This window comes from Pseudophryne corroboree, chromosome 12, assembly GCF_028390025.1.
Source record: "Pseudophryne corroboree isolate aPseCor3 chromosome 12, aPseCor3.hap2, whole genome shotgun sequence".
NCBI classification, from domain to species: Eukaryota; Metazoa; Chordata; class Amphibia; order Anura; family Myobatrachidae; genus Pseudophryne; species Pseudophryne corroboree.
This window is the reverse complement of record NC_086455.1, coordinates 73,220,949-73,365,127: the sequence shown is the minus strand read 5'-3', so window position 1 is coordinate 73,365,127 and position 144,179 is coordinate 73,220,949. Positions and strand designations below refer to the sequence as shown.

The window sequence follows — 144,179 nt, the reverse complement described above, 5'->3', positions numbered from 1 at the left end:
AAGAACAGTGTTTTCCCCAGGAGAAGGGGTGTCCGGGGTGGCAAGTCGAAGAAACTTATGAAGAAAGGTCCCATAAATGAAGGGATTCACAACCTGAGCAGAATCTCTCTTACAGATGAACAATTATCCTTATTACGGAAAGGTCTCAAATTCTGCCCCCATTCAAGCGCAAATCAATTTGATCTATACATCGATACCCACAGGTTTATACGAAAACTCTGCATTAAGAAATTCTTCGCCCGCAAAGAAAATAACACTGAAGTACAATCCTCAGAAAACCAATTTAAACACACAACATTGAAAACCACATCAAAATTTTTCCCAAATCACGTTAAAGGTGCGCATATAGAAACGTTCCAAAAGCTAGTGGAAAAGGACATCAGAGCCATGACCGGCAAAGAGAAAATGAAATTCAACCTCACAATATCCGAAAAAAATGCCCTGAGGGAGCTGAAAGAGAATAAGGACATCATCATCAAGCCGGCAGACAAGGGGGGTGGCCTCGTTATCCAAAATAAGGAAGATTATGAAGCCGTAATCACAGACCTCCTAAAGGACGATTCCACGTATGCAGTACTAAAAGGGAACCCAACAGAACAATATCAGAAGGAATTAAAGGAAATATTGGACGAAGGTTTGGAAATTGGTATATTAACAAAAAAGGAATATGATTTTATATATATAAATCACCCGCTCGTACCTACTTTTTACCAATTACCCAAAATACATAAAGACCAAAAACATCCTCCGGGGCGTCCAATTGTATCAGGTATCAACTCACTGTCTGCAAATTTATCCAGATATGTAGATTCCTTTTTGCAAGAGGTGGCACAATCACAAAAAAGCTATCTCCGGGACACAATACACATTTTACAGATACTAAAAGAAATCCAATGGGAAAATCATTTCATTCTTTGCACAAGTGATGTCAGATCATTGTACACATGTATTCCCCACACAAAGGGGTGTGAAGCAATAAGATTCTTCCTTTCCACAGAGACATCACTACCTAATGCACAAGTTAATTTTTTAGTAACCTGCATTAACTTCATTTTACATCACAATTTTTTCTGGAACAATGGAATCTATTATAACCAAATACAGGGGACCGCGATGGGTAGTTCTTTCGCACCAGGGTATGCGAATTTATATGTGTCAAAATGGGAGGAAGACCATATCTGGAATAACAACCCCTATTTACAATATATACAAACTTGGAAGAGATACATAGATGACCTGTTTTTCATCTGGAATGGTCCACAACAAGAACTTCACAATTTTCTGCAATATATCAACAATAACACTTACAAATTGGAGTTTTCGTCAGTCACCAGTGACACCATGGTCATATACCTCGACTTGGAGATTTTCATACAAAACAATACTATCCAAACAAGAACTCATACAAAGAACGTTAGTGGCAATAACACCATCTCCACATGTAGCAATCATCACATCAATTGGATAAAGAATATCCCAGGCGGGCAATTTCGACGATTGAAAAGAAACTGTTCACAGGTAGAAACATTTAATGAACAAGCAATACAGATGAAAAAGAGATTTCTTCAAAGTGGTTACAAAGAAGAAGCATTGAATACTCATCTTGACCGGATAGCCAATATAGACAGAAATGAGACTTTGAAGTATAAACAAAGAACACAAAAAGACTTTCAATTATTGTTCATCACCCAGTTCAACAGCCAATATTTAGCATTTGAAAAAATATTAAACAGACATTGGCACATTTTAGCACTGGACAAGGAACTAGCACCCATGATACAAGATAAACCACGCATCATTTATAAAAGAGCAACTTCAATCAAGCAGGAATTAGTAAAAAGCTTTATTCCTGAAGAAACCAGACAAAGAGAAGAAACTAAAGGCTTTTTCTCATGTTTAAAATGTTTACCATGCAGGACAGCGAAAAAATCATCAACTAAATCTGAAACCACATTTACCTGCAATACAACAAATAAAAGCTATAAAGTAAAAGACAGAATAACTTGTGAAACAGAGGGAGTAGTTTATCTCCTGCAATGCCCTTGCGGCCTACAATACGTTGGTCAGACTAAAAGAAAGCTCAAAATCCGATTAGCAGAGCATATTTATAATATTAAAAAAGGACTACAAACCCATAGTGTGTCTAAACATTTTGCGGACAAACACAACAAAGATCCCAAACTTTTATCTTTTTTGGGGATTCAACGAATCATACCCAATTGGAGAGGAGGAGACATAGTGGACAAGCTCAAAAGAGCAGAAGCAAAATGGACTTTTATGTTACAAACTCTGGAACCCACTGGTCTCAATATAGATTTTGAGCTTAATTCCTTTTTATAATGAATTTTTTATAATTAATTTCAGAATTGATTGATTTAAATTATTTCTCATAACCTTTATTTTATACAATCACCCTTTTTCCCTTTAAAATTGCAAACACCTGTGTCAAATGAGTGAGAAAAAGCTTCTGACAAATTTTATTCAGCTGTTTTTAACTTAACGAGCCTTCTCCAATCAAGCCAATTAAACAATAAAGCTATATAAAGAGAACCTTTTGGGAAGTGTCTCTATCAGCCAGGATTAAGGACCAGCAAGTCCGAAACGCGTTGGTAAACAATCTGTGAGTGAAGCCCTGACGTCATCCCACCTGCGCCGAACAGGTGTAAAGACGGGAGCGCGTGCACCAGCATTGGGACCAGCCGGCAGGACGCGATCCGCAAGAAAGAATTACAGTCTGGACGTGACTGAAAGGTAGGCAGCAATAGGGATAGTTAGCTAGACGTCCCAACTGCAGCCGCAGTACGGACAAAAGTGCCGGCATTTATAAAAAGGACTCCCACACAGGACTACTCACATTAGCACGAAAGTGCTGTAAACATTTCTCACTAACCATTTTTTCTTTTCACAGGTGTTTGCAGAAAAATTCTTTTTCATTTAAATTTATTATTTTCTTTTTCCCTTATTTTTTTTTTTTTCATACATCTTAAGCGCTCCTTTCACTCAGTTTTATTCTCAGCCTGATTACACAGCAGCTGCACTCTGGTCTCTGGTTAATCAGCCAGCCAATCCCTGCTTCCCAGCAGGTATAAATATCCTGTTCCTGGGGTGGAAAGATGTCAGTGCTTCAATTGTCTTCAGTGATTCCAGTGTGCAGTTCTCCCATGGACTTTCTCTGCAGTACAGCCTGACTCCCTGGTGATTATACTCTGCAGTGTAACCCAACACTCCAGTGATTAACTCTCTACAGTCTACCCTGATTCACCTGTGTCTGAACTCCGGCTTCCCAGCAGCCATTCTCCAGCTTCTTCTCCAGCGATCCCCAGCATCACTTCATGCTTCACCTGTGCTTCTAAGTACAATAGTGCATTTCTATCTGCGAACCCCAGCTTCACTCAAAGCTTACCAACGATCCCAAAGTAACCATCGGTGTTCCGTCATCGATTCCAAGTCACCATCGATGTTCCATCATCGATCCCAAGTATTTCTCTGAACTGTGTTTCCTATTACCAGTACCAGATCAAAACATAATACAATAGACACTGTGTGCTCTTCTTCCATTGGTTTGGGGGTGGGACATATCCTGTGCACCGGGGATCATTGGTCAGCTCAAGAAGTGGGCGATGGCTAAGACTTGAGATGTGATTTCTGTTTGCATCTGAGCCCCATGACCAGTTAAACCCATCACATTAATCATACATAAATCTGGTATTAGTAATAACTTAATGTGGTAATATATGATAATATTCTTATTCCCACCAGATTAATGTTTACGTGACTCTGAACAATATGATCCCACACATGATATGATTATCTATTTCCATCCTCAAGATATACATATAGCCACATACTATATATATATATATATATATATACACACACACACACACACACACACACACACACACACACACACACACATACTCCTGCTATTACAATTTGTTAGGAATTATATATATATATTTATATAATGGAAGAAACGAGGCGGCACTCAGAGGCTTTCACTTCTATGATATAATTGTGCAAATGGTGCAAATGGTCACATCAACGTTTCGGGGACCTGGTCCCCTTCTTCAGGATAACAGTGGTGCAAAACAAGAGTGTTTAAATAAGGTTAGAAACACTTACCCCCTGACCCCATTCAGTCACATGCTGCAGCGTTACTCTCTGGCCGCCCGCTCAGGACTTCTGCCCGGCTCACTGGCGCCTCAACGGGACCGGAAGTGACGTCGCGGGAGCGAGCCGCGTAACCATGGAAACCGCTCGAGGCATACTCACTGTCTGAGCATCTCGTCCTGGCCGCGTCTCTCTCACTTCCGCCCAGACGTCCACAAGTGCCGCGAGATCTGGGCCACATCACGGAAGCCAGCTGCGTTACCGTGGTAACGCTGTCTGCTGTGGATATACATAATACCAAACAATAACATAAGTGACAGAGTAAGATGACCTTAGGAGGTCAATGTGAAAGGGACATAACATGTTAAAGTGCTAGTGCAAGCTACCACACAGTTAAACACAACAATTAAAAACATCCAAAGGTGCAAAAACCAATGTACATAATAAAGCCTCTAATGTAAAACTGATCTACTGATATATTTCAACTATGGCAACAACATCTTGACCACTTGAACATTTATTGGAGCCCTGTGGCCTAGTGAAAAATGGTGAAAGCACAGGCGCATAGCGCCCAGACTGCATGGCTTCACCTTTCTGGACATGCTCTTGCTGGAACACTATTGGCCAGATGGACATCACAAGAAGTTAATCAGCCCCAAATTTTCATTTAAACCCCCAGGTTTCAGGGTATTCAGCCTGTGAATCCACATGGACTCCAGCTGCAATAACTTACGGCCCCTATCACCCCCCCGTATCGAATCAGGGACATGATCGATGATGCGATGTTTGAACGTGGCCATTGAATGTCTAAAAGTCACAAAATGTTTGGCCACAGGTTGATCGCCACTACCTGATGCCAAAGCATTTCGGATGTCCAGTTTGTGCTGGGCCATTCTGATTTTGAACTGGCATTCCGTTTTGCCAATGTAATACCGACCACATGGGCAGATAATGGCATAAATTACAAACTTCGTGCTACATGTGAGTGGCTATTTGATTTTGTAATTTTTCCCTGAAAAGGGGTGGGCTATAGTAGTCCCTGGTGACATATGGGAACATGTTGTACAGCCAGTACATTTGAAACAGCCATTGCGCCTGGTCAAAAACTGTGTGGGATTTACTCTAAGTTTTGCCATGTCAGTTTTGACTAAAATATCCTTGATACTTTTGCCTTTTTTGTAACTAGGCATGATGCGCTTGTCATGTAGCATCTTCAGATCGGGGTCTGATGCCACTATTGGCCATAGCTGTCCGAGTTGATGTTGCGTCTCCCTACTCGCCACCTCATAATCGCAAACCCAAAGAATAATTTTGGACATGTCTTTGACGTGCTTGGGCCTCACTGAAATGTCTCTCTGTGTGGCTTCTGCTTTCTGACGGGCTGATCGTACCAATGCCCGAGGGTAACCTCTTGCCAGAAATCTATTTTCCATCTCCTTCAACTGACATGCCCTATATCACTGACCTGGTTTGGGAGTGTTGTGGACTTGGGGCTTCTTCCGATGACCGGGAAGAGGAACCGCCACTGGGTCGTAGTAGAGATGGCCGGATGTAGGTCTTCCTCATGCAGGACTAAGACGGCAGGCGGGAGGCCCAGAGGAATTCTTGAAGGTCTCCTGTAAGACAAGACTTGTAGAAATACTGAAGGCTGGGGTACTGAGATATTGGAGACACTGTGGTATTGGAGGCACTGAGGTGCTGGGAGTACAGGGAGTGCTGGGAGGCCCTTGGAGGCACGGAGGTGCTTGGAGGCACGGAGGTGTTTGGAGACACCGAGGTGTTTGGAGGAATGAGGTGCTTGGAAGCACGAGGTGCTTGGAGACACGGAGGTAACTGGAGGCACGGAGGTGCTTGGAGGCACGGAGGTGCTTGGAGGCACGGAGGTGTTTGAAGACACCGAGGTGTTTGGAGGGATGAGGTGCTTGGAGGCACGAGGTGCTTGGAGACACGGAGGTAACTGGAGGCACGGAGGTGCTTGGAGGCACAGAGGTGCTTGGAGGCACAGAGGTGCTTGGAGGCACGAGGTGCTTGGAGGCACAGAGGTGCTTGGAGGCACGAGGTGCTTGGAGGCACGAGGTGCTTGTAGGCACGGAGATAATTGGAGGCACGGAGATAATTGGAGGCACGGAGATAATTGGAGGCACGGAGGTGCTTGGAGGCACAGAGGTGCTTGGAGGCACGAGGTGCTTGGAGGCTCAGGATGCTTGGAGGCACAGGATGCTTGGAGGCACAGGATGCTTGGAGGCACAGGATGCTTGGAAGCACAGGATGCTTGGAAGCACAGGATGCTTGCAGGGACGAGGGAGCTCTGGAATCACAGCTTCCGCAGGAGAAACGAAGATACTCAGGCACCGGATCTCTGCCTGGTATCTGATTTTAAATTTCCCGCCCTAGCCTGATTGGCGGAGCAGGCAGGTGACGTCAGACCTGCTCCGCCTCCTTGCCCTCGCTTGTGATGGCGGCGTCCTTGCTTCCGGGAAGCCGCCGGAGAGCAGCGCCGACCCGCCGCTGAAGCCGGAGACCGTCAGGGGAAGAGAGGCGCCGGGCAGACCAGGCCACCCGCAGGGACAAGCGCGGTCGCCGCTGCCCGAGGTTCGTGACAGTACCCCCTCCTCCAGGAGTGGCCCCTGGACACTTCCCGGGCTTAGTCGGATGTCTGGAGTGGAAGATCCGAATCAGACGAGGAGCCGTTACTTCAGTAGCCCCAATCCAACTTCTCTCCTCAGGACCATAACCCTTCCAGTCCACCAAGTACTGTAATTTTTTATGAAGATAACGAGAGTCAAGAATAGCTTTGATTTCAAACTCCGCTCCAGCTTCTGCCACTACGGACGTTGGCCTAGGGAGTGCTGAGTGGAACCGATTCAGAATGAGGGGACGGAGTAGAGAAACATGAAAGGCGTTAGGTATTCGAAGATGGGCAGGCAAACCCAGTTTACAGACCACAGGATTTAAGACTTGTAACACAGGGTAAGGACCGATGAACCTTGGAGCAAATTTCATGGTGGGCACCTTCAACCGGAGATTCCGTGTGGACAGCCATACCCTGTCCCCAACTTTATATTGAGGTGCGGCTTGCCGTTTCTTATCTGCGAAGAACTTGTACCGAACAGAAACCTGCTTAAGATTAGCATGAACCTTTCTCCAAATTTGTCCAAAGTGTCGTAGAGTGGACGCTACAGCAGGAACCTCTATTATCGGAAGGCTTGGAAATTCCGGAACACGGGGATGGAACCCGTAGTTGACGAAAAATGGTGATTCCCCAGTGGAAGAATGAAACAAATGGTTATGGGCAAACTCCGCCCAAGGCAACAACTCCACCCAGTTGTCCTGTGAAGGAGAGAGATACAAACGAAGAAAAGTCTCTAGATCTTGATTGACTCGTTCCGTTTGCCCATTTGTTTGGGGATGATAAGCAGACGAAAACTTAAGTTTAATGTGTAGAGTTGAACAAAGGGCTTTCCAAAACCTGGCGGTGAACTGTACTCCACGGTCAGAAACAATCTCTTGTGGCAACCCATGCAAACGAAAATGTTCTCGGATAAACAATAGAGCCAGTTTCGGTGCTGTCGGGAGACCAGTCAAGGGCACAAAGTGTGCCATCTTCGAAAAACGGTCAACGATAACCCAAACGGTGTTGCAACCCTTGGAACAAGGCAAGTCAGTGATGAAGTCCATGGAAATGTGAGTCCAGGGTCTCACAGGGATAGGCAGAGGACGAAGTAACCCTGCAGGAGGCAGACGAGGAGATTTATGTTGTGTACATTGGGGACACGAATTAACGCAATCTTGTACATCCTTCCTCATGGTGTTCCACCAGTAAGACCTTTGCAGAAACTTGTACATCTTCTGAGCGCCGGGATGACCGGAAAACTTGGAGTTATGGGCCCACAGTAGTATTCCTGGGCGGAATCTAGCTGGCACGGACATTCTTCCAGGAGGAGGAGCTGGAGTAGTTAAAGCAGCAGAGACAGAAACTGGATTCAGAATTAAACCCCGCTCCGGAGGTTCATCCTCGTCTGTGGGAACTTGTGAACGAGAAAGCGCATCTGCTTTAATATTGAGAGTCCCGGCCCGGTACTTGATAATGAACGAGAATCGGGAAAAGAAAAGTGCCCATCTCGCCTGGCGAGGATTCAAGCATTGTGCGGATTTGATGTACAGCAAATTCTTGTGATCCGTGTAGATGGTAAACACATGTTTAGCCCCTTCTAGAAGATATCTCCATTCTTCCAAGGCAGATTTGATTGCCAAGAGTTCCTGGTCTCCAATAGTGTAATTTCGTTCGGCTGGAGAGAATTTACGAGAATGGAAGCCACACGGATGTAATTTTTTATCAGAGGAATACTGGGAGAGAACAGCCCCAACCCCGACTGAAGATGCATCAACTTCTAAGAAGAAGGGTTCCTCGAAATTTGGTTGTTGGAGAACTGGAGCCGTCATGAAAGCTAACTTTAGGCGAGAAAAAGCTACAATGGCTTCCGGAGGCCACAAACTAGGATTAGAACCCTTCCTCGTCAGGGCAGTAATGGGCGCAACAATGGTGGAGAAACCCTTAATGAATTTCCTGTAGTAGTTCGCAAAGCCCAGGAACCTTTGTATTGCTTTCAGGGAAAGAGGCTGAGTCCAGTCACGAATGGCCGACAACTTTTCCGGATCCATGCGAAGCTCCGTCCCCGAGATGACATAACCGAGGAACGGAATAGATGTTACTTCAAAGGTACATTTGGAAAGCTTGGCGTAGAGATGATTCTCTCGTAAACGGTGTAGCACCTCTTTGACTTGAGTCCTGTGTTCGACAAGATTCTTGGAAAAAATCAGTATGTCGTCCAGATATACCACAACGCTCTGATACAGCATATCACGAAAGATTTCGTTGACGAATCCCTGGAAAACCGCGGGAGCATTACTAAGACCAAACGGCATCACCAAGTATTCGTAATGCCCATCTCGGGTATTAAAGGCAGTCTTCCATTCATCCCCCTCTCGGATGCGTATAAGATTATAAGCTCCTCTCAAGTCGAGTTTTGAAAAAATGCGGGCACCACGAACCCTATCAAATAACTCTGTGATTAGTGGCAAGGGGTATTTATTCTTAATAGTAATGTCGTTTAGGCCGCGGTAGTCGATGCATGGTCTCAACCCCCCGTCCTTTTTCTTCACGAAAAAGAAGCCTGCACCAGCAGGGGAGGAAGAGGGGCGAATGAATCCCTTGAGCATATTGGACTTAATATACTCCGACATGGCTTGAGTCTCGGGAAGAGACAGAGGATATGTGCGACCACGAGGTGGCGTCTTCCCTGGGACAAGGTCAATAGGGCAGTCCCAAGGCCTGTGAGGTGGTAACAGGTCAGCAGCTTGTTCCGAAAATACGTCCTTGTACCCTTGATATGCCTCCGGAATGTGCTCTTCATCCGTTTTGGAGGTAACACGGAGCGGACAAACAGGAGTAAGACAGTTAGTGTGACAAAAGGGACTCCAGGACAGAATTTGTGATGACTTTTAGTCGATGTGGGGATTATGACTTTTCAGCCAAGGCATTCCAAGAACCAGATCATGGGGCATTTCTGGGATTACCAAGAGTTCCAAATCTTCCTGATGTAGAGCCCCGACCTGCAGCTTAACTGGCCCCGTGCGCCACATTATAAGACCTTTGGAAATTCTAGTCCCGTTGATAGCCGTCAGTGAAATTGGCCGCTCGATAGGCCGTAACTTTAAACCCAAACTTTGGGCACAGAAGGAAGAAACGAAGTTCCCTGCAGCTCCGGAATCCAATAGGGCTTCACAAGACCTGGAGACTGAATTGGAGACTAGAGTTACTGGAAGCAAGCAGTCCGAAGTTGGAGAAGCTTTTGTCGTAACTCCCAGCTTGACTCCTCCGGAACAAGCTAGGCCTGCCCGTTTCCCGGACGGGCTTTACAAGATTTAAGAAAATGATCTGCGGCTCCACAGTAAAGGCAGAGTTTACCCTCACGACGACGCTGTCGTTCTTCCGGAGACAGTCGGGAGCGGTTAATTTGCATGGGCTCATCTGAGCTAGGTGAGGCCACCGGCCTAGGAGTAGGATTCCGGAACCTGGAACGATCCGAACGGCTACGTTCTCTTCCACGCTCCTGCATCCGAAGATCCACCTTGACGCAAAGGGAAATCAAATCTTCTAATGGATCCGGCAGATCTCTAGTAACCAGCTCATCTTTTAGCCGGTCGGAAAGACCGTTCCAGAAGGCAGCTCTCAGGGCGTCATTATTCCAGCATAGTTCGGAAGCAATGGTCTGGAAATGAACCACGTACTGGCCCACGGAACGGGCGCCCTGCCGAACACGGAGCAAATCGGAAGAAGCAGTGGTCATTCTGCCGGGCTCGTCGAAAATCCTTCGAAAGGACGAGATGAAGTTGGTGTAGTTGGAAACCATGGGATCAGATCGTTCCCATAATGGAGACACCCAATCCAAAGCAGAACCTTCCAACAGAGAAATAATATATGCTACCTTGGACCGGTCTGTAGGAAAGTTGTGTGCAAGTAGCTCGAAATGTACCTCGCATTGGTTCAAGAAACCACGACAATTTTTGGGATTCCCATTATAGCGGGACGGAGTAGGCAACTGAAGGCGTGGAGTGACACCGGCCGATGGTTGAACATTGCTGGCAACGGCAACTGGTGCGACTACTGGAACAGGTGCCGGAATTACTGAGGCCAGAGACGCCTGAATCTGATCCAGACGCCCGGACAACTGCTGGAGGTACTGCATCACCTGGCCTTGCGCTGCTTCCTGACTTTGCACTCGAGAAGCCAGGTTCTGGATGGCACTCGAGTCCGTGTTCCGATTCCCCGAGTCCATGGGGCCTGAGTATACTATCACTGACCTGGTTTGGGAGTGTTGTGGACTCGGGGCTTCTTCCGATGACCGGGAAGAGGAACCGCCACTGGGTCGTAGTAGAGATGGCCGGATGTAGGTCTTCCTCATGCAGGACTAAGACGGCAGGCGGGAGGCCCAGAGGAATTCTTGAAGGTCTCCTGTAAGACAAGACTTGTAGAAATACTGAAGGCTGGGGTACTGAGATATTGGAGACACTGTGGTATTGGAGGCACTGAGGTGCTGGGAGTACAGGGAGTGCTGGGAGGCCCTTGGAGGCACGGAGGTGCTTGGAGGCACGGAGGTGTTTGGAGGAATGAGGTGCTTGGAAGCACGAGGTGCTTGGAGACACGGAGGTAACTGGAGGCACGGAGGTGCTTGGAGGCACGGAGGTGCTTGGAGGCACGGAGGTGCTTGGAGGCACGGAGGTGTTTGAAGACACCGAGGTGTTTGGAGGGATGAGGTGCTTGGAGGCACGAGGTGCTTGGAGACACGGAGGTAACTGGAGGCACGGAGGTGCTTGGAGGCACGGAGGTGCTTGGAGGCACGGAGGTGCTTAGAGGCACAGAGGTGCTTGGAGGCACAGAGGTGCTTGGAGGCACGAGTTGCTTGGAGGCACAGAGGTGCTTGGAGGCACAGAGGTGCTTGGAGGCACAGAGGTGCTTGGAGGCACGAGGTGCTTGGAGGCACGGAGATAATTGGAGGCACGGAGATAATTGGAGGCACGGAGATAATTGGAGGCACGGAGGTGCTTGGAGGCACAGAGGTGCTTGGAGGCACGAGGTGCTTGGAGGCTCAGGATGCTTGGAGGCACAGGATGCTTGGAGGCACAGGATGCTTGGAGGCACAGGATGCTTGGAAGCACAGGATGCTTGGAAGCACAGGATGCTTGCAGGGACGAGGGAGCTCTGGAATCACAGCTTCCGCAGGAGAAACGAAGATACTCAGGCACCGGATCTCTGCCTGGTATCTGATTTTAAATTCCCCGCCCTAGCCTGATTGGCAGAGCAGGCAGGTGACGTCAGACCTGCTCCGCCTCCTTGCCCTCGCTTGTGATGGCGGCGTCCTTGCTTCCGGGAAGCCGCCGGAGAGCAGCGCCGACCCGCCGCTGAAGCCGGAGACCGTCAGGGGAAGAGAGGCGCCGGGCAGACCAGGCCACCCGCAGGGACAAGCGCGGTCGCCGCTGCCCGAGGTTCGTGACACCCTAATGGAGTCACTGTTGTTGGCCCTGCATACTCTCAAATACTGAGAGTATGGCAGACCCCTAATGGTGGATATAGGGTGAAAATTATCGTATCGGAGAATCGTGTTGCGATCTTTCTGTAAAGGCATGTGGTGATTTTGCCCTCCTGTAGTTTAATTAAAACATCAAGGAAACAGATCTCTACTGGGCTGCTGGTCATAGTGAGTTTAGCTGGGCTATCTGACTGATTATGTGATACAATCAATGAACTCAACTCCTGTATCTCACCACGCCAGAAAATTAACACGTCGTCTATATAACGATAATAGACAAACAATCTGTCAGCAATGGCCTTATTGGCCAGAAATAATTCACGTTCTGTCTCCCACATGAAGGCATTGGTGAATGAGGATGCCACGGAAGACCCCATGGCACACCCCGTTCGCTGCCTGTAAAACCTTCGATCAAAGATGAAAAAATTGTGCGTCAGAGTAAACTGTAGCAGCTCAATGAATAAATCAATATCTGGCCCGGTATAAAGCACATTCCCCACAATTAGACGTCTCACATCCTGCAACCCCTGCTGGTGAGGAATGCAGGTGTACAGGCTGGTGACGTCCACCGTAGCCAAAGATACATCTGTTGGAATCTCATCAATGGTACAAAATGTCTGTAATAATGTGCTGGAGTCCTTCAAGTATGTGCAGATACCCTGAATGCATGGTTGTAGATAAGTGTCCAGAAAAATGCCACTGGCTCACACAGAGACCCACGGGCAGAAATGATGGGTCTGCCCGGGGTCTCTGTGCGTCCTTGTGGACCTTGGGGATGGTGTAAAATAGAGGAACCACCGGTTTGTCAGGTAACAGTTTCACAAAGATGTCTTCCGAGATCAAGCCTTCCAACTTTGCCTGTTCCAACAGCTGTATTAATTCTGATTTGTACTCTGCAGATGGATCCTTGTCCAAAGTGCAGTATGTCTCGCTGTCTCCAAGCAATCTAAGGCACTCTGTTGTGTAATCTGTAGTGTTCTGAACCACTATAGATCCACCTTTATTGGCTCCACGAATTATAATGTCCTTTCTGTTGCTCAACGCTTTCAAGGCCAATCTCTCATCATGCTGTAAATTGTGGAATTGATGTTTGCTGGATTTAGGATCTGGATTCTCCAGCATTCTATGAAAGGTTTTTAAGGGAGCGTTAGTGGAGACTGGGTCAAAACGTGACTTTGGGCCCAATTTCTGGACTCTTGGAGGCAGTGGTTCCTTGATGACCTGTGGAGGCTGTTTTCCAAAGTGCTCTTTAATTTTTAAAGTGCGGTGCAGTTTAAATGTGCTGATTTTCTTCTTAAAATCATCCCCATAATTTGTAGGAACGAATGTCAAGCCTTTATTAAGCACCCGCAATTCAGATGGTGATAAAGGAGTGCTGGATAAATTAAAGATTAGTGCTTCTTCGCTCTCGGTGGTTTTACTTTGCTTTTGCCTTTTGTTTTGTCTCCCTCGTCTGGTGAACTGGTGTTTCTTCCTCGACCCGCGATGATAGCGCGGGTCCTGACCCCTAAAGGGGTGTCACGCTTGAAATTTGGCGAGGCCGACCCGTGGGTGTCATCAGAGTCGCTGGCAGACGTTGTGCTGGTCCCAATCCAGCTCCTTTCTCTGCGACCTTTGAAGGATCTGGGCTTAGCCTGAGGGTTGGAGGAATTACCCAACCACGGGTACACCCTATGTTGAGTATAGTCCATTTGAACTTTGTTGAGCTTCTCTTTTTTGAACTTTAACAGATTCACTCTGTAAAGCTCCACTTGTTCTTTCAATTTAGACAACCATCCACTAGTTTCTTCCGATGATAACAACTCAGCATGATCCACTTTAAATTGTGCAATATGGGCTTTAGTCTTTTCAAACTCCTTTGTGGATTCCTCTACTACTAATAAAATTAAGTCCATTGAGCACGTATTTAAAACCGAGACACATTTTTTTCAGAATTCCATTGTCACGATCCGGGTATCTGGACGCCATTACTTACCCTTCAGATGCCTCCTAAGGCTGGCTCAGCGTTCCAGGACCGGATCCCGCTGTTCCTGAGTTTCCACATGCAGAATGTCAGAGTGGTGATTTCATCAGCCGCGGCCTCCGCTGTGCCCGCGTGGTTAAATGTGCGCTTGTCAGTCTGGCGTCTCCTGTCTCCTGTGGCCGGCGTCGCCATTACTGTTTCAATTCTCACATGGATTACAAACCAAACTTCCCTCCAAGTGTCTGCATGGGCGCAGCCATCTTGGATTTTGTCATCTGATTATTTCCACCAATCTGCTGTCTGTATTGTTGATTTGCATAATTGCCTAGCCAACCCCTTCCTTGCTGCAGGTATAAGTATGCTGTGCCTGAGCAAGGAAGGCGTCAGTGCTTTGGTTGTCTAACCTAGTTCCAGTTTGTCTCTCTCCTGTGGTTGTCTTCCAGGTTCCAGCTCCTGTCTCCAGACTTCTGCTATAGAGACCCGCACCAGCATTCCATCTGCGGTGTAGCCTGACTCTCCGATCCATTCTGGACTCACCTGTTTCCAGTTACAACAATCACCTGCTTCCAGCCCAGCTTCCAGCAGTGTACAGCTTCTCTTAAAGGGCCGGTGTCCTTTCTCCAGTTTACCACTCTCCACCGGTATTATTATTTCACCGCTCTCAAACTCCAAACTTCATTATCAATCACCTGCTTCCAGCCCAGCTTCCAGCAGTGTACAGCTTCTCTTAAAGGGCCGGTGTCCTTTCTGCAGTTTACCACTCTCCACCGGTATTATTATTTCACCGCTCTCAAACTCCAAACTTCATTATCAACCACCTGCTTCCAGCCCAGCTTCCAGCAGTGTACAGCTTCTCTTAAAGGGCCGGTGTCCTTTCTGCAGTTTACCACTCTCCACCGGTATTATTATTTCACCGTTCTCAAACTCCAAACTTCATTATTATTTCATCGCTCTCAAGTTCATTTATTATTTAACTGGTTCCAGCCAGTATCCACTCCGTACCAACAACAGTCTGGTTCCAGCCAGTATCCACAGCAGCCGTTTTATCTTCAGCAGCCCAGCCTTTCCTGGAACACCAGCTGGTACGATCCTGGGTTCTCTCCATTGCTACAGTCAGGCCTGGTAAGGACTTTCCAACTAGAAGATTATAAGAACTGTCTCACACTACCAGTGCCTGTGGCCCTTGTGTTAGGGTCTCCTGCCCTGTGCTGCCACGTCGTCATGGCAACCGGGAGACAAGTGCTAGTGGAGTAACCTGAGCGCAGCTGATACTCCGGTTCGGGTCTTTTGCTGTGCAGTGGTTATAGGCTCTGTGCACGGCAGGGGATCCGGTGCTGGTTTTTGTGCTCACAGTCTGTGAGGTCTGAGTGGGGCGTGGACAGCACCTGCTTTATAAGGCCTCTTTTCAGGGTAAGCAGATGCTGCTGAATCTTTGTTGGTTAGTCAGTTCATGAAAGTTAGCCAGTACTGTGTAGCTTTGTATTTGTTTGTTGCTTACTGCAAATAGGCCTGGGGATTTGGTATTACACTCTGCCAATCCAGACCTAGCAGTAAGACTGGAGTCAGTCGTTTAGCTTGCTGGGGTTCTGTTACTACTCTGTGAACTTAGCAAGTTTGCGGCTGTATTCTAAGACTTGCCTGTCTAATCCTGTCTCACTGTGCTAGGTGTCAGGGGTCAGTTTAGTGGCAGTAAGCTAAAACCTGTGCACTGCAAGTGAGAATCAGGATTGTGGAGTCTCTCCTTGTGTCTATCATTCCATCTCTGACCAAGGAGTTTACTGCCACACCCGTTGGTAACCCTTTAGGGTTTTGCTGTTGCCCTTAGCAACAGCATTTCGGGTTCTCTACGTATTAAAACACAACATCTTGCTATTTCCATCTGAGCAGTTCTAATACAAGGGAGATACCCAGTTCCTTAGCCTCTGGGCTTCTCTGTTCACTTTGTGTGTATTTTGTTACCCTATCACCTTCTGTGTACGTTATGTCATATTCCCCAGTTTGTCTGTGAGTCCATTTGTTTTGCATAACAGTTCAAACACCAGTACATTCCTGCAGACACTGGAGTGCATAACAGTTCTGACACCAGTACTTTCCTGCAGGCACTGGTGTGCATAACATATTCAGCAGCCTAATACTCCTGTTGAAATTTTGTGGGAATATGGAGCATACCCCTCAAAATACGTTGCAACAGGTGGTCGATCAGGTGCAGGTCCTGACTCGACAATTTAATGATTTGTCCATTAAAATGCACACCTCCCAGGCTGCTGGCGGAGCTCCCGCAGCAGCAGCAGCACCTGCAGGGGTTAAGGAGCCGAAAGTAAATCTCCCGGATCGTTTTTCTGGAGATCGCTCGCAGTTCTTTTGTTTCAAGGAGAGCTGCAAGCTATACTTCCGGCTTAGGCCTCAGTCTTCTGGGTCGGAGATTCAGCGGGTGGGCATAGTGATTTCCTTGCTACAAGGAGACCCACAGGTCTGGGCATATGGGTTGCAGCCTGACTGTCCGTCGCTTAAAAGTGTTGATGCTTTTTTTACGGCACTGGGCATGTTGTATGATGACCCTGACAAGACGGCCTCAGCCGAGGCTCAGATTTCGATCCTTAAGCAAGGGCGAAGGCCAGTTGAGGTTTACTGTACGGAGTTTCGGAGGTTGGCCCATGATACCCAGTGGAATGACCCAGCCCTGAGACACCAGTACCGAAGAGGTCTTTCTAACCAGATAAAGGACCAACTGGTACAATATCCCTTGCCTGATAGCTTGGATCAGCTCATGCAGTTATCCATCCGGGTGGATAGACGGCTGAGAGAGCGTAGGCTTGAAAGGGAGACTGAGATTTCCTTCCTTCCCAAGGGAACCTCAGACTCTGAGGAATTTTCTGAGGAGCCTATGCAGATTGGGGCTACCCGCCTCTCCTCGCGTGAGAAGACGCGGAGGAGACAGCAGGGCTTGTGTTTGTACTGTGGGAATTAAGGTCATGTGGTAGTATCATGCCCAGAAAAGCCGGAAAACTTCAGGGCCTGAGGGTGATGGGAAATATCCTGTCAGGCCAGAAGTCAGAATTTCCCAAGAAGACTTTTATCATTCCGGTGACCTTGAAGATCCTCGGTCAAACTGTCAAGACTGAGGCCTTTGTGGACAGTGGGGCCGACGGGGTTTTTATGGACCGCCAATTCGCCCTGAAACACTCTGTTCCCTTAGTACCCTTGGCATCGGAAATTGAGATTTGTGGGTTAAACGGGGAACCATTATCCCAAGGTAAAATTACCTCTTGCACTAGCCAGATTTCTTTGTTTATTGGAGCCACACACTCTGAAAAATTGTCCTTTTATGTGACTGTCTGTACTTTTGCCCCATTGGTGTTGGGGTTACCCTGGTTAAGGGCCCACAATCCTCAATTTGACTGGGTCTCTGGGGAGATTCTTAGTTGGGGTACTGATTGTTTCAGGAGTTGCTTGAGCCTTCCAGTCAGGCTCTCGCAGCTAAGTTTGCCAGGATTGCCAGGGTGTTATGCAGATTTTGCGGACGTGTTCTCCAAAAAAGTTGCAGAGGTACTACCTCCCCATCGCCCCTATGACTGTGCCATTGATTTGTTGCCAAATGCTAAGCTTCCCAAGAGCAGGTTGTACTCCCTGTCACGTCCTGAGACTCAGGCTATGGCAGAGTACATTCAGGAGAACTTGGCTAAGGGATTTATCAGACCTTCACAGTCTCCAGTTGGGTCGGGGTTCTTCTTCGTGGGTAAAAAGGACGGTTCGTTGCGACCCTGCATCGACTTCAGGGAATTGAACCGTATCACGATTAAAAACTCATACCCACTGCCTCTCATTTCGGTCTTGTTTGACCAGCTTCGTACTGCCACCATTTTTTCTAAGATTGACCTACGCGGTGCGTACAATCTAATCCGAATAAGAGAGGGGGATGAATGGAAGACTGCCTTTAATACCCACTCAGGGCATTATGAATATTTGGTGATGCCTTTTGGGCTCTGTAATGCCCCGGCAGTCTTCCAGGATTTCATGAATGATGTGCTCAGGGAATATTTGGATAGATTCTTAGTTGTATACTTAGATGACATCCTAATCTTCTCCCATTCCCTGGAGGAACATCGGAAGCATGTACGCTTAGTCCTCCAGAAACTCAGAGACCACCGGCTTGGGGCGAAGCTGGAGAAGTGCGAATTTGAAGTTCAGCAAATCGCATTTCTAGGATATATTATCTCCCCAGAAGGTTTCCAAATGGAGGGTTCCAAGGTACAGGCAGTCCTGGATTGGGTGCAGCCCACTAGTTTGAAGGCGCTTCAGCGTTTCCTGGGCTTTGCGAATTTTTATAGACGATTTATCGCTGGATTTTCGTCTATAGTGGCGCCCTTGGTGGCACTCACTAAGAAAGGGGCGGATGTTGCTCACTGGTCTTGTGAGGCTAAAGCGGCTTTTGCCCGTCTCAAAAGGGCATTTGTTTCGGCCAAGGTGCTGCGACACCCAGATCCAGAGCGTCCTTTTGTGGTGGAGGTGGATGCCTCTGAGATGGGTATTGGGGCAGTGCTTTCTCAGATGGGAGTGTCTGATAATCGCCTTCATCCCTGTGCTTACTTTTCCCGTAAATTTTCGCCTGCCGAGATGAATTATGACGTGGGTAACCGGGAATTGTTGGCTATTAAGGATGCACTCGAGGAGTGGAGACACTGGCTTGAGGGGGCTAAGTTTGTGGTCTCAATTCTCACTGACCATAAGAATCTGGCATATTTAGAGTCAGCGAAGCGTCTCAATGCCAGGCAGGCACGATGGGCTTTGTTTTTTGCTCGCTTTAATTTTTTGATAACATATCGCCCTGGGTCAAAAAACATCAAGGCTGATGCGCTCTCGCGGAGTTTTGCTCCAATCCAGGAGACCACCGAGGAGCCGTTGCCCATTGTTTCCCCATCATGTATTAAAGTGGGCATTACCCAGGACCTCTTATCATTAGTCCTTAGAGCACAGGAGCAGGCTCCTCCAGACCTTCCGGTAGGTCTTTTGTTTGTGCCTCCTAGGTTAAGACAGCGAGTGTTCCTGGAATTCCATGCCAAGAAGTCGGCAGGTCACCCGGGTATTGCCAGAACTCGGGAGTTGCTATCTAGGGCGGTGTGGTGGCCCTCGGTGGCTAAGGATGTGGATCAGTGGGTTCGGGCATGTGACATCTGTGCCCGAAATAAGACTCCTAGAGGGGTTCCTGTTGGCCCATTACATCCACTCTCTATCCCATCTAAGCCATGGACCCACATTTCAATGGATTTTGTGGTGGACTTGCCCAAATCCTCGGGGATGACAGCCATCTGGGTTGTCGTTGACAGGTTTTCGAAGATGGCGCACTTCGTTCCACTGGTTGGGCTGCCATCAGCCAGACGCCTGTCTGAATTATTTATGCTGCATGTTGTGCGTCTCCACGGGTTGCCACTTGATGTGGTCTCTGACCGCGGATCCCAGTTTGTGGCCAAATTCTGGAGGGCATTTTGTTCCGATCTCCAGATTTCTGTCAGCTTGTCGTCAGGCTACCATCCGCAGTCTAATGGGCAGACTGAAAGGGTGAACCAGTCCTTGGAGCAGTTCCTCAGGTGTTATGTCTCCAAGTGTCAGACTGACTGGGTTGCTCATCTGTCCATGGCGGAGTTTGCCTATAACAACGCGGCTCACTCTGCTACAGGGATCTCTCCCTTCCTTTGTGTGTATGGGCATCATCCTAAGGCCAATTCTTTTGACCCCCTGGACTCCACGCCTGGTGGTTCCTCTGTGGTTTCGGTCCTTAGAGGTATTTGGCGGAAAGTGAAGAAAGCCCTTGTGTCTGTGTCATTAGTGACCAAAAGGGTTTTTGATAAGCGGAAAAGACCCTGCAGCTTCAAATTAGGAGACTTCGTCTGGTTGTCAACCAAGAATTTGAAGTTGAGACAGCCATCTCATAAGTTAGGCCCCCGGTTCATCGGCCCTTATAAGATCACCAGGGTTATCAATCCGGTGGCATTTCAGTTAGATCTGCCCCGTTCTTTGGGTATCAATAAAACATTTCATTGTTCCCTTTTAAAACGGGCGATTAGTAATCCTTCTTCCAGTGGAAGACCTTCCCCTCTTCTGATACGTGGCCAGAGGGAGTTTGTTGTTGAAAGGATTCTTGACTCCAAGGTGGTTCGGGGTCGGCTGTCATTTTTGGTGCACTGGAAGGGGTATGGCCCGGAGGAGCGGTCGTGGGTGCGCAGTTGTGATCTTCATGCCCCCAGACTGATACGCTCTTTCTTCTCGCAGTTCCCCGATAAACCCGGTGGTAGGGGTTCTTTGACCCCTCGTCAGAGGGGGGGTACTGTTAGGGTCTCCTGCCCTGTGCTGCCACGTCGTCATGGCAACCGGGAGACAAGTGCTAGTGGAGTAACCTGAGCGCAGCTGATACTCCGGTTCGGGTCTTTTGCTGTGCAGTGGTTATAGGCTCTGTGCACGGCAGGGGATCCGGTGCTGGTTTTTGTGCTCACAGTCTGTGAGGTCTGAGTGGGGCGTGGACAGCACCTGCTTTATAAGGCCTCTTTTCAGGGTAAGCAGATGCTGCTGAATCTTTGTTGGTTAGTCAGTTCATGAAAGTTAGCCAGTACTGTGTAGCTTTGTATTTGTTTGTTGCTTACTGCAAATAGGCCTGGGGATTTGGTATTACACTCTGCCAATCCAGACCTAGCAGTAAGACTGGAGTCAGTCGTTTAGCTTGCTGGGGTTCTGTTACTACTCTGTGAACTTAGCAAGTTTGCGGCTGTATTCTAAGACTTGCCTGTCTAATCCTGTCTCACTGTGCTAGGTGTCAGGGGTCAGTTTAGTGGCAGTAAGCTAAAACCTGTGCACTGCAAGTGAGAATCAGGATTGTGGAGTCTCTCCTTGTGTCTATCATTCCATCTCTGACCAAGGAGTTTACTGCCACACCCGTTGGTAACCCTTTAGGGTTTTGCTGTTGCCCTTAGCAACAGCATTTCGGGTTCTCTACGTATTAAAACACAACATCTTGCTATTTCCATCTGAGCAGTTCTAATACAAGGGAGATACCCAGTTCCTTAGCCTCTGGGCTTCTCTGTTCACTTTGTGTGTATTTTGTTACCCTATCACCTTCTGTGTACGTTATGTCATATTCCCCAGTTTGTCTGTGAGTCCATTTGTTTTGCATAACAGTTCAAACACCAGTACATTCCTGCAGACACTGGAGTGCATAACAGTTCTGACACCAGTACTTTCCTGCAGGCACTGGTGTGCATAACACCTTGCCACCCTGTAGTACCCAGGAATTGTATTTATCCTCTGTTGACTTTTATGTTTCCTTTACTGCTGCTGTGTTACGGAGTTTGTCATAATAAACATCATTGACTTTTATCCTGGTTGTCGTGGTCACGCCTTCGGGCAGTTATTCTACATGTTACTTACATGTCTAGGGGTCTGATACAACCTCCCAGGTTCCGTTACATCTCAGCCCCTACAACTGAGGCTGCCTCCCGTCAGCTCAGGCCCTCAGTTGTGACAGTAAGCACTGACCTAATGAATCCAGCCGGAGACCAGGATCAAGCGACCAGGCCGATGCAAGAACTGGCGGCCCGACTTGAACATCAGGAGGCTGCACAGGGCCACATCATCCGCTGTCTCCAGGATCTCTCTACACGGCTGGATGGGATTCAAACGACCCTCCGTGGACCTGGCACGTCCGGTGCATCCACTACAGTGACACCAGCTGTAACCCCACCCACCTTACCCATTTCCAGTCCACATCTTCATCTTCCAACGCCAGCAAAATTTGATGGGTCTCCAAGGTTCTGCAGGGGATTTCTCAATCTATGTGAAATCCACTTTGAGCTTCTCCCTGGCAATTTCTTCAGTGACCGTACCAAAATTGCCTATATCATCTCCCTTCTCATTGGCTCAGCCCTTGACTGGGCATCACCTTTATGGGAGAAGTCTGATCCCCTGCTATCCTCCTATACTGACTTTGTAGCTACATTCAGGCGCATCTTCGACGAGCCAGGCCGGATAACATCTGCTTCATCTGAGATTCTCCGTTTACGCCAGGGAACACGTACTGTGGGACAGTATCTTATACAGTTTAAAATCCTGGCATCCGAACTGGCATGGAACGACGAGGCCCTGTATGCTGCATTCTGGCATGGCTAATCAGAACGCATCAAGGATGAGTTAGCTACCAGAGACTTGCCCTCTAAGTTGGATGAGCTAATTTCTCTTTGCACGAAGGTTGATCTACGTTTCAGAGAGAGAGCAACCGAGCGAGGAAGATCATCTACTCCTAAATCTTCTGCTCCTCCTCCTCGTCAACCATCTCCATCCAAGGATGAGCCTATGCAAATTAGTCGTTCCCGTCTATCTCCCGCTGAGCGCCGAAGACGTCTCTCTGAGTCTCTCTGTCTCTACTGTGCAGCTGTGTCGCACACTATCAATGCCTGTCCCAAACGTCCGGGAAACTCCAGATCCTAGCTCGCCAAGGAGAGGGCCGGCTAGGAGTAATGATCTCCTCTCCATCTCCTCATGACTGTAACCTCCCAGTGTCGCTCCAAATTGCTCAACGTTACAGGAACGTCATTGCCCTCCTTGATTCCGGAGCAGCTGGGAATTTCATAACCGAAGCTTATGTTAAACGGTGGTCCCTACCCACCGAGAGACTGTCCTCGTCCATCTCTTTGACTGCCGTGGATGGCAGCAAGATTTTTGACGCAGTCATTTCCTTAAGGACTCTTCCAGTTCGTCTGAGAGTGGGAGTTCTTCATTCTGAGTATATTTCTTTTTTAGTGATTCCAAGAGCCACACATCCAGTGGTTTTAGGCCTTCCATGGCTCCGTCTCCACAACCCATCAATTGACTGGACGACTACGCAAATACTGGCATGGGGTCCCTCCTGTGCTGAGACTTGTTTAGCCAAAGTTCTTCCTGTTTGTTCTTCCTTCCCCAGGTCATCTGATGTTCCGCCTCCTCCATATCAAGACTTCACGGACGTGTTCAGTAAAGCCTCTGCTGATATCCTTCCTCCTCATAGAGAATGGGACTGCCCAATCGACCTCATTCCAGGGAAGGTTCCACCGCGAGGCCGAACTTATCCGTTGTCTCTGCCTGAGACACACTCCATGGAAGAGTACATCAAAGAGAACCTGGCGAATGGTTTCATCCGACCATCTTCTTCTCCAGCCGGCGCAGGCTTCTTCTTCGTTAAGAAGAAAGACGGTGGTCTGCGTCCGTGCATCGACTACAGAGGTCTGAACGACATTACCGTCAAGAACCGATACCCTTTACCCCTGATTACCGAGCTCTTTGATAGAGTTAGTGGTGCAACTATTTTCACAAAGCTGGACTTGAGGGGTGCCTACAATCTCATCCGAATCCGTGAGGGTGACGAGTGGAAGACCGCCTTTAACACCCGTGACGGACATTATTAGTACCTCGTCATGCCCTTCGGATTGAGCAACGCTCCAGCAGTCTTCCAGCACTTCGTGAATGAGATTTTCAGGGACATCTTGTACCGCCATGTCGTGGTTTATCTAGACGACATCCTCATCTTTGCTAATAATCTCGAAGATCATCGTTTCTGGGTAAAAGAGGTTCTTTCCCGTCTCCGTGTCTATCACCTCTATTGTAAATTGGAGAAGTGTGTGTTTGAAGTTAAAACCATTCCGTTTCTAGGTTACATTGTGTCCGGTTCCGGACTAGAGATGGATCCTGAGAAACTCCAAGCAATCCAGAATTGGCCTATACCCTTAAGCCTCAAAGGGGTCCAGAGGTTCTTAGGGTTCGCCAATTATTATAGAAAATTTATACGAGACTTTTCCACCATTGTGGCGCCTATCACTGCATTAACCAAGAAAGGTGCTAATCCGTCCAAGTGGTCCGAGGAAGCTACACAGGCCTTTCACCTTCTGAAGCAACGGTTCATCTCTGCACCAGTTCTGAAACAGCCCGACACCGACTCTCCTTTTATCTTAGAGGTAGATGCCTCCTCCGTTGGAGTAGGAGCAGTGTTATCCCAGAGGGCCAAAGATGGACATCTACATCCTTGCAGTTTCTTCTCCCGGAAGTTCTCCCCAGCTGAGCGCAACTATGCCATTGGCGATCAGGAGTTGCTAGCCATCAAGCTCGCTCTGGAGGAGTGTAGATACCTGTTGGAGGGAGCTTCCCACTCAATCACCATACTTACCGACCACAAAAATCTTTTATATCTCAAAGGCGCACAATGTCTGAATCCTCGTCAGGCCAGATGGGCACTTTTCTTCTCTAGGTTTGACTTTAAACTCCAGTTCTGTCCGGGTTCTCAGAATCGTAAGGCCGATGCCCTTTCCCGCTCATGGGAGCAAGAAAATGAGTCCGAGTCTGCAGACCAGCATCCTATTATTAATCCGTTGGCATTCTCCACGGTAGGGATGGACTCTACGCCTCCACCAGGGAAAAGTTTTGTTAAGCCAGTTCTAAGGAAGAAGCTCATGCATTGGGCCCATGCTTCCCGTTTTGCTGGACCTACAGGCATTCAGAAAACCCTTGAATTTATTTCTAGGTCCTACTGGTGGCCAACTCTGAAGAAGGACGTTATGGAATTTATTGCCTCCTGCCCAAAGTGTGCCCAACACAAAGTCTCCCGCCAGTCGCCTGCGGGGCAACTGGTTCCATTATCTGTTCCCCGTCGACCTTGGACCCATTTGTCGATGGACTTTGTTTCCGATCTACCTATCTGCAACAAGTTTAATACCATCTGGGTGGTAGTTGACCGGTTCACCAAGATGGCACATTTCATCCCTCTCACCGGTCTTCCGTCAGCTTCCAAGTTGGCTCAAGTGTTTATACAAGAGATCTTCCGACTTCACGGTCTTCCTGAAGAGATCATCTCGGATCGTGGAGTACAATTTGTAGCCAAATTTTGGCGAAGTTTGTGTCAAGCCCTCCAAGTCAAGTTAAAGTTTTCCACGGCTTACCATCCTCAGACCAATGGTCAAACCGAGAGGGTGAATCAGGACTTGGAGGCCTTCCTCCGTATATATGTGTCTTCCTCTCAAGATGACTGGGTTCAACTCCTTCCTTGGGCCGAGTTCAGCCACAACAATCAATACCATTCCTCATCTTCTTCTACACCATTCTTCATTAATTATGGATTCCACCCTAAAGTCCCAGAATTCCAACCGCTTCCCGCAACTTCTGTTCCAGCAGTGGATGTCACCTTGCGTCAGTTTTCAAATAACTGGAGGAACGTCCGCGCAGCCCTGCTTAAAGCCTCATTCAGGTATAAGAAGTTTGCCGATAGGAAGCGTAGAGCGATTCCTGCTCTCAAGGTGGGTGATCGTGTGTGGCTGTCCACGAAGAATTTGAGGTTGAGAGTTCCCAGCATGAAATTTGCACCTCGCTACATCGGACCCTTCAAGATTGAACAAGTCATCAATCCTGTTGCCTACAGGTTACAGTTACCATCCTTCTTGAAAATACCCAGGACATTTCATGTTTCTTTGTTGAAACCGCTGATCCTGAATCGGTTTCATTCCGCACTTCCTCCAGCTCCCAAAGTTCAGACTCAACGGGGAGTCGAGTACGAGGTGGCCAAGATTTTGGACTCACGTTTCCGTTACGGTCAGTTACAATACCTCATTGACTGGAAGGGCTATGGTCCTGAAGAACGCTCTTGGACCAATGCCTCAGACGTCCATGCTCCTGCCTTGGTCCGAAATTTCCACGCAAAGTTTCCTTTAAAGCCTAAGAAGTGTCCTGGGGCCACTCCTAAAGGGGGGGGGGGTGCTGTCACAATCCGGGTATCTGGACGCCATTACTTACCCTTCAGATGCCTCCTAAGGCTGGCTCAGCGTTCCAGGACCGGATCCCGCTGTTCCTGAGTTTCCACATGCAGAATGTCAGAGTGGTGATTTCATCAGCCGCGGCCTCCGCTGTGCCCGCGTGGTTAAATGTGCGCTTGTCAGTCTGGCGTCTCCTGTCTCCTGTGGCCGGCGTCGCCATTACTGTTTCAATTCTCACATGGATTACAAACCAAACTTCCCTCCAAGTGTCTGCATGGGCGCAGCCATCTTGGATTTTGTCATCTGATTATTTCCACCAATCTGCTGTCTGTATTGTTGATTTGCATAATTGCCTAGCCAACCCCTTCCTTGCTGCAGGTATAAGTATGCTGTGCCTGAGCAAGGAAGGCGTCAGTGCTTTGGTTGTCTAACCTAGTTCCAGTTTGTCTCTCTCCTGTGGTTGTCTTCCAGGTTCCAGCTCCTGTCTCCAGACTTCTGCTATAGAGACCCGCACCAGCATTCCATCTGCGGTGTAGCCTGACTCTCCGATCCATTCTGGACTCACCTGTTTCCAGTTACAACAATCACCTGCTTCCAGCCCAGCTTCCAGCAGTGTACAGCTTCTCTTAAAGGGCCGGTGTCCTTTCTGCAGTTTACCACTCTCCACCGGTATTATTATTTCACCGCTCTCAAACTCCAAACTTCATTATCAATCACCTGCTTCCAGCCCAGCTTCCAGCAGTGTACAGCTTCTCTTAAAGGGCCGGTGTCCTTTCTGCAGTTTACCACTCTCCACCGGTATTATTATTTCACCGCTCTCAAACTCCAAACTTCATTATCAACCACCTGCTTCCAGCCCAGCTTCCAGCAGTGTACAGCTTCTCTTAAAGGGCCGGTGTCCTTTCTGCAGTTTACCACTCTCCACCGGTATTATTATTTCACCGCTCTCAAACTCCAAACTTCATTATTATTTCATCGCTCTCAAGTTTGTTTATTATTTAACTGGTTCCAGCCAGTATCCACTCCGTACCAACAACAGTCTGGTTCCAGCCAGTATCCACAGCAGCCGTTTTATCTTCAGCAGCCCAGCCTTTCCTGGAACACCAGCTGGTACGATCCTGGGTTCTCTCCATTGCTACAGTCAGGCCTGGTAAGGACTTTCCAACTAGAAGATTATAAGAACTGTCTCACACTACCAGTGCCTGTGGCCCTTGCCACCCTGTAGTACCCAGGAATTGTATTTATCCTCCGTTGACTTTTATGTTTCCTTTACTGCTGCTGTGTTACGGAGTTTGTCATAATAAACATCATTGACTTTTATCCTGGTTGTCGTGGTCACGCCTTCGGGCAGTTATTCTACATGTTACTTACATGTCTAGGGGTCTGATACAACCTCCCAGGTTCCGTTACATCTCAGCCCCTACAACTGAGGCTGCCTCCCGTCAGCTCAGGCCCTCAGTTGTGACATCCATGCTGTAACGCCCGATGGTAGGGACATTATGCACCCTGAAGCCACGAGGCAGCTGTTTCGCTCTATAATAATCAGACAGTGTTCTGCTGTGATTTAGATAATCAACCTCGCGTTTCATTAGGCGCAACAAGTCCCGCTGGGCCTCCTCTAGGTAAGTAACTGCATTCTCGGTAAAAGCTGGATCTTTGTGGAGGATGCTTTCAGCTTCTAAATCTGAGAAGCTCAAAGTCTCATGTGTGTCACAATGTAATAAAAAAGAGGTGAAGTCTGTCTGTTCCAAGGCCGAAGCTGCCATACTGAAATGCCGCGGCCGCCCAACTGTTATCAGCCGCCAGCGATGTCATTGTGAATGTAACCCATGGGCAGAGGCTCTAATACTCTATGCACATAGAGTAAGCAGCGTCCTGCTGGCTATAGTTACAGTGCTTCTAACAACTGTCTTCTCCTCTCCGCGGTAACGCTCCACATATTGCAAGGGAAAAGGAAAAGAAGGGAAGCATCCATCGGCAGCGTGACCGCCCTCTAGTGGCCGCCGCCCATAGGCAGCTGCCTAAAGCTGCCTAGTGGTGGCGCCGGCCCTGAGCATAGAGCCGCTGCCGATGGGTTACATTCACACTGACAGCGCTGCACAGATGCCGCGGCCGCCCAACTGTTATTAGCCGCCAGAGCTGTCATTGTGAATGTAACCCATGGGCAGAGGCTCTAATACTCTATGCACATAGAGTAAGCAGCGTCCTGCCGGCTATAGTTACAGTGCTTCTAACAACTGTCTTCTCCTCTCCGCGGTAACGCTCCACATATTGCAAGGGAAAAGGAAAAGAAGGGAAGCATCCATCGGCATCGTGACCGCCCTCTAGTGGCCGCCGCCCATAGGCAGCTGCCTAAAGCTGCCTAGTGGTGGCGCCGGCCCTGCATACTGAACTCCAACCAAACTAAAATGTAAGTTTTAGGTAGATTCATTATTTAATTCTCTATTTATGAATAAGAATTAAACTGTTTTACTTGGAACGTAGTCAAACCATTCAGTGGATACAGTTATTCTCATCGCTCAAAACAAACACACCCTGCCACCTTCAGATTCCTGTTCCTATTTGCAAATAAGATAATGTGCTTTATTTACTAAACAGAGGCTTTTCCTGATTATCAGCGATCTTGCAGGGTGTGTTTTGTACTTTATAGCAAAGTTTTAAATTCAGTGCGCAAAAATGCAAATAATCTTTAGCTGTGAAAAGCAGTGGCGTGTGGTGAGGTCAGTGGCTGGTGAGGCACTACAGCCGTAAAGTCCGCCGAATCCTGCCGATGACCCCTACAGCCGCCGAGCCAATGCCCGCTACTGCCTCTGAGCCGATGCCCGCTGCCACCGCCAATGGCTTACAAACTCACCCACCATCAACTGACCCAGCCCTCCGCCACTAATTTGCATCTCAGTCCGATGCCGCCAATGCCCGCTGCCTGCCTGCTCATCATACTTGTGGTATATTGTACATTTGTATAGAAAAAAAATAAAAAGTAGTGTTTGGGACTGGGAAGGGAGTGGGAGGAGGACATGAATGCAATTTTGTTGTCCATGGCTTCCATTAACTTAATGGAAAAGGGTCTGAATGGGTTAAAAATATTTTAAAAAATGCGTGCGGTCCCCCCTCTTAAGTATAACCAGCCTCGTGTCACACTCGGCGTGAGTTGGAGTTCCGACAACCGAGTTTTGGCTGAAGGGACAGCTACCTGTGAGGAGAGTAAACGAGGTGGCTGAATGTAATTCCTCCTCATGGGGTGGAAGCCAAACTAAGTGTTAACGTTGGCTGGAAGACGTAAAGAAAAGGAGGACTTCGTAGGAAGATAACTGTAGTTTTAATGAATAATCAGGCTGTACACAAATATTGGAGCAATTGAAGAAACTGGAAGAATTAGAGTCTATGGTTAAATGACTTGAAGAGTGAAGCTGAAGAACTCCGGTAAAGAAGAACTGAAGACTGTGTTTTATGATTAAAAGACGAGGCTGAAGAACTTGGACTTTGAAGAAATGAAGACTGTGGTTTGCGATTGAAAGACGAGGCTGAAGAACCTGGACTTTGAAGAAATGAGGACTGTGGTTTGTGATTGAAAGACGGGGCTGAAGAACTTGGACTTTGAAGAAATGAGGACTGTGGTTTGTGATTGAAGGATGAGGCTGAAGAACTTGGACTTTGAAGAAATGAGGACTGTGGTTTGTGATTGAAAGATGAGGCTGAAGAACTTGGACTTTGAAGAAATAAAGACGTCTGCGGGAACCGCCGTTAGCACCTGGAGTTCCTCTACGACCTGGTACCCCATGAACGCTTTCACGAGTGGCAACAGACTTAGACAGCAGGACTGCGGCAGCATTTAGGTAACCGATGGATGAGAGCAACCAGGGAACCAGAAGTAACCTGGGAGCACAGAGCTGGAGAACCTTTCACAAGGAGGTAACATGAAGCACTGGCACTCTCCCTCTGAGCCAGTCCCCTTTTGTAAGGGGAGAACACGCAGGATTGGCTGGACACAGATTCTGAACTTCATTGGTAATACTTTGGTCTCCAACATGTCTGCCCCCAGCACAGGAGACATACTTAGCTGTTAGCACATAGCTTTAGCCAGCTTCTGTCTCTGACACACTATACTGTGTCACCACTAGAGGACCTTACCGCAGCGATCCCCGCCGCAGCGGCCGGCTCTCCAGACCCTTGGCCCCTGGCCCTTGGCAGCCGCACATCCGTCCAGAAGGACCCGCCGCCAGCAGCTCCCTGCCGCCGCAGCCGCGCCAACCAGTGGGATGGTAACCCATGGGAGCACCCGCCGGAGGTAAGGCTCCGGAGCCTGACACCTCGGGCTCTTTGAGCCGGTCCTGGTTGTTTAAATACAGGGAAAAAAATTGGACAGGGGTTTCCCGTATTTAGACAACCAGCACCGGGCTCTTAGTCCAGTCCTGGTTCCAAAAATATGGGGGGCAAAAGATGTAGGGGTCCCCCATATTTTTAAAACCAGCACCGGGCTCCACTAGCCAGGGACATAATGCCACAGCCGGGGGACACATTTATGTAGGTCCCTGCGGCTGTGGCATTACCCCCCCCAACTAGTCACCCCTGGCCAGGGTTCCCTGGAGGAGTGGGGACCCCTTAAATCAAGGGGTCCCCCTCTCCAGGCACCCAAGGGCAAGGGATGAAGCCCAAGGTTGTCCCCAGCACCCCTGGGCGGTGGGTGCCGGGCTGATAGCCATGTGTGTAAAAAAAAGAATAATTTTTTTTGTTGTGGAAGTACAAGGCCCAGCAAGCCTCCCCCCACTTGCTGGTACTTGGAGAACCTCAAGTACCAGCATGCAAGGAAGTAACGGGCCCGCTGGTACCTGTAGTTCTACAACAAAAATAATACCAAAATAAAAACACAACACACACACACACACACACACACCGTGAAAGTAAAAATTTATTAAAACACACTCACACACTCACACATACTTACCTACATCCCACGCCGGTCACGTCCACTTGTCCAGTAGAATCCAAAAGGGGTACCTGTAAAAATGAGAGATTACTTACCTACATCCCACGCTGATCACGTCCACTTGTCCATGTAGAATACAATAGGGGTACCTGTAAAAATTAAAATTATACTTACAAACTTCAATCCACAAGATGGGGGAAGAGAGAGAGAGAGAGAGAGAGAGAGAGAGAGAGATTTTCCCTGTCTGCGGGGAGGAACAGGGGTGCTGTACTCACCACAGGCGTCTCAAGCTGTCCCTGCACTTGACAGAGGCCTCCGGACGCGGCTCCGCAGCAGACAGACACCTGGTGCTGAGGCTGGAGGAGGCTGAAATTAGCTGGGAGGTTGGAGGAGGAGGGCGCCGACCGCCGCCGCTGTACTTTCAGCACTTGGCTTCCAGACGCTGACTCCAGGCCCACTGCCACCGCTGCACTTGTCTCCCCTCCCCGGTGCTGCCTGCTTCATGACATGTACACAGGGTCCCACTCCCAGGGATGATCGCCGGCCAGGCGCCAGCAGCAGGTGACGGAGTAAGGGGGGGAATGAAGGGAGGGGAGCTTACTGTCCCGCTGCCTCGTATAGATGATTGGACCAGCGGATCCAGCGCTGGATCCGCTGTCCAATCATTTCTGCCTTGCTGACAGTGATGTGGGCTAAAAGCCCATCCCTGTCCTGTCAGCGAGGCACTTCTATAGGTGCCGCTTTCCCAATCTTTTTCAATGGGCTTTTACAGTCCAGTTCTTGGAACCGCCCCCCCCCCCCCCCCCCCCGCTCGATCCCCGTTTCCATTATCTGCGGGAGGCACTGCTATCAGTGCCTCCCAAACCTGTTTAAAGCCCTAAAATTATTAGAATAAAATAAAGAACATACTTATGACACAGAACATGTGTCATAAGTATCTTCTTTGTGTTATTTTAATAATTAATCACAGAGGAGGCACTGCCTCCCCTGACTGCACGTCCCTGATGAAAAGCCTCCAAAACTTCAGTTTGCACTACGCATACAGGATGACCATGCAAGCTAAAGAAAAGGTTCCATAAGAGAGATCCACTCATTGTCTACTGTACAGTTTTTTCTTGTATGATGTTTTAATATGCACAGCTGAAATCATGAATTGTGTTATTATCTCACTACGTTTGTTTCCTACAGAATTTATATCTGGCAATAATTTGTGATTAATGGTTTGCTGATCAACTCTGATATCTTTGTTGCATATTCTGTTTTAGATGTGCTTTGTTAGCTTGGTATATGATTTAATTAACACAACAGATGAAGAGTGTAGTTTTGTGGTGGGCCTGGCAAGCCTTCACCTGTGGCCCTAGCCAGCTGCTCCCAATGTGATTCATACTATGCTTCTCTGCAGTTTGTACCATCTGTAAAAGTATTAGGGGTATGCAATTAGCCAAGGTGAAAAAACTGAGCTTCTTGCTATTTTTAGGGCGAATGGGGATTCGCCCTATGCAATAGCAGGGCCGGATTTTTGCCTAGGCGAAAAATGCGGTAGAGGCAGAAAACGCGTGGATTGGCAAATCCACGTGTTTTCCATACAAAACGTGAGCCATTTTTGCCGATTTTGAGGCATTTTTCGCCAAATGCCTTTTCACTTCAAAAACAAGATGAAAAGGCATTGGCGAAAATGCTTTCAAAATGGTAGAAAACGGCCCTAATTGAATACTCAGTGGGGCGAATTCATTAGTTCCAAGATGATCGGAGCTAATTACATACCCCCTTAGTCAGTAGAGCTTCGTGACAATCAGTGCTTTTAATCCAATAGAGATTCTTTTGCTGTTTGATGCAGGGATAGCAATGGTGACCACCACTGATGCTTCTTTTCGATATGTGGTGATACAATATACAGGTAGAATCACTAACCCTGTCTACAGTGCTCCTTTGCGTATGCACAAACCAGCCCTGTGTTCTGCGTAAGCGAGCACTGGACATGCCCCCCAACATGACAAAAACGGGGGTGGCTAACAAATGTGGCATTTCCCATACATGCCCTCTGCAGTCACTTTCCCTATTCAGGCACACATACCAGCAGCGCGTGCAACAGTCCTGTTTGTTTTAAAGAAATTTGGGAGGTATGATTTTGTTCACAAGGGAAATTGAGTTATAAAATGGAATTCTACAGACTGGGAGATTTGATGTAGATTCTGACATACATTTATTAAACCAATTTCCTCACCAATCGTGCACTTTGAAATTTTTAACTAGTCCTGCTGTTGTTGGGCTTACTTGTCACATCTTGAATCTATTTATTTACCATACTCTCCCTTTAAACTTGGAAGCTCATGAATTACACAGGTTCTGTGGCTGATTAACCAGGTGAAATGCAGGCTTAAAGTCAGCCAGCCACAGAACCTGTGTAATTCATGTGTCCCGGTTTAAAGGGATAGAACTAAGCCTATTTATTTACAGACAATCATATTTTGTATTTATTTTATTTTTTTCAGTTAGGACTCTAGCGAGATAGGAAACTCGTTCAGAAATAATGCTATGTGGAAGCCCTGGACATTGTGCTCATTACTACACCCAAAACACCATTACCGGCTGCTTTAATTGTTCCGTTAAACTAGAATCAACGATTGCTGTAACCCAAGCATTGGCAACTTGTCTACAAGGTCCTGATATGAACCCAGTCAATCTCATTGAGATCTCTACTGCTATCTGGACACTGAATGATGGACTATCCAAAGCTTGCCTTTGTCAAGATCCCTTGCTGTACCACCTCCTGCCAAGAGGGTTGCTCTCCTGGTGGTGCTTTCAGCACACCTTAGAGCACAGGTTCTCAAACTCGGTCCTCAGGACCCCACACAGTACATGTTTTCCAGGTCTCCTCACAGAATCACAAGTGAAATAATTAGCTCCAACTGAGGACCTTTTAAAATGTGTCTGTGAGTAATTAATACACCTGTGCACCTGCTGGGTTACCTGCAAAACATGCACCGTGTGGGGTCCTGAGGACAGAGTTTGAGAACCCCTGCCTTAGAGCACAGGTTCTCAAACTCGGTCCTCAGGACCCCACACAGTGCATGTTTTGCAGGTCTCCTCACAGAATCACAAGTGAAATAAATAGCTCCACCTGTGGACCTTTTAAAAGGTGTCAGTAAGTAATTAATACACCTGTGCACCGGCTGGGTTACCTGCAAAACATGCACTGTGTGGGGTCCTGAGGACCGAGTTTGAGAACCACTGCCTTAGAGATTCTTGTGTTTGCTTACCTGAACTAATTGCTAATTAAGTATCTATGCGCTGCACACGGGACTTCCTAATTTATACCTGCTACACTTTGGGGGAAATTCAGTTGTTTGAAAAGTCAGTTGTGTGTCTGGTTTTTCCTGTCTACTAGACAGGAAAAAAAACAGACATCCAACTGACTTTTCAAACAATTGAATATCCCCCTATGTGTTCAGGACCAGTTCATGGGGCAGCACAGATGGTGTAATGATTGGCATTACTGCCTCACAGCACTGAGGTCATGGATTCAATTCCCACCGTGGCCCTAACTGTGTGGAGTTTGTATTCTCTCCCTCTGATTGCGTGGATTTCCTCCGGGTACTCCGGGTTCCTCCCACAATCCAAAAATATACTGGTAGGTTAATTGGCTCCCTACAAATTAACCTCAGCATGAATATGTGTTCATGTACGTGTGGTAGGAAATATAGATTGTAAGTGCCACTGGGGAAGGGACTGATGTGAATGGGCAAATACTCTCTGTAAAGCGCTGCGGAATATGTGTGCGCTATATAAATAACTGGTAATAAATCAAAATAAATAAGTCAGACCCTGTGTATCTGTTCCCAGTGTCTATACTTCTTGTTTGAAGATTATCCTGTTTTTTGGCTCCAGGCTTCTCAGCAAGGACCCTGCTACAGTAATTTCATTCCATAGCAAGTATTCCGCATTCTTCTCTGTGACTGTTTGCTATATGTTTTCAATATTCCAAGTTCTATAATTGTCGCAATATCATCATCAAATTCAAGTACTCGGGTTGCCTGCAAGACCGCTTCAGCATTTCCAAGTACTCTGCATCAGTATCTGTTCCAGCAGTAGCTCTGTTTAAACAAAATGCATGGCAATCTACTGTGATTCTATTGGTGTATTGGGATGTGGTCAGGGTCCTGGCAGTCGGTATCCCATCAGTCAGAATACTGACAGCGTAATTCCGACAGATCCTAGCAGTAAGCACTGGTGTTAGGGTTAGGCACTAGGTGGAGGGTTAGGGTTAGGCTGCAGGATATGGGAGGTAAGGGTAAGGCTGCGTGATGGGAGTGGTTAGGGTAAGGCTGCAGGCGGGACGGTTAGGGTTACGCTGAGGAAGGGGTGGGGTAAGGGGAAGGTTAAACTACTAAACTGGATCCGTCGGGATGCTACTGTTGGCATTGGGATTGTGTCTGCCGGAATTTCGTACCTAACCCTTTTCTACAGTATCTGCAAGTATATGTGATTCCAGGTATCTGTTACAACAAATGCTTTGTTTATACTGGAAAAGAACCCTTAGGAATGTGACAATCTTCCTGATACAGCTCCCAAGTGACTACTATGACAAAACAAAATTCAAGTCTTATTATGAAACAAAAGATCTAAATTATTGAGTATCCCTGGTAAATTGACTCACTTGCATATTACAAAATTTTATTTGTAGCTCTGTTGCCCTCTTGTGGCTGTTTGTAATAATCACTGCTCCTACTACCAGGGCCGTCTTAACAGCATTGTAGTACGTGGTAGTAGGCCCCATACAATGAATGGCTGTCAGCCCTCTGATTGGAGAATAGATCCAACCATCCACCAGTCAGCATGCCGACAGCCATTCACTGTCTGGCTGCAGGTTGGAAAGCAGATAGATAATGCTGCCTCACCGTTCTGATTGTCTGACCAACTCCCAACCCTGCTCAAAGGCCACTAGTTATAATTATGGGGCTCTGGGCAGCTGCCCAGTGTTGCTACACATTCCCCCCGTCAGCCTCTGGGTCCCAGTGTGCGGGTGGCGCTGCTGCCGGTGGTTCTCCGGTCTGTAAGCGCCGCCATTATGCCCAACGTCCACGTGGGGGCGGTGGGGCGGTGACGCAATCACTGCTCCCCACCAATGAGAGGAGAGCGAGAAGTTTTAAAGGAGACACCGGGCAAAGCCCCAGCGCCTGAGTATTGTCGCTACACTAGCTTCACCCAGGCTCATGCTGCAGCTCTCTGTGCTCCAGTGCTTCCAGTTGCACAGCGTGTCTCTCAGCTTACTGTGCTCCAGTGCTTCCAGTCTCACAGTGTGTCTCCCAGCTCTCTGTGCTTCAGTGCTTCCTGCATCACAGTGTGTTACCCTGCGTTCACCAGTCATCACTCATTTCTCTGGCTGGGTCCACAGGATTATCCACAGGATAACATTGGGATATTGTCGAGCGACAGCGAAAATGGCACCAACACGGTCACGAGCTTTCTGGCCTCCCAGGATGCATTGGGGCCTCCACTATATAGTCCCGCCCACTGATTCAGTCAGATCAGTTTTTTGCTTGGTGCGGCAGGAAGCCGCATGGTCACAGGGCTGCTGTGAAAGCAGCCTCAAGTTTTCATTACTTTATTTTTATAGACTTACTGTTTTTGTTTGAGCGACTTCTCTTAACAGCGTCTTAAACGTGTATTAGAAAGAGTCGCTCCAACAACTCCCCACCGGGTCGCAACAACGCTTACCTTCGCGGTACAGTGCTGTCTCGACGGGCGTCTGTGTCGGATGTTCTAGCAGGTCCAGCAGACGTTACCAGGCTGTGCCCGGAGCATGGGGAGACAGTGAGTATATGGACTTCCTCTTACTAGAGGGGTCAGGACACAGCTACGCTGATTTGGTGGAGACTACAAACAGCGTGTTGATGCGCCGAACATCTCGAGTGTGACAGCGCTACGCTCCGGGGATCATAGGCGCCAGGACTAGGTGAGGCCGCGATCCTGGGAGTTTAAGTCAACAGGGGGTTTCAGACGCTCTCCTGGCCGTCCCTCCTCCGAGTTCATGGCCAGTTCCCGCGGGTCTCTCGTTTCATGAACTGAATAACCTCACTTCCGGCTCAGACGCTACCACGAGGGTACTCGGTCGCAGCTTAGACGCTGCGGTTGTGTACACTGGATATAAACCCGCCCAGACCGAGTCGCAGGCCTTTAGTGTCTGCATGCACGTGGAGTCGCTCAGCGTCCGTGTCCGTTGGTGAGCGTCCGTGTCCGTTATCAGTTACCAAGAGCGGCAGTGTACACCAGTAGCGTCTGAATCCACTCAGCGTCTTTCGAGCGTCTTTGCTTGGATATGGAAGTGTGGTGAGTCTCCCTGTATCCCGCTCCCTGGAGGCAGGGTATACAGTACTAAAAATTCCTTCTACTTCTTAGTGTGCACTGTTAATTTTTAGTACCTATTGCATATGAGACCTGTATATTACTGTGTTTTCTGCATGTTATGTTGAAAAAGAACCAGTTAAACAGAAGTACAAATTTCCTACTTATGTATAAGTTATCATGGAGGTTGTATTCTCATATGACAATGTCTATTGCTTTAACATGTGACTGACTGCTAGTATGTGTGCTGACTTTTCTGTGTAATGTCAGTCCTGTTCTGACCCTCAAAATCAGGTGCACTGTGGTCAGATTGATTTCACCTCTATATACTGATTATAGGGTGTGGTTCAGTCACAAAATTGTTTAGTCAATATCAGAAAAAGTGTCTGTGAGCGGCAAAAGTGATGAGGAGAATTTGTCAAGCACTCCTACAGCCCTAACATGCTTATCTTGTAAGTCAGGGGTAATTGATATGATTCAATTGGTCACTTATGAGGGTTTGTGTGCAAACTGTTTCGCTTTTCAGCGAAGTAAAAAACAGGAGTTAGTTCAACCTCCAGTAGAGCCACCATGGAATATGTTCGCAAAGACTCTGTCTTCAATAGCGGACAGGTTAGCTCCAGTAGCACCACCTCAGGGGTTAGGTTACACTATGAACCCATACATGCAGCTCCCTTCCTATGGTTTGGTTCCAGTAGCCTCTACAAGCAACCAAGGGGTAGGTAAGACTAAGACAGATACGTCTGTATGGCAGACTACACAAGAGGATACATCGGATGATGATGCGGAAACAATAGATTCAACTCCGTATGATGATCAGTCGCAGAGCTTTAGTTCAGATGATGTAGCTGAACTCATTGATGCAGTAAAGGCTGTGCTTTCTCTGGAAGAACCAGCCAAGACAGCGTTAAAAGCAAAAGCACCTGTATTCAAACGAACAAAGTCAGTGAAAGCTGAATTTCCAGCGTCAGAGGAGTTGACGGAAATGATGGATGAGTCTTGGGCAGCGCCCGGTAAAAAGTATAAGATTCCTAAGAGATGGGATTCTTATTATCCATTTCCTGCTGGAGATTGTTCGAAGAGAGAAGTTCCTCCAAAAGTAGATGCACATGTTCTGCGACTCGTGCACAAATCTGCTTTGCCACTGTCATCTACCTCTTTGAATGATGTCACAGACAGGAGGGTAGAGAGCCTATTGAAAAATATTTTTTCTCTTGTGGGTGCAGTGGTAAGACCTGCTATGGCTTCGGCCTGGGTAGCAAAGGCAATGGGCGAATGGATAGAGGAACTAGAGAATGACATCCCCTCTCCTACTAGGGAGCAAGAGGATCGTCTTTGCCGTTTAAGACAATCTGCCCAGTATTTAGAAGAAGCAGCCATTGATGTAGGCACTGTTGCTTCTAAAGCTTCAGCCCTGGCAGTAGTCGCTCGCAGAGCAGTCTGGCTACGGACCTGGAAGGCAGATGCGGAGTCCAAGAAAGAATTGGAAGCATTGCCTTTCATGGGTAATATATTATTTGGAAAACCTTTATCGGATATCCTAGAGTCAGAGGCTGAATCGAAGAAGGTCAGATTTCCGGCTACCTACAACCCTAAGTCCAAGGGTTTAAAATTTCGCTCATTTCGCTGGCAAAGCAAAGCGAAAGGTAAAGAGGAGCCTAAACAACCCCAGTTTAAATCCAGGGGTAAGAAGCAGTGGGCTAGCAAAAAGCCAGCTTCCAAACCTGAACAAAAGCCCTCAGCCTGAAGAGACGGGCCTCCGCCTGGAGGATTCCAGGGTTGGGGGCCGACTCCTGCAATTTGCACACACATGGCAACAGTCAACAACAGATGCCTGGGTGCAGAAGGTAGTATCTCAGGGGTATGGGTTCCCATTCAGGAGGCAGCCTCCTCAAAGATTTTTTTGCACCAGCCCGTCTCGTATAGAGTCGAAGGCCAATGCCCTGCAAGAAGCAGTCCAAAAATTACTGCAGTCAGGTGTGATTGTCCCAGTACCTCCATCACAAAAGGGACAGGGGTATTACTCCAATCTGTTTCTAATCCAGAAACCAAATGGGTCATATCGACCAATTCTAAATCTGAAGATGTTGAACAATTACATATGGATCCCGAAGTTCCACATGGAGACGTTACGCTCCATAATGTTGGCTATGGAACCGGGAGACTATATGGTATCTCTGGATGTGCGGGATGCTTACCTACATGTGCCTATAGCACTATCACATCAGTATTACCTCAGGTTTGCCATCCTCAAGGAACACTTCCAGTTCCAAGCTCTGCCCTTCGGGCTAGCTACAGCACCCAGGGTGTTTACCAAGATCATGGTGGTTATGGCAGCTTGTCTGCGCAAACAAGGGATAAGGATATTCCCATACCTAGACGACCTATTAATCTTAGCACAGTCGCAAGATTTACTGTTGAGCCATCTCCAACAGACGATAGTTTGTTTACAGAGACACGGGTGGCTCATAAATTGGGAGAAGTCGTCCCTGAATCCATCACAGCGGATGGTTCATTTGGGAGCCATATTGGATTCAGACCTACAGAGAGTTCTCTTACCAGAGAAGAAAATAGTCAAGGTGCAGGTCATGGCTCAGGAAGCGTTGCAAGCCCAGACAATGTCAGTCCATGCAGCAATGCGGCTGTTGGGTCTGATGGTATCAACATTCGACATGGTGGAATATGCGCAATTCCACTCCAGACCATTGCAGCATCTCATTTTGACAAAATGGAACGGAAATCATCAAACAATAAAGAAGCAGATGATAAAGATTCCAGTAAATGTAAAAAGGTCTCTAGCATGGTGGCTACAGACAGACCATTTAAACAAGGGGAGACCCTTTTGGATAAAAGAGTGGCAAGTCCTGACGACAGATGCCAGCCTGCAAGGTTGGGGGGCGGTACTCGGAAAAGTCGCCTGCCGATAAATCTGTTAGAAATAAGAGCCATTTACTTGGCCCTAGTTCAGGCAAAGGACAATCTACAAGGAAGACCAGTCCAGATCCGCTCAGACAATGCGACGGCAGTAGCATACCTAAATCATCAAGGAGGGACTCACAGCAAGAGTCTGATGGAGGAAGTAACTCCCATTCTAAAGTGGGCAGAACTCCATCTCCCAGCATTGTCAGCAGTATTTGTCCCGGGTGTACTAAATTGGGAAGCGGATTTTCTCAGTCGGCACACCATTCAGGAAACCGAATGGGCACTACACCCAGAAGTGTTTCAAACACTGGTGAACAGATGGGGTCTACCGGAGATAGACCTTATGGCGTCTCGTCTAAACAAAAAAGTTCCGAGGTACGGATCAAGAACAAGGGACCCAGGAGCAGTCCTGGTAGACGCACTGTCAGTAGAATGGAGGTTTCAGCTGGCATATCTGTTCCCTCCAATATCTCTGTTACCCAGAGTAGTGAGAAAGATAAAACAGGCAAAAGGAGCAATCATTCTAATAGCTCCAGCTTGGCCAAGAAGGCATTGGTACACAGATCTGTGGAGAATGTCCGTGGAAGCACCGATACTGCTCCCTCAACGTTCAGATCTGTTAATGCAGGGTCCTTGTTGTCACAGTCATCTGGATCGCCTGTCTTTGACGGCGTGGCTGTTGAAACCTCTATCTTAGAGGCTAAAGGATTTTCAAAGCAAGTAATCCAAACCATGCTTAGAGCAAGAAAGCCTTCTTCGGCCCGTGTATATCATAGAATATGGCAAGCCTATATTCATTGGTGTTCTGGAAAAAATTACAATCCAAGAGCCTTTAAAGTAGCTAGAATTTTGGATTTTCTGCAGGCAGGATTGGATAAGGGGTTGAAGGTTGCTTCCTTGAGGGTGCAAGTCTCAGCGTTGACTGTATGGTTTCAGCAGAAGATTGATGACCTACAGGATGTACGTACTTTTTTCCAAGGAGTAGTACATATTCAACCTCCATTTGTTCCTCCTGCAGCTCCCTGGGATTTGAATTTAGTTCTTAAATTTCTCCAGGGTCCTTTGTTTGAACCACTTGAGAGAGCAGATCTTAAGTGGTTAACGGTTAAAGTTCTTTTTTTACTGGCAATGGCGTCAGCCAGAAGAGTGTCAGATTTAGGAGCATTATCATGTAAGTCTCCTTTCCTAAGTTTTTTTCCAGACAGAGCAGTTCTCAGAACGAGATCTAGTTATCTTCCAAAGGTGGTGTCAAAGTTTCACCTGAATGAAGAGATTGTAGTCCCAGCTTTTCAGGTATCGGGACTATCTGCGGGAGAAGCGTCACTGGACGTGGTCCGGTCTTTAAAAATCTACATAGATCGTACTAGTGCCATCAGGAAAACAGATTCCCTCTTCATCCTCTACGGATTCCATAGGAGAGGTTGGCCTGCTAGTAAACAGACGCTGGCGAGATGGCTCCGAATGGTAATATCTGAAGCTTATTCTCATGCAGATCTCCCTATTCCGGCTAATGTCTCTGCACACTCTACACGTAAGGTAGGTCCTTCTTGGGCAGCACAACAGGGTGCATCAGCAGAACAGATATGTAAGGCAGCCACATGGTCTTCCATAAACACATTCATCAGACATTATGCCTTGGATACTTTTGCCTCTCATGACGCAGACTTCGGGCGAAAGGTCCTCCTGTGCAATCAGGAGCGTCCCCACCTCTAAAATGGCTTTGGGAATCCCAATGTTATCCTGTGGATAATCCTGTGGACCCAGCCAGAGAAATGAACGTTATGGTAAGAACTTACCGTTGATAACGTGATTTCTCTTATGTCCACAGGTATCCACAGGGATCCCACCCGGACGCATCTGATTTGAGGATCTAGACAAACACTAAAAACCTCTTCCTTCTTGTATGGAAGGGTGTGTATGTGTGTTCTTATCGCCTGTACAGGTCTCTACCTAATGTTCCTGCCTATAATCGCTGTGGAAAGAACTGATCTGACTGAATCAGTGGGCGGGACTATATAGCGGAGGCCCCAATGCATCCTGGGAGGCCAGAAAGCTCGTGACCGTGTTGGTGCCATTTTCGCTGTCGCTCGACAATATCCCAATGTTATCCTGTGGATACCTGTGGACATAAGAGAAATCACGTTATCAACGGTAAGTTCTTACCATTACGTTCATTTCTTCATTAAGAGTTCTACAGCATCGGTAATCAGTCATCACTCATTTCTTCATTCAGAGTTCTTCAGCATTGTTCACCAGTCATCACTCATTTCTTCATTCAGAGTTCCACTGCATCGCTCACAAGTCATCACTCATTTCTTCATTCAGAGTTCTTCAGCATTGTTCACCCGTCATAACTCATTTCTTCATGCAGAGTTCTTCAGCATCGTTCACCAGTCATCATCTATTTCTTCATTCAGAGTTCTTCAGCATCATTCACCAGTCACCGCTCATTTCTTAATTTAGAGTTCTTCAGCATCGTTCACCAGTCACCACTCATTTCTTCATTCAGAGTTCTCTAGCGTTGTTCACCAGTCATCACTCATTTCTTCATTCAGAGTTCTTCAGCATCATTCACCAGTCATCACTCATTTCTTCATTCAGAGTTCTTCAGCACCGTTCACTAGTCACCACTCATTTCTTCATTCAGAGTTCCACAGCATCACTCATGAGTCATCACTCATTTCTTTAAGTATTCTTCAGCATTGTTCACCAGTCATCACTCATTTCTTAATTTAGAGTTCTTCAGCATCGTTCACCAGTCATCACTCATTTCTTTATTCAGAGTTCTTCAGCATCGTTATTCAGTCATCACTCATTTCTTTATTCAGAGTTCATTAGCATTGTTCACTAGTCACCACTCATTTCTTCATTCAGAGTTCTTCAGCATCGTTCACCAGTCATCGCTCATGTCTTCATTCAGAGTTCTTCAGCATTGTTCACCAGTCATCGCTTATTTCTTTATTCAGAGTTCTTCAGCATCATTCACCAGTCATCACAAATTTCTTTAAGTATTCTTCAGCATTGTTCACCAGTCATCACTCATTTCTTCATTAAGAGTTCTACAGCATGGTTCATCAGTCATCACTCATTAATTCATTCAGAGTTCTTCAGCACCGTTCACTAGTCACCACTCATTTCTTCATTCAGAGTTCTTCAGCAACATTCACTAGTCATCACTCATTTCTTCATTCAGAGTTCCACAGCATCACTCACAAGTCATCACTCATTTCTTTAAGCATTCTTCAGCATTGTTCACCAGTCATCACTCATTTCTTCACTCAGTGTTCCTCAGCATGGTTCATCAGTCATCACTCATTAATTAATTCAGAGTTCTTCAGCATTGTTCACCAGTCACCACTCATTTCTTAATTTAGAGTTCTTTAGCATCGTTCACCAGTCATCACTCATTTCTTCATTCAAAGTTCTTTAGCATTGTTCACTAGTCACCACTCATTTCTTAATTCCGAGTTCTTCAGCATCGTTCACCAGACATCACTCATTTCTTCATTCAGAGTTCTTCAGCATCGCTCATCAGTCATCATCCATTTCTTCATTCAGAGTTCTTCAGCATTGTTCACCAGTCACCACTCATTTCTTAATTTAGAGTTTTTCAGCATCGCTCATAAGTCATCACTCATTTCTATAAGTATTCTTCAGCATTGTCCACCAGTCAGCATTAATTTCTTCACTCAGTGTTCCTCAGCATCGTTCATCAGTCATCACTCATTTATTAATTCAGAGTTCTTCAGCATCGCTCACAAGTCATCACTCAACTCTTTAAGGGGTCTATTCATGAAGCAGTGAAAAGTGAGCAGAAGTGAGACAGTGAAGAAGTTGCCCATGGCAACCAATCAGCTGCTCCGTACAATTTTATAGTATGCAAATTATAAATGTTAATTCAATGCTGATTGGTTGTGATGGGCCACTTCTCCACTGGCTCACTTCTCCACACTTTTCACTGCTTCATGAATAGTCCCCTAAGTGTTCTTCAGCATCGTTCTCCAGACATCCATTTCTTCAGTGTTTCTCAGCATCATTCTCAAGTATTAGTTACATGTAAAGCTGCATGAGGAAGACCTACATCCGTCCGTCTCTTTTTCAACCCAGCTACGGTTCCTCTTCCCTACCATCGGAAAGAATCCCCGACAACCCAACTTCCTCATCCTAGGTCTGTGACACAGGCATAATCTCACATACACTATTTATTTATCCTGGACAAACTAGACTCTCTGATGTTCTGTGATTAAAACCATGTCAACTCAAGCCCTAAATCTATGATTTTCTTTTGTCTCACCCTACCTCCATTTTGTACTTGCTGATCGACGACAGGTTTCTATTTTCATGTCTCAGCCGACACTTAACACTCCAGTGAGTCGGAACGCTCTGGTTCTCAATTGTTTTAACAACCTAAATGTAAATCGTTAAGATCCTGCAGGACAGCAAAAATTAAACCAACTAATATTGCTGGGATTATTGTTTGATGAAAAGTTTGCTCTATAACTTGAATATACAATCCCACTTCATAATAAATATTTGACCTAAAACAGAAAGGTCTCTTTATATGTTGGTTAGGTTACTCTTTTTAAAAACGAACAATCAGTAATTTTTCTAATATTCTAAGTCCAATAAATCTATGATTATTAAGGACAAATATGTGTTAGGGCTATCTCACATTAAAGTTAGAACTTTTTATTCTATCTATATTGGTAGCTAAATAAAGTGGAAATTGTTCCCTAAAGCCATCAAGGAGTAGTGTGCATGTGGATTATTTTATCTGAAAATTGGGATCACCATATTTTGTAATTATTATTGTATGTACACTGCTAGCCAATCAAATAAGGAATATTCCTTTAACGGCATAACAGTGAACTTTAACTGTCTTGAGTCTTGACATTTGGAAGTTTACATTATGGGTGAATCCACTCTGAAACTATATAGATAAGGAGATACACAGTAATGACAACAATGACTGAAGGCACTCATAACCTCCAGCTGTGAAACAACAGCTGTATAAGAAATAAGCTGTGAAACAACAAATATACAAGAAATAAGTCATACTTACAGGTGGTTTGCTTCCCATTAGAATTGGGGCTGTAATACCCCTAATACAAGCAAGACCTCTTAAACTTCCATATCAGAGTCAGACAATACATACAGTGTTATTTGACCTGGAAATACAGTTACAGGTGATTGATTTACGGTCACTATAACTGCAAACAATTAAAGTAACCCTTATCTGGAGACCAAGTGCTATATGTGCATTTAGCCACATTTATAATCTCTACAATAGGGACAATCTCCTATGTAGTAATCCCTATGAAGTGAATGATGTATACACAATCAGATTGGTCACTGAGATTGATAATTCAGGATAGTGGGTTCCGGTATTATAGATTGTTATAGCCTTCGGATAATACTGTACAGGTGACTAAAGGGCCCTACTCACTGGCCGACCCGCCGCCGAGCTGCCCGACGGCGGATACGGCCGACGAGCGACCCGGCGGCGGGGGGGGGGGGGGGCAGTGAAGTTTCTTCACTCCCCCCGTCACGCGGCTGCATTGAAGTGCAGGCAAATATGGACGAGATCGTCCATATTGGCCTGCATGCACAGCCGACGGGAGACCAGCGATGAACGAGCGCGGGGACGCGCATCGTTCATCGCTGGAGTCTCCACACTGAAAGATATGAACGAGATCGTTCATATCTTTCCGAAAATCGGCCAGTGTGTAGGGCCCTTAAATGTTGATAATATATATATCGGTACAGTAACCCTAAAAATAAGAGCACACAAAGAAGCACACGTGGACACGCTTTTTAAATTCTTTATTCACATTTCTTCAATTCTTTGCTGTATTCACCTGTTCATTAGTTTTTGTGATTTTAACCTTTATGTTTCACTGTAGTCTGGGATAATAAATTAATCCAAATTTCATTTTAATATATATCTAATAAAGGTTATATTTTAAAACAAACTAATATCTCTCTAGTACGTCAACAATACAGACTTCCTCTTGCTTTTCCCCTCACATTCTAATCTCGATTTACTGTAGTTGACAGCATCCCCTAAAAACATTGAACATTTTTTCAAACATTATATAGGGGTATACACAATGTGAGCACATGGTGATGAACCACATGCACTCACTAATACAACACAATAATATATGTTGAGTGTGCAGATACCCAGCTTTTGTGTCAGTTGAATCATCAACTGGAACGTTTGACTGAAGTAACGTGATTTCACACTGCAAAATAAAAATTAAAAACAAACTATTGAAACTAATCTAAAGCTGGGTACACACTAGACTATAAAGTGAACGATGTGGCTGATAGACACATTATTCATGATATTCCAGTGTGTTTGCACTATGGGGGTCACTCCGAGTTGATCGCACGCTGCAACTTTTTGCAGCCCGTGCGATCAACTAGACGCCGCCTATGGGGGAGTTATTTTTGCATAGCAAGGCTGCGATCGCTTGTGCAGCCGAGCTATGCAAAAACATATTGCGTAGTTCCTAAGTAGGTCTGAACTTACTTAACCACTGCGATGACTTCAGTGTCTCAGGTCCCGGAATTGACGTCAGACATCCGCCCACCAAACGCCTCGACACGCCTGCGTTCGGATCTCCACTCCCCGAAAACGGTCAGTTGACGCCTCAGAATGCCTTCCTCCTGTCAATCACGGTGTGATCGCGGTAGCGATTGTTTTCTTCTTTAAATCAGTTGCTGCAGCGTGCAAACGGATCGGAATGACCCCCTATGTCCCTGATGATGCGCGCTCCTGTGCGTTGTCAGCGACATTGCCTGTCAGCATTGCATGCATGTCCAACTGGTGCTATTGCCAGCAAGGGCCACGCTGCCGAATCTATAGATAGATAGATAGATAGATAGATAGATAGATAGATAGATAGATAGATAGATAGATAGATAGATAGATAGATAGATAGTACACTCAGGTCCGGAGCATACACAGTGTGAAAACACACAAGATACACTCCACCTCCAGTGTCTCAACTCCCAGACTGGAGATCCAAGAGGCAACTGCAGAAGGCATGGTAATACAATTCAATTCATCATGGCCCCACTCCTTTGACGAATGCCACTGTTATAGTATATCTCAGGTTCCTGATATTCGTGGTTTATTAAGGCTGTTCAATATTTTTTAATGTATATATTTTTTGCATTTTGGATTGCTCAAGACCGCAAACTACTTGGATGGAATCAGGAAGATATTATTTTTCTTTTTTATTTGACTTTTTACTGAGACGATGAAAACCATTGCAGGTGAGTTGACATGCTTCTATACTCTGTATCTGGTATAATATGAGTGTAATGTTCTGCGCAAGAGTACAATTCAAAGAATCCGGAAGCTAAAAATTCATCTCAATTTTACCTATGATGAAGCATTCTCATACACAAATGGAACTTACAATAACAATCTGGGCATTTGAAGTGAAATTATAGCTAGTAACAAACGGTGACCAGTTTATTTTTTGCGCATTTACATTATTTAATTATATTTTACAGATGTTTTAGTGTTCTCTAGTCCTGTGCAGCCATTAAAGCAGTTCCCTATAAGATCAGCATTGCACAGACTACAGATGAGACAAATGATCTCCCAGCAGGGGCGGAACTCTGGGAGGCAGTGGAGTCGGCTGCCGCCGGGCTCCTGACCTCAAGGGGGCACATCTCCTCCATTGTCTCCAGCTGCCTGACCCTGAAGTTCGTTCTCTGCGAGGAGCTTTCGTGTCAGTGACACGGAAGCTGCCTCCTAGTATATACTAGTGATGTGCACCAGAAATTTTTCGGGTTTTGTGTTTTGGTTTTGGATTCGGCTCCGCGGCCGTGTTTTGGATTCGGACGCGTTTTGGCAAAACCTCCCTGAAATTTTTTTGTCGGATTCGGGTGTGTTTTGGATTCAGGTGTTTTTTTACAAAAACCCCTAAAAAACAGCTTAAATCATAGAATTTGGGGGTCATTTTGATCCCATAGTATTATTAACCTCAATAACCATAATTTCCACTCATTTTCAGTCTATTCTGAACACCTCACACCTCACAATATTATTTTTAGTCCTAAAATTTGCACTGAGGTCGCTGGATGACTAAGCTAAGCGACCCAAGTGGCCGACACAAACACCTGGCCCATCTAGGAGTGGCACTGCAGTGTCAGACAGGATGGCACTTAAAAAAAATAGTCCCCAAACAACACATGATGCAAAGAAAAAAAGAGGTGCACCAAGGTCGCTGGATGGCTAAGCTAAGCGACACAAGTGGCCGACACAAACACCTGGCCCATCTAGGAGTGGCACTGCAGTGTCAGGCAGGATGGCACTTCAAAAAAATAGTCCGCAAACAGCACATGATGCAAAGAAAAAAAGAGGCGCAATGAGGTAGCTGTGTGACTAAGCTAAGCGACCCAAGTGGCCGACACAAACACCTGGCCCATCTAGGAGTGGCACTGCAGTGTCAGACAGGATGACACTTCAAAAAAATAGTCACCAAACAGCACATGATGCAAAGAAAAAAAGAGGTGTACCAAGGTCGCTGGATGGCTAAGCTAAGTGACACAAGTGGCCGACACAAACACATGGCCCATCTAGGAGTGGCACTGCAGTGTCAGGCAGGATGGCACTTCAAAAAAATAGTCCCCAAACAGCACATGATGCAAAGAAAAAAAGAGGCACAATGAGGTAGCTGTGTGACTAAGCTAAGTGACCCAAGTGGCCGACACAAACACCTGGCCCATCTAGGAGTGGCACTGCAGTGTCAGGCAGGATGGCACTTCAAAAAAATAGTCCCCAAACAGCACATGATGCAAAGAAAAAAAGAGGCACAATGAGGTAGCTGTGTGACTAAGCTAAGTGACCCAAGTGGCCGACACAAACACCTGGCCCATCTAGGAGTGGCACTGCAGTGTCAGGCAGGATGGCACTTAAAAAAAATAGTCCCCAAACAGCACATGATGCAAAGAAAAAAAGAGGTGCACCAAGGTCGCTGGATGGCTAAGCTAAGCGACACAAGTGGCCGACACAAACACCTGGCCCATCTAGGAGTGGCACTGCAGTGTCGGGCAGGATGGCACTTCAAAAAAATAGTCCCCAAACAGCACATGATGCAAAGAAAAAAAGAGGCGCAATGAGGTAGCTGTGTGACTAAGCTAAGCGACCCAAGTGGCCGACACAAACACCTGGCCCATCTAGGAGTGGCACTGCAGTTTTCTAGCGAGAGGATGAGTGCTTCCATCCTCATGTGAAGCTGAACCACTAGCCATGAACATAGGCCAGGGCCTCAGCCTTTCCTTGCCACTCCGTGTCGTAAATGGCATATTGGCAAGTTTACACTTCTCCTCAGATGCTTTTAATTTTGATTTTTGGGTCATTTTACTGAACTTTTGTGTTTTGGATTTTACATGCTCTCTACTATGACATTGGGCATCGGCCTTGGCAGATGACGTTGATGGCATTTCATCGTCTCGGCCATGACTAGTGGCAGCAGCTTCAGCACGAGGTGGAAGTGGATCTTGATCTTTCCCTATTTTACCTTTCACATTTTTGTTCTCCATTTTTTAATGTGTGGAATTATATGCCAGTATCAATAGCAATGGCCTTCTACTATATATACTGCGCACAACTGAAATGCACCACAGGTATGGATGGATAGTATACTTGACGACACAGGGGTAGGTAGAGCAGTGGCCTACTGTACCGTACTGCTATATATTATATACTGGTGGTCAGCAAACTGTGCAAAACTGAAATGCACCACAGGTATGGATGGATAGTATACTTGACGACACAGAGGTAGGTACAGCAGTGGCCTACTGTACCGTACTGCTATATATTATATACTGGTGGTCAGCAATATTATGCACAGATATGGAGCGTTTTTCAGGCAGAGAACGTATAATACTGGTGGTCACTGGTCAGCAAAACTCTGCACTGTACTCCTCCTATATAATATACTGGTGGTCCCCAGTACCCACAATAAAGCAGTGTGAGCACAGATATATGCAGCACACTGAGCACAGATATGAAGCGTTTTTCAGGCAGACAACGTATAATACTGGTGGTCACTGGTCAGCAAAACTCTGCACTGTACTCCTCCTATATAATATACTGGTGGTCCCCAGTACCCACAATAAAGCAGTGTGAGCGCAGATATATGCAGCACACTGAGCACAGATATGGAGCGTTTTTCAGGCAGACAACGTATAATACTGGTGGTCACTGGTCAGCAAAACTCTGCACTGTACTCCTCCTATATAATATACTGGTGGTCCCCAGAACCCACAATAAAGCAGTGTGAGCACAGATATATGCAGCACACTGAGCACAGATATGGAGCGTTTTTCAGGCAGACAACGTATAATACTGGTGGTCACTGGTCAGCAAAACTCTGCACTGTACTCCTCCTATATAATATACTGGTGGTCCCCAGTCCCCACAATAAAGCAGTGTGAGCACAGATATATGCAGCACACTGAGCACAGATATGGAGCGTTTTTCAGGCAGACAACGTATACTGGTGGTCACTGGTCAGCAAAACTCTGCACTGTACTCCTCCTATATAATATACTGCTGGTCCCCAGTCCCCACAATAAAGCAGTGTGAGCACAGATATATGCAGCACACTGAGCACAGATATGGAGCGTTTTTCAGGCAGACAACGTATAATACTGGTGGTCACTGGTCAGCAAAACTCTGCACTGTACTCCTCCTATAATACTGCTGGTCCCCAAAATAAAGATATGCAGCCCCCTGAAACAAAGTGAGAGGACGCCAGCCACGTCCTTTCACTATCATTTCCAATGCACGAGTGAAAAATGGCGGCGACGCGCGGCTCCTTATATAGAATCCGAATCTCGCGAGAATCCGACAGCGGGATGATGACGTTCGGGCGCGCTTGGGTTAACCGAGCCATACGGGAGAATCCGAGTATGCCTCGGACCCGTGTAAAATGGGTGAAGTTCGGGGGGGTTCGGTTTCCGAGGAACCGAACCCGCTCATCTCTAGTATATACAGAGAGCTGGCTGTGGCTACAGCTAGGGGGAGCTCCAGAACGCAGCTCCTGCCAGGCCCTTCCAGATGAGCTGGCCGAGTGAAGCTCTCTGTTCCTCCGTTGGGCTGATAGCAGCAGGTAGGCACTGGCAGCACTTGCCTCAAGCTGCACTGTGGGGGTGTGTGTAGTTGGAAAGGGGAGGGTTGCTGGGGGGTCTTTAATAAATGTTGGCAGCACTGTGTTTTATGTGTGCATGTTTAAGTGAGATGTGTGTGTGTGTGTGTGTGTGTGTGTGTGTGTGTGTGTGTGTGTGTGTGTGTAAGTGAAGGAAGCATGTGTTTGTTTTTGTTTGTGCGTGTGTGTGTGTTTTTAAGTGAAAGAGGCATGTGTGAGTGTGTGTATGTGTGAGAGAGGCATATGTGTGTTTAAGTGAAAGAGGCATATGTGTGTGTGTGTGTGTGTGTGTGTGTGTGTAAGTGAAAGAGGCATTTGTGTGTGTGTGTGTGTGTGTGTGTGTGTGTGTGTGTAAGTAAAGAGGCATGTTTGTGAGTTTAAGTTAAGGAAGTGTGTGTATGTGAGTTTAAATGAAGGAGGTGTGTGTGTGAGTTTAAGTGAAGGAAGCATGTGTAAGTGGGAGGCGTGTGTGTAAGTGAGAGACGTGTGTGAGAGGCGTGTGTGTAAGTGAGGAGTGTGTGTGTTTAATCGAAGGAGGTGTGTGTGTTTAAGCGAAGGAGGCATATGTGTGTTTAAACTAAGGAGGTATGTGTAAGTAAGAGGCGTGAGTGTAAGTGAGAGGCGTGTGTGTGTTTAAGTGAAAGAGGCGTTTGTGTGGGTGTTTAAGTGAAAGAGGCATTTGTGTTTTTTTTATATATATACTGTATATCGGCACACCACTGCGCCAAAGCATCTACATTGTGACACGCTGGTGGGTGAGGGAGCACTGTAGGTGTGCTATAAAGGTATGCTGGTGTCTATTTTATTGTGATGACTGACTTGGAGTGCCATCCACTTTGTATGTGTATCTATATTACTATTGGGAAAGGAACCTGAGCACGCTACTACTGTTGAACATGAGTGCCGGATATCTACATATGAAGGGTGTGTGTGTGTGTATACAGTATGTAGGGGGGGCACCAACATTTATCATGCCTCCGGGCGACTGGGGCGAACTTACGCCACTGTCTCCCAGCTATGAAAAAATGAATCACAGTTTCATAACAAGCACGTTTTGTGTAATACACACGTTATTTATATCATTACTGCAGTAGGGCAGCAAAATGTGCCATGATATATGGCAGAGATACAACATTATGGCCAGAGCATTAACAGAAAGGTAACGTGACTGACAGTTTGGCATTTCCGTTCCCATAGGAACCGTTATTCCAGCTGCTCTACCCATCCGGAAGCGGAAGTGACGGCTGTGAAAGTGGTCTACGTCCAGCAGGATTCATCGTGGTTGTGGGCAGCGGAGCCAGTCCGACCCAGTCGCCGTCTGAGGTACCCGGATGATCTTTGCTTTGCTTCTGGGCAGCAGTACTGCAGATAGTCACACAGGGCCCCGGGCAGGTCAGTGTGCCTTGTTTCGGCCACAGACATGAACAAGCAGGACATGGCTGATGAAGCTCTGTTCATGCTCCTGCACAATGAGATCGTCTCCTGTGTGTACAAGTCACCGGAGCAAGGGGATGTGGTGAGTGTCAGCTCTGCTGTCTCAGCACCAGGAGAGGATTCCACCCTCACTCTGTGTTTCTAGTCTGTGCGTGGGTTTTATGCAGCTACTGTATGCTGAAGATTATTACCTATAATATATATATAATATATATAGTTCCATTACAACACACATTTTATTTATATATATATATATATATATATATATATATATATATATAAAATGTGTGTTGTAATGGAACTATATTCGCACAATTTTGTTTTTAAAAGCGTTTTTATATTACAGTTGTGTAGATGCAGCGGTTTTATTTTATGAACCTTTTAACATGTTTTCTAAAAATATACCAATATCCAACTTTTTTATAACTTTGTTGTTTGTGTTTTTTTGTGATGCATTCACATCCTTTAGTGCAATGGTAACCCTACAATAGTTATCTTACCACACACCTTCCTCTTTCCCCCTGTTACACCATGGGTTCTAATGCACCACAGTCTATTTCTGTAGGGCAGGGAAACCCTACAGGATAATGTTACCCATTTATTTGTCTTGTAATGGATGTTACTCATATAGTTGTCTTCTAATGGATGCTCTTTAAACCACTGACTGGCTGCTTACTACTATATGAATAGAAACGTTGTAGCATATTTAGGGGTCTATTTACTAAGTTTTGGATGGAGATAAAGTACCAGCCAATCACCTCCTGTCATGTCACAGGCTGGGTTTGAAAAATGACAGGAGTTGATTAGCTGGTACTTAAGGGGACATTTACTAAGCAGTGATAAGAGCGGAGAAGTGAGCCAGTGGAGAAGTTGCCCCATCAACCAATCAGCAGCTCTGTATAGTTTTATAGTATGCAAATTATAGATATTACTTTCGTGCTGATTGGTTGCCATGGGCACTGGCTCACTTCTCCGCTCTTATCACTGCTTAGTAAATGTTCCCCATAGTCTTGGATGGAGAAAAAGTGCATGGAGATAAAGGGGGACATTTACTAAGCAGTGATAAGAACGGAGAAGTGCCCATGGCAACCAATCAGCACTGAAGTAACATCTATAATTTGCATACTATAAAATGATACAGAATTGCTGATTGGTTGATGGGGGCAACTTCTCCACTGGCTCACTTCTCTGCTCTTATCACTGCTTAGTAAATGTCCCCCTTAGTAAATATACCCCTATAGTGTATAACGGGAAAGTGGTCATGCAGTAATGCTTTTTATAGCAAACACTCACCAGTTTTGTGGAGATCCCTGGAGCTGCAGGGAGAGGAGAAATTAGGCAGCAACAGCTCTGCCTCGGTTCTATAGTCAGACACTGCTTTGCAGAGCTGGTGACAGGTCCACACCACGGGCAGTAACGCTACAGTGTGGGGGCAGGCCTTGTATACTGATGGACACTTGGATGTGTCATGTGACCAGGAAGTGCACTGTAGTTGGAGCTCTGTCAGCAGCAGCAAGAGAAGGCACAGGGATGCAGGTAGGAGACTCAATGGACACTGAAGCTTAGTGTAGTGGGCCTGAGACAGGCTCCCAGCATTCAGAAGCGTCCCCTTGTGTGCCTCCCCAGCTGTTCACATCGCACGTCACTGGTGTATAGTGTGAATTTGCTTTTTATTTATTCTCTACTTCCTTTGCAAGTCTCGCAGGTTTTGGCTACTTGATCTTGTGTTTTCGGTGGAGAAAATGTTTTGACACATTTTTGTTCTAGGAAAATGGAAGGTGTATTACTAAGTTGGAGAACATGGGTTTTCGAGTAGGACAAGGATTAATAGAACGGTAAGTAGTGGTTTTGAAAGATAGGCTTTGAGCTCAATTAATGACTCATAGGGGGGGTGATTCAATTTAATGCGATGTGCCATCCCCCACAGAGGTGCACATGGGAACTTGCAGCACCATGGTTACCGTAATTGGCTTACATGTGTGCCGCCGAGCATCGCAGCATTCTTCTGCAGCACATCGCTTTGGATTGAATTCTCTCCATGGAAAATTAAATTGCTGCCTCCATTGTCTTTGAGCGTAGTTTGTATAAACAACTTCTGCTAATTATAACTAAGCTTATTGGGAAAGAGAGCTCCGATCTCAATATTTTTTTGCAATCTGTTGCAAATTAAATATACTCTACTCATACAGAAAAATGGAGGTGCACCTGTACCCTGATCCGGTGTGCCGCAGGGGAGGCACTCGATTTACCGGCTGTCGGGATCCCGGCGCTCAGCATACCGGCGCCGGGATACCGACAATTATTCTCCCTCTTGGGGTGTCCACAACACCCCTAGAGGAAGATTATAATAGCGGCAACCGTGCCCGCAGTGTGGCAAGCGCAACGAGCCTGCAAGGGTTCTTTTGCACTTGCCCCGCTGCCGGCATTCCGGCGGTCCGGATCTTGGCGCCGGGATCCCGACAGCCGGCCAGTCATAGCACACCCGTGCTGCAGCTATCGGTGCTGAAGGTCTAATGTGGGTTTATAGCTGAACAGCAAGACTGTATTAAGAACTATAGATGGCTTTAGAGATGACATGCAGAGGACACAAGCACAGGGTCATTTGATTCTTCAGGAATGGGAGAGATTCCCATTGGGTGCTCCCCTACAATACGTGCACCATATGAGCATCGATCATGTTTAGTGAACAGCAGCTCCACGAAAATGATTGATGTACTTTTAACTTATTGGGTGGGATTCAAATCTTTTATTGCCCCTGATCTCCCATCTAAAGTGACGGGAGATCGCGGGGCGATATTCTAAGGCCCCCTGTTATCGCGCTGATCGCGCCCATAAGAGACTGGTTTAGCCGCGTAAAGCAGCTAAACCCGACTAAAGTCATGGGCGCGATCGCGAAAAGTCCCATTTGGGCGTCCAAACGGGTCACTTTTCGTGCATTTTAGCTCACCACCCCAGGGGGTGGCGAGCTGAAATGCTGATATCGTGCACATCGGCAGTAACATTTGAATACTGCCGGCGGGCGCGATGGGGGTGGGAGGGCAGCTGCAAGATTTGAATACCGCCCATTGACTGCTGGAGTGAGAGGTTCTATCAGCCACTGGCAAAATACATTGCATATATTACTGGACCTGAGTATCATTGAGTAATCTTATATTTATTTAACTACCTTAATATTATTATAGCATCATTGTTGTTGTTATTTGGTAGTTTGTCAGTTTTATGTGTCTATAGTAACCTTGGCCACCCCTTGGTTATATTTTTATGGGGGGGAGGGGGGAACCCCCCAAAAAACTTAAATTGCTCTTTTACCATTGTCAGAACATTCATTGTTGTGTGATGAGTTTGCTTTAATCAACCCACTGTGCAGCTCTGAGTGTCATTTGAATCCTTCCCCTCATCCCCTCAGATTTACCAAGGACACAGCCAGGTTCAAAGATGAATTGGATATTATGAAGTTTGTCTGCAAAGATTTTTGGACCACAGTGTTCAAGAAACAGATTGATAACCTTCGGACCAATCACCAGGTGAAGAATAAGAAGCATGCTCCAGCATTCTGTGTGTTTTTCCATAGACATCCAGGGTTGTTTGCTCAGTTTGTGAGTGTACACGTTGCATGCTAGGTGTGAATAGGCAGCAATATCAAACACTAATGGAGAACAAGAGCTTTAGAACAGGGTTTATAAGTAGCAATTCTGAAGCATAGTTAAAGTTGCAGTTCAGCACTTGTCTAGTGTAGGCATGACCAGTACAGAAGCATGAGGATCTGATACTCAGGTGAGGCTATACTGGAGTGCAGTGACATGTCTCAGTAGTATGGTTCTGTCTGAATCAGTATGTGTTAATGCTTACACTCCATGATGTGGTGTCCAGTGATGGAGGGACCCCGGGCACTTAAGACAGGGGGGCACGGGGGAAGTGTGTGTGTGTGTGTGTGGTACAGTATATTATATTGTGCATATCTCCCAAAATGACCCATTCAAGGAGTGACAAAATGCTCTCTACCTGGACTTTCCTCTTAATATATGATTGGCGTCAACTGTGTTGAACTATTTAATTGATAGGAAAAGGTATTTCTCCGGCAGGGTCCACAGGTTATCCACAGGATAACAGTGGGATATGATGGAGCGACAGCGGATTGGCACCAGCCGATCAAAGCTTTCTGGCCTCCCAGGATGCAACGGGCCTGTCCATATATCCCTGCCCACTGGCTCAGGTAAATCAGTTTTTTGTTTGGTGCGGCAGGAGCCCTAAGCTTTCTTATGTTATTTTTATAGTCTTACTAGTTTTATGAGTGATCTTTCTAAACAGCGTCGTATACGCTTAGAGAGAGTCGCTCCAACAACTCTCTGCCGGGTCGCGACAACGCTTACCCACGAGTACGGTGCTGTTTCGGCAGGCGTCTGTGTCGGATGTACTAGTAGGTCCAGCAGACGTTACCAGGCGCTGGCCGGAGCACGGAGAGAAGGTAAGGCATCTGTTCCGCTTAGATGGAATACAGACACAGCCGCACTGTATTTGGAGGAGATTACCAAACAGTAGCTAACGCGGCTGCCACTGCGGGTGTACCAGTGCTAGGCCTTAGGGATCTTAGGCACCAGGAATAGTATGAGGCCGCGATCCCTAGGGCTGATGTCAGCAGGGGGAGTCAGACGCTCTCCTGGTTGCCCCTCTCCCCAGTTCATGACCAGTGTCCGCCGAGTCTCCATGGGAACTGTTTCCTCGCTTCCGTCCCAGACGCTACTACGAAGGGACTCGGTCGCACCATATGCAGTTTTGTGACCGCTGCGTCTGTGTTCACTAAGCGCTACCACAAGGGGACCCAGTCGCAGCATAGGCGGCAGTGTGACTGGTGCGTCCGTGTTCACTGAGTGTCTGTGTTCACTATGGGTTCATAGAGTGGCAGTGTACACTAGTAGCGTCTGGATACACTCAGCGTTCGCTAACGTATTGATTGATCCTGGAAGCGAGGTGAGTCTCCCTGTATCCCACTCTACTGAGTACGGGCTATACAGCACTATATCTCTATCTACTTTTTTCAGTATGAATAGTTAGATAAGTGCCTATTGCATATGAGTCTGTATACATTTACTGTGGTTTCTTTCGCATTGCGTCTGAATACGTTAGATCTGTTTAAACATGATTCAGTAATATGTTCTCCTACATACTTAAAAATATGTTTGTAGTTGATAATATGCTCATATGACTAATATATAACATGTGACTGACTGCTAGTGTGATTGCTGACTTTAATATATGTTTGTCAGTTGCTTTTTCTGATCCTCAATGCTGGTGCATGGGTAGGGTCATATTGAGATCACTTTAGAAGGTTTAAAGTGATTACAGTCACAAATTGCGTAGTACACTGTGAAAGTGCTGATTATTTATCATTTCTAAAAGCGGCAGAGGGGACGAAGGTACACTTACAGTAATACCAACACTCATATCATGTTTGTCTTGCAAAACTGTATTATCCTCTCAGGATCTGGTTCAGGATGGTTTATGTGCAAATTGTTTTGCTTTTCAGCAAAATACAAGGCAAATTCCTGTACAGCGTCAGGTACAGATGGATCCACCTTGGGCTATGTTTGCACAGACCTTGTCCAGTATAGCTGAACGGACAATTCCTACAGCTTCAGTACCAGGAATGGGGTACACTATTAACCCATACATGCAGCTCCCTACCTACAGTATATCATTTCACCCAGCAGCTTCTCAAATGAAACAAGCTGATAAACCGATGGTACGTAAATCTTCACCTTCACAGGCTACACATGACGATTCATCGGATGATGAAAGCTCTATTTACTCTACTTCGGTATACGAAGAGGAGGAAGAAGGTCTCAGCTCAGTGGATATAGCTGAATTAATTAGAGCAATGCAGGTCATTCTATCCTTAGAAGATTTAGCAGAGCCTGTGTTAAAAACCAAGGCACCTGTGTTTAAACGTCCCAAAACAGTTAAGACTGAGTTTCCAGGGTCAGATCAGCTGACAGAAATCATGGAAGAGGCTTAGGCTACACCCAATAAAAAAAATATAGAATCCCCAAAAAATGGGATTCCAATTATTTTTTTCCAACTGGGGATTGTTTAAAAAGGGAGGTGGCTCCTAAAGTAGATACGCATGTGATTCGATTAGTGCGAAAATCTATATTGCCTTTGCCGTCAACATCATTAAATGATGTCACAGATAGGAGAGTGGATGGTTTTCTAGAAACCATATTTTCTCTGTCTGGAGCAGTCATAAGGCCAGTGATGGCTTCAGCTTGGATGGCAAAGGCAGTGGCAGCCTGGGCTGAGGCTTTGGAAGGGGATTTTTCATTAGCTTCTAGAGAGCAAAAATCCCATATAGCTCAGATTAAACAGGCTGCAGTATTCTTGGAAGAAGCAGCATTAGATATGGGTACTATTGCTTCTAGGGCATCAGCCTCAACAATAGCTGCTCACAAAGCAGTTTGGTGACGGACGTGGAAAGCTGAATCAGAATCTAAGAAAGTTTTGGAATTTTTGCCTTTTTCTGGAAATATTTCAAGTTTCCTTCCACCTATAACTCCAAACCTAAGGGTCCAGTTTTCCGGTCTGAAGGAAAAGCAAAGGGAAAAAGTGATCGCAAGCAGCCCCAATACAATAAGTCTGGTAAGTCAAAAAAAGCATTGGGCTACCAGAGGGCCAGCTTCTAAACCAGAAGACAAGCCATCAGCCTGATGGTGCGGGCCTCCACCTGGGGGACCCCAGGGTAGGGGGCCAACTTCTTCAGTTTGCACAGATCTGGCAGCAGTCTACAACAGATGCCTCGGTGCAAGAAGCGGTGTACCTAGGTTATGTTTTTTCCCTTCAAGAAGTATCCTACTCAAAGGTTCTTCTGCACCAGCCCGTCTCGGGTAAAGACGAAGGCCAGGGCTTTGCAAGAAGCAGTTCAGAAATTGCTTCAGTCAGGAGTAGTCTTTCCAGTTCTCCCTGAACAATGGGGACAGGGTTTTTACTCCAACCTATCTTTGGTTCAGAAGCCAAATGGGTAATTTCGTCCCATTCTCAATCTCAAAATGCTAAACAAATACATTTGGGTACCGCGGTTTCACATGGAGACGTTACGCTCCATAGTTTTGGCCATGGAACCAGGGGATTATATGGTATCCCTGGATATTCAGGATACTTACCTACATGTTCCTATAGCGCTGTCCCATCAGTATTATCTCAGGTTCGCTATCCTCCGGCAGCATTTTCAGTTCCAGGCCTTACCCTTTGGGTTAGCCACAGCCCCCAGAGTATTTACCAAGATTATGGTGGTTATGGCAGCTTATGTCCGCAAACAGGGGATAAGAATTTTTCCCTACCTCAACGACCTTTTAATCCTGGCACAGTTACAGGAATTTCTCCTGTGTCATCTCCAACAGACAGTAACATGTCTGCAGAGGCACGGATGGCTCATAAACTGGGAAAATTTGTCTCTGGTTCCGTCACAACGGATGACTCACTTGGGGGCTGTACTGGATTCAGGTCTGCAGAGAGTATTTTTACCTCAAAACAAGATATCCAAGGTACAGTCAAAGATTCAGGACTTGTTACACAGTCAAACGGTATCCATTCACGCAGCAATGCGAGTGATGGGTTTGATGGTGTCAACATTCGACATGGTGAGTATGCACAATTCCACTCAAGACTTCTGCAGCATCTGATTCTTTCCAAATGGAATGGAGTACATCAGACAATAAAGAAACAGACTATGGTACTTTCAGTAAAAGTAAGAAAGTAATTAGCCTGGTGGCTACAAACCTCCCATCTAGACAAGGGGAGACCTGTTTGGATATCAGAGTGGGAGATCCTGACAACAGATGGAGGTCTACATGGCTGGGGAGCAGTGTCCGTAAAATTATGGTTCCAGGGACAATGGATCAAAAGAAAGTTGCCTGCCAATAAACATGTTAGAACTTCGGGCCATATACATGGCACTGATTCAGGCAAAGGACATTCTTTGGGGAAAACCAGTCCAGATCCGCTCAGACAATGCGACGGCAGTAGCGTACCTCAACCATCAGGGAGGAACCCGCAGCCAAAAAGCAATGAAGGAGATAAGTCACATATTAAAATGGGCAGAACGCCATCATCCAGCCTTGTCTGCAGTGTTCGTTCCGGGAGTCCTAAACTGGGAAGCGGACTTTTTCATTCGACACACCATTCAAGCAAGCAAATGGGCTCTACACCCGGAGGTCTTTCAGACCCTAGTAGACAAATGGGGGTTGCCAGAGATAGATCTCATGGCGTCCCGTCTGTACTTTAAAGTACCCGCATACGGGTCAAAAACAAAGGATCCCAGAGCGATCTTTGTGGACGCCTTGTCGGTGAGATGGGACTTTCATCTGGCTTATCTGTTTCCTCCGATCACCCTATTACCCAGGGTGGTGAGGAAAATAAAGCAAGCTAAGGGTGCCGTGATTCTAATTGCCCCCGCTTGGCCAGGAGGACATTGGTACACAGACCTGCAGAGAATGTCGATGGAGGCTCCACTTCTGCTCCCTCAACGTCCATATCTACTGATGCAGGCTCCTTGTTATCACAGACATCTGGATCGACTGTCTTTGGCGTGGCTCTTGAAACCTCTATCCTGAAGTCAAGTGGATTCTCACAACAGGTAATTCGAACAATGCTCAGAGCAAGGAAACCCTCCTCAGCTCGTATTTATCACCGAATATGGCAGGCCTCTATTCATTGGTGCATTGAAAGAAGTGTGGACCCGAAATCTTTCAGAGTTTCCAGGGTCTTGGCATCCCTTTTAGGCATTGACTGTATGGTTCCAAAAGGCAGGAATGGATAAGGGTTTCAAGGTGGCTTCCTTGAGAGTGCAAGTATCGGCATTGACTGTATGGTTCCAAAAGAAAATTGCCAATTTACAGGATGTGCATACTTTTTCCAGGGAATGCTGCGCATTCAACCTCCTTTTGTTCCACCTACAGTACCGTGGGACTTATGTTTAGTCCTGAAAGCCCTTCAAGTTGCCCCATTTGAACCACTTGTTAAAGTGGATCTTAAATGGTTGACAGCTAAAGTGCTCTTTCTACTGACTATGGCATCAGCTAGAAGAGTGTCAGATTTAGGAGCGCTGTCATTTCGTTCCCCATTTCTGTTTTTTTTTTATCCAGATAAAACAGTTCTCAGAACTAGGTCTGGGTATCTTCCTAAGGTGGTGTCTAAATTCCACCTTAATGAAGAAATTGTAGTCCCGGCTTTTCAGGTATCGGGACTTTCTGCGGGAGATGCGTCACTGTACGTGGTCCTTGCGTTAAGGATCTACGTGAATCGTACCACTGCCATCAGAAAGACAGATTCGCTCTTTTTTCTCTACGGATTTCACAAGAGAGGATGGCCTGCTACTAAACAGACGCTGGCAAGATGGCTTCGAATGACGATTTCAGAAGCATAGTCTCAAGCTGATCTCCCTGTTCCGGCTAATGTCTCTGCTCACTCTACTCGTAAGGTAGGTCCTTCATGGGCAGCACAACATGGTGTTTCAACAGAACAGATATGTAAGGCAGCCACATGGTCTTCCATTAACACATTTATTAGACATTATGCCTTGGATACTTTTGCCTCTCATGACGCTGAATTTGGGCGTAAGGTTCTCCTGTCCAATCAGGAGCGTCCCCACCACTAAATTGCTTTGGGAAGTCCCATTGTTATCCTGTGGATAACATGTGACCCTGCCGGAGAAATATACGTTATGGTAAGAACTTACCATTGATAACAGTATTTCTCCTAAGTCCACAGGTTCCACAGGGATCCCTTCCTGACGCACCTGATTTGAGGATCTTTCTACTCACTAACCTTTTCTTTCTTGTATGAAAGGGTGTGCATGTGTGTTCTTCTCGCCTGATTAGTGCTCTACATGATGCTACTGCCTAGTGCTTTGGAATACAACTGATTTTCCTGAGCCAGTGGGTGGGGATATATGGACGGGCCCATTGCATCCTGGGAGGCCAGAAAGCTTTTGATCGGTTGGTGACAATCCGCTTTCGCTCCATCATATCCCATTGTTAACCTGTGGACTTAATAGAAATACTGTTATCAACGGTAAGTTCTTACAATAACGTTTATTTCTCTTACATCCTAGAGGATGCTGGGGTCCATGGGGGTATAGATGGGTCCACTAGAAGCCACTGGCACTTTAAGAGTTTGAGAGTGTGGGCTGGCTCCTCCCTCTATGCCCCTCTTACCAGACTCAGTTTAGAAAATTTGCCCGGAGGAGCCAGTCACAGCTAGGGGAGCTCCTAGAGCTTCTTTAGTTTTATTTTTTTCTAAGAGTTAGGCACAGGGAGCCTCCCTGCTTCGTGGGACTTAGGAGGGGAGTAGTGTCCGCCCTGAGGGGTTCGAGCCACTATCTCTGCTGACAGGACACTGAGCTCCTAAGGGTGATGATCGTTAGCCGCCCCAGGCGACCGCTCACCAGCCCCCCTAGCAAGCGGGGAGCTGGTATGAAGATGGCAGCAACAGGGTACTAACTGCGCTCCGGAGGCTCAGCGGTACACAGTGCGGCGCTTTGAGGGGCGCCCTTAGTCAGCGCCTATACCCTACACTGGTCACCAAGGCTGTCAGGGATCTCGGTAACGCTGCCAGCACCATTCCTCAGACCAGTATAAAGAAGTGAAGAGCGGGAAGCAGCGCCATGTTCAGGGGGCGGGGCTTCTCAGAGCGGACCCAGAAGCGTTCAGCGCCATTTTCCTGCCTGCAGATCCAGTACAGAGACGCTGACAGGGAAAGCTGTCCCTCTGTGCTGTACCAGGGGGTTGTAGAAGGGGGGGAGGCTGTGTAAATACTGTGTAGTCTATTAAGGTACACAGTCAGCACCAGGTAGTTGTATTATATCTACCTAGGGAAGCGCTGTGTGTGGGTTGGCTACAATCTCTGTGTTTCTCTGTGGCAGGCTTTGGGGGCAAACTGTGTCTAACATTTTCCTGTGTGTGTGCGGGTGTTTGTTTCTCACATAGCCATGTCTAGGGACTCGTGTCTTATGCTGCAGAGGACATTTTCTCTCAGGAGAGATCCATTCCATGTACACAGGAATGTAATGTTTTGTCTCAGATCCCTATTACTGAGCCTGAGTGGTTGACCTCTATTAAGGGAATGTTCTCTCAGATCTCTACTAGGGTAGCTCATACTGAGACTGAAACTCTGGAATTAAAGAAGTCTATGGCAGTTTGGTCGGATTCATTCCCTATTCCTTCAAAATCCCCTAGCATATACCCACAAAAACGTGCACTTGCCCAGATTATGCAATATGACACGGATACCGACTCTGACACGGCTGACGTGATGGGGATGTGCTGAGGGGGGCGGCATCCCTGGATAAGGGGGTGCAGCTCATGATTGAGGCTGTTAGAGATGTGTTAAACATTTCTGACACAACACCTGAGCATGTTGAGGAGGCTTACTTCACTGAGAATAAGAAAGCCTCGCTAACCTTCCCTGCGTCTAAAGAATTAAATGCTTTATTTGAAAAATCCTGGGATAACCCGGAGAAAAAATTCCAGATCCCCAAAAGGGTTTTTGTCGCCTTTCCTTTCCCTGAGGATGATAGGAAAAAATGGGAACCCCCCCCCATAGTTGACGCCTCTGTCTCCAGACTGTCAAAGAAGGTGGTTTTACCTGTCCCTGGATCTACCACGTTAAAAGAACCGGCTGATCGTAAGATTGACACTATGCTCAAATCCATATACACCGCTTCAGGGGTGACGTTGAGGCCCACTATTGCCTGTGCATGGAATTCTAAAGCTATAGTAAAGTGGTCAGGCACGTTACTAGAGGATTTGGATTCAATGGATAGAAGTGACACTGAATTATTTTTACGTAACATACAGGATTCTGCGGGGTTCATGGTGGAATCCATGAAGGACCTGGGTACGCTGACTGTAAGGGTATCTTCCTTGTCTGTCTCTGCTTGCAGGCGCATCTGGCTACGCCAATGGTCGGCAGACGCGGAATCCATGAGAAGTGTGGAGAACCTACCCTACACAGGTCAGGCTCTATTTGGGGAAGCATTGGGTGCGTGGATTTCCACGGCAACCGCGGGTAAGTCACCTTTTCTTCCCTCAGCTACGCCTTCTACGAAGAAAACCTTTTCTTCATCTGCATCACAGTCCATTCGAACCGCTAAGACAAAAAAGTCCAAGCCTCCTACCACCTTCTTTAGAGGTGGTCGTGCAAAATCCAAAAAGCCTGCACCCACAGGCTCCCAGGACCAGATACCAGCTTCAGGTTCCTCAAAATCCTCAGAATGACGGTGGTCCGCGAAGCCTGTAAAATGGGCTGGTGGGTGTGAGGCTCAGACGTTTCAGCCACGTCTGGGTTCGTCCGGCCTGGATACCTGGGTACAGAATATTGTGTCCCAGGGGTACAGACTGGAGTTTCAAAAACTTCCGCCGCACCAGTTCTTCAAATCAGGCTTGCCAGTTTTGTTGGCAGACAGGGCTATCCTACAGGAAGCCATCCAAAAATTGGAAAAGTCACAGGTCATTGTCCCTGTTCCACCTCATATGCAAACCAAGGGTTATTATTCAAACCTTTTCGTGGTACCGGAGCCGGATGGTTCGGTCAGACCAATTTTGAAATTGTTAAACCCTTATCTGAGGGAGTTCAAATTCAAAATGGTGATCTCTGGTCTGGAGGAGGGAGAGTTTCTGGTATCCCTGGATATCAAGGATGCGTACCTCCACATTCCGATTTGGCAGCCACACCAGGCTTATCTCAGATTTGCACTGTTGGACTGTCACTATCAGTTCCAGGCGCTGCCATTCGGCCTCTCCACGGCCCCGAGGGTGTTCACCAAGGTGATGGCAGAGATGAAGGTTCTCCTCCGCAGACAGGGGGTGAACATAATTCCATATCTGGATGACCTGCTGATAAAGGCATCGTCCAGGGAGAAATTGTTACAGTCCATTGCTCTCACGACTCATCTATTCAGGGAGCACGGTTGAATCCTGAACCTTCCGAAGTCACATTTGGAGCCGACAAGGAGATTGTCATTCCTGGGAGGTGTAGAGGGTGCTTCTACCGGAGGAGAAAGCGTTGGTGATTCAAACAATGGTCGGGATGTCCTGACACCAGCCCGGGTATTGGTTCATCAGTGCATTCGCCTTCTGGGGAAGATGGTTGCCTCTTACGAGGCTCTACAATATGGAATATTTCATGCTCTGTCATTCCAACTGGATCGCCTAGATAAGTGGTCAGGATCTCACCTACACATGCACCAGAGGATACGTCTGTCGCCGAAAGCAAGGTTTTCACTCCTCTGGTGGCTGCAACTGCCTCGCCTTCTGGAGGGCCGCAGGTTCGGGTTTCAGAACTGGATCCTTCTAACCACGTATGCAAGTCTCAGAGGTTGGGCCGCAGTCACCCAAGGGAAACCTTCCAAGGAAGGTGGTCAAGTTGGGAATCCCTTCTTCCAATAAACATCCTGGAGCTAAGAGCCGTGTACAACGTTCTTCTACAAGCAGCACAACTTCTGCAAGATCAGGCCATTCAACTGCAGTTGCAAAATGTAACGACGGTAGCCTACATAAAGCGACAGGGCGGAACGAAGAGCAGAGGTGCAAAAATCCTCCTCTGGGCAGAAAGGCACGCAGTGGCGCTGTCAGCAATCTTCATTCCGGGAGTGGACAACTGGGAAGCAGATTTCCTCAGCAGGCACAATCTCCATCCAGGAGTATGGGGCCTCCATCTGGAGGTGTTCGGAGGTGACCAGTTGTTGGGGTGTACCTCAAATAGACATGATGGCCTCGCGCCTCAACAAAAAACTTTGGAGGTACTGTTCCAGGTCGAGAGACCCACAAGCAGTGGCGGTGGATGCCCCGGTAACACCGTGGGTGTTCAAGTCGGTGTATGTGTTCCCTCCACTTCCACTCATTCCAAGAATTCTAAAGCTTGTAAAAAGAACAAGAGTTCAGGCGATCCTCATTACTCTGGACTGGCCAAGGAGGGCTTGGTACGCGGATCTGCTGTATCTACTGCTGGAAGATCCAAGGCCTCTCCCTCTTTGGGAGAATCTTCTACAACAGGGGCCGTTCGCTTATCAAGACTTACCAAGGCTACGTTTGACAGCATGAAGGTTGAACGCCAGATATTAACTCGGAAGGGCATTCCGAACAAGGTTATTCCTACCCTGATACAGGCTAGGAAAGGAGTTACATCTAAACATTACCATCGCATTTGGAAAAAGTACGTGTCTTGGTGTGAATCCAAGAAGTTTCCTGTGGTGGAGTTTCAACTTGGTAGGTTTCTCCTCTTCCTGCAAGCAGGTGTGGATATGGGCCTGCGTTTGGGATCCATAAAGATCCAGATTGCTGCTTTATCCATTTTCTTTCAGAAACAATTGGCTGCCCTCCCTGAGGTTCAGACCTTTTTTGAAAGGGGTTCTGCATATCCAGCCTCCCTTTGTGGCACCGACGGCACCCTGGGATCTTAACGTGGTGTTGCAGTTCCTGGAATCGGATTGGTTTGGGCCCTTACGGGAGGCTGAGGTCAAGTTTCTCACGTGGAAGGCTGTTACTTTGTTGGCCTTAGCTACTGCTCGGCATGTGTCGGAATTGGGGGCTTTGTCCTGTAAAAGTCCCTACTTAATCTTCCATGAAGATAGAGCTGAGCTCAGGACGCATCAGCAGTTTCTTCCAAAGGTTGTGTTGGGTTTTCATATTAACCAACCTAATGTGGTGCCAGTGGCTACTGACTCCTCAATTGCATTAAAAGTCCTTGGATGTTGTGAGGGCTTTAAAGATCTATGTGAAGAGGACTGCTCATCACAGAAAATCGGACTCTCTGTTTGTCCTTTATGATCCCAAGAAAATTGGGTGTCCTGCTTCTAAGCAGACGATTTCTTACTGGATCAGGTTCACTATCCAGCATGAGTATTCTACGGCAGGATTGCCGTGTCCAACATCTGTTAAAGCCCACTCTACTCGTAAAGTGGGGTCTTCCTGGGCAGCTGGCCGGGGTGTCTCGGCTTTACAGCTTTGCTGAGCGGCTACTTGGTCTGGGTCGAACACGTTTGGTAAGTTCTACAAGCTCGATACTTTGGCCTCTGAGGACCTGAAGTTTGGTCAATCAATTCTGCAGGAGCTTCCGCGCTCTCCCTCCGGTTCTGGGAGCTTTGGTACATCCCCATGGTACTAATGTGGACCCCAGCATCCTCTAGGACGTAAGAGAAAATAGGATTTTAATTACCTACCGGTATATCCTTTTCTCGTAGTCCGTACTGCTTTGTTCTTAGTTAAGTACTGCGTTTCTTTACTGGGTTCAGTAATGTTTCAGCTGTTGCTGAGTTTTTAGGCTAGTTAGCCTAGTTTGCCTTGTTTGTGTGAGCTGGTATGATACTCGCCGCTATCTGTGTATTTCCTTCTCTCGAAGTATGTCCGTCTCCTCGGGCACTGTTTCTAGACTGAGTGGAGGAGGGGCATAGAGGGAGGAGCCAGCCCACTATTAAAGGCTTAAAGTGCCAGTGGCTCCTAGTGGACCCGTCTATACCCCCATGGTACTAATGTGGCCCCCAGCATCCTCTACGGACTACGAGAAAAGGATTTACCAGTAGGTAATTAAAATCCTATTTTCAACACAGGCGATTGCAGTCATAAATTAAGAGGGAAGTCCAGGTAAAGAGTATTTTGTCCCTGCTGGAATGCGTCATGGTGGTAGGTATGGATTGTAAACCAATGGTGTATGTTAGATTTAAACTAAAAGTTTAATGATACCTGGGTACTGTTTATAGCTCCACTTAATTGAGTGACAGCTTTTTTATAAAGTTTCCTTGTAGTGGTACAAAGACAACTTAAGTAACCTTAAAATACACACTAGAAGATAAAATCTATAATTTATCTTGCAAAAATAAAATGGCAGCAGCCTCTGTGCTACTTACACACTGGGTCAGGACTCTCTCTAGACCTAAATGCTCCCATTAGATAACCGGTTACCCAGCACCCTGACACCCAGGTGGAGAGGAGGAGAAGCTGGGATCTCTGGCTCACTTACAGTTCTCTCCCCCAACTATTTCTCCTCTAGTCAAGAAGCTCCTTTGAAATCTCATGAAACCTGATAATCTTGTATAGGGATACGGTCGTTAGGTCGACACAGCTTAGGTCGACAGTGATTAGGTCAACCACTGAAGGTCGACATGGTCATTAGGTCGACAGGTCAAAAGGTCGACATGAGTTTTTCACATTTTTTAAACATTTTTGGAATTTTTCATACTTGACGATCCACGTGGACTACAATTGGGAACGGTAACCTGTGCCGAGCGCAGCAGTAGCGGAGTGAGGCACCTTGCCCGAAGCATGGTGAGCGAAGCGGTGCACTAATTGGGGTTCCCCGTCACTTTACAAAGAAAACAACACCAAAAAAGATCAAAAAACCCATGTCAACCTTTTGACCTGTCGACCTAGTACATGTCGACCTAATGACCATATCGACCTATTGCCCCTGTCGACCTAATGCTTGTCAATCTTCCATGGTCGACCTAATGACTGTCAACCTAAGTTGAGTCGACCCAACGACCCATATTCATGCATTACGTACTGTCCTGCTTACATTCTGGCAGCCTGATTCTGCTACTGCACAAGAGGGAGAGCTAGTGATGTTAGTATGCTCCAGCCAGTGGGCCCCCTGACATGGTCCTGTCCCCCACTTGAGAATGATCTGTGATAAGCTACAGGAGCAGCAGTTTCATAAGATATATATTGATTTGGCCTATGTATAAATTAGTTAAGCTGTATGTTCGTGGAACAATGGGGATCTTATATATTGTTATTGGCTGCGAATAAGATAAAAAACGCTAGTAGTAATAGACATACTTTTTACTGCTTTTTGTCACCGAATGGAATTCCTTCCCTGTTCTCATTTCATTATTTCAGCTCTGCTGCACATATTTGCTTTCTTCATGGCCAGAATTTTTGCCTACGTCAGTTCCCAGAACTTCTGCTTATTTTTAGATGCCTGGGCTGCTCTCACACACAATGTTTTATGCATTTTCCTCTTTGCATAGGGAATATACGTTCTCCAGGACAACAAGTTCCGCCTCATCACTCCAATGTCTGCAGGAAAACAATATTTGGAGCATGCTCCCAAGGTAAGGATAAACATGGTAATAATAAATACAATATAGTATGCACAGATCTGATTACATGATGCAAGGTAAACTAGATAAAACCAATAATTTAAGGTTTCATTACGATGTTCAATAAAATATAAGGCAGTATTTACAGAGGGATAATTGCTTGCCTTCTTACAATACAATGGAAACCGATGAAATCTACGTAGAACATACTTCCTAACTGCCGGGTTTGGTGAGGCTGTCTCGCCATCAAGCAATCAGGATTCTGGTTTCATTTTGATGGGGGGGTTGGGTGGTATTTAGTGCTGCATCCAGCAGACGCAGATGCTTTTACTGTGCTAAGCAAAAAAAATTGCAATTTCCGTTTAAAAAAAAGACTTCTTGAGGTGTTGCCGTGTTCGCCAATGATGCTAGCACATTTCTTACGTGGCGTGGCCACTCCCCCTTTCCCAACGCCAGAAGCTAATTTAGACTTGAGCAATGTCTGATATGGTAGGATACTGCTTTCTTTTCTGTTTGTTTTTTGTTTGCACTTTTGACAATTATATGTAAAACAAACTGTTAAAGGAATACATCATCTCTACTGAATCCCTATATTTTCCATTTTGCTGTCTGGTTGCAGAATAGACTCCTATACAGATGGCTTGTGTTTTATTATAAATAACCATTTCTGCTGCGGGGTACACTGGGCTCCACAAGAATTAACATCAGGGTGTAGAGTAGGATCTTGATCCGAGGCACCAACAGGCTCAAAGCTTTTGACTGTTCCCAAGATGCACAGCGCCGCCTCCTCTATAACCCCGCCTCCATGCACAGGGAGCTCAGTTTGTAAGTTGGTGCCATGCAGTATGCAGGCACTTAACTGGAGGCTACCTTAGGCAGCCTATTCAGAGCTTCTTTTTACAGAAAAACTAGAAGATTCTTGCACACAAACGTGGCTGGCCTGCTTCCAAGCAGACTCTGGCCAGATGGATTAGAATGGTGATTGCACATGCTTATGTACAGGCTGGTCGTCCGGTTCCTGCTACCATCAAAGCCCATTCTACTCGGTCGGTTGGACCTTCTTGGGCGGCCCACCGTGGTGCGACCCTTGAACAATTGTGCAAGGTGGCTACGTGATCCTCGGGGAACACATTTATAAGTTTCTATGCCTTCGATACCGCTGCTTCCCAGGATGCTTCCTTTGGACGCCGGTTTCTTGTGCCCGCTACAGTGCGTACCCTCCCATAAGGAACTGCTTTAGGACATCCCCGATGTTAATCCTTGTGGAGCCCAGTGTACCCCGCAGCAGAAAACAAGATTTATGGTAAGAACTTACCCTTGTTAAATCTCTTTCTGCAAGGTACACTGGGCTCCACAAGGCGCCCACCCTGACTCACTTAGCTTCTTTGGGTTGGTATTGGCATAGCCGCTGACACCCTCTCCTGCGGTGAGTGTGTGGTGTAATTGGCTACGAGCGATTGTCGTCTTTGGTACCTGCTACTGCATTGGACTGGTTAATGAAACTGAGCTCCTGTGCACGGAGGAGGGGTTATAGAAGAGGCGGCGCTGTGCATCTTGGGAACAGTCAAAAGCTTTGAGCCTGTTGGTGCCTCGGATCAAGATCCTACTCTACACCACAATGTTAATCCTTGTGGAGCCTAGTGTACCTCGCAAAAATATTTAACAACGGTAAGTTCTTGCCATAAATCTCATTTTCTCTTACGTCCTAGAGGATGCTGGGGTCCACATTAGTACCATGGGATATAGATGGGTCCACCAGGAGCCATTGGCACTTTAAGAGTTTGAGAGTGTGGGCTGGCTCCTCCCTCTATGCCCCTCCTACCAGACTCAGTTTAGAAAATGTGCCCGGAGGAGCCGGTCACAGCTAGGGGAGCTCTACAGAGTTCTCTTAGAAAAAGTTTTTTCTTTCTTTTTTCAGAGTTTGTTATTTTACAGGGAGGCTGCTGGCGACAGCCTCCCTGCAGCGAGGGACTGAGGAGGGGGAGGAGCAGTGTCCGCCCTGCGGGGTCTTGAGCCACTGCCCCTGCTGACTGTACATTGAGCTCCAGAGGGGTCCGATCGCGCCCCGCCACAGGGAAACGCTTACCCCGGCAGCCAGCCGCCACCCCTTGGGGAGCTGAAGTGTGGCGAGTGAGTCCCTGTCCCCCCTTGCAAGCAGGGGGACAGTGTGAAGAGGGCGGCTAGAGGGTAGCAGCGTGGTCTTAACCGCGCTCCTGGAATGCTCAGCGGTACTGCGGTGCGGCACTGGGAGGGGCGCCCTGGGCCAGCTCCGGACCCTACACTGACCACAACAAGCCTGTCGGGGTCTGTGGATCCAGGCCAGCACAAAATCCTCCGGCCAGTATAATCTTTCAAAGAGCGGGAAGACAGCGCCATTGAGGGGGCAGAGCTTCTCCTCAGAGCGGACCCAGCAGCGTTCAGCGCCATTTTCCTGCCTGCAGCTCACTGCCAGTGGATACACAGGTCCCTCCAGAGCAACTCCAGCTATCTGTACGGTACCAGGGGGTTGTAGAAGGGAGGGGAGGACTGTGTCACCTATTAAGGGACACAGTCAGCGCGGGTTTAGGGTCTCTCTATACTCTAATAGCGCTGTGTGTGGGTTGGCTCCAATCTCTGTGTCTCTCTGCCATTCTTGGGGGGGAGGGGGGGAACTGTCTGCCCAGTTCCCTGTGTGTTTGTGGGGTGTTTGGTGGGTGTGTGACAACATGTCTAGGGACACTGTTTCATATGCTGCAGAGGATTTGTCTTCCCAGGAAGACTCCATTCCATGTAATCAGGATTGCACTGTTTTAGCACAGATCCCAGCTAGAGAGCCAGAATGGTTGGTCTTTCTGAGGGGCACTATTTCTCAGATTTCTGATAGAGTTGCTAGGACTGAGCATGCCACTCAGATCCTCCAGTCCTCTATGGTTCTTTGGTCTGATACTGCCTCCTCGGGGTCCTCTGCGGTACATTCTCACAAACGTGCACTTGCAATTATGCAGGATGACACGGACACCGACTCTGACGCTGCAGACGGTGACGGGGATGTGTTGAGGGGGGTCAGCATCACTTGCCAAGGGGGTGCAGTTGATGATTGAGGCTGTTAGGGATGTTTTACACATTTTGGACACCGCTCCGGAACAGGTGGAGGAGGCCTTCTTTACAGATAATAAGAAGCCCCCCCCTCACCTTCCCGGCATCCAAAGAATTAAATTCTATCTTTGAAAAGGCATCGGAAACTCCGGAAAAGAAATTCCAAATTCCCAAGAGAGTCTTGGTTGCTTTTCCCTTCCCAGAGGAATATAGGAAGAAATGGGAGTCCCCACCGATAGTCGACTCCTCTGTCTCCAGGCTGTCCAAACAGATGGTGTTACCGGTCCCGGGATCTACCGCGTTAAAGGATCCGGCAGATCGCAAGGTGGATGCTACGCTGAAATCCATTTACACGGCTTCAGGGGCTATATTGCGGCCTACTATAGCCTGTGCTTGGATTGCTAAAGCTATTGCCAGGTGGGCAATCACTCTGCAGGAGGAATCAACTACGCTGGATAAAGGTGACTTTGATTTATTTTTACGTAATATTCAGAATTCTGCAGTGTTCCTGGGGGATTCCATGAAGGACCTGGGTTCCATGGCTGCGGGGATCTCCTCCATGTCCGTCTCGGCTCGCAGGGGTCTCTAGCTGCGCAACTGGTCTGCGTACGCGGAATCCAGGAAGAGTGTGGAGGGCCTACCATACAATGGTCAGGCTCTCTTTGGGGAGGTGCTGGATGCGTGGATTGCCACAGCTACCGCGGGTAAGTCTCCTTTTCTCCCCTCAGCTGCACCGGCTACGAAGAAGACATTTTCATCAACCACGTCACAGTCCTTTCGGCCCGCGAGGCCTAGAAAGAACAAGCCTTCGAACACCTTCTTCAGAGGTGGTCGTGCCAAAGGAAAGAAACCTGCTCCCGCTCCCTGGATGTCGTCGGGTCTGGACCCCTTGGTCCTGGATATAGTGTCCAGAGGGTACAGACTGGAGTTTCAAGATCCCACGCCTCACCGTTTCTTCAAGTCAGGCTTGACAGCCCTGCTGGCAGACAGGACAGTTCTTCTGGAGGCCATCAGAAAATTGCTGGTGTCAGAGGTCATTCTTCCGGTCCCACTTCAGCAGTGGAACAAGGGTTATTATTCGAACCTTTTTGTGGTACCAAAACCGGATGGTTCGGTACGGCCTATTCTAAACTTAAAGTCTTTGAACCCTTATCTCAGGGAGTTCAAATTCAAGATGGAATCTCTGAGAGCTGTCATCTCAGGACTGAGGGAGGGGGAGTTCCTGGTGTCTCTGGACATCAAGGATGCTTACCTCCACATTCCCATTTGGGCGCCGCATCAAGCATATCTCAGGTTTGCGCTATTGGACGATCACTATCAGTTCCAGGCGCTGCTGTTTGGCCTCTCCACAGCACCGAATATCTTCACCAAGGTGATGGCGGAGATGATGGTTCTCCTCCGCAAACAGGGGGTGAACATAATTCGATATCTGGACGATCTCCTGATCAAGGCGTCGTCCAGGGAGAGGTTATTGCGAACCATCGCGCTCATGACACAGCTGCTAAGGAAGCACGGTTGGATCCTGAACCTTCCAAAGTCTCATCTGGAGCCGACAAGGCGGCTGTCTTTCCTGGGAATGATCCTCGACACGGAAGTGCAGAGGGTATTTCTCCCGGTGGAGAAAGCGTTGGTGATTCAAACAATGGTCCGGGATGTCCTAAAGCCTACCCGGGTATCAGTTCATCAATGCATACGCCTTCTGGGGAAGATGGTTGCAGCCTACGAGGCTCTGCAGTACGGCAGGTTTCATGCTCAACCTTTTCAGCTGGACCTCTTGGACCAGTGGTCGGGCTCTCCCCTACACATGTGCAAGAGGATACGCCTGTCTCCGAAAGCCAGGATTTCACTCCTCTGGTGGCTGCAACTTCCGCACCTTCTGGAAGGGCGAAGGTTCGGAATTCAAGACTGGATCCTTTTAACCACAGATGCAAGTCTAAGAGGTTGTGGAGCAGTCGCTCTGGGGGAAACCTTTCAGGGTCGATGGTCGGATCAAGAATCACTTCTCCCAATAAACATCCTGGAACTCAGGGCCGTGTACAACGCCCTTCTGCAAGCAGCACACCTTCTACAGGATCGGGCTGTTCAGGTGCAGTCGGACAATGTGACCACAGTGGCCTACATAAACCGACAAGGCGGAACGAAGAGCAGGGCTGCCATGTCCGAGGTGTCAAAAATCCTCATCTGAGCAGAAAGGCACGCGGTGGCGATGTCTGCAATCTTCATTCCGGGCGTAGACAACTGGGAAGCAGACTTCCTCAGCAGACACGATCTCCATCCATGGGAGAGGGGCTTCCATCCGGAGGTGTTCGAGGAGGTAACCGGTTGGTGGGGGGTTCCTCACATAGACATGATGGCCTCCTGCCTCAATAAGAAGCTACGGAGGTACTGTTCCAGGTCAAGAGACCCATAGGCAGTGGCGGTGGAAGCACTGGTAACACCGTGGGCGTTCAAGTCAGTGTATGTGTTCCCTCCACTTCCTCTGATACCAAAGGTTCTTCAGCTCGTGAGAAGAACAAAGGTTCTGGCAATCCTCATTGCTCCGGACTGGCCAAGGAGGGCTTGGTACGCGGATCTACTGGATCTTCTGCTGGAAGATCCACGGCCTTTACCTCTTCGGGAGGATCTGCTCCTGCAGGGGCCGTTCGCTTATCAAGACTTACCGCGGCTACGTTTGACGGCATGGCGGTTGAACGCCAGATCTTAGCTCGGAAAGGTGTCCCGAGTGAGGTCATTCCTACCCTGATACAGGCCAGGAAGGGGGTAACGTCTAAACATTACCATCGCATTTGGAAGAAATATGTTTCTTGGTGTGAGGCCAAGAAGTTTCCTGCGGTGGAGTTTCAACTTGGACGTCTTCTCCGTTTCCTGCAAGCAGAGGTGGATATGGGACTGAGATTGGGCTCCATCAAGGTCCAGATCTCTGCTTTATCCATCTTCTTCCAAAAACAATTGGCTGTTCTTCCTGAGGTTCAGACCTTTTTGAAAGGGGTTCTGCACACCCAGCTTCCCTTTGTGGTGCCTACGGCACCATGGGATCTTGATGTGGTGTTGCAGTTCCTGCAATCTGCTTGGTTTGAGCCTCTACAGGAGGCTGATCTCAAGTTTCTCACGTGGAAGGCGGTCACCATGTTGGCCTTGACTTCTGCACGACGCGTGTCGGAATTGGGGGCTTTATCTTGTAAAAGCCCCTATCTGATCTTCCATGAGGACAGGGCGGAACTTAAGACTCGTCCACAGTTCCTGCCTAAGTGTCGGCTTTCCATATCAACCAACCTATTTTGGTGCCAGTGGCTACTGACTCCTCAATTACTTCAAAGGCCTTGGATGTAGTGAGGACTATGAAGATTTACGTGAAGATGACGGCTCGTCATAGGAAAAGTGACTCTGTTTGTCCTCTATGATCCCAAGAAAATTGGATGTCCTGCTTCTAAGCAGTCGATTTCATGGCGGCTCAGGTTCACTATCCAGCATGCCTATTCCACGGCTGGATTGCCGTGTCCGAAATCTGTAAAGGCCCACTCTACTCGTAAAGTGGGCTCTTCCTGGGCGGCTACCCGGGGTGTCTCGGCGGTACAACTCTGCCGAGCAGCTTCTTGGTCGGGGTCGAACACGTTTGCCAAGTTTTACAAGTTCGATACTCGGGCCTCTGATGACCTCAAGTTTGGTCAAGCAGTGTTACAGGAGCCTCCGCGCTCTCCCTCCTGTACTGGGAGCTTTGGTACATCCCCATACTAATATGGACCCCAGCATCCTCTAGGACGTAAGAGAAAATAGGATTTTGGTTACCTACCGGTAAATCCTTTTCTCGTAGTGATGGGGATGTGTTGCAGGGGTCCGCATCTCTTGCAAAGGGGGTGCAATTGTCGATAGAGGCTATCAGGGATGTGTTGAATGTTAATGATACCACACCTGAGCAGGTTGAGGAGGCTTTTTTTCACTGGAAATAAAAAAGCCTCGCTAACCTTCCCTGCGTCAACTGAATTGAATGCTATATTTGAAAAAGCATGGGTAAACCCTGAGAAAAAATTCCAGGTCCCTAAAGGGTCCAGGTGGCGTTTCCTTTCCCTGAGGAGGATAGAAAAAAATGGGAAAACCCGACGATTGTTGACGCATCTATGTCCAGACTCTCAAAGAAGGTGATTTTGCCTGTTCCAGGATCTACTGCCTTAAAGGAGCCGGCTGATAGAAAAACTCTTAAATCGATGGGGGTAATTCCAAGTTGATCGCAGCAGGACATTTTTTAGCAGTTGGGCAAAACCATGGCCCTCATTCCGAGTTGATCGGTCGCAAGGCGAATTTAGCAGAGTTACACACGCTAAGCCGCCGCCTACTGGGAGTGAATCTTAGCTTCTTAAAATTGCGACCGATGTATTCGCAATATTGCGATTACTAACTACTTAGCAGTTTCAGAGTAGCTCCAGACTTACTCTGCCTGTGCGATCATTTCAGTGCTTGTCGTTCCTGGTTGACGTCACAAACACACCCAGCGTTCGCCCAGGCACTCCCACCGTTTCTCCGGCCACTCCTGCGTTTTTTCCGGAAACGGTAGCGTTTTCAGCCACACGCCCCTGAAACGCCGTGTTTCCGCCCAGTAACACCCATTTCCTGTCAATCACATTACGATCGCCGGAGCGAAGAGAAAGCCGTGAGTAAAAATACTTTCTTCATAGTAAAGTTACTTGGCGCAGTCGCAGTGCGAACTTTGCGCATGCGTACTAAGCGGATTTTCACTGCGATGCGATGAAAAAGAACGAGCGAACAACTCGGAATGAGGGCCCATGTGCACTGCAGGGGGGGGGGGGGCAGATATAACATTTTCAGAGAGAGTTAGATTTGGGTGGGTTATTTTGTTTCTGTGCAGGGTAAATACTGGCTGCTTTATTTGTACACTGCAATTTAGATTGCAGATTGAACTCACCCCACCCAAATCTCTCTCTCTCTGAACATGTTCTATCTGTCCCCCTGCAGTGCACATGGTTTTGCCCAACTGCTAACAAAGTTCCTGCTGCGATCAACTCAGAATTACCCCCAATGTACACTGCTTCAGGGGCCATATTACGTCCCACTTTCGCTACTGCATGGATTGCAAGGGCAATAGTAAAGTGGTCGGCAACCTTACTTGATGTTTTGGATACGATGGATAGGGATGACTTTGCTTTATATTTACGCAACATACATGATTCAGCAGGTTTTATGCCATAAAAGACCTGGGTTCCATGGCTGCGGGAATATCTTCCATGTCTGTTTCAGCTCGTTGGGGACTGTGGCTGCGCCAGTGGAGGCCCTACCCTATACAGGCCAGGCTCTCTTTGGGGAAGCTCTAGATGCGTGGATATCCACGGCTACAGCGGTTAAGTCTCAGTTTCTTCCCTCAGCAGCAACTGCTCCGAAGAAATCCTTCTCTTCATCTGCAACACAGTCCTTTCGGCCTAACAGGCTTAGAAAGGCCAGAACATCCAATACCTTCTTTAGGGGAGGTCGAGTTAAGTCCAAAAAAACCTGAAGCTGAAGGTTCCCAGGAGCAAAAGCCTGCTTCAGGTACGCCAAAGTCCTCCGCATGACGGTGGACCGCGCGGCCTGGAGATGGGGCAGTGGGAGCCAGACTCAGACACTTCAGTCACGTCTGGGTATCGTCCGGCCTGGATCCCTGGGTGATAGATATTGTATCCCAGGGATACAGGCTGGAATTTCAAAGTCTCACTCCTCATTGCTTTTTCAAATCAGGCTTACCAACTCTGTTGGCATAAACAAAAGGGAGAAAGAAGAAGGCTCTTGTGTGGGCGCACTCATTAATGATAGTTAAATAACTAGAATGAATAATACTAGGTTGATTAGTCAGCAACCTAGTGTTATTCATTCTAGTTATTTAACTATCATTAATGAGTGCGCCCACACAAGAGCCTTCTTCTTTCTCCCTTTTGTTTATGCATATGTCACTGGCTCTGGGCGCACCCCCAAACTGGACATTATATTAAAGATTTTACTTGAAAATTGTCCAAATTTGGTTTTTCTGTAATCAAAAACTATTTTTAGACCGGTGCCGGGTCGCCCCCTTTGTGTAACAACTCTGTTGGCAGACAGCACTGTACTACAGGACGCTGGTCAAAAACTGGTGCAGGCACAGGTCATTGTGCCAGTACCACCTCACATGCAGAACAAAGGTTACTATTCAAACCTTTTCGTGGTACCGAAACCGGATGGTTCGCTCAGGCCCATTGGAACCTGAAATCATTGAACCCCTTTCTAAAGGAGTTCATGTTCAAGATGGAGTCTCTCAGGGCGGTGATATCAGGTCTGGAAGAGGGGGAATTCCTGGTATCACTGGATATCAAGGATGCGTACCTCCACATTCCGATCTGGCTGCCGCATCAGGCTTATCTCCGTTTCGCATTGCTGGACTGTCATTTCTAGTTCCAGGCCCTGCCGTTCGGCCTCTCCACAGCACCAAGGGTGTTTACCAAGGTGATTTGTAGAAATGATGGTTCTCCTCCGCAAACAAGGTGTGAACATAATTCCATATCTGGACGATCTGCTGATAAAAGCATCGTCCAAGGAGAAGCTGCTGCAATCCATTGTTCTAACAACACGCCTCCTCAAGAGTCATGGTTGGATTCTGAACCTTCCAAAGTCACATTTGGAACCAACCCAGAGGTTGTCCTTTCTGGGAATAATCCTGGATACGGAAGTGCAAAAGGTGTTTCTTCTGCAGTAAAAGGCGTTGGTGATACAAGCTATGGTCCGGGATGTCCTGAAGCCAGCCCGGGTGTCGGTTCATCAATGCATTCGCCTATTGGGAAAGATGGTGGCCTCTTACGAGGCTCTCCAGTACGGGAGGTTCCACGCTCGGACCTTCCAACTGGATCTCCTGGACAAGTGGTCGGGATCCCATCTACGCATGCACCAGAGAATACGTCTGTCGCCAAAGGCCAGGATTTCACTCCTCTGGTGGCTACAATTACCTCACCTTCTGGAGGGCCGCAGGTTCGGTATTCAGGACTGGATCATTCTAACCACGGATTCAAGTCTCCGGGGCTGGGGCGCAGTCACTCAAGGGGAAACCTTCCAAGGAAGGTGGTCAAGTCTGGAAGCCGGCCTACCGATAAACATTCTGGAACTAAGAGCCGTCTACAACGGTCTTCTCCAAGCGGCCCATCTTCTGAGAAATCGGGCCATTCAAGTGCAGTCGGACAATGTAATGACAGTGGCTTACATAAACCGACAGAGCGGAACGAAGAGCAGAACTGCAATGTCAGAGGTAACAAGAATCATCCTCTAGGCAGAAAAACGCGCATTGGCGCTGTCAGCAATCTTCATTCCGGGAGTAGACACCTGGGAAGCGGACTTCCTCAGCAGAAACTATCTCCATCCAGGGGAGTGGGGTCTCCATCCGGAGGTGTTCAGGGAGGTAACAGATCTTTGGGGTGTACCTCAAATAGAAATGATGGCGTCTCGTCTCAACACGAAGCTCCGCCGATATTGTTCCAGGTCGAGGGACCCGCAAGCCGTGGCGGTGGACGCCCTAGTGACTCCGTGGGTGTTCCAGTCGGTGTACATGTTTCCTCCACTTCCTCTCATTCCAAGAGTACTAAAGCTCATACGGAGAACAAGAGTTCAAGCGATCCTTATTGCTCCAGACTGGCCAAGAAGGACTTTGTACGCGGATATTCTGGATCTACTGCTAGAAGAGCCGAGGCCTTTTCCTCTTCGGGAGGACCTGCTGCAGCAGGGGCCGTTTGCCTATCAAGACTTACTGCGGCTACGTTTGACAGCATGGAGGTTGAACGCCAGATATTAGCTCGGAAGGGCATTCCGAACAAGGTTATTCCTATCCTGATTCAGGCTAGGTAAGGAGTAACGTCTTAACATCGTATTTGGAAAAAATATGTATCTTGGTGTGAGTCCAAGAAGTTTCCTGCGGTGTATTTTCAACTGGGACGGTTTTTCCTCTTCCTGCAAGCAGGTGTGGATATGGGCCTGAGGTTGGGATCCGTGAAGGTCCAGATTTCGGCCTTATCCATTTTCTTCCAGAAACAATTGGCTGCCCTCCCTGAGGTTCAGACCTTTTTGAAGGGAGTTCTGCACATCCAGCCTCCCTTTTGTACCGCCTACGTTGCCCTGGGATCTTAACGTGGTGTTGCAGTTCCTCCAGTCGGACTGGTTTGAGCCTCTACAGGAGGCTGAGATCAAGTTTCTCATGTGGAAGGCTGTCACTTTGTTGGCCTTAGCTTCTGCTAGACATGTGTTGGAGTTGGGGGCTTTGTCCTGTAAAAGCCCCTACTTGATCTTCCATGAAGATAGAGCTGAACTCCGGACACGTCGGCAGTTCCTTCCGAAGGTTGTGTCGGCATTTCATATCAACCAACCTATTGTGGTGCCAGTTGCAACCGACTCCTCAATTTCATCAAAGTCCTTAGATGTTGTAAGGGTTCTGAAAATCTATGTGAAGAGGACTGCTCGTCACAGAAAATCGGACTCTGTTTGTCCTGTATGATCCCAAGAAAATTGGGTGTCCTGCTTCTAAGCAGACGATCTCTCGCTGGATCAGGTTCACTATCCAGCATGAGTATTCAACGGCAGGCTTGCCGTGTCCTACGTCTGTTATGGCCCACTCTACTCGTAAGGTGGTTTCTTCCTGGGCGGCTGCCCGGGGTGTCTTGGCTTTATAACTCTGCCAAGCGGCTACTTGGTCGGGGTCGAACACGTTTGCAAAGTTCTACAAGTTCGAAACTTTAGCCTCTGAGGACCTTAAGTTTGGTCAGTCAGTTCTGCAGGAGCCTCCGCGCTCTCCCTCCCGTTCTGGGAGCTTTGGTACATCCCCATGGTACTAATGTGGACCCCAGCATCCTGTAGGACGTAAGAGAAAATAGGATTTTAATTACCTACCGGTAAATCCTTTTCTCGTAGTCCGTAGAGGATGCTGGACGCCCACCCAGCGCTTCGTTTTCCTGCAGTGGTTATCTGGTTAAGTACAACTTTGGTTTTTATTTATGTACTGCATTGTTACTTGGTAAGTAATGTTTCAGCGGTTGCTGAGTTTCAAGCTGGTTAGCTTGTTTTGCCTTGTGTGTGAGCTGGTATGAATCTCGCCACTATCTGTGTTAAATCCTTCTCTCGAAGATGTCCGTCTCCTCGGGCACAGTTTCTAGACTGAGTCTGGTAGGAGGGGCATAGAGGGAGGAGTTAGCCCACACTCTCAAACTCTTAAAGTGCCAATGGCTCCTGGTGGACCTGTCTATACCCCATGGTACTAATGTGGACCCCAGCATCCTCTATGGACTACGAGAAAAGGATTTACCGGTAGGTAATTTAAAATCCTATTTTCCTGCAAGCGGGGGTGGATATGGGCCTACATTTAGGCTCCATCAAAGTAAAGATTTCGGCGCTCTCTATTTTCTTCCAAAAACAACTTGCCCTGTTGCCAGAAGTACAGACTTTCCTGAAGGGAGTTCTTCATTTACAACCGCCCTTTGTACCTCCCACGGCTCTGTGGGACCTCCAGTGTGGTTCTGTCCTTTCTCCAATCGGACTGGTTTGAACCCTTGCATAGGGTGGAGTTGAAATTTCTCACCTGGAAGATGGTGATGTTATTGGCTTTGGCGTCTGTCAGGCGTGTCTCGGAATTGGGGGCCTTATCCTGTAAGATCCCTTAATTTGATTTTTCATGAAGACAGGGCGGAATTGAGGACCCTTCCTCAATTTTTGCCTAAAGTGATGTCAGCTTTTCATGCGAATCAGCCTATTGTGGTTCCGGTGTTGTCTGATGCTTCCGTTGGCCCGGAGTCAGGGCTCTGAAGATTTATGTCAAAAGGATGGCCCATCATCCGAAATCTGACTCGTTGTTTGTCCTTTATAATGCCTCCAAGATTGGTCGGCCTGCTTCTAAGCAATCTATTGCTCGTTAGCTCAGGTTGACCCTTCAACAAGCCTATACGTTGGCGGCTCTGCCCTTGCCGACGTCTATTCGGGCGTACTCGACAAGGTCGGTGGGGTCCTCCTGGGCAGCTACCCAGGGTGTGTCGGCCTTACAATTGTGCCGAGCTGCTACTTGGTCTGGTTCGAAAACTTTTTTGTGAAATTCTATAAGTTTGATACTTTGGCCAAGGATGACCTTCAGTTTGGTCAGGCGGTTTTACAGGGGTCTCAGCACTCTCCCACCCATTTGGGAGCTTTGGGACTTCAACATGGTACTAAAGTACAAGACCCCAGTATCCACTAGGACATAACAGAAAATAGAAATGTAATACCTACCGGTAATTCCTTTTCTCCTAGCCCGCAGTGGTTACTGGGCGCCCGCCTCAGTGCTTCATTCCTGCTTACCTGTGTAACTGTTTGGTTGGACCGACATTGCGGTCCCATTCTGTTGTTGGGATAGCTGTGCTATCCGGGTTAGGTTGGTGTTGGTATCCTCTGTTCTGGTTAGCACCCTCCTTTCGTTTATGGTTGTGTGTTGGCTTGTTGGCTCACCACTGTTTTATTGTTCTTTCGTGTTATGTCCGTCTCCTCGGGCACAGTTTTCCTAGACTGAGTCTGGTAGGAGGGGCATAGAGTGGAGGAGCCAGCACACACATACACACACTAAAAGTTTTAAAGTGCCAGGCTACAGTGGACCCGATCTATACCCCATGGTACTAAAGTACAAGACCCCAGTATCCACTACGGACTAGGAGAAAAGGAATTACTGGTAGGTAATAAATTCCTATTTTAACACAACCCAAAAAGCATCTGGGTTATAGATAGCCTTTAGACCCTAGGCCCTGTCCTTAAAATTACCATGCAATCACTTCCATTTCCCCATTGCAATCATTATTAATAACAATCACATTTAAGGTGGTTCCCAATTATTTGTAGGCATGTGTAACTGTATGAAAGAGCCAAGAGATGTTGAAGAGCATTAGCATCAGTACAGAGTTTGTTGCAAAGGGAGAGACTCTAGGAAGTGAGCAATTTTGAGTACATAGGGGGGTGTCGTGTCAGACAAAGATGACCAGAAATAAAGGTGAGGTGCAGATTAGAGATGTACGCCGACCCCCGTGTTTTGCCAAAACCACCCTCACATGTTTTGGATCTGTTATTTTTTCAAAAATGTATAAAAACAGCTAAAATCACATAACTCAGGAACCGTGAGGAATCCGCCAGCTGGAAGGCATGCATATTCTCATTCTGATGTCACAAGTCAAACTAATACATAGACAAACCTGGAGGGAAGTTTGCGTTCCCAAATAAAGGGGTCAGAGGGTGTAGTCTGAATGATATAAGTGGCTGATCTGTCTGTTTACACAAGCACAACAAAGTAGGACCTAGCAGCAGATAACAAACAGAGGGTACCAGAGTGAGCCAGGGCAACCCTGGCATCATGGGCAAGAGAGAAGCTGCTTTAGTGTGCATCCTTTGCTTGTGATTCCCAGCCCTGGTCCACTCCAGGATTGTCATGAACACATTTGCATGATAATACATGCAAAAACTTTGTCAGTTGCAGGCCTACTAAGTGCTTACTCCTCTATGTAGTATGAAAGGCAGTAAAGCAGGAAAGAGGAATCTAAATGGGAAGCATTGTCCCTGGGAGGACATTCATCTTGATCACACATCTTTGCGTTCCAGTCCTTAAGTTCTGCCAGCAGTTTTTGGAGCAGAGGAGGGAAATTGGAATGGAACACCTTGGGGATGTTGCTACATGTGGACCTAAGTGGGATACCACATAAGCAGGGAGGAGTGATGTAGGCTCATGTCTCATGATCCATGGTGAAATTAACGGCCACCAATTTGGAATAGTTAATTTTGAAATTAGAGAGCTCTCAGAGATGAGGTTGGGTATAGACATGACTGGTTTGGACACTATTGCCAAATTGTCATGGCAAAGTGAGCCAGTTTGTAGTTGGTGTTGGTATCGTTGTCCCCAATATCAAACCCACTATATCAAGATCTTACAAATGGCCAAGCCAGGGCCTCCATGCACAACACAAAGACTTCAGGAGAAAAATGACACCCTAATGACTGCCTTTAAAAATGAGGACTAGCTATAAAGAAGGTCCCATTGATGGAGATTTGGATTGAATGACTGATGTAAAGGACACTGATACTGTGAAGGTCAAACCAGCCTCAGCCGAGGTGACCAAGCCGACACATCAAAAGTCCTAATGAATTCTTTTAAATGCCTTCTTGGCATCCAATTAAGGAATCATAGCAAGAGTGTTAGATTAGGAATGCCAAATTGATCAAATACATAACCCTCATGGTTTAACCCTGGGTCTCGCTGCCTAGGAAAAAATCCCACGTCGGAGTGTATAAGGGTGGCAATAAGTTTCGCAAAATGCCTCATAACAACGTTTAGTTGGCAATGGGTTTGTAGCTTGAGCACTGGGCAGGATCTTTCGGTTCTTTAGGAATTACAGTGATGTGAACAACTAAAAGATTGTAGGGATAAAAGGAGTAAGATCAAAGATCTTGAATGCATGAAGTAGAAGAGGGGCAACCATATCTCAAAAGGTTTTATAATAGGAAATCATAAACCCATCAGGGCCAAGGCTTTTGCCATTAGGAATCAATAATATGGTCTTTTCCAGTTTGGCAAACGAGAAAGGTTCATCAGTCATCAATCAATTGGACATCTTATGCAACTGACAGTAATAAGTAGATTCTAACCTATTCTAATCCTTTCCCATTACACTCAAAGCGGGAGATTCAAATGTTTGAAAAGTCAGTTGGGAGTCTGTTTTTTCCTATCTAATAGACAGGGAAAAAAACAGACACCCAACCGACTTTTCAAACATTTGAATCTCCCCCAAAATGTCAATTTCCTTTTATGTTTTATGTACCAGGGAATAACATACTTAATTTATAAAGTGACATAATCTGGATGTTAATATCTAAATTGACCTAATTTGACTGTTAGAACCTAAAAAAAATTCTTTCTCCGGCAGGGTCCATAGGTTATCCACGGGATAACATTGGGATATGATGAAGCGACAGTGGATTTGCACCACTCGGTCAAAGCTTTTTGGCCTCCCAGCATGCAATGGGCCCGTCCATATATCCCTGCCTCCTGGCTCAGACAAATCATTTTTTTTTGTTTGGTGCGGCAGGAGCCAGACCATGGTCAATGGGCTACTGGTTTTTAGCAGCCATAAGCGTTCTTATTTTATTTTTCTCTAACGTCCTAGTGGATGCTGGGGACTCCGTAAGGACCATGGAGAATAGACGGGCTCCGCAGGAGACAGGGCACTTTAAGAAAGAATTTGGATACTGGTGTGCTCTGGCTCCTCCCTCTATGTCCCTCCTCCAGACCTCAGTTTGAATCTGTGCCCGGACGAGCTGGGTGCTACTTAGTGAGCTCTCCTGAGCTTGCTATAAGAAAGTATTTTGTTAGGTTTTTTTATTTTCAGAGAGATCTGCTGGCAACAGACTCTCTGCAGCGTGGGACTGATGGGAGAGAAGCAGCCCTACTTACTGAAGATAGGTCCTGCTTCTTAGGCTACTGGACACCATTAGCTCCAGAGGGATCGTACACAGGATCTCACCCTTTGTCGTCCGATCCCGGAGCCGCGCCGCCGTCCCCCTCGCAGAGCCGGAAGACAGAAGCCGGTGACAGAAGCAAGAAGACTTCGAAATCGGCGGCAGAAGACTCCAGTCTTCACTGAGGTAGCGCACAGCACTACAGCTGTGCGCCATTGCTCCCACATTAAACCCACATACTCCGGTCACTGTAGGGTGCAGGGCGCAGCGGGGGGGGGGGGGGGGGCCTGGGCAGCAATTAGAGACCTCTTGGCAAAAGTTGGGCATATATACAGTTGGGCACTGTATATATGCATGGGCCCCCGCCATAATTTTACACAGAAACGCGGGACAGAAGCCCGCCGCTGAGGGGGCGGGGCTTCTTTCTCAGCACTCACCAGCACCATTTTCTCTCCACAGCTCCGCTGAGAGGAAGCTCCCCAGGCTCTCCCCTGCAGAAACACGGTAGAAGAGAGTAAAAAGAGAGGGGGGGGCACATAAATTAGGCGCAAAAACATTATATACAGCAGCTACTGGGTTAACACTAAGTTACTGTGTGATTCCTGGGACATATAGCGCTGGGGTGTGTGCTGGCATACTCTCTCTGTCTCTCCAAAAGGCCTTGTGGGGGAACTGTCTTCAAAAAGAGCAGCCCCTGTGTGTGTGTGGTGTGTCGGTACGCTTGTGTCGACATGTTTGACGAGGAAGGCTACGTGGAAGCAGAGCGGGAGCAAATGAATGTGGGGTCGCCGCCGACGGCGCCGACACCTGATTGGATGGATATGTGGAAGGTTTTAAATGATAATGTTAATTCCTTGCATAAAAGGTTGGATAAAGCTGAAACCTTAGGACAGTCGGGGTCTCAGCCCATGCCTGATCCTATGTCGCAGAGGCCGTCAGGGTCTCAGAAGCGCCCACTATCCCAAATTGTTGACACAGATATCGACACGGATTCTGACTCCAGTGTCGATGGCGATGATGCAAAGTTATAGCAATAAAGGATGTGTTGCACATCACAGAGGAAACCCCAGTCCCTGACAAGAGGGTTCATATGTATGGGGAAAAAAGGCAGGTGGTGACCTTTCCCCCTTCACATGAGCTAAATGAGTTATGTGAAAAGGATTGGGAATCTCCAAATAAAAAACTGCAGATTTCCAAACGGATGCTTATGGCGTATCCTTTCCCGCCAACGGACAGGTTACGCTGGGAATCCTCCCCTAGGGTGGACAAAGCTCTCACACGCTTATCCAAAAGGGTAGCCCTGCCGTCACAGGATACGGCCACCCTAAAAGATGCTGCGAATAGAAAGCAAGAGGGTACCCTGAAGTCCATTTATATACATTCAGGTACCTTACTAAGGGGGTCATTCCGAGTTGTTCGTTCGTTATATTTTTCTCGCAACGGAGCGATTAGTCGCTAATGCGCATGCGCAATGTCCGCAGTGCGACTGCGCCAAGTAAATTTGCTATGCAGTTAGGTATTTTACTCACGGCATTACGAGGTTTTTTCTTCGTTCTGGTGATCGTAATGTGATTGACAGGAAGTGGGTGTTTCTGGGCGGAAACTGGCCGTTTTATGGGTGTGTGCGAAAAAACGCTACCGTTTCTGGGAGAAACGGAGGAGTGTCTGGCCGAACGCTGGGAGTGTTTGTGACGTCAAACCAGGAACGAAACTGACTGAACTGATCGCAGTTGCCGAGTAAGTGTGGAGCTACTCAGAAACTGCTAAGAACTGTCTATTCGCAATTTTGCTAATCTTTCGTTCGCAATTTTGATAAGCTAAGATTCACTCCCAGTAGGCGGCGGCTTAGCGTGTGCAAAGCTGCTAAAAGCAGCTTGCGAGCGAACAACTCGGAATGAGGGCCTAAGGCCGGCAATTGCTTCGGCCTGGGTGTGTAGTGCTGTAGCAGCATGGACGGATACCTTATCTGAGGAACTTGATACCTTGGACAAGGATACTATATTAATGACCCTGGGGCATGTAAAAGACGCTGTCCTATATATGAGAGATGCTCAAAGAGACATTAGCCTTCTGGGCTCTAGAATAAATGCAATGTCGATTTCTGCCAGAAGGGTCCTATGGACTCGGCAATGGACAGGCGATGCCGACTTAAAAAGGCACATGGAGGTTTTACCTTACAAGGGTGAGGAGTTGTTTGGGGAAGGTCTCTCGGACCTGGTCTCCACAGCTACTGCTGGAAAGTCAAATTTTTTGCCATATGTTTCCTCACAACCTAAGAAAGCACCGTATTACCAAATGCAGTCCTTTCGATCACAAAAAGGCAAGAAAGTCCGAGGTGCGTCCTTTCTTGCCAGAGGCAGGGGCAGAGGAAAGAAGCTGCACAACACAGCTAGTTCCCAGGAACAGAAGTCCTCCCCGGCTTCCACTTAATCCACTGCATGACGCTGGGGCTCCACAGGCGGAGCTAGGCCCGGTGGGGGCGCGTCTCCGAAATTTCAGCCACAAGTGGTTTCACTCCCAGGTGGATCCCTGGGCGATAGAGATTGTGTCTCAGGGATACAAGCTGGAATTCGAAGTGATGCCCCCTCACCGATACCTCAAATCGGCCCTGCCAGCTTCCCCCTTAGAGAGGGAAACAGTGTTAGCTGCAATTCACAAATTGTATCTTCAGCAGGTGGTGGTCAAGGTTCCCCTCCTTCAACAAGGAAAGGGTTATTATTCGACCATGTTTGTGGTACCGAAACCGGACGGTTCGGTCAGACCCATATTGAATTTAAAATCCCTGAACATATACCTGAAAAGGTTCAAGTTTTATGGTGTCTCTGGACATAAAGGATGCATACCTTCATGTCCCCATTTATCCACCTCATCAGGCGTACCTCAGATTTGTGGTACAGGATTGTCATTACCAATTCCAGACGTTGCCGTTTGGTCTCTCCACGGCACCGAGAATATTTACCAAGGTAATGGCGGAAATGATGGTGCTCCTTCGAAAGCAAGGGGTCACAATTATCCCATACTTGGACGATCTCCTCATAAAGGCGAGGTCCAGAGAGCAGTTGCTGTTCAGCGTAGCACGCTCTCGGGAAGTGTTACAACAGCACGGCTGGATTCTACATATTCCAAAGTCGCAGTTGATTCCTACGACTCGTCTGCCCTTCCTGGGCATGATTCTGGACACAGACCAGAAGAGGGTCTATCTCCCGATGGAGAAGGCTCAGGAGCTCATGACACTGGTCAGAGACCTATTAAAACCAAAGCAGGTGTCGGTGCATCACTGCACGCGAGTCCTGGGAAAGATGGTGGCATCATACGAGGCCATTCCCTTCGGCAGGTTCCATGCGAGGACCTTTCAATGGGATCTGTTGGACAAGTGGTCCGGATCACATCTACAGATGCATCGGCTGATCACCCTATCCCCCAGGGCCAGGGTGTCTCTCCTGTGGTGGCTGCAGAGTGTTTACCTTCTAGAGGGCTGCAGATTCGGCATTCAGGACTGGGTCCTGGTGACCACGGATGCAAGCCTCCGAGGGTGGGGGCAGTCACACAGGGAAGAAATTTCCAAGGTCTGTGGTCAAGTCAGGAGACTTGCCTTCACATCAACATCCTGGAACTAAGGGCCATATACAACGCCCTAAGTCAAGCGGAGACCCTGCTTCGCGACCAATCGGTGCTGATTCAGTCAGACAACATCACCGCAGTGGCTCATGTAAACCGCCAAGGCGGCACAAGGAGCAGGGTGGCGATGGCGGAAGCCGCCAGAATTCTTCGCTGGGTGGAGAATCACGTAAGAGCACTGTCAGCAGTGTTCATTCCGGGAGTGGACAACTGGGAAGCAGACTTCCTCAGCAGGCACGACCTCCACCCGGGAGAGTGGGGACTTCATCAAGAAGTCTTCACGCAGATTGCAAGGCGGTGGGAACTGCCACAGGTGGACATGATGGCATCCCGCCTCAACAAAAAGCTACAGAGATATTGCGCCAGGTCAAGAGACCCTCAGGCGATAGCTGTAGACGCACTAGTGACACCGTGGGTGTTCCAGTCGGTTTATGTATTTCCTCCTCTTCCTCTCATACCAAAGGTGCTGAGAATCATAAGGAAAAGAGGAGTGAGAACAATACTCATTGTTCCGGATTGGCCAAGAAGGACTTGGTATCCAGATCTGCAAGAAATGCTCACAGAGGACCCATGGCCTCTGCCTCTAAGACAGGACTTGTTGCAACAGGGTCCCTGTCTGTTCCAAGACTTACCGCGGCTGCGTTTGACGGCATGGCGGTTGAACGCTGGATCCTAGCAGAAAAAGGCATTCCGGATGAGGTTATTCCTACGCTGATAAAGGCTAGGAAGGACGTGACGGCTAAACATTATCACCGCATATGGCGAAAATATGTTGCTTGGTGTGAGGCCAGGAATGCCCCTACGGAGGAATTCCAGCTGGGCCGTTTCCTTCACTTCCTACAGTCGGGAGTGACTTTGGGCCTGAAATTGGGTTCCATTAAGGTCCAGATTTCGGCCCTATCCATTTTCTTTCAAAAAGGACTGGCTTCTCTTCCTGAAGTTCAGACGTTTGTAAAGGGAGTGCTGCATATTCAGCCCCCTTTTGTGCCTCCAGTGGCACCTTGGGATCTTAACGTGGTGTTGAGTTTCCTGAAGTCACACTGGTTTGAGCCACTTAAAACCGTGGAGTTAAAATTTCTCACGTGGATGGTGGTCATGCTATTAGCCTTGGCTTCAGCTAGCCGTGTGTCAGAATTAGCGGCTTTGTCACATAAAAGCCCCTATCTGGTTTTCCATATGGACAGGGCAGAATTGCGGACCGTCCTCAATTTCTGCCAAAAGTGGTGTCATCCTTTCAAATGAACCAACCTATTGTGGTGCCTGTGGCTACTCGTGACTTGGAGGATTCCGAGTTACTAGATGTGGTCAGGGCTTTGAAGGTTTATGTAGCCAGAATGGCTAGAGTCAGGAAAACTGAGTCGTTGTTTATCCTGTATGCATCCAACAAGCTGGGTGCTCCTGCTTCAAAGCAAACTATTGCTCGCTGGATCTGTAACACGATTCAGCAGGCTCATTCTGCGGCTGGATTGCCGCTTCCAAAATCAGTAAAAGCCCACTCCACAAGAAAGGTGGGCTCTTCTTGGGCGGCTGCCCGAGGGGTCTCGGCATTACAGCTTTGCCGAGCAACTACTTGGTCAGGTTCAAACACCTTTGCAAAGTTCTACAAGTTTGATACCCTGGCTGAGGAGGACCTTGTGTTTGCTCATTCGGTGCTGCAGAGTCATCCGCACTCTCCCGCCCGTTTGGGAGCTTTGGTATAATCCCCATGGTCCTTACGGAGTCCCAAGCATCCACTAGGACGTTAGAGAAAATAAGATTTTACTTACCGGTAAATCTATTTCTCGTAGTCCGTAGTGGATGCTGGGCGCCCGTCCCAAGTGCGGACTTCTTCTGCAATACTTGTATATAGTTATTGCTTAAATAAGGGTTATGTTTGGTTGCATCAGGGCTGATCTGATGCTCCGTTGTTGTTGTTCATACTATTAACTGGGTAAGTTTATCACAAGTTATACGGTGTGATTGGTGTGACTGGTATGAGTCTTGCCCTGGATTCCAAAATCCTTTCCTTTTGTACTGTCAGCTCTTTCGGGCACAGTTTCTCTAACTGAGGTCTGGAGGAGGGACATAGAGGATGGAGCCAGAGCACACCAGTATCCAAATTCTTTCTTAAAGTGCCCTGTCTCCTGCGGAGCCCGTCTATTCCCCATGGTCCTTACGGAGTCCCCAGCATCCACTACGGACTACGAGAAATAGATTTTACTGGTAAGTAAAATCTTATTTTTATTTTTATAGTCTACTATTTTTTTTGAGTGATCTTTCTAAAAATGCGTCTTATACATACCTTAGAAAGAGTCACTCCAACAACTCTCTGCCGGGCCGTGACAACGCTTACACATGAGTACAGTGCTGTTTCGGCGGGCACCTGTGTCGGATATACTAGCAGGTCCAGCAGACATTACCAGGCTGTGGCTGGAGCACGGGCAGAAGGTAAGGCATTGGTACCGCTTAGAGGGGGAATACGGACACAACCGCACTGCTTTGGGAGGAGACTACCATACAGTCGCTGACGCGGCTGCCACCTCGGGTACACCAGCTCTCCTGGTCGTCCCTCTCCCCGGTTCATGACCAGTTTCCTCAGAGTCTCCCGCCATGAACTGTTTTCCCACTTCCGTCTGAGATGCCGTGTACTAAGGGACCCAGTCGCAGCATAGGCGGCTGTGTGACTGGTGCGTCAGTGTTCACTTGGGCGTCTGTGTTCACTATAGGTTCACGGAGCGGCGGTGTACACTAATAGCGTCTGGAACCACTCAGCGTTCGCAGACATATTGATTGATCCTGGAAGCGGGGTAAGTCTCCTTGTATCCTACTCTGAGTATGGGGTATACAGCACTAACTCTCTATCTACCTTTTGAGTATGAATAGTTGGATAAGTGCATAATGCATATGAGTCTGATAATATTACCGTGGTTTCTTTCGCTATGCGTCTGAATACGGTTAAAACTTTTATAAGGTAATGCAGTAATATGTTTCTCCTACCAGGGCCGGATCTAGGGGGGGGGGGGCGACCGCCCCCCCTAACAGTCATAGCCACGCCCACTTTTGAGCAGAAGAGAGCTCTCCGGCGAGAGCCTGAGGCAGAATGATGTGCTGCAGCTTATACCACAGCAGCACAGAGGAGCCAGGAGAGCAAGGGTTACAGAGCATGTGCCCCTCACTTGCTGGTGTGTGGGTACTAGGGCTAATACAATTACCCCATAGCACAGCCACATGTACATAGAACAATCACAAAGCTCTATCTCAGTCTCACTCAAAAAGTTCAGTCAGAATTGAGAGAGGAGGAGTTAGTATTGCAGATGGGAGGAGTTGGGACTGTAGAGGGAGGAGTCAAGATTAAACTGTAAACCGCCCCCCCTAAAGAAAAGTCTAGATCCGTCCCTGTCTCCTACATACTTGAAATGTATCTGTAGTTGATTATTTCCTCATATTGCTTATTATACTAATGTATAACATGTGACTGCTAGTGTGATTGCTGACTTTACTATAATTCTGTAATTTTTTTCTATTCTGATCCTCAATGCTGGTGGGTATATAGCAGGGTAAGGTCGGATTGTATGTCACTTTAACTAGTCTTAAAGTGATTATAGTCACAAATTGTGTAGTACACTGTGTAAGTGTTGATTATTTATCATGTCTAAAAGTTGAGGAAGATACACTCACAGCAACGCCAACACTCCTATCATGTTTGTCTTGCAAAGCTGGGTTATCCTCTGTCACGGTCCGACGGGAGACTGTGCAGGGGAGCCGGCTCTTACCTGTCCGGTCCCTTTGGAGAGGTCCTGTCAGGTCCGGGTGTTTTTGTGAATCCGTTAACCCGGGACCAACCACAGGTGTAGGTGCTGGGGTATGAAGAAAGCAGGGAGGACGAAGAAAGTTCCGTTTCATATATTTATTAAAAATAACAATTCAGTAAAGAGTTAAATGACAAGTTGTTAATCATCATATTATACTGAAGTATTGCAGGAATGGCAGAAATAATATGCAGGATAAATCTCAAAAACAAATAAAAGAAATGTTCATGGAACTGTATATAAAACAAGCTGATGAATAAATGTTGAATTGTCCAAATATAAACAAGCTTTGATGCTGAACTGCAGAATGTGTTTAACTGGGTAATGCAGACATGAAAAAATAACTGTAAGGATTTGCAATGAAGTTTTGAGAGTTAACTGAGAGGCTGTGAAGAATTATCCTTGTTATGGTAACATAGAAAATAATAATACTGAATTGGGTTACTTGTGGGTTCCGGAGATCACTGTGAAAACTGTAGCAGATGACAAGGTGATGAACGGGTTAAATGCAGAGTAGAGCAAACGAACAGGTGAGGGTAGTGGAATCCTCCAAACTTTGTATGGTTGAAGGCAGGCAGACAAGGTAACCTCATGCAATACTCTGGGAATCCAACTGTTTCCAGTAGGTGTGCAATTAACTGACAGCACAGCGGAGAGCCGGTGGATCTTTAGCAGTGAAGGCTGCAGACGGACCTCTGGGAACAGAGGCGATATCTGGACCACGGGAATCACACAGGAATGCACGGAGAGAGCTCAGAGCTAGAGCACAGCGTTGATACAACAAAGCACTGGCCCAGAGTAACATAATCCCAGCCTACTTAAAGGCAGCACAAGCACGGGATTGGTTTACACCTGCCCACAGGTGTTTTCACAAGTGCTCTGTATTACCTATTTGGTCTCCAACATGGCCGCCTCCTATACAGCAGACACACCGCAGTGCCTTAGGCCATTTGGTCCCCGCACTCCCAGTTCCCAGACTCTGCATTACCTGTGCCACTGATCACGCCGCGTCCCCACACGGGCGCACAGCACCGCGAGCAACCGCACTGGCAACGGACGAACCCCAGAACCCGCAGAGGTGAGAGGCCGGTTCGTGACAGTACCCCCTCTTCTAAGGGTGGTCTCCGAACACCTTTGAACCTTATCAGGATTTTTGGAGAAGTATTTCTGTACCAGTCTTGGAGCATGAACATCTTCAGAAAAAACCCAGGATCTCTCCTCCGGACCGTAACCCTTCCAGTCGACCAAAAACTGTAAACGTCCACAATCTCTTTAACTTCAAATTCCTCATCTTGCAAAGAGTGAACTTTAGGAGATTTGTACTGGGTAGTACGGAATTTATTGAGAATCAAAGGTTTCAATAAAGATGTATGAAAGGCGTTAGGAATTCTCAAAGACGGTGGCAACTTGACTTTGTATGACACAGGATTGAGTACCTTTACAATGGGAAATGGACCAATAAACTTGGGAGCAAATTTCTTAGAAGGAACTTTGAACCTGAGATTGCGTGTAGAAATCCAAACTTGGTCTCCCACCTTGTAATTCGGTACAGCTTTACGTTTTCTATCTGCAAAAGATTTATAACGAGCGGAAGTTTTGACCAACGACTTACGCACACAACTCCAGATTCTAGATAGACGTTGAAGCTCTTGATCTGCTGCTGGAACCTCTAGGGCTGGCAATGGATGGAACTCTGGCACACGAGGATGAAAGCCGAAGTTAATATAAAAGGGCGTAGATTCTGAAGACGAATGGAAGAGATTATTATGAGCAAATTCTGCCAATGGAAGGTAGTCAACCCAGTCATCCTGTGAGGAAGATATATATAGCCGGAGAAATGTTTCAAGGTCTTGGTTTACTCTCTCAGTTTGTCCATCTGTCTGAGGATGATATGCAGAAGAAAAATTCAACTTGACATTTAAAGATGAACAAAGCGACCTCCAGAACTTGGCCACAAACTGTGTTCCCCGATCAGAGATGATCTCTCGAGGAAGGCCATGCAACTTGAAGATTTCAGAGATGAACAATCTGGCTAGTAAAGGGGCTGATGGTAATCCAGTTAATGGAATGAAATGTGCCATTTTTGAAAATCGATCCACTATCACCCAAATGGTATTTCGCCCTTTTGATGGAGGTAGATCGGTCACGAAATCCATTGAGATATGAGTCCATGGTTGTTTGGGTATGGATAATGGATGTAATAAACCTGGTGGAGAACTTCTTGGACTCTTATGTTGGGCACATTTAGGACATGCTGCTATAAACTCTTGGACATCGGCTTTGAGACGTGGCCACCAATAAGACTGTTGAATAAATTTGAGAGTCTTTAGAACCCCAGGATGACCCATGAAGGAAGAGGAGTGAGCCCAGGTAAGCAGCCGTTTTCGAAGATTTGTGGCGACAAAGGTCTTGCCAGGCGGAGGAACTGGAGAGGTTCGAGTCATTAAAAAGGACGTAGGATTCACAATGGCTTGATTCGTGGTAGCATCATTTAATTCAGAAGAAGCAAAGGACCGAGAAAGGGCATCTGCCTTTTTGTTCTGAGACCCTGGTCGATAGGTGAGCTTGAAATTGAATCGTGTGAAGAAAAGCGCCCATCTAGCTTGTCGTGGATTCAAGCACTGAGCTGACTGCAGATATAGAAGATTCTTATGATCAGTATAAACTGTAATGCGATGTTGTGCTCCTTCTAGAAGGTATCTCCACTCCTCAAATGCCAACTTGATGGCAAGTAATTCTTGCTCACCGATTGCATAATTACGTTCTGCCGGGAGGAACTTACGGGAGAAATATCCGCAGGGATGGACCTTTTTATCTTCAAAGACTTGTGACAACACAGCTCCTACTGCTTCTGTAGATGCATCCACCTCTAGTAGAAAGGGACGATTCAAATCAGGCTGTCGAAGAATGGGGGCTGACCCAAAGGCTTGCTTTAAATCAGAGAAGGCTTTGATTGCTTCAGAAGACCAGTTCGTAGGATTTGCTCCCTTGCGAGTTAGGGCTGTAATGGGAGCAGCTAACGTAGAATAATTCTTAATGAATCTCCTATAGAAATTAGCAAAGCCAAGAAATCGCTGAATCCCCTTGAGAGTTGTAGGAGTGGACCAATCTCGGATAGCTTGTACCTTACCGGGATCCATACATAGCTCTGATCCAGAAATGATGTAACCAAGGAACGGTATGGAAGATACTTCAAAAGTGCACTTCTCTAACTTACAATAAAGTTGATTTTTCCTCAGACGTGTCAGTACCTCTTTAACTTGGTGACGGTGAGACTTTAGATCCTTAGAGAATATTAGGATATCATCCAGGTACACTACTAGACACTTGTAGAGAAGATCACGAAAAAGTTCATTCACATAGCTTTGAAAAACTGCAGGTGCATTACAAAGACCAAAAGGCATTACAAGGTATTCGTAATGCCCATCCCGGGTATTAAAAGCAGTCTTCCACTCGTCCCCTGCCCGGATGCGGATTAAATTGTAGGCCCCTCGGAGATCCAATTTTGTAAACACAGTAGCTCCCTTTACCCGATCAAATAATTCTGGAATTAATGGTAATGGGTACTTGTTTTTCACAGAGATCTCATTGAGTCCACGGTAATCTATGCATGGTCGTAACCCACCGTCCTTCTTCTTAACGAAAAAGAATCCGGCTCCTGCAGGTGAAGAAGATGGTCTGATAAATCCTTTGGTTAGATTTTCCTGTATATAATCAGACATAGCTTGCGTCTCTGGGATGGATAGCGGATAAATTCGTCCCCTAGGAGGGGTTTTGCCCGGAACCAGGACGATTGGGCAGTCCCATTCGCGATGAGGAGGTAGAGAGTCTGCTGCTTGTTTACTGAAAACATCCGCAAAGGATTGATACACCGGAGGTAGGTCGGGAAGGCTAATTGACCGGAGAGGTACAATTGAGGCTAAACAGTCCTTGGTACAAGATTTACCCCACGAAAGGACTTCCATGGTTTGCCAATTAAGTTGAGGATTATGTTTCTGCAGCCAAGGTAAACCAAGTATCACATCTTGAGAGGCTTTGGGAATCACGTAGAAGGAGATGTATTCGGAATGGAGCACACCAACTTTCATCTTGAGACATACGGTTCGATGAGTAATTATACCATCTGGAATTCGACTTCCATCCACTGCTGTAACAGCAACTGCTGCTTCCAGAGGCATGGTTTGAACTTTAGACCGTAAGACAAAGGCTGAGGAGATGAAGTTCTCGGCTGCCCCGGAATCTAGGAGAGCTGAAACTTTCACTGTAGAACTTGGAACTTCTAATTGAATAGACAAGGTCGGCTCTTTCCCAGAACGTGATTCTAAAGTAACTCCTAGCTTAACCTCTCTTGAATAAGCTAGGAGCGAGAGTTTCCCGGTCGGAGTTTGCAGAATTTAACTAAATGTTCGGAGGACCCACAGTACATGCAGAGGTTACCCTGTCGACAACGAAGTCGTTCCTCCTCTGTGAGGCGAGAGCGCCCAATCTGCATAGGTTCTTCTGTCGTTACCGGAGACTGTGATGAAGAATCTTGTTGAGGCCTAGGATGATAACGTGGACTGGATCGCTCTGCCCTGGATTTCTCTAAACATCGCTCCCTGTAGCGTAGGTCAAGTTTGTTACAGAGAGAAATCAATTCATCCAATTTAGTTGGCACATCCCGGATATTTAAAACATCCTTGATTTTCTCTGAAAGTCCATTCCAAAACGCGGCGATCAGGGCCTCCTCATTCCAGTTTAACTCTGAAGACAACGTGCGAAACTGAATAATATATTGACTGACAGGACGTAAACCTTGACGTAGATGGAGAATCTCCAAAGATGCGGAGGTGGTCCTGCCTGGTTCGTCAAAGATTCTCCGGAAGGATGATACGAACTCCTTGTAATTAGAGAGGATAGGATCACCTCTTTCCCATAATGGTGATGCCCACTCCAGAGCCTGACCAGAGAGGAGGGCAATAATATATGCAACCTTAGAACGAGCTGATGGGAAACTGGCGGACAACAGTTCGTACTGGATCTCGCATTGATTCAGGAATCCTCTGCAAAGTTTTGGAGTTCCGTCAAACTTACTCGGAGAGGGTAACTGCAAGCGGGACGTAGGCAGCGTCACAGGAGAAGCTGTAGTGGTAACTGGGACAACCGGAGTTGGAATCTGGACTTGAGACGTTTTAATAGCCATATGAAGAGTCTCTAAACGGTCTGCCATAGTTTGCATAAACTGCACTATTTGTGTCTGTATAGACTCCTGGTTTTCCAGACGGGAAAGGATATCTGACGTAGCACCGCCTCCTGCGAATTGGTCACTTGACGGATCCATGTGGCCAGTGCTTACTGTCAGGTCCGGGTGTTTTTGTGAATCCGTTAACCCGGGACCAACCACAGGTGTAGGTGCTGGGGTATGAAGAAAGCAGGGAGGACGAAGACAGTTCCGTTTCATATATTTATTAAAAATAACAATTCAGTAAAGAGTTAAATGACAAGTTGTTAATCATCATATTATAGTGAAGTATTGCAGGAATGGCAGAAATAATATGCAGGATAAATCTCAAAAACAAATAAAAGAAATGTTCATGGAACTGTATATAAAACAAGCTGATGAATAAATGTTGAATTGTCCAAATATAAACAAGCTTTGATGCTGAACTGCAGAATGTGTTTAACTGGGTAATGCAGACATGAATAAATAACTGTAAGGATTTGCAATGAAGTTTTGAGAGTTAACTGAGAGGCTGTGAAGAATTATCCTTGTTATGGTAACATAGAAAATAATAATACTGAATTGGGTTACTTGCGGGTTCCGGAGATCACTGTGAAAACTGTAGCAGATGACAAGGTGATGAACAGGTTAAATGCAGAGTAGAGCAAACGAACAGGTGAGGGTAGTGGAATCCTCCAAACTTTGTATGGTTGCAGGCAGACAAGGTAACCTCATGCAAGACTCTGGGAATCCAACTGTTTCCAGTAGGTGTGCAATTAACTGACAGCACAGCGGAGAGCCGGTGGATCTTTAGCAGTGAAGGCTGCAGACGGACCTCTGGGAACGGAGGCGATATCTGGACCACGGGAATCACACAGGAATGCACGGAGAGAGCTCAGAGCTAGAGCACAGCATTGATACAACAAAGCACTGGCCCAGAGTAACATAATCCCAGCCTACTTAAAGGCAGCACAAGCACGGGATTGGCTTACACCTGCCCACAGGTGTTATCACAAGTGCTCTGTATTACCTATTTGGTCTCCAACATGGCCGCCTCCTATACAGCAGACACACCGCAGTGCCTTAGGCCATTTGGTCCCCGCACTCCCAGTTCCCAGACTCTGCATTACCTGTGCCACTGATCACGCCGCGTCCCCACACGGGCGCACAGCACCGCGAGCAACCGCACTGGCAACGGACGAACCCCAGAACCCGCAGAGGTGAGAGGCCGGTTCGTGACAGGTCCAGCTGGCGGTGGTGCGGGCTGCTGGCTCCGGGCAGTGGCACTGGTTGGCAGGTCTGCAGACTGGCAGCATGTCCCTCCGGCAGGGGTTAGTGGTGCTGCTGTGGAGCCAGGGCTTCTGTGTACAGGCTCTGTTCCCGTGTCCTACCTAGCTACCTGTTCTGGATGCCGCAGTAACCAGCCTTCGGAATTCCTCCTTTAAAGTACTGGGTCACAGTTCCGGTATCCTCAGCCACCCGCTAACCTACAGTCGTATCTCTATTCAACTGTCTTTGGCGAACCCTGTTAAACTACTCCAAGTAATAAATGCGCAAGACCTTCATCCGTCCCGCTTGTTTGTTGTTCAGAGATCCAAGTGCACCAGAATCATCTTCCCCCAAATCCGGATCCACAAGAATCCTCAGACGTGACAGTTTGCACTGGCCACATGGATCCAGGAACTGGACTGGATTCTGGCTCTGATCTCCTGCACAGCATAGCGAGGCGTCTGGAGGGATTGGAAAATTCACATCGACATTTGGCGCAGTGCCTCCAAGAGATATCCACTCGGCAGGATTCCATCCAAGCTTCTCTAGCGAATACTACTCCTGTCCGTCGACCAGAGTCCCAAGTTTTTCAGCCCGTCCTGGCGTCATTGGTGTCATCACCGTCCTCTCTCCTTTTGCCAACCCCCAACAAGTTTGATGGGAACTCTAAACTTTGTCGTGGATTCCTTAATCAGTGCGATGTGCACTTTACGTTAGTCAGCCAATTTCCCAATGCAAAAGGCGAAGGTGGCGTACATAGTCTCCTTACTCTCAGGGGCAGCCCTGGAATGGGTCTCACCGCTCTGGGAAAGAGATGATGCTCTGCTGAGTGACTATCCAAAATTCCTAGCTACTTTTAGAAAGATCTTTGATGAACCGGGATGCTCGACATAAGCATCCATTGAGATTATGCGTCTACGCCAAGGGAATAGGCCAGTCAGCCAGTATATCATTCAGTTTCAAACCTACACCTCTGAACTACAATGGAATGAGGAAGCCTTGGTTTCAGCGTTTTGGAGTGGCCTTTCTGACCATTTGAAGGATGATCTAGCGACTCGAGACTTACCACCAAAACTGGATGATCTGATTTCATTATGTAACAAAGTCGATCTACGATTCAGGGAGAGGCAGGCTGAAAAGAGCAGGAGCGATCGCTATCGTTTCCGCCCTGTACCTCTGGCACCCCCTCCGCTAGCAGTAGATTCTCCTGACGAACCCATGCAGCTGAACCGGGCCCGAATTACTCCTGAGGAGCGCCAGAAACGGCGGCGAGAAAATTTGTGTCTTTAATGTGGAGCACCGGGACACATGGTGGCATCATGCCCACAGCATCCGGGAAACTCCCGCTCCTAACTGGGCTAGGAGACACCAGGTTAGAAGTCTTGTCTCAGTCTCCAAATTCCTCTGAACCTACTCTACCAGTCACTATTGAACTCTCGCAAGGTACTAAGTCCATTCTCTCTCTTTTAGATACAGGAGCAGCAGAGAATTTAATCACGGCCCATCTGGTTCAGCAGCTTCAGATCCCTGTGCGAGATTTGTCCCGTTCCTTTTCGTTATCTGCGGTTGATGGACGCCGTATTCCTGGTGGAGTAATTTCTCAACGGACTCTTCCTATTTCAGTTGGTATCGGTGCTCTTCATAAAGAGCAATTGGAACTTTTAGTTATACCCTAGGCGTCACATGAAATTGTGCTGGGTTACCCTTGGTTTAGTAGGCATAACCCGCATATCGATTGGCACTCCATGCTCATCTTATCCTGAGGGAAGACTTGTTGACCTCTGGTTTGCCGTGTATCAAACCACTCAATAAAACCCTTGTCACATCATTCCCGCAGATTCCGCCTCAGTACGCTTCCTTCTCCGACGTCTTCAGTAAACAGGGAGCAGATATCTAGCCACCCCATAGGAAATGGGACTGTCCTATAGACCTCGAACCAGGGAAAGATCCACCCAGACGTTGGACCTACCCTTTATCAATTCCTGAAACTAAGGCTATGTCCGAATATATCTGAGAAAACTTGTCCATGGGGTTCATTCGGTCATCTACCTCACCAGCCGGAGCTGAGTTCTTCTTTGTCCAGAAAAAAGATGGGGGGTTAAGACCTTGTATAGATTACCGGGGCCTGAATAACACCACGGTAAAAAATCGTTACCCTCTACCCCTCATTTCCAACTTATTTGATCGAGTCAAGGGAGCGACCATCTTCTCCAAACTAGACCTAAGAGGAGCCTACAATCTGATCAGGATACGAGCAGTCGATGAATGGAAGACGCATTCAATACCAGGGACGGTCATTTTGAATATCTTGTCATGCCATTTGGTCTGAGTAACGCCCCTGCCGTATTCCAAAATTTCGTCAACGAAATTTTCCGAGAACTTCTATATCAATCTGTCGTGGTCTATCTGGACGACATCTTAATCTTTTCCCCAGACCTTGGAACACATCGACGACACGTTCTAGAGGTACTACGTAGACTGCGGGAGAACCATCTATTGCAAGCTAGAGAAATGCATCTTCGAGCAGGTTTCAGTTCCCTTTCTAGGGTATATCATTTCGGGCTCCGGATTACAGATGGATCCGGAGAAAGTGCAAGCCATATTGAATTGGTCTAGACCTTCCTCTCTTAAAGCAGTGCAGCGTTTTCTAGGGTTCTCTAACTACTATCGGAAATTTATTAGAGGATTCTTCGCCTTGGTAGCCCCCATCACCGCTCTTACTCGAAAAGGAGCAGACCCGTCTCATTGGTCCCCAGAAGGAGAGTCCGCTTTCCATCTGCTTAAACAAGCATTCATATCAGCACCAGTATTAAGGCAACCAGATATAAATAAACCCCTTTTTCTCGAAGTGGACGCCTCCTCTGAAGCGGTAGGAGCGGTACTCTCTCAAAGGTACGAAGATCATAAGCTCCATCCTTGTGGTTACTTCTCAAAGAAGTTTCTCCCCTCCGAGAAGAACTACACTATCGGGGAGCAGGAGTTGTTGGCGGTCAAGCTGGCCTTAGAGGAATGGCGATACCTCCTGGAAGGAGCTAACTTCCCTATTACCATTTATACAGATCATCAGAGCTTAATCTTCCTGAAAGATCTACAATGTCTGAGTCCGCATCTAGCTCGTTGGACCATGTCTTCTCCCGCTTTTCGTTTATCCTGACTTATCGGCCCAAGTCACAGAATCCAAAAGCAGATGCTCTGTCACAGTCCACTACTTCCGTTGAATCTGAAGAACATCCTCAAACACACCCCGTCCTAGATGCAAAAGTTTTTGCCTCCACTCGTCTACAACCTCCTGCAGGAAAAACTTTTGTCATTCCACAATTACGGAAGAAACTCATATCTTGGGCTCACACTTCCTGATTTTCGTGTCATCCAGGTATTCACAAGACAATGGAATTTCTGCAAAGATCCTATTGGTGGCCCACCCTGAAAGCAGATGTGACAGCCTTCATTTCCTCCGGCGTTAAGTGCGCCCAACACAAGGTCTCTCGGCAACCTCCGGCTGGGAAGTTATTGCCTCTTTCTGTACCCTTTCAACCATGGTCCCATTTATCAATGGACTTCATAACAGATTTACCATCTTCTAGAGGCTACACTACAATCTGGGTGGTCATAGACCTACTCTCCAAAATGGCCCACTTTGCACCATTAAAGAAATTACCAACAGCATCTGAATTAGCCCATCTTTTCATTTCCGAGATTTTCAGGCTTCACGGTCTTCTTACCGAAATAGTGTCTGATCGAGGGGTTCAATTTGTAGCAAAGTTCTGGAAATCCCTTTGTACAGCCTTACAAATCAAATTGCAGTATTCCACAGCCTATCATCCACAGTCCCAACGGTTCCACGGAACGAGTTAATCAAGATTTGGAGACCTTTCTACGCATTCACCTTTCCTCTTCTTAGGATGATTGGGTAGAACATTTACCTTGGGCTGAGTTCGCCCACAACAATACTTACCATTCTTCTACTAGGCTTATGCCCTTCCTCATTGTTTACGGAGCCCATCCTAAAGTTCCAGCATTTCAAAGTCTACCGGCACTCGAAATGGGCTGATAGAAAACGAAGAACAATTCCTAGTCTCAAGGTAGGAGACCAAGTTTGTCTTTCTACAAGGAACTTACGCTTACGAGTACCTTCAATGAAGTTTGCCCCCCACATTATAGGTCCTTTTCCAGTTGTGTTTATAATTAATCCAGTGGTTTATAAACTCAAACTACCCGCTTACCTCAAAATTCCTTCTTCTTTCCATGTTTCCTTGCTAAAACCTTTAGTTTTGAACCGATTTCGAAGACTGTTACCACGACCACCCAAAGTACTCACCTAGAGTAGAATAGAGTTTGAGGTTAAAAAGGTACTTGACTCCCGAATTCATTATGGTCGGTTACAGTATTTATTGGACTGGAAAGGATATGGTCCGGAGGAATGGTCCTGGGAGTACATGACAGATGTTCATGCCCCAGCTTTAGTTCGCAAATTTCATTCTGAACATCCAGAGAATCCTAAATTGTGTCCAGGGGCCACTCTAAAGAGGGGGGGTAATGTCACGGTCCGGTGGGAGACTGTGCAGGGGAGCCGGCTCTTACCTGTCCGGTCCCTTTGGAGAGGTCCAGCTGGCGGAGGTGCGGGCTGCTGGCGCCAGGCAGGGTGCGCTGGGAGGACAGGCAGGAGCACTGGTTGGCAGGTCTGCAGACTGGCAGCATGTCCCTCTGGCAGTGGTTAGTGGTGCTACTGTGGAGCCAGGGCTGCTGTGTTCCCGGTGGTCATCTTGGATGTGGGCAAAAAGCCTGTCTTGTCCACACTTCGCCAATTTATCACTTTCCTGTGGCCAATTAGCTCCGAGCAGCTGCTATAAGACAGGAAGGCCTGGAGGAGGGAATTTGCCAGTGCAACATCTTTCACAGTATCTGTGAAGCTAGTTCTCTGTGCTTCCGCAGCGTCTCCAGTGTCAGGTTCTTGTTACCGCAAAGTACCCAAGCCTCCTGATATAGCCTTACGCAGACTGCAGACTCTTCCCGTGTCCTACATAGCTACCTGTTCCGGACGCCGCAGTAACCAGCCTTCGGAATTCCTCCTTTAAAGTACTGGGTCACGGTTTCGGTATCCTCAGCCACCCGCTAACCTACAGTCGTATCTCTATTCAACTGTCTTTGGCGAACCCTGTTAAACTACTCCAAGTAATAAATGCGTAAGACCTTCATCCGTCCCGCTCGTTTGTTATTCAGAGATCCAAGTGCACCAGAATCATCTTCCCAAAATCCAGATCCACAAGAATCCTCAGACGTGACAACCTCTCACGATCTGGTTCAGGATGGTTTGTGTGCAAATTGTTTTAGCTTTCACCAAGGTCTCTTGAATAGTACAAGGCAGATACAGGTGCAAGTTGTTCCCTTTTGGGCTATGTTTGCACAAACATTATCCAGTATAGCTGAGCGGATAATTTCAACTTCTGTACCAGGAATAGGTCACACGATTTACCCTTACATGCAGCTTCCTACCTGCAGTTTATCACTTCCAGCAGCAGCCTCTCAAAAGAAACAGGCTGAAAAGCCAGTGGTAAGTAAATCTACATCTTCACAGTCTACACATGTTTAAGATGAGGATTCATCGGAGGATGAAGGCTCATTAAGCTCTGGTTCTGCATACAAAGAGGTGGAGGTAGGCCTCAGCTCAGTGGACATAGCTGAGTTAATTAAGGCAATGAAAGCCATTCTATCCTTAGAAGAATCAGCCTGTGTGTTAAAATCCAAGACACCTGTGTTTAAATGTCCCAAAACAGTTAAGACTGAGTTTCCTGTGTCAGATCAGCTGACGAAAATCATGGAAGAGTTTAGAATTCCTAGGAAATGGAATTCCAATTATCCTCTTCCAGCTGGGGATTGTTTAAAGAGGGAGGTGGCCCCCAAAGTAGATACGCATGTTATTTAATTAGTGCGAAAATCTACATTACCTCTGCCTTCAACATCATTAAATGATGTCACGGATAGGAGAGTGGATAGTTTTTAAAAACCTTTTTTTTCCTGTCTGGGGTAGTCATAAGACCAGCCGTGGCTTCAGCTTAGATGGCAAAAGCAGTGGCTGCCTAGGCTGATGCATTGGAAGGAGATCTTTCAATGGCATCTAGAGAGCAAAAATCCCATATGGCACATATAAAACAGGCTGCGATGTTCTTGGAAGAAGCAGCTTTGGATATGGGTACAATTGCCTTCAGGGCATCAGCTTCAACAGTAGCCGCTCGCAGAGCAGTTTGGCTACGTACATGGAAAGCCGATTCAGAATGTAAAAAGGTTTTGGAGTCTTTACCTTTCTCTGGAGATATTCTTTTTGGTAAAGAATTGACAGATATTTTGTAATCCGAAGCAGACTCCAAGAAAGTAAAGTTTCCTTCCTCATACAAATTCAAACCTAAAGTTCCAGCTTATCGACCCTTTCGTATCTGAAGGAAAAGCTAAAGGGAAAAGTGATGGCAAACAGCCCCAATACAACAAGTCTGGAAAGACTAAAAAGCATTGGGCTACCAGAGGACCGGTTGGTAAAACAGAAAATAAGCCATGAGCCTGATGGTGCGGGCCTCCACCTGGGGGATTCCAGGGTTGGGGGCCGACTTCTTCAGTTTGCTCAGATTTGGCAGCAGTCTACAACAGATGCCTGGGTGCAGGAAGCGGTATCTCTCGTTTATGCATTTGCCTTCAAGAAACACCCTCCTCGAAGGTTTTTTTTATACCAGCCCGTCTCGGGCCAGGGCTTTGCAAGAGGCAGGTCAGAAATTGCTTCAATCAGGGGTAATTATTTCAGTTCTTCCTGCACAACGAGGACAGGGTTTTTACTCCAACCTATTTCTAGTTCAGAAGCCAAATGGGTCATTCCAGCCAATATGGAGACTTTACGTTCCATCATTTTGCCTATGGAGCTAGGGGATTATATGGTATCCCTGGATATCCATGATGCTTACCTACATGTTCCTATAGCACTGTCCCATCAGTGCTATCTCAGGTTCACTATCCTCCAACAGCATTTTCAGTTCCAGGGCCTACCTTTTGGGTTAGCCACAGCCCCCAGAGTATTTACCAAGATTATGGTGGTAATGGCAGCTTATCTCCGCCAGCAGGGGATAAGAATTTTTCCATACCTCGACGATCTTTTAATCCTGGCATAGTCTCAGGAATTGCTCCTGTTTCATCTGCAACAGACAATAACGTGTCTGCAGAAGCACGGGTGGCTCATAAATTGGGCGAAATTGTCTCTGGTTCCATCACAGCGGATGACTCACTTGGGGCTGTACTGGATTCCAGCCTTTAAAGAGTATTTTTAACTCTGAACAAGATATCCAAAGTTCAGTCAAGGATTCAGGAGCTGTTACACAGTAAAAGGGTATCCATTTACGCAGCAATGCATGTGATGGGATTGATGGTGTCAACATTCGACATGGTGGAGTATGCTCCGTTCCACTCGAGGCCTCTGCGGTATCTGATCCTTGTCAAATGGAATGGGTTTCACGAGATGATAAAAACGCAGACTATGGTCCTTACGGTGGAAGTAAGGAGGTTGCTAGCCTGGTGGCTACAGACATCACATCTGGACAAAGGCAGACCCTTTTGGATTTCAGATTGGGAAATTCTGACAACGGATGCCAGTCTCCAGGGCTGGGGAGCAGTGTCAGGAAGGTTTTGTTTCGAAGGGCAATGGACCAAGGAAGAAGGTTGCCTGCCAATAAATATATTGGAACTTCGGGCCATACATGGCACTGATTCAGGCAAAGGACATCCTTCGAGGAAAACCAGTTCAGAACCGATCGGACAATGTGATGGCAGTAGCGTACCTCAACCGTCAGGGAGTGACTCGCAGCCAAAAAGCTATGAAGGAGGTAAGTCACACACTAAAGTGGGCAGAACTTCATCATCCAGCCTTGTCCGGTGTTCGTTCCCGGAGTCCTAAACTGGGAAGAGGATTTTCTGAGTCGACACGCCATTTAGGCAAGCGAATGGGCTCTACACCTGGAGGTCTTCCAGACTCTAGTCGACAGGTGGGGGTTGCCAGAGATAGATCTCATGGCGTCCAGTCAGAACAACAAAGTTCTCGAATACGGGTCAAGAACAAAGGATCCCAGAGCGATCTTTGTGGATGCCCTGTCGGTGAGATGGGACTTTCATATCTGGCCTATGTGTTTCCTCTAATCACCTTATTATTCAGGGTGGTGAGAAAGATAAAGCAAGGAAAGGGTGCCATGATACTAATTGCTCTGGCTTGGCCCAGAAGACATTGGTACACAGATCTGCAGAGAATGTCGATGGATGCTCCATTCATGCTCCCTCAACGTTCAGATCTACTGACGCAGGGTTCTTGTTATCACAGACATCTGGATCGACTGTCTTTGACGGCGTGGCTCTTGAGACCTCTATCCTTAAGTCAAGAGGATTCTCACAACAGGTAATTCAGACAATGCTCAGAGCAAGGAAACCTTCCTCAGTTCGAATTTATCACAGAATATGGCAAAGCTACATTCATTGGTGCAGTGAACAGAAAATGGACCCTAGGTCCTTCAGAATTTCCAGGGTCTTGGCATTCCTTCAGGAAGGAATGGATAAAGGTTTGAAGGTGGCTTCCTTGAGAGTGCAAGTGTCAGCATTGACTATACGGTTCCAAATGAAAATTGCCAACTTACAGGATGTGCATACTTTTTTCCAGGGAATGCTGCGCATTCAACCTCCCTTTGTTCCTCCTACAGGGCCTTGGGACTTAAATTTAGTACTAAAGGCCCTTCAAGTTGCCCCATTTGAACAACTTAATAAAGTGGATCTTAAATGGTTGACAGCTAAAGTTCTGTTTCTACTGGCCATGGCGTCAGCTAGAAGAGTGTCAGATTTAGGGGCATTGTTATGTCGTCCTCCATTTCTGATCATTTATCCAGATAGAGCAGTTCTCAGAACTAAGTCTGGGTATCTTCCCAAGGTGTTGTCTTAATTTCACCTTAAAGAAGAAATTGTAGTCCCGGCTTTCGAGGAATCGGGCCTTTCTGCGGGAGATGCATCGCTGGACGTGGTCTGTGACTTAAGGATCTACGTGGATCATACCAGTGCCTTCAGAAAGACAGATTCTCTCTCCATTCTCTACAGATTTCACAAGAGAGGATGGCCTGCTGATAAGCAGACACCAGCGAGGTGGCTTCGGATGATTATTTCAGAAGCATATTCTCACGCTGATCTCCCTGTTCTGGCTAATGTTTCTGCTCACTCTACTCGTAAGGTAGATCCATCATGGGCAGCACAACATGGTGCTTCAGCAGAACAGATATGTAAGGCAGCCACATGGTCTTCCATTAACACATTCATTAGACATTATGCCGTGGATACCTTTGCCTCTCATGACGCTGAATACGGGCGAAGGAGCGTGCCCACCACTAAATTGCTTTGGGAAATCCCAATGTTATCCTGCGGATAACCTGTGGACCCTGCCGCAGAAATATACGTTATGGTAAGAACTTACCGTTGATAACGTTGTTTCTCCTAAGTCCACAGGCTCCACAGGGAACCCACCCTGATGCACCTGATTTGAGGATCCTAACTCACTAACCTCTGCCTTCTTGTATGGAAGGGTGTGCATAAGTGTTCTTCTCGCCTGATTAGGGCTGTCTATGATGCTCCTGCCTTAAACTTTGGGAAAACAACTGATTTGTCTGAGCCAGGAGGCGGGGATATATGGACGGGCCTGTTGAATGCTGGGAGGCCGAAAAGCTTTGACCGATTGGTGCAAATCCGCTGTCGCTTCATCATATCCCAATGTTATCCTGTGGACTTAGGAGAAATACCATTATCAACGGTAAGTCCTTACCATAACATATATTTTCCTGTTACTTAAGTTGAAACAATATAAATTTAATGTGGAAATGTGTGTAATAAATAGTTTTTTACATGTAATTCATAGACGATCGAGTCACATTATTGTGACCACATCCTACATTTGACGTCGGCAGCGCGTAGCCCGTGAAGTATGTCACGTTGTGCGGTGGCATGGTGGGTATATAAGGTGTGCTATAGGCTGTCTGCACACACATCACTCATTGCTGTCGTGGGTAAAAGGGGCGATTTATCAGAGTTACAAAAAGGGATGATTGTCGGCTTTCAGGCCAGTGGTGGCAGTATTTCTGAAACAGCGCAGTTTGTGACCTGTTTGCATGCTGCAGTGGTGAAGGTGTATCGTGACTGGACAAATGGCCCCATTGCGAATAATCAACGTGGAAACTGCGGAGCACCATGTGCCTCTGATGTTAGAGGTGAACATCTGCTATAAAGGTGCGTGAAGTCCAACCGACACACTACAATGGAGCAGCTCACCTTCAAAATGAAACTGGGGGCTACCAGACGTGTGTCTAAACAGACAGTTCAGCCTGTCTAGCTGCTGTCCGTGCTGCACGCAGCTGTTACTCTGGCTATTAGCTGGTAGTCATAATAATGTGACTCGACCGTGTATTTATTATTCATTTTCACCCTCAACGTAAATGCAATTGTAACCTCTCCCTTTTTTACGCTTGGGTTACTGCACTGTATCTATGAGATTCTGCTGTCAGCAATCCCCCTTTCCCCTCAAACATTGTTCTCTCAACCCAGCTGCTTCTTATGTCACCATTCAGGGGGTGGGGGCTCCACCTTGTCAGCTGTCATACATATGTAAGAAGCTGTTTGTTCCTTTTACTCTGTGTCAGTGGCTAATAATGCAGGGGTATTAATAAATAAAATAAATGTATGAGTGACCTTAGGTCACTCTTTTGGTGTTCTAGGTGCCAACGAACAATTGTTATCCTAGGCAATACCCTAGGTTCTCCTAATGTCATAACTGCCACTGCAAACCGTAGAAGAGACTCCTTCTTTGGCTAGACAGCCAGTGTTCGAGTGCATGCTCATCTGACATTGGAAAAAGGGATGAGCATTGGAAATTGGATCAGTGTAATGTGCAAATGGGGGTACAGATGATAGATTTTCAGCGGCTTTAATGAGTGCTTTAAAAAAGGGCAATAGTAACCCACAGAATCAGGCTTTTTTTTTTTTTTTTTTTTGCCCTGGTAAATCCAGCCATCAGAGCTGCTGAGAATTGTCGGCTTTTCTAGTCTTTTTAACTGAGGGGCAGATGTATTAAGCCTGGAGAAGTGATAAAGAAGTGATAAGTTAGAGATAATGCACTAGCCAATCATTACGGGTTTGAAAAATGTCAGTTAGGAGCTGATTGGCTGGTGCGTTATCACTTTACACTTATCACTGCTTTATCACTTCTCCAGGCTTACTACGTCTATTCCCGAGTCTGGCGTTTCATGCATGCAATGCCACCAGCGGACTACAATGGGAGTTCAACATAGGCTATCTTTTACAAAGTTTACACCACGGACACCTTCAAGTGATCTAAAATACATTTACTGTAGCTGTCATACAGACAGTGGGTCATACTAGCATTGCATGGCTGCAAACTTCTGTCATGTGGCCCATAATGTGTTCCTACTTCACCTTGCCAGGGAATATGCTCCTTGATCCCAAGTGCTGACATTGTGTCATCTTTGACCGTTTATCTACTCTGTACCCTGCACTCTCTTTGTATGTAGTGATTTCTGGTAGATGTGTAACTAGCATTTGTGTCTCTTGAAAAAATGTTAAAATATGCTATGTAGAGTTCACAACATTAATACAAAGATGTCTTAAGTCCAGTAGTCTAATACATATGAATACCCACACCCTGAAGGTTCAGCTTTACGTTTTACGATTACTTATGTATTGTTGTCCTGTTTAATTTGGGGTTAATTAATGCTTGTTTACTCATCAGATTGTTGACTTACAAATCCTTTTATTGTTTTAACAAACATGCACAGTCATCCACACCTCTGCTTTCTAGTTTGCTTGTAAGGATCCTTTGTGTAACTTATTATGCAGGCAAACTGCATAATCATCCTGCACAATTTAAGGCTAAGGCAGCATTAATTACTCTACATATAGGTATCAGTTCCTCCTAAACTGATTACTAGAACACAAAATACTTTAACTCAAAATTAGCATGTTAGAAAATTATTAAATCAGAGGCTTCATCACTTTTATTGTGCTGCTGCCAGTTTATGGTCCCGAAGGCCCGTACACACTGGCCGATATATCAGCCGTTCTATTGAACGGCCGAAATATCGCGGGTCCGTCGGCCAGTGTGTACGGTCGATATGTCTGTGAACTCCGTCGATCAGACATATCGCATCGGCCCCGCAGCACAGCCGACGCCCAATATATCTACTGATATATTGGTGCATCGCTGTGTGTGTACGGGCGGTCGGCCGACTGCCCGTACACATGCTGCAGCAGCTGGCAGTGATTGACAGCTGAACTGGGCTGGCGTGTGTACACGCCCACCCAATTCATGACATCAGTCCCCTTCGGATCGGGCAGTGTGTATGCACAGCACACTGCCCGATCCCTCCATAGATATATCTGCCGATCAATTGGTCGGCAGATATATGTATCAGTGTGTACCCAGCTTTACTCTTATGAATGGAAGAGCTGACATTTAGGGGCAGATGTACTAAGCTGTGAAAAGAGTGGAGAAGTGAGCCAGTGGAGAAGTTGCCTATGGCAGCTAATCGGCATTGAAGTAACATTTATAATTTGCATTCTATAAAATTATACAGAGCCGCTGATTGGTTGCCATGGGCAACTTCTCCACTGGCTCACTTCTCCACTCTTTTCACTGCTAAGTACATCTCCCCCCTTGTTTTATGTACGCTTGCAAGTTGAGACCTCAGACTGGTGAATAAATGACAGTAAGGAGAAGCTTAAATAGCATCAGACCTCTGTAACCCCTCTCCAAATTAATTCTTTGCTAAATACATAATAATGATAAGAAAATTTCAAGACCACAAATAAAACATTTTTAGTACATTCATTCTGAGAAAAACGTTATTTTGACCTTGATCTCGTTACATCACTGTTGCTTTATCCAATTAAAGTTGTTACCAACAAAAATGTTATATATATATATATATATATATATATATATATATATATATATAATAGCACAGAATGGGCGGCACTCCGAGACTTGATTATAAGTGAAAAATAAAGTGCTGAGACTTTTATTTGTCAAATAGGCATGATCTACGTTTCGGGGTCGCAGCCCCGAAACGTAGATCATGCCTATTTGACAAATAAAAGTCTCAGCACTTTATTTTTCACTTATAATCAAGTCTCGGAGTGCCGCCCATTCTGTGCTATTATATTTCTGGGATGCAACCTGGAGGGAAGGCACCGTGAGCATATTTTTTCATACCAAGGACGGGTGAGTGCCGGGTCATTCTGGAATATATATATATATATATATATATATATATATATATATATATATATATATATATATATATATATATATATAAATTTTTTTTTTTTTTTTACACATTTTGCCAACACATCACCCCTGGGAAAGTAATTCCTGTTACTACCTGGCCTGGGGCTGGTTGGAACCATGGTGGGGGGTATCCCTAAAGGGCAGGTATCCTTTATGTAGTTTCATTAGCCCAGGCTGGCAAAGCCTAATAGTTACCTTAAAATTGGGGTGGGGACACACAGATTTTTCCCCCATGATTTTAGTGTACCAAATGTGGTTGGGTGTGGATCGTAGGGTAGACAGTAACTAGGTCGACCACTATTGGTCGACAGTGAATAGGTCGACACCTGAAATAGGTTGACATGGTCATTAGGTCGACATGGAAAAAGGCTGACATGAGTTTTAAAAAAATCTATATATATATATTTTGGTGTTGTTTTCTCCGTAAAGTGACTGGGAACCCCAATTAGTGCACCGTATCCCCTCTCATGGCTCGCCTCGCTGCGCTTGGCACAGGTTACTATTCCCAATCGTAGTCCACGTGGATCGTAAAGTATGAAAAAGTAAATAAAAAAAAAGTGAAAAACTCATGTCCACCTACTGACCATGTCGACCAAATGAGTGTTGACCCAAGTGCTGTCGACCTAAAGACTGGATCCCATCTGGCTAATGGCGAGTAAAGATTTGTGACAGCGATATTGGGAATATCTGCTGATTTAAATTTGTCTTTATTTTGGCTGCAACACTGTCAGTAAAGGTTTAAATGTTTTCCATGTACCGATATCCAATTTTGAAAGCGCGTCTCAGTCACAGATCAACCTTCTCACCATTCTGTCTGCAAATAAAATGATTTTGATCAGCGCTGATGTTTTTGTTTTGCGTTTCCTTGCAGTATTTGGCATTTACATGTGGGCTTATCCGAGGTGGTTTATCAAATCTGGGGATAAGAAGTATTGTTACAGCAGAAGTGTCCGTCATGCCGGCATGTGAGTATGTGTGCCACTTTACTGGGGCAATGCCGTACTGAGCCTATCCTTACTGCTGCTCGTCCAAATGACAATTTTGTAAGTAGCATCTTCTAATAACAGACGGTTAGTGTTGTGTGTAGTGTGTCATTGGTCAGGGGTAATTACTTCTAGTTCAGCAAGTGAGTGACTTCCTCCAGAGACGTGAGTGCATGTGCTCCCCACACCTTTGCTTGTAGCGGCTCTTCTCCTGGTCTTATTGCCATGGGCAGGTCAGATGCAGCAGGTTGCGTAGTAAATCACTGGGTAACAGCGGAATGTTATGCATCACGCCTCATAAACAGATTAAATAGATGCTGTCATTTCTGGTCAAATGTAATAGTCTGACTGGTGCATTAATGTCTTGTTTAAAAAAAATAATTGAGCGGTGATATTTATGTACATAAAATGTAAAGAATGAAAAAGGAGATTTATGGTAAGAACTTACCGTTGTTAAATCTCTTTCTGCGAGGTACACTGGGTTCCACAGGGATAACATCGGGGTGTAGAGTAGGATCTTGATCCGAGGCACCAACAGGCTAAAGCTTTGACTGTTCCCAAGATGCTCAGTGCCTCCTCTATAACCCCGCCTCCATGCACAGGAGCTCAGTTTCGTTAACCAGTCCAATGCAGTAGCAGGCAAAAGAGACGACAACCGTTAGTAGCTACATACGCCACATTTTCACAACAGGAGACGGTATCAGCGGCTAATGCCATACAAACCCAAAGAAGCTAAGTGCGTCAGGGTGGGCGCCCTGTGGGACCCAGTGTACCTCGCAGAAAGAGATTTAACAACGGTAAGTTCTTACCATAAATCTCCTTTCTGCAGCGGGATACGCTGGGTTCCACAGGGATAACATCGGGGATGTCCTAAAGCAGTTCCTTAAGGGAGGGGATGCACTGTAGCGGGCATAAGAACCCGGCGTCCAAAGGAAACATCCTGGGAGGCGGAAGTATCGAAGGCATAGAACCTTATGAACATGTTCACTGAGGACCACGTAGCCGCCTTGCACAATTGTTCAAGGGTCGCACCACGGCGGACTGCCCAAGAAGGTCCGACAGACCGAGTAGAATGGGCTTTGATGGTAGCATGAGCTGGAAGGCCAGCCTGTACATAAGCATGTGCAATCACCATTCTAATCCATCAGGCCAGGATCTGCTTATTCGCAGGCCAGCCACGTTTGTGAAAACCAAAAAGAATAAAGAGAGAATCAAACTTCCGAATGGAAGCTGTCCTCTTCACATAGATACGGAGAGCCCGTACCACGTCCAAAGACCGCTCTTTGGATGACAATTCATGAGAGATAAAGGCCAGAACCACAATCTCTTGGTTAAGGTGGAAAGAAGACACCACCTTAGGTAGATAACCAGGACGTGTCCGAAGAACCGCCCGGTCACGGTGAAAAATCAGAAAGGGAGACCGACAGGATAAGGCACCCAAATCTGAAACCCGTCTAGCAGAGGCAATAGCCAGCAGAAATAAAACCTTAAGAGTAAGCCACCTAAGGTCCGCAGACTCAAGAGGTTCAAACGGAGACTCTTGCAAGGCCTCCAGAACCACCGACAAATCCCAAGAAGTAACAGGTGGGACATAGGGAGGTTGAATCTGCAACACACCCTGAGTGAATGTATGAACATCAGGCAGAGTAGCAATTTTTCTCTAAAACCAAACCGACAAGGCAGAAATATGAACCTTGAGGGAGGCCAGACGAAGGCCCAAGTCCAGGCCCGGTTACAGGAAGGCCAAAAGTTTGGCCGTACTAACTTTGTAAGCGTCATGATTGTTAGCTGCGCACCAAGCAAAGTAAGAATTCCAGACCCTATGATAAATCCAAGCAGAAGCTGGTTTCCGGGCCTTCAACATGGTTTCAGAAACTGGACCGTCAGAATTTCTGGGGAATTCACCAGGATCAGCAGGTCGTCCAGATACAGTAGGATCCTGACACCCTGACGGCGGAGTAAAGCCGTCATTACCTCCATAACTTTTGTGAAGACTCGCGGAGCCGTGGTCAAACCAAAAGGTAAAGCCCGAAATTGATAATGGAGGTTGCCAATTGCAAACTGCAGGTACTGCTGATGCGACATGGCAATCGGAATATGGAGGTAAGCATCCTGTATGTCCAGGGAGACCATATAGTCCCCAGGCTCCAAAGCCAGAACAATAGAGCGTAGAGTTTCCATACGAAACTTGGAGACTCTTACAAATTTGTTCAAGGACTTGAGGTTGAGAATGGGCCGGGAGGAACCATTCGGTTTCGGGACTAGGAACAGCGGTGAATAGTACCCAACGTCTCTCTGAGCCACCTGTACTATCACTCCTGTGTCCAGGAGGGATTGTACCACCAAATTAAGACTTTTGGCCTTCACCTGATCCGAAGGGATGTCCGTCAGGCAAAATCGATGAGGGGGACGATTCTTGAAGGATATGGCGTATTCGTGAGTGACGACTTCCCGTACCCAGGCGTCGGAAGTGGTCTTCAACCATTCCTGGGTAAACCTTAGAAGTCGGCCTCTCACCCTGGGATCCCCGAGCGGGAGGCCCGTCCCGTCATGCAGTAGGCTTGTCTGATTTGGAAGCAGGCTGACGGGCAGCCCAGGCCCATTTAGGTTCTGGGATTTCCCAGGGGGAGGCCCGTCCCGTCATGCAGTAGGCTTGTCTGATTTGGAAGCAGGCTGACGGGCAGCCCAGGAACGTTAAGGTTTGGGTTTAGCGGTTTTGGAAGTGCGAGCCTGTTTCGGGTACGCCTGACACTTATCTTTACCTGGAGGACAAAATAATCGAAAAGAAGTACTCTTAACCTTTGGGACCGAAGGAGCAGTACTAGGAAGACACGCCCTCTTAGCAGAAGCTAAGTCAACCACAATCTTGTTGAGATCCTCCCCAAAAAGAATGTCTCCTTTAAAAGGGAGCACATCCAGGGTTTTCTTAGAGTCCAGATCCACAGACCAGGACCGTAACCAGAGAATCCGACGAGCGAAAATGGACGTAGTCGAAGCCTTGGCCGCCAGAATACCGGCATCAGAAGCCACCTCCTTAATGTAATGAAATGCTATGACAATATACGAAAGACATTGTCTAGCCTTATCAGAAAAATTGGACGGCAGCTCTGCTTCCACCTCCTGAGCCCACGCTTCAATAGCTTCTGCAGCCCAAGTAGCTGCAATAGTGGGTTGATGCACAGCTCCTGCGAGGGTGTAAATAGCTTTTAAGTAACCCTCCACACGCTTATCCGTCGGTTCATTCAGAGAGGTGACGGTAGTTACAGGCAGAGCAGAGGACACCACCAGCCGCGTCACTTGCGAATCCACTGGCGGTGGCGTTTCCCAATTCTTACTTAGCTCCGCTGCGAGGGGATAGCGAACCGATAGCGAGCCAGCATCTTCTTGTGAGGTGTGAATTTCTTTCCTGGATTTTCCAAGGATTCCTGACGTATGTCAACTAAATAGTCAGAATGAGGTAAAACTTGTTTAATAACCTTCTGACGTTTAAATCTATCTGGTTTCTTAGAGGTAACAACAGGTTCTGGATCATCATCAATTTGAAGGATCAGCCTGATAGCCTCCAATAGGTCAGGAACATCCACCTGTGAAACAGATTCCCCATCAGAAGCATCTGGATCAGTGTCTGAGGGGTCAGTATATACGCCATCTTCATCAGACAAAGTGTCTGGAATATGGGTGGATTGTGAGGAAGTAACAGCCCACTTAGAGGACCCCTTGGTCTTAGGTGGCCGAGGGTTAGGTTTCTGTTTGTTCAATGAGTGATTCAATTGCAGTAACTGAGTGAACAGAAGATCTGCCCATGGTGGATTAACCGCAGGGACAATATGTGGCTGTATCGGCACGTGAGGTCCCATAGGGGGCGTAAGTCTAGTTACCAGCGTAGTTAGTAGAGTAGAGAAAGTAGCCCGAGGTGGGTCATTATGAACCCCCGTTGCTACGGTCCCAGCTTTGAAGCTATAGGACTGCAAAGATCTTACCCTAATTTGGGCCCGGGAGCTGCTACAGACAGTTATTGTCCCCTGATTCTGTATTACTGGCAAACCAGTACCACTTCCAATTGGAGGTGCAGAAGTGAGCTGGAGGACTAATCACAAGCCTCAATTTTTTGATCATGACTTAATATTTGTCCTCCAGGTGACACCCTTGGTGTGTGTCTGTCTGTCTGTCTGTCTGTCTGTCATATATATATATATATATATATATATATATATATATATATATATATATATATATATATATGTATATATATATGTATATATATATATATATATATATATATATATATATATATATATATATACATATAATCATTCGTAAAAGGTCATTTATTGAAGCATAATCAAGTCGACGTTTCGATCATATCCAATGATCTTTGTCAAGACATCATTAGGTAATGCAAGTAGCAGGACACCAGGAACAGCATGATCAGCAAGCTCCCATGCTGGAATATTTATACCATAGGCAATCAGAGACAGTGAGACATCCATATACATCACTTCCTGTTAGTAAATCAACCAGGAAGTATAGTTAAATAGCCACTATCTGCTTAAATAATACTGGTACTTTTATATCCTGCACAATCGAATGGACAGCGTTATAATGTATATTAATAAACTGAAACATAGAATACAAGGGCAATGACTCAATACATCGATTTACTCAAACAGGAAATGCCCGTGCGTTCCACCTATGCTGGAATGCACTCGAGCGTAAGTGACGTACCTAGATAGCGGAAGTGACGTAGCGTCACCCAGGCAACTGCGATCACCGGCAACAGTGGCAGCAAAGCTCAATAGTGGCTATTTAACTATACTTCCTGGTTGATTTACTAACAGAAATTGATGTATATGGGTGTCTCACTGTCTCTGATTGCTGATGGTATAATATTCCAACATGGTAGCTTGCTGATCATGCTGTTCCTGGTGTCCTGCTACTTGCATTACCTAATGATGTCTTGACAAAGATCATTGGATATGATCGAAACGTCGACTTGATTCTGCTTCAATAAATGACCTTTTGACGCTTTTTATAAAATGGTGAGTGCCCTCTTTTACAAATGACTGTATATTGGGAATTTTCTCCTTGGAGTTGAGCACCACCTGGTTGGATTATTGATGTACGGACTATCACAGATAGATTTATATATATATATATATATATATATATATATAGATAGATAGATAGATAGAGATATATATATATATATCTATATATATCTATATCTATGTGTGTGTGCTTGTATGTATGTATATAGTACTACACAGTAGATACGGTTTGGTATTTTTTTACTGTGTGTTTCAGTCACCTCATACCGCTTTAAACCACTGTTTGTGCCCTGTATTTACTGTCACATAACACAGGGGGTTATTTGCAGGTATTGTGGTTTCTAGCTATATTGTACTGTTACGCTCTAAGGCTACATTCCCTATAATGTCTGCCACACAGGGCGGGAAATCCGCGGACGCTTCTGCATCATGCAGTGCTGGCACCAAGGATTTACCTGAGGGCGACGTTATAGCTGATGGTTCAGGCACTGGGTGCCGTACACCTCCCAACCCGCAGCACCTATGGCCAATAAGGACCCACCTTGAGCAGTGTTCTCTAGTATGCTGAATACGCTTGTGACACGTCTTACGCCCCTGTGGGACCTCCTGTGCCATTACAGCCTCATATTGTCCCTGTAGTTAATCCGCCCTGGGCGGACACTCATGTCTACCCAGTTACAACAATTAAATCTTTGGTTAGACAAAAGTCTACCCCACGCCCCTCTGAGGTCATCTAAGCGGGCCATTTCTTCCTCACAATCCACTAATATTTTGGATAATTCTTCTGAGGAGGATGGCGAATATACTGATCCGTCAGACACTGATACAGTCACTTCTGATGAGGAATCTACAACCCAGGTTGATGTTCCTGACCTAGTGGAGGCTATTAAGCTGATTCTCCAAATAGATGATGAGATCGAGCCCACTACTGTGTCTAAGAACCCTGATAAGTTCAAACGTCAGAAGGTTACTAAAGTAGTCTACCACATTCTGACCATTTAATGGACATACGTCAGGAATCCTGGTCGTCTCCAGGAAATAAATTTCCCCTGTCTAAAAAGATGCTAGCTCGTTATCCTATCCCTGCGGAGTTGAGTAACAAGTGGGAAACTCAACCGCCGGTGGACTCTCTTGTTGGCCATCTTGTGGTGTCATCTACTCTGCCTGTCACCACTGTCACCTCACTGAAAGAAACAGACGGATAAGCGTGTGGAGGGTTACCTGAAGTCTATTTACTCTCTTACTGGTGCTGTACATAGACCCACTATGGCAGCCTCCTGGGTTGCGAAAGGATTTGAAGCATGGGTTCAGGCAATTGAGGATGAGCTGCCTCAGGATTTTTCTGACACTGCCAGACAATATTTGTCTTATATTACCACAGCCTCCCACTATATTCAGGAGGCGGCCTCTGAGGTAGATGTTGTTGCGGCCAAGGCGTCTACTTCGTCTATCCTGGCTCTCCGATTTCTATGGTTGAGGTCCTGGAAGGTGGACCTGGACTCCAAAAAGACCCTGGAGGTGCTCCCTTTTAAGGGAGACATCCTATTTGGGGAGCATCTGAACAAGATTGTGACTGACTTGGCGACTGCTAAAACTGTATTTCTCCCAAGTACTAATCCTTCTGCTCCGAAGGCTAAGAGTAACACTTTTCGTTCCTTTCAACCTCCAGGGAAAGCAAAAGGTCAGGCGTCCCCGAGACAGGCTCGTGCTTCCAAAACCACTAAGCCCAAACCTAAACGTGACTGGGCTGCCCATCAGCCTGCTCCCAAACAAGACAAGCCTGCTGCATGACTGGACAGGCCTCCCCCTCGGGCACCCCAGGGTGGGAGGCCGACTTCTGCAGTTCGCCCATGCCTGGTTAAAGACATTTTCGGATGCGGGAAGTTGTCTCTCACGGGTACGCAATCTCTTTCAAGAGACGTCTGCCTCGCCAGTTCTGCTCGACGGTTATCCCTTTGGATCCGTTGAAAGCGCAAGCTCTACACTTGGTTGTACAATCCCTTCTGGACACAGGAGTGGTAGTGCCGGTACCTCTGTCCCAGAGAGGCAGGGGATACTATTCGAGGATGCAATAGAACCTCTTTAACAAGGTGGGACAGGCGCTCGATATGAAGTTATTACAGCAAGCAGCTGCTTGGAAATGCAGGTTAGTCACTCCTGCAGGTTTAAGCAAAAAAAGAGAAATAGCAGCGCTGACAATAGAAATGAGTGGATTGAAGGATTTAAAATATAAATGTCAATTTATTAAATGGCTAAAAACAATCTCCGTTACTGAAATCAATTGATTAAATATGTACCACAATTGTTAACAATACAAAAGATAAAATCAATACTTTAATAGAATACTTTTTTCTTCTCTCATGATGATCTGAATATTTGTTTGACCTTAGAGTGTCCATTCCTGAGTTTAATACCCCGGATAATTCCACAAGTCCCAGTCAATTTTATAATTAACACAGTTCGGCTGAGTATAGTTACCGATCACCGATATTTAGAGGTGGAGATGCTTCCATGAGTTGTGGTCCATGGCCCTCATTCCAAGTTGTTCACTCGCTAGCTGCTTTTAGCAGCATTACAAACGCTAGGCCGCCGCCCTCTGGGAGTGTATCTTAGCTTAGCAGAATAGCGAACGAAAGAGTAGCAGAATTGCTACTAAATATTTTCTTGCAGTTTCTGAGTAGCTCCAGGCCTACTCCTAGATTGCGATCAGCTCGGTCCGTTTAGTTCCTGGTTTGACGTCACAAACACGCCCTGCGTTCGGCCAGCCACTCCCCCGTTTCTCCAGACACTCCCGCGTTTTTCCCTGACACGCCTGCGTTTTTTAGCACACTCCCGGAAAAACGCTCAGTTACCACCCAGAAACGCCCCCTTTCCTGTCAATCACTCACTGATCAGCAGTGCGACTGAAAAGCGCCGCACGAACAACAGCAAAACTGCTAAGTTTTTAGTTAAATAACTAAGCGCATGCGCTCTGTGTACCATGCGCATGCGCATTTAGCAACAAATCGCAGCATACCGAAAATCGGCAACGAGCGAACAACTCTGAATAACAACCCATATGCAGAACTTATATCCTCATTGAGCGCGGTGACTGTGTTATTTTCCCACTTGCAGGTGGGAGTGATGGGCTGGTGGAGAGCCCGGGGCTGGTTCGGGCACTTCAATTGCTGGTCTTGAGAGCGAAGGTGGTGTCAGAGGCGGGGTTCTAACGCATTTCGCTGCACCCCAAAACTGCAGCTTTGCCAAAGGCTCCTTTGACAAAGCTGCAGTTTTGGGGTGCATCGAAACGCGTTCGTACCCCCGCATGAGAGACTAAAAAGTATTCTATTAAAGTATTGATTTTATCTTTTGTATTGTGAACAATTAGGGGATACTATTCGACCCTGTTTCTAGTTCCGAAGCCAAATGAGTCCTTCCGGCCTATACTCAACCTCAAATCATTGAACAAATTTTTGAGGCTGTCCAAATTCCGTATGTAAACTTTGCACTGTATTGTACTGGCCATGGAACGCGAAGACTACATGGTATCCCTGTACATACAGGATGCTTACCTGCACATACCTATTGCCATATCGCATCAGCAATATCTGTGGTTTGCTATTGGCAACCGACATCATCAATTCCAGGCCCTGCCATTTGGACTGGCCATGGCCCCTCGGATCTTCACCAAGGTCATGGCCGTGATGACGGCCCTTCTCCACAGTCAGGGAATCGGGATCCTGCTGTATCTGGATGACTTGCTGATCCTGGCAAACTCCCAAAATGTTCTCCTCAGTCATCTGGAACTGACTGTCCAATTCCCACAAGCCCACGGGTGGCTCATCAACTGGAAAAAGTCCTCGGTGGTCCCTGCTCAGAGCATGGTGCACCTGGGGGCATTGCTGGACACACACAGCCAGCGATTGTTTGTTTCTGTCTCCAGAGAAAGTCCTGAAACTTCAGTACAGGATCAGATACTTCCTCTCTCGCCCAAGAGTGTAGATACACTCGGCGATGCAAGTACTAGGCTTCATGGTGTCGGCGTTCGACATGGTAGAGTACGCTCAATTTCATTCTCGCCCTCTGCAGAGGTTAATCCTTTCCAAGTGGGAAGGCCTGCCTCATCGGATCAGGTCTCAAATGATCTCCTTGACTCCGGAGGTTCATCTGTCACTGAGCTGGTGGCTACAGGACCAACAGTTGAGCAGGGGCAGTCCCTTCTGGATCTCCAACTGGGTCCTCCTGACAACGGATGCCAGACTGCAAGGTTGGGGCGCGGTGGTGGAGGAACACTCTCTCCAGGGTCGGTGGACCAGGGAGGAATCTCTCCTCCCGATAAACATTCTGGAATTGCAGGCAGTGTTCAATGCATTGACATTGGCCCTGCCTCTTGTACAGAACAGGCCTGTACAAGTACAATCAGACAACGCCACCACGGTGGCGTACATAAATCATCAAGGCGGCACTCGAAGCCTCATGGCAATGCTGGAAGTATCATTAATCCTCCTTTGGGCGGAACACCATCTGCCGGCAATATCGTCAGTGTTCATTCCCAGAGTTCTCAACTGGGAAGCGGATTTCCTCAGTCGTCAGGACATTCACGCCGGAGAGTGGAGTCTTCATCTTGAAGTCTTTCAACTCCTAGTGGACAAATGGGGCCTACCAGATGTAGACCTGATGGCGTCTCAACTCCTAGTGGACAAATGGGGCCTACCAGATGTAGACCTGATGGCGTCTCAACTCCTAGTGGACAAAAGGGGCCTACCAGATGTAGACCTGATGGCGTCTCGACACAATCATAAGGTTCCAGTCTTCGGATCAAGGACAAGGGATCCTCAAGCAGCGTTCGTGGACGCACTGGCAATTCCCTGGAACTCTTGGCTGCCATACGTGTTCCCTCCAGTGTCACTCCTGCCCAGGATACTACGGAAGTTCAAGCAAGAAAAAGGAATGCTACTTCTAGTCGCTCCAGTGCGGCCCAGACGGCATTGGTTCTTAGACCTGCAGGGTCTATCGATAGTGTCCTCTTCTACTTCCTCAATGCCCAGAACTCCTCGTTCAGGGCCTTTGTGTCTATCCGGACCTGGCCAGATTGGCATGGACGGCATGGCTCTTGAAGCTTCGCTCCTGAGGGCCAAGGGATTCTCTGAGGCGGTTATTCAAACTATGTTGAAGGCCCACAAACCGGCTTCTGCACGGATTTATTACAGGGTCTAGAAATTTTACTTCACATGGTGTGCTACTTAAGAATTATGATGCCTATTTGTTCAGAACTTCCACGCTTTTGGCTTTTCTGCAACAAGGCCTAGATTTAGACCTTCGTGTGGCCTCCCTCAAGGTTTTTATATCTGCCTTGTCGGTGTGGTTTCAGAGAAAAATTGCGTCTATTCCTGACGTTGATACTTTCACTGAGGATGTTTTATGGATTCAGCCTCCCTATGGGGTAATTCCAAGTTGATCGCAGCAGGAATTTTTTTAGCAGTTGGGCAAAACCATGTGCACTGCAGGGGAGGCAGATTTAACATGTGCAGAGAGAGTTAGATTTTGGTGTGGTGTGTTCAATCTGCAATCTAATTTGCAGTGTAAAAATAAAGCAGCCAGTATTTACCCTGCACAGAAATAAAATAAGCCACCCAAATCTAACTCTCTCTGCACATGTTATATCTGCCTCCCCTGCAGTGCACATGGTTTTGCCCAACTGCTAAAAAAAATTCCTGCTGCGATCAACTTGGAATTACCCCCTATGTCCCTCCTGTGGCTCCATGGGATCTGTCTGTTGTCTTAAATGCCCTACAAGAGTCTCCATTTGAACCTCTTGAGTCTGTGGACCTTAAATGCCTTACGCTTTAAGGTCGTGTTTCTGCTGGCTATTGCCTCTACTAGGACGGTGTCGGACTTAGGCGCTTTGTCCTGTCGTCCACCCTTTTTTTATTTTTCACCGTGACCGGGCAGTTCTTCAAACTCGCCCCGGTTGTCTACCTAAAGTGGTATCTTCTTCCCACCTTAACCAAGAGATTGTGGTTCCGACTTTTATCTCTTCTGGTTTATCTTCCAAAGAACGGTCTTTGGATGTGGTACGGGCTCTCCGTATCTACGTGGCGAGGACTGCCTCTATCAGGAGGTCAGATACCTTGTTTGTACTTTTTGGTATTCACAAACGTGGCTGGCCTGCGAATAAGCAAACCTTAGCCAGATGGATTAGAATGGTGATTGAACAAGCCTATGCGCAGGCTGGACTCCTAGCTCCTGCTGCTATCATAGCCCATTCTACTCGGTCTGTTGGACCTATTTGGGCGGCCCGCCGTGGCGCGTCCGCTGAACAATTGTGCAAGGCGGCTACGAGGTCCTCGGTGAATACGTTCATTAGGTTCTATGCCTTTGATACTTCCGCCTCCCAGGATGCTTCATTTGGATGCTGCGTTCTTGTGCCCGCTATGGTGCGTCCCCTCTCATGAGGAACTGCTTTAGGACATCCCCAATGTATTCCCTGTGGAATCCCAGTGTACCCCGCTGCAGAAAAGGAGATTTATGGTAAACTTACTGTTAAATCTCTTTCTGCGAGGTACACTGGATTCCACAGGGCGCCCACCCTGACGCACTTAGCTTCTTTGGGTTTGTATGGCATTAGCCGCTGGTCCCTTCTCCTGTCGTGAGAATGTGGTTCTATGTGACTAACATCTGCCGTCTCTTTTACCTTCTACTGCATTGGACTGGTTAACGAAACTGAGCTCCAGTGCCCGGAGGCGGGGTATAGAGGAGGTGGTGCAGTGCGTCCTGGGAACAGTTAAAGCTTTAGCCTGTTGGTGCCTCGGATCAAGATCCAGCTCTACACCCCGATGTATTCCCTGTGGAATCCAGTGCACCTCGCGGAAAGAGATTTAACTATGGTTAAAAAATTTTATTGAAAATCCACAATATAACTAGATACAGTCAAACTTGAAATTATTCTACAAGACACAGAGCAAGTAAAATAAAATAAACAAAAGACAAAGAAACAAAAAGGGGGGAGGGTAGAATATCAGTAATAAAGGTACTCCCAAAACATAACTAATAAGGGCCTAATTCAGACCTGATCGTAGGTGTGCCAAAAAAACGCACATCTACGATCAAAATCTTTGACATGCGTGGGGACGCTTAGCACATGGCAAGCCTGCCCCACATGCCGGATCCAGAACCCCCCCCACCACCACCCACCCCGCGCGCAGACACTCGAAATCATCACACTGTGGCAATGCTTTTGCACCTGTCAAGTAGTCCTCTCCCTACGCAACCTAGCTGCAAAGGCAGACTGCTACCTGCCATGTTTGTGTGACGTCACACAGCGGATGCGCCCCACCCCAGCAATGGTCCGGACACGCCTCCGCTGTCCGGACCACACACCCCCAACAACGCCGCTGACAATCGGGCAGAGGCGATCGCACAAGAGAGAGGCCGTCGCATATTACTGTGTGCACACGCGCAGTGTGGATTTTGTGCGTGCGCACACTTCTCCGGCCTTCAGCCTGCGACCAGGTCTGAATTATGCCCTAAGTACGCCGGTAACATACTGCAACTGGTTACAAGTATTTTTTGTTGTTCTTAAAGGATACACATAATAAACAATAGTAAAACACAAGTACGTGAATCAAAATGGAGACCTAAACCTCACGCCTAAACATGTAATAAGGACATTTTTGCTAACGTCCTAGTGGATACTGGGGACTCCGTAAGGACCATGGGGATAGACGGGCTCCGCAGGAGACTTGGACACTTTAAGAAAGAATTTAGATTCTGGTGTGCTCTGGCTCCTCCCTCTATGCCCCTCCTCCAGACCTCAGTTTGATACTGTGCCAAGAGCGAGCTGGGCGCTTTTCAGTGAGCTCTCCTGAGTTTGCTGAGAGAAAGTATTTTGTTAGTTTTTTTATTTTCAGGGAGCTCTGCTGGCAACAGACTCCCTGCATCGAGGGACTGAGGGGAGAGAAGCAGCCCTACTGTCTGAAGCTAGGTCCTGCTTCTTAGGCTACTGGACACCATTAGCTCCAGAGGGATCGTACGCAGGATCTCACCCTCGCCGTCCGATCCCAGAGCGGCGCCGCCGTCCCCCTCGCAGAGCCGGAAGACAGAAGCCGGGTGAGTATGAAAAGCAAGAAAACTTCGAAATCGGCGGCAGAAGACTCAGTTCTTCACTGAGGTAACGCACAGCACTGCAGCTGTGCGCCATTGCTCCCACACACCTCACATACTCCGGTCACTGTAAGGGTGCAGGGCGCAGGGGGGGGCGCCCTGGGCAGCATTTGGACTTCCTTTTGGCAAAAGTAAACATATATACAGTTGGGCACTGTATATATGTATGAGCCCCCGCCAAGAAAATGTATATTTAAGCGGGACAGAAGCCTGCCATCGAGGGGGCGGGGCTTCTTCCTCAGCACTCACCAGCGCCATGTTTTTTCTCCACAGCACCGCTGAGAGGAAGCTTCCCGGTCTCTCCCTTGCTTATACCACGGTAGAAGAGAGGGTTTTAAAGAAGAGGGGGGGCACATAATTCGGCGCAGATAATAACAGCGCTACTGGGTAAACATTAAATTGCTGTGTTTTTCCTGGGTCAGATAGCGCTGGGGTGTGTGCTGGCATACTCTCTCTCTGTCTCTCCAAAGGGCCTTGTGGGGGAATTATCTTCAGATGAGCATTCCCTGAGTGTGTGGTGTGTCGGTACGTGTGTGTCGACATGTCTGAGGTAAAAGGCTCTCCTAAGGAGGTGATGGAGCAAATGTGTGTGTGTGGTGTCTCCGTCGACAACGCCGACACCTGATTGGATATGTGAAATTAAGTGCTAAGGTAAATTTATTGTACAATAGATTAGAGAACAGACAGGGAATCTACCCATGTCTGTCCCTATGTCGCAGAGACATTCAGAGTCTCACAACGCTCACTATCCAAAATAATAGACACTGATATCGACACGGAGTCTGACTCCAGTGTCGACTACGATAATGCAAAGTTACAGCCAAAATGGCAGGAAAGTATTCAATATATGATTATTGTAATGAAAGATGTTTTGCATATCACTGATGACTCATCTGTCCCTGACACAAGGGTACACATGTTTAAGGGGAAGAAAGCTGAGGTAAATTTCCCTCCTCTCATGAAGAAAAAGAGCTGGAATCTCCAGACAAGAAGCTGCAGCTTCCCACAAAGAATTCTCAGGGAGTATCCTTTCCCTACTAGGGCCAGGGTACGATGGGAATCTTCCCCTAGGGTGGACAAAGCTTGTCACGTTTACCCAAAAGGTAGCGCTGACTTAACAGCTATCCTCAGGGATCCTGCAGATAGCATGCAGTAAAAGTACTTTGAAGTCCATTTACACACATGCTGGTACACTACTCAGACCGGCGATTGTGTCGGCATGGGGTTATAGCGCTGTAGCAGCGTGGACATGGAGACCCTAGTATGTGTATAAATATGTGTGTGTGTATATATATATATATATATATATATATGATGCTGTCATATATATATATATATATATATATATATATATATATATATATAAAACATGCCCAAAGAGACATTAGTCTACTGGGTTCTAGAGTCAACGCTATGTCGATTTCTGCTAGACGTGTCCTGTGGAACATGCACAGGTGATGCCGACTAAGAGAGGCATATGCAAGGTTTACCTTACATGGCTGAGGAATTGTGTGGAGAAGGGCTCTCGGACCTGGTCTCCACAGCTATAGCTGGTAATTATGATCTTTTGCCCTATATTCCCGCACAGCCTAAGAAAGCACGACATTATCAAATGCAGTCCTTTCGATCACAAAGCAAGAAAGTCCGAGGTGCGTCCTTTCTTGCCAGAGGCAGGGGCAGAGGAAAGAAGCTGCACAACACGGCTAGTTCCCAGGAACAGAAGTCCTCCCCGGCCTCTACAAAATCCACCGCATGACGCTGGTGCTCCACAGGCGGAACTAGGCCTGGTGGGGGCACGTCTTCGAAATTTCAGCCAATACCTCAAATCGGCCCGACCAGCTTCCCCCCACGAGAGGGAAATAGTGTTAACTGCAATTCACAAATTGTATCTTCAACAGGTGGTGGTCAAGGTTCCCCTCCTTTAACAGGGAAGGGGTTATTATTCGACCATGTTTGTAGTCCCGAAACCGGACGGTTCGGTCAGACCCATATTGAATTTAAAATCCCTGAACATATACCTGAAAAGGTTCAAGTTTAAGATGGAATCGCTGAGAGCGGTCATCGCAAGCCTGGAAGGGGGGGATTTTATGGTGTCTCTGGACATAAAGGATGCATACCTTCATGTCCCCATTTATCCACCTCATCAGGCGTACCTCAGATTTGTGATACAGGATTGTCATTACCAATTTCAGACGTTGCCGTTTGGTCTCTCCACGGCACCGAGAATATTTACCAAGGTGATGGCGGAAATGATGGTACTCCTGAGGAAGCAAGGGGTCACAATTATCCCATACTTGGACGATCTCCTCATAAAGGCGAGATCAAGAGAGCAGTTGCTGATCAGCGTAGCACTTTTTCTGGAAGTGTTACGGCAACACGGCTGGATTCTAAATATTCCAAAGTCGCAGTTGGTTGCTACGACTAGTCTGCCTTTCCTGGGCATGATTCTAGACACATGACACTGGTCAGGAACCTATTAAAACCAAAACAGGTGTCAGTGCATCACTGCACTCGAGTCCTGGGAAAGATGGTGGCATCATAGATGCCATTCCCTTCGGCAGGTTCCATGCGAGGACCTTTCAATGGGACGTACTGAACAAGTGGTCCGGATCACATCTTCAGATGCATCGGTTAATCACCCTATCCCCCAGGGCCAGGGTGTCTCTTCTGTGGTGGCTGCAGAGCGCTCACCTTCTAGGGGGCCGCAGATTCGGCATTCAGGACTGGGTCCTGGTGACCACGGTTGCAAGCCTCCGAGGGTGGGGAGCAGTCACACAGGGAAGAGATTTCCAAGGCCTGTGGTCAAGTCAAGAGACTTGCCTTCACATCAACATCCTGGAGCTAAGGGCCGTATACAGCGCCCTGCGTCAAGCGGAGAACTTGCTTCGCGACCAACTGGTTCTGATTCAGTCAGACAACATCACCGCAGTGGCTCATGTAAACCGACAAGGCGGCACAAGGAGCAGAGTGGCGATGGCGGAAGCCACCAGAATTCTTCGCTGGACGGAGAATCACGTAAGCGCACTGTCAGCAGTGTTCATCCCGGGAGTGGACAACTGGGAAGCAGGCTTCCTCAGCAGACACGACCTCCACCCGGGAGAGTGGTGACTTCATCAGGAAGTCTTTGCACAGATTACAAGTCGGTGGGGACTGCCACAGGTGGACATGATGGCATCCTGCTTCAACAAAAAGCTACAGAGGTATTGCGCCAGGTCAAGAGACCCTCAGGCGATAGCTGTAGACGCCCTGGTGACACAGTGGGTGTTCCAGTCGGTCTATGTATTCCCTCCTCTTCCTCTCATACCCAAGGTACTGAGGATAATAAGAAAAAGAGGAGTGAGAACAATATTCATTGTTCCAGATTGGCCACGAAGGACTTGGTATCCAGATCTGCAAGAAATGCTCACAGAGGACCCGTGGCCTCTTCCTCTAAGACAGGACTTGTTGCAATAGGGGCCCTGTCTGTTCCAAGGCTTGCCGCGGCTGCGTTTGACAGCATGGCGGTTGAACGCCGGATCCTAGCAGAGAAAGGCATTCTGGATGGGGTCATTCCTACGCTGATAAAGGCTAGGAAGGACGTAACAGCTCAACATTATCACCGTATATGGCGAAAATATGTTGCTTGGTGTGAGGCCAGGAATGCCCCTACGGAGGAATTCCAGCTGGGCCGTTCCTTCACTTCCTGCAGTCAGGAGTGAATTTGGGCCTAAAATTGGGTTCCATTAAGGTCCAGATTTCGGCCCTATCCATTTTCTTTCAAAAGGAGTGGACTTCTCTTCCTGAAGTTCAGACGGTTGTAAAGGGAGTGCTGCATATTCAGCCCTCTTTTGTGCCTCCAGTGGCACCTTGGGATCTTAACGTGGTGTTGAGTTTCCTGAAATCCCACTGGTTTGGACCACTCAAAACGGTGGAGTTGAAATATCTCACGTGGAAGGTGGTCATGCTATTAGCCTTGGCTTCGGCTAGGCGTGTGTCAGAGTTGGCGGCTTTGTCACATAAAAGCCCCTATCTGGTTTTCCATGCGGATAAAGCAGAATTGCGGACCCGTCCATAATTTCTGCCGAAAGTGGTTTCATCCTTTCATATAAACCAACCTATGGTGGTGCCTGTGGCTACTACGGACTTGGAGGATTCCGAGTTGCTTGATGTGGTCAGGGCTTTGAAGGTTTATGTAGTCAGAACGGCTAGGGTCAGGGAAACAGAGTCTTTGTTTTTCCTGTATGCTTCCAACTATTGCTCGCTGGATCTGTAACACAATTCAGCAGGCTCATTCTGCGGCTGGATTGCCGCTGCCAAAATTAGTTAAGGCCCATTCCACTAGGAAGGTGGGCTCTTCTTGGGCGGCTTCCCGAGGGGTCTCGGCATTACAGATTTGCCGAGCGGCTACTTGGTCAGGTTCAAACACTTTTGCAAAGTTCTACAAGTTTGATAACCTGGCTGAGGAGGACCTTGTGTTTGCTCAATCGGTGCTGCAGAGTCATCCGCACTCTCCCGCCCGTTTGGGAGCTTTGGTATAATCCCCATGGTCCTTACGGAGTCCACAGCATCCACTAGGACGTTAGAGAAAATAAGATTTTACTTACCGGTAAATCTATTTCTCGTAGTCCGTAGTGGATGCTGGGTGCCCGTCCCAAGTGCGGACTTCTGCTGCAATGCTTGTATATAGTTATTGCTTCAATAAGGGTTATGTTAGGGTTGCATCAGGGTTGGACCTGATGCTCTGTTGTTGTCATACTGTTGACTGGTTGTTATAAACTCAGGCTATACGGTGTGATTGGTGTGGCTGGTATGAATCTTGCCCTGGATTACCAAAATCCTTTCCTTGTACTGTCAGCTCTTCTGGGCACAGTTTCTCTAACTGAGGTCTGGAGGAGGGGCATAGAGGGAGGAGCCAGAGCACACCAGAACCTAAATTCTTTCTTAAAGTGCCCATGTCTCCTGCGGAGCCCGTCTATCCCCATGGTCCTTACGGAGTCCCCAGCATCCACTACGGACTACGAGAAATAGATTTACCGGTAAGTAAAATCTTATTTTTACATACTTGAAGGTAATTCTAGGAAACTTATTTTAAGTACCCACTGTGTTTACAACCTCTCTAGAGTCTGTTCTATATTGGCTCCACCCAAACCACTTCTATTTTATTGTTTTTATGATTCCATCAACATGAAACACTGAAAGTATTTTCAGGATAATTTTTTAAATACATTATATATATATATATATATATATATATATATATATATATATATATATATATATATATATATAATGATATTTGTGGTGAAAAAACGTCTATTTAGGGGGCAGTATCCTATGGGTACATTTTAAATGTATTATAGGTAAAGAGAAGTGTAAAACCACTGACCACAGCGTTTGGATTGGACAGATGTAAATCTCCAATTGGATGGCTTCATATTTGAGCAATAGTCTGTTTCCTCCGTCTGTACATGGGCACAATAATTATAAATTAATGTTAATATACTTAATCGACTGAGAATGTTTTACACTGATGATGAACCGGTTTCTCTTTTTATAGGTAAATTCCAAGTCATGATTCAGAAGTTGTAGCACACGAGGAAGAATTTCATAAACATGACAGACTACATAACATCACGTAATAGTATACAGGTTGAGTATCCCTTATCCAAAATGCTTGGGACCAGAGGTATTTTGGATATCGGATATTTCCGTATTTTGGAATAATTACATACCATAATGAGATATCATGGTGATGGGTCCTAAGTCTAAGCACAGAATGCATTTATGTTTCATATACACCTTATACACACAGCCTGAAGGTAATTTTAGCCAGTATTTTTTATAACTTTGTGCATTAAACAAAGTGTGTCTACATTCACACAATTCATTAATGTTTCATATACACCTTATACACACAGCCTGAAGTTCATTTAATACAATATTTTTAATAACTTTGTGTATTAAACAAAGTTTGTGTATATTGAGCCATCAAAAAACAAAGGTTTCATTATCTCACTCTCACTCAAAAAAGTCCATATTTCAGAATATTCCGTATTTCGGAATATTTGGATATGGGATACTCAACCTGTATAACGTATAATTCCTTGGCTCCCTAATATGCTGCTTACCTGCAATGTCAGTGACTCGCCCTGAGCGGCACAACCTTGCCTCATCCTTGCACAAGCCTTATACACTCTCAGATCAGGTGTCATAGAATATGTTCTTCATATGCTTACTCATCTAATGACCTACAAGAGTGCATTTAAACGTGTACCCAAGCACATTACCATGCTGAAAGCATCAGGAAACTTCCGTTACGCCACTTAGTAACGTGTACTAAGGAAAAGGAAAGTGAGTGAGGAACCTTGCAGTCTAGGGAAAGTAATCATCTGACAAATGCCTTATTGTTGGAGCTCAACCAGAATATCTGCAGATGCTTCAGTGTGAAACAAGGGGGTGCTACCTTTTTAGTAACTACTGGGTATTTAGTTTAAATAATCAGACGTCTTCATCTACAAAATCAACTGATAAGCTACTGAGTTTGGCCAGTGTCATCGCTCTGCCTTGTTGAGCAACCTTCATCAGGCACAAACGTCAAGCAAAGGATCTATGGGAAGGTCCATAAGATAAAAATATGGATGTGTACCACAACACATCAGACTGGGTGGCTTTTTAATAGATTGAAATGCTTGTAATTATATCTGCACATGTATTTGCGTATATGTCATTATACTGACATGCCAGAGAACAAAATACATTAAAGTAATATTTTAATTTTGAGCATCTTTGCCATGACATTTGATAGGAATGTTATCTTTATGATTGTTGTTGTGTAATGGTGCTATTTATGATCTTTTATCTAGAATCTCTGTATCCCACAAACTATAAAAAAGGGGAAAACGCTATATAATTGATGCTGCTTTCATGTCCTATGCACCAATGTGATCACTGAGTAATTCTGCCAGTCATTGGGCCTAATTTATATTTGTACGCAATGGCGATTATCACGCAATGGAGCAATTGCAATGGTGTACAAAAATAAACTTTTTTTTTTTCTTTCACAAAAATGAAATAAACTGAATCTAAATATATTTTTCGTGCTGAATTTGAATATGCATTCAGATTTTTTCCATTGGGCAGGTTTTTTTTGTGACATACGTTTAAAGTTTTATTAACTTAGTAGATATGCAAGTCTAATTGATTAATATACTCCCAGGGGCATTTTTAGAGAGGAGGAGGCCCGTGTGTAGGCTCTGTCTGGGCCACCTCCTCTGTAGCCGGCAGCGCTGTCGCTCTGGGCACTAGGGGACCTTAGCGCTTTCCCAGAGTCTAGATTTCCGGGATGGCGTGGCAGCCATTTTCCCAGTGATTTTTTTACTGCTCATGCGCAAAACACCGGGAAAATGGCTCTGCCCCATTTTCCCAGTGATTTCTGTAGTGCTGCTGCTGTGCCGTGAAGAGTAAGTATTAAAAATAATGGGTGTGTGGTGTGGGCCCCCATGGACTGTGGGGGCCCGTGTTCACTGCACACACTGCACCCAATATAAATGCGCCACTGTATACACCTCATTCTGGGTGACCTAAAAAGTTGTAGATGATGATTTTCTGGCATATTTTGCCTTTGGGGATGTCTCTCTGCGTGGTCCAGCATTAGTTATCTAGCATACTGGAACTCCATTTTTCCTTGGTACCTCTCTTCCATTGTAGAAATCTGCTGATGGAAGCACTGGTCACGCTCATCACTGATAGCCCCAGGATTTGCTGTGATATAGTGTATTTATAGTTCTCCCTGATCACATGTGTCTTAGTGCATTCACGGGTCCAATTTCGGCCGATCAAAATGGCTTCTAATTGGATACCGCGATAATGACCATAGGTCATACATCACGATATCCGGCCGTTTTGGTCGGCCAAGGTGATATCGGAGCTAATAGGATACCATACAATGCCTGATGGAAAAATTCTAATCACATATTTAAATTCAGAATTTAAAACTGGAGTCAATATTCAGTTTTCTTGTGGGGAAAAAAAAAAAGTAATGTTGACCAGTGTTATCGGTAGACTGTACATGTGCTGCGTTCGCAGTGCGCATGCACCAAGGTGCCTCTGCGATCTTGCTTACACTAAGGATTCGAGGCGTTAACTTGGAGTTTACGGGGAGTGGTTGTAAAAATACAGGCGTGTCATGGCCATATTTGGGGCGTGTATCTGGCATCAGCTGTGAGCTTGTATGGACAAAAACATGGCACCTGTGCCACTACGGCTGTGTCCAGTGTCCGTAACCATAGGGCAACCCATTGATGTTCCTCGGTCTCTACCCTCTCTCTCCCTGACACCCTCTCTTGCACCCGCCTCGCTCTCCCTTTTGATACTCCTCTTGCTCCCTCTCTCTCCCCTCTCCTTGACACTCTCTTGCTCCCCCCTCTCTCTCCCTGACACCCTCTGTCTCTCTCCCACTCACTTCCTCTCTCTCCCTGACACCCTCTCAGGTTCTCCCATTTCTCATTCCCCACCCACCCCCGGTCTCTCCCTGACACTTTTTTTCGCTCATCTTTCTCTTTTCTCTCCCCTGACCACCCGTCTCTGCCTGACACTTTTATCTTTCTGTATTTCTCGCTCCTACTCCTCTCCCTGACACCTCTTTCTCTATAATGCTTTCTCCCTGATACTGTATCTCACTCTCTCTCTCTCTCTCTCTCTCTTTCATTCTCCCGTCTTTCCTCCCCCGTCTTTCTCCCTGTGTCACCCTCTTTGGCTCTCTCTTACTCCCCTCACTCTCTCACACATTTGTTGCCCTGGGGCCACCATTAGCCAGTTTGAACAGTACTCTCCTCTCTCTCTCTCTCTCTCTCTCTCTCTCTCTCTCTCTCTCTCTCTCTCTCTCTCTCTCTCTCTCTGTGCCCCTCTCTGCCCCCATTATCCGTGTGTGCCTGCAAGACATTAAATGTAGAGAACCATTAATCAAACCAAAGGAGTGCATAGGAGGGGTGTTCCTAAATAGCAGGTGTTGTCTGTTTTTAATATATGTAGAAGGCATGTCCAGTCTCACAACAACCTGTTGCAAAAATGGAATATAGGGGTCTATGTACTATGACTTGGAAAGAGATAAAGTGGACGGAGATATAGTACCAACCAACTCTGTGCCGACATGGATAGCGAAGGTATGAAATAGTCCAAAATCATGTAAAAATAAGAATTTACTTACCGATAATTCTATTTCTCGTAGTCCGTAGTGGATGCTGGGGACTCTGTCAGGACCATGGGGTTTAGCGGCTCCGCAGGAGACAGGGCACAATAATAAAAGCTTTAGGATCAGGTGGTGTGCACTGGCTCCTCCCCCTATGACCCTCCTCCAAGCCTCAGTTAGGATACTGTGCCCGGACGAGCGTGCATAATAAGGAAGGATATTGAATCCCGGGTAAGACTCATACCAGCCACACCAATCACACCGTACAACCTGTGATCTGAACCCAGTTAACAGTATGATAACAACGAAGGAGCCTCTGAAAAGATGGCTCACAACAAGAATAACCCGATTTTTGTAACAATAACTATGTACAAGTATTGCAGACAATCCGCACTTGGGATGGGCGCCCAGCATCCACTACGGACTACGAGAAATAGAATTATCGGTAAGTAAATTCTTATTTTCTCTAACGTCCTAAGTGGATGCTGGGGACTCCGTCAGGACCATGGGGATTATACCAAAGCTCCCAAACGGGCGGGAGAGTGCGGATGACTCTGCAGCACCGAATGAGAGAACTCCAGGTCCTCCTCAGTCAGGGTGTGCCCCTGACCAAGTAGCAGCTCGGCAAAGTTGTAAAGCCGAGACCCCTCGGGCAGCCGCCCAAGATGAGCCCACTTCCTTGTGGAATGGGCTTTTACTGATTTTGGCTGTGGCAAGCCTGCCACAGAATGTGCAAGCTGAATTGTACTACAAATCCAGCGAGCAATCGTCTGCTTAGAAGCAGGAACACCCATCTTGTTGGGTGCATACAGGCTAAACAGCGAGTCAGATTTTCTGACTCCAGTCGTCCTGGAAACATATATTTTCAGGGCCCTGACAACGTCAAGTAACTTGGAGTCCTCCAAGTCCCTAGTAGCCGCAGGTACCACAATAGGTTGGTTCACGTGAAAAACAGAAAACACCTTAAGGAGAAATTGAGGACGAGTCCTCAATTCTGCCCTGTCAGAATGAAAAATTAAGTAAGGGCTTTTATATGATAAAGCCGCCCATTCTGACACACGCCTGGCTGAAGCCAGGGCTAATAGAATCTTCACCTTCCATGTGAAATATTTTAATTCCACAGTGGTGAGTGGATCAAACCAATGTGACTTTAGGAAACTCAAAACAACATTGAGATCCCAAGGTGCCACTGGGGGCACAAAAGGAGGCTGTATATGCAGTACCCCTTTTACAAACGTCTGAACTTCAGGCACTGAAGCCAGTTCTTTTTGGAAGAAATTCGACAGGGTCGAAATTTGAACCTTAATGGACCCTAATTTTAGGCCCATAGACAGTCCTGTTTTCAGGAAATGTAGGAAACGACCCAGTTGGAATTCCTCTGTAGGGACCTTCTTGGCCTCACACCACGCAACATATTTTCGCCAAATGCGGTGAAAATGTTTTGCGGTTACATCCTTCCTGGCTTCGACCAGGGTAGGGATGACTTCATCTGGAATGCCCTTTCAGGATCCGGCGTTCAACTGCCATGCCGTCAAACGCAGCCGCGGTAAGTCTTGGAACAGACAAGGCCCCTGCTGGAGCAGGTCCTCTCTTAAAGGTAGAGGCCACGGTTCTTCCGTGAGCATCTCTTGAAGTTCCGGGTACCAAGTCCTTCTTGACCCATCCGGAATCACGAGTATCGTTCTTGCTCATCTCCTTCTTATGATTCTCAGTACTTTTGGTATGAGATGCATAGGAGGGAACACATACCCTGACTGGTACACCCACAGTGTTACCAGAGCGTCCACCGCTATTGCCTGAGGGTCCCTTGACCTGGCGCAATATCTGTCTAGTTTTTTGTTCAGGCGGGACGCCATCATGTCCACCTTTGGTTTTTCCCAACGGTTTACAATCATGTGGAAGACTTCCTGCTGAAGTCCCCACTCTCCCGGGTGGAGGTTATGCCTGCTGAGGAAGTCTGCTTCCCAGTTTTCCACTCCCGGAATTAACACTGCTGAGAGTGTTATCACATGATTTTTCGCCCAGCGAAGAATCCTTGCAGTTTCTGCCATTTCCCTCCTGCTTCATGTGCCGCCCTGTCTGTTTACGTGGGCGACTGCTGTGATGTTGTCCCACTGGATCAATACCGGCTGACCTTGAAGCAGAGGTCTTGCTAAGCTTAGAGCCTTGTAAATTGCCCTTAGCTCCAGTATATTTATGTGGAGAGAAGTCTCCAGACTTGATCACACTCCCTGGAAATTTTTTTCCTTGTGTGACTGCTCCCCAGCCACTCAGGCTGGCATCCGTGGTCACCAGGACCCAGTCCTGAATGTCGAATCTGCGGCCCTTTCATAGATGAGCACTCTGCAGCCACCGCAGAAGAAAACACCCTTGTCCTTGGAGACAGGGTTATCCGCTGATGCATCTGAAGATGCGATCCGGACCATTTTCCCAGCAGATTCCACTGAAAGGTTCTTGCGTGAAATCTACCGAATGGGATCGCTTTGTAAGAAACCACCATTTTTCACAGGACCCTTGTGCAATGATGCACTGATACTTTTCCTGGTTTTAGGAGGTTCCTGACTAGCTCGGATAACTCCCTGGCCTTCTTCTCCGGGAGAAAACATCCTTTTCTGGACTGTGTCCAGAATCATTCCTAGGAACATTAGACGTGTCGTCGGAAAAAGCTGCGATTTTGGAATATTTAGAATCCACTCGTGCTGTCGTAGAACTACTTGAGATAGTGCTACTCCGACCGCCAACTGTTCTCTGGACCTTGCCCTTATCAGGAAAGCGTCCATATTTCTTTTAGGAAGAATCATCATTTCGGCCATTACCATGGTAAAGACCCGGGGTGCCGTGGACAATCCAAACGGCAGCGTCTGAACTGATAGTGACAGTTCTGTACCACGAACCTGAGATACCCTTGGTGAGAAGGGCAAAATTTGGACATGTAGGTAAGCGTCCCTGATATCCAGTGACACCATATCGTCCTGGTTCGCTATCACTGCTCTGAGTGACTCCATCTTGATTTGAACCCTTGTATGTAATTGTTCAAATCTTTTAGATCTCACCGAGCCGTTTGGCTTCAGTACCACAATATAGTGTGGAATAATACCCCTTCCCTTGTTGTAGGAGGGGTACTTTATCACCTGCTGGGAATACAGCCTGTGAATTTTTTCCCAATACTGCCTCCCTGTCGGAGGGAGACGTTGGTAAAGCAGACTTCAGGAACTTGTGAGGGGAAGACGTCTCGAATTTCCAATGTACACCTGGGATACTACGTGTAGGATCCAGGAGTCCACTTGCGAGTGAGCCCACTGCGTGCTGAAACTCTTGAGATGACCCCCCACCGCACCTGAGTCCGCTTGTATGGCCCCAGCGTCATGCTGCGGACTTGGCAGAAGCTGTGGAGGACTTCTGTTCCTGGGAATGGGCTGCCTGCTGCAGTCTTCTTCCCTTTCCTCTAACCCTGGGCAGATATGACTGGCCTTTTGCCCGCCTGCCTTTATGGGTACGAAAGGACTGAGACTGAAAAGACTGTGTCCTTTTCTGCTGAGATGTGACTTGGGGTAACAAAAGTGGATTTTCCAGCTGTTGCCATGGCCACCAGGTCCGATGGACCGCCCCTTTATACGGCAATACTTCCATGTGCCGTCTGGAATCTGCATCACCTGACCACTGTCGTGTCTATAAACATCGTCTGGCAGATATGGACATCACATCTACTCTTGATGCCAGAATGCAAATATCCCTCTGCGCATCTCGCATATATAGAAATGCATCCTTAAAATGCTCTATAGTCAATAAAATATTGTTCCTGTCAAGGGTATCAATATTTTCAGTCAGGAAATCCGACCAAGCCCCCCCCAGCGCTGCACATCCAGGCTGAGGCGATTGCTGGTCGTAGTATAACACCAGTATGTGTGTATATACTTTTTAGGATATTTTTCAGCTTCCTATCAGCTGGCTCCTTGAGGGCGGCCGTATCTGGAGACGGTAACGCCACTTGTTTTTATAAGCGTGTGAGCGCCTTATCCACCCTAAGGTGTGTTTCCCAACTCGCCCTCACTTCTGGCGGGAAAGGGTATACCTCCAATAATTTTCTATCGGAGGAAACCCACGTATCATCACACACTTTAATTTATCTGATTCAGGAAAAACTACAAGTAGATTATTCCCACCCTACATAATACCCTTATTTGTGGTACTTGTAGTATCAGAAATATATAACACCTCCTTCATTGCCCTTAACATGTAACGTGTGGCCCTAAAGGAAAATACGTTTGTTTCTTCACCGTCGACACTGAAGTCAGTGTCCGTGTCTGTGTCTGTGTCGACCAACTGAGGTAAATGGGCGTTTTTACAAGCCCCTGACGGTGTCTGAGACGCCTGGACAGGTACTAATTTGTTTGCCGGCCGTCTCATGTCGTCAACCGACCTTGCATCGTGTTGACATTATCACGTAATTCCTAAATAAGCCATCCATTCCGGTGTCGACTCCCTAGAGAGTGACATCACCAATACAGGCAATTTGCTCCGCCTCCTCACCAACATCGTCCTCCTACATGTCGACACACACGTACCGACACACAGCACACACACAGGGAATGCTCTGATAGAGGACAGGACCCCACTAGCCCTTTGGGGAGACAGAGGGAGAGTTTGCCAGCACACACCAAAAACGCTATAATTATACAGGGACAACCCCTTATACAAGTGTTTTCCCTTATAGCATTTTTATATATGTAATCATATCGCCAAATAAGTGCCCCCCCTCTCTGTTTTAACCCTGTTTCTGTAGTGCAGTGCAGGGGAGAGCCTGGGAGCCTTCCTCACAGCAGAGCTGAGCAGGAAAATGGCGCCGTGTGCTGAGGAGAATAGGCCCCGCCCCCTTTTCGGCGGGCTCTTCTCCCGGAGTTTGTGAGATCTGGCAGGGGTTAAATACATCCATATAGCCTCAAGGGCTATATGTGATGTATTTTAGCCATAAAAAGGTATTATACATTGCTGCCCAGGGCGCCCCCCCCCAGCGCCCTGCACCCTCAGTGACAGTTGGTGACTGTTGGTGAAGTGTGCTGACAACAATGGCGCACAGCTGCAGTGCTGTGCGCTACCTTATGAAGACTGAAAGTCTTCTGCCGCCTGTTTCTGGACCTCTTCAACTTCGGCATCTGCAAGGGGGGTCGGCGGCACGGCTCCGGGACGAACCCCAGGGTGAGACCTGTGTTCCGACTCCCTCTGGAGCTAATGGTGTCCAGTAGCCTAAGAAGCAAATCCATCCTGCACGCAGGTGAGTTTACTTCTCTCCCCTAAGTCCCTCGTAGCAGTGAGCCTGTTGCCAGCAGGTCTCACTGAAAGAAAAAAACCTAACTTTAACTTTTATTCTAAGCAGCTCAGGAGAGCCACCTAGATTGCACCCTTCTCGGCCGGGCACAAAAATCTAACTGAGGCTTGGAGGAGGGTCATAGGGGGAGGAGCCAGTGCACACCACCTGATCCTAAAGCTTTTATTATTGTGCCCTGTCTCCTGCGGAGCCGCTAAACCCCATGGTCCTGACGGAGTCCCCAGCATCCACTTAGGACGTTAGAGAAAATGTTTTAAAAAGTGTCTATTTTATGTTGACCTTTTGTACTGTCTACCTTTTTCATGTCGACCTTTTGACCCTTTCGACCTTTCTGTCTAACATATGCTGTCTATCTATTGACTGTCTATCTATCAACCGAATACCATGGAGGGTTAGGGGGCACAGACTGGTACGATATGCTGGTCATATGGGGCCGTTGTATTTCCTATCAATGTTTGACAATAAAACTACTCTTCTGCTCTGATCAGGGTCCCGGAGTCACAATGACGGTCTCAACCTTTATTAATGTTTTAGAGGAGGGAACAGAAACCTTTATGAATAGTGTTAACTTAGTTTTAATAGCATACATTTTATATATTACTTTATCCATGTCTGAATTGTGCCAGTATTATGCTGTACATTGACCGTCTATAAATGTATTTTATTGATGTTGCAAGTCTGTAAAATAAGGTGTGTTTCAAATATTTAAACTGTGGAATAGAAATGAAAAAAAGGGATCATAAATATGAAATTAAATCAATATATGATCTATCATTTATTTATCATCAGGTTGTAGATTCTGCATATTTCATTGATTGTAATGGATATAAAAGCTAAATGAAGAAAAAAAAAAGACAAAAATAAAACATCTGAAGTTCATCAATTCTACGTTTTCATTTTTTATTTTTTTTTAAGCTAGAACTTAATGAGATTTTTTGGAAAACAAATATTCAGGCAGAAGGATAATGATTAGAGAAAGGGACAGGTGGGGTTGGGTCATTATATTGTAGAACCTGAGCACCATGATAGGAAACCGACCAGGTACAAAAAAAAAACAAGGTGTTTCAAGAACATTGCAATAACAATGTTAATTAAGTCTCTGTGCTTAAGTATGCTTATCCTTAAAACCATTCCTAACTTCCGTCATTAAGTAATTATAATCCAGCATGTAAGAACTGGTGATGATTCTGCTTTGGTTACATGATGTAAATGAAGGCACTGTATGTGTATAGCATAGAACCCTGAGTAAGCTTGTGCTGTTTGCACAAAGTGTTTTTGAATCTATTAATATAATTACAGATGACTGTACATATGGGATTATCTTTTCATTCCTCTGTAGCTGTGATAAAATACTGGAAAATCCTATCTCAGGAATCATTCTCCACCCTACTTTCCACCTAATTTAGTGAAACCATTAGCTATGATTCACTGCAGACACAAAATAATTAACGCACAGTTGTTCCTTAATAGAATGATCGCCAGCTGCGAATAGTTACAGCCTGGCATGCCATGCTACATTGCAGTAAGATGAACATGGCTACATCTGTCCTCCCTTATAGACTTCTTCTCTGACTTACACTCCAGGATATGGAGGGCTGGCATTGTCCTATTCCCATTAACCGACCATGAGGAGGAGTTATTCTTACCAACATGGGCGTATCTATAATGGGTGCCCCCTTTCTGTTGGTGCCATAGGTATCACCAGGGACATGACGCAAGCGTCATGGTTCCAGAGATCTGCGCACTTCAGAAATCTACTGGAAAGTAGCACCTAGATTCCTTTTTATATCCTCAGGGGTGGGTGGGTGGTCTTCAGTATACCGCCGGCCGGGATCCCGGTGACCAGCATACCGGCGCCGGGATCCTGACCGCCAGCATGCCAACACATATTCTCCCCCCTGGAGTGAGAATAAATAGCGTGGCATACGTAGCATGCCCGCAAGGGGTT

The 144,179-nt window shown here is 46.9% G+C and overlaps 1 protein-coding gene across 1 annotated transcript; it reads left to right on the top strand.

The window, feature by feature from the left end:
* Positions 1 to 52,535: 52,535 nt before the first annotated feature.
* TRAPPC6B (trafficking protein particle complex subunit 6B) lies at positions 52,536 to 136,602 on the top strand. Its single transcript, XM_063947642.1, has 6 exons — positions 52,536 to 52,806; positions 54,492 to 54,559; positions 56,131 to 56,248; positions 69,739 to 69,822; positions 114,438 to 114,531; positions 133,276 to 136,602. The coding sequence occupies exons 1-6, from the start codon at positions 52,711 to 52,713 to the stop codon at positions 133,305 to 133,307; spliced, it is 492 nt and encodes a 163-aa protein (XP_063803712.1). The 5' UTR covers positions 52,536 to 52,710; the 3' UTR covers positions 133,308 to 136,602.
* Positions 136,603 to 144,179: the final 7,577 nt, after the last annotated feature.

Bases quoted from the DNA above. Each gene is read 5' to 3' on its own strand.
- TRAPPC6B (XM_063947642.1), top strand. From the start codon at position 52,711: ATGAACAAGCAGGACATGGCTGATGAAGCTCTGTTCATGCTCCTGCAC. The intron at 56,249-69,738 runs GTGAAGAATAAG...CTCTTTGCATAG, and splicing joins ACCTTCGGACCAATCACCAG to GGAATATACGTTCTCCAGGA. The intron at 114,532-133,275 runs GTGAGTATGTGT...CTCTTTTTATAG, and splicing joins AGTGTCCGTCATGCCGGCAT to GTAAATTCCAAGTCATGATT.